Here is a 121,896-nt window from a genome sequence, read left to right as displayed (position 1 = left end):
CTTTTCTCTAGTTGCAGCGAGTGGGGGCGTGTCATCACGGTGGCTTCTCATTGCAGAACACGGGCTCTAGGGCACACAGGCTTCAGTAGTTGTGGCGCACAGGCTTAGCTGCTCCACAGCATGTGAGATCTTCCTGGACTGGGAATCAAACCCCTGGGTCCTGCATTGGCCAGGACATTCTTTCCCACTGAGCCACCAGAAAAGCCCTGGCAGGTGGATTCTTAACCACTGGACCACTAGGCAAGTCCTGAGCAAACTATTCAGAGGTCATTTCCTTATCTCCTAAATTGGCACCTTAGCCCTCAGCAACTTCCTCCCCACATGAGGCTGTGTTGATGTAAAATACCTAACACACGTCCTCACTTCAATGAGACCTATAAATCACAGATACTTGTCTACTGAAATTAAACTTGCTACATCAGTTTTTTCCAGGCACAGGTACGTAGGCTCATTTTGACATGTACAGGAGCCCACACCGTGCCTTGCTACAAGTTGCCATGAAGCACTGCTTCTGTGGCCAAGTGGCTTCCAGTTGAATGCAGTGACTAGAGGCCACGTCACTCTGTGAACTGCAGTCTACCTCGCCCCCTGCCAGCCAAGGGTCCCCTGGCTGGAGTCGGGAGGCATTCAATGCTCTGCACCCTGAGAGCAGGAGAGGATGGTACTCAGGACTGAAGCACCTGGTAAACCAGGGCTACTCAATGGCAACCCACTCCAGTATTCTTGCCTGGGAAATCCCACGGACGCAGGAGCCTGGTGGCCTACAGTCCACAGGGTCGCAAAGAGTTGGACACGACTGAGCGACTTCACTTTCACTCGTAGAAGAACCTGAGGCACTTGTTTTTTTTTTTCCTCTCCCAGCTGCCTGCTGGGGGCCAGACCTTTGGGACCTTGGCACCGAAACCAGCTGAGTTAAGCTGCTCAAAACACACACCTAGGAAACAGGGTGATGGTCCCCAAGGTGGACTGCCATGCTCAGCACGGCCCCTTTGCTCCATTCTCCCCACAAAGGATTCAGACCTTAGCTTCCAGAACTGGCAGGAGGCCTGCGTGCCAGGTGGCTCAGTGGTAAAGAACCCACCTCCCAATGCAGGAGACTTGGGTTTGATCCCTGGGTCGGAAAGATCCCCTGGAGTAGGAAATGGTAACCTGCTCCAGTATTCTTGCCTGGGAAATCCCACAGAGGAGCCTGGTAGGCTACAGTCCATGGAGCTGCAGAGTCGGACACGACTGAGTGAATAGCAGCAGCAGTCCTATGGGCAGCAAGACCAGGGCAGGCAACTCCAGGCTCTTCAGGGCAGGCTGGGGGTGCGGCACCACAGCAGGAAGGGACCTCGGTGATGCTCCTCAAGCAGCCCCTCTGCCAGGACAGGCAGCAAACCCTGAGGAGGGTGGCAGAGGCCACATCCACATGCTCTGAGGGGCTCTTCTGAAGGGGAGAGGACGTGGGAAAAGAGCACTGCCACCACGGCAGGGCCTTGTGCTGCGGGTTCTCCCCAAGTCTGGTGACTGAGGAAGGTCTGACGTCTCCAGAGGTTTTAACCACACACAAACCGCTCATGGAAGTTTGAAAGAGATTTATTTAAAAACAGAACGACAAAAAAAAAAGCTTTGGTATTCCAAAACCCAACAATCAACAGTCACTGGAAAGTTAAACACCTCCCCTAAGGCCCAGAGGTACAAAACCATGGTCTCCACAGGCTCATGGTAAGGACACGGTGTGCAAACTCGAGGGTGACGGAGACCCGCCCTTCCACACAGGCAGCCTACGGGGCTCCAGACCTCCCAGAAATCACCACCAAGATTCACTACCCAAGAGTGGATGCAAAAGCCATCTGACAAATCTCAACAATAAATTATTAATAAAAACTCATTCAAGAAAAGAGCACATTAAATTAGGAAAAGAACACATTTTTTCCTAGACAAGTCTTTTCAAAAGAGGGTCTATTTCCTGGGATAGAAGAAAGGGGGAAAGTGGAAGGAGTGAGTTCAATTTCAAGTATTTTCCGTACAATTTCATTTTATTGAATCAAAAGCTTACAAAAAGTCCATCGGCCCCTCCCCTCCCCTCCCCGATGCAAACTCCTGAACATCCACACGCACTTCTGAGTCACTGGTGTCCCCCAACAAGGCACAAAAGGCTGGGTGCTTTCACAGGATCCCTTGTTCACAGCAGCAGGACTTTCAGTGCTGGGCATCTTGTGCAAGTGGCGACTGAAAGCAGGACTGACGTCATTCAGACACTGGGATCTTCCTGTTCAACCAACAAGACAGGACGTTACTGCGCATGCCAACCCCAGGGGACAGCTACAGCAATCTCGAGGGAAGCAGGTGATGGGAACACCCTGCTGGCATCCCACCCTGGCTCACAGCCGGCTGGGATGATGGCGCCCAGCCCAGAGACAGGCTACAGCCACCCTGGACTCAGGGCCTGCGCGTCTCCTTAGGTGGGTGCAGCGAGTTCACAGGCTCTGCTCTGGCCAGGCCTGGCTTCAGGGGTGAGAAGTCACTGGGCAAGATCTGAGAAGACTGCCTGGCCTCTCCCCCTGATCAGGTAGGAACCATGGGTGGATGGGGCTAGGCCAGATTAACAGCAGAGAAGTCCACCACCCAGCAGGGAGAAGCAGCCCGCCCACCTGCTTCACTGAGGCTGCCAGACCCACGCAATGCAATGCAGCCCGTAACAGACACCCGGGAAGGCCATATGCACATTTGCCTTTGATCTGACTTCTATGTTCCTCACGCTTGACAAGTTCAGACCTGCCTCTGACTCTTCTCCCACCCCTTTAGGTCAAGTGCTACTTCCTTCTCTGAACCAGAAGCCACTGGGAGCACAGACCTGGAGTTAAATGTACCCTCCACCTACCCTCCACTCCACTCCAATCTAATGAGAGGAATGGCAGGCGGCCTCCCCCCGGGACACCCATCCTGAACTCCAAGATATGTTTCGATGAGAGTCCGACAGCCACCATGGCCCAAACCACGGCTTCCTGGGAGCAATGATGTTTCAGGAAACAGGAGGGAAATGATCTTGTCCTGGCTGATGAGACGACTGCCTGAGGCTGGCTCACCGCAAGGGACTGACCTCTGAACTCGGTAAACAGGCTCTCAGGGGTGGGAGTGAGGGTGAGGGTCTCATCAGCGGTTTAGGTAGAGGCTTCAGGTCCATCTAGGGGTTTGTGGCACGTATTTTTAACTGTTGAGATTTAGGATGGGGTGACAGGACTGCCCACATCCCTGGGAGGCCAGCAGACATATCTACGCATGCCTGGATTCCATAGCTGCCCTTCCAATGGGCTCCTCTAAGAAGGTACTTTTAAATGTCCTCTCAAAGCATACCTGCTCCCCTCTGTGATGAGGACAGAGGACACTAGCTTAAAAAGACACTTCACGGGAGGGAGGTTCAAGAGGGAGGGGACATATGTATACCTATGGCTGATTTATGTTGCTGTATGGCAGAAACCAACCCAATGTTGTAAAGCAATTACCCTCCAATTAAAAGTAAATTAAAAAAAAAAAAGGATACCCCCCCCCCACTCTCCCAGCCTCACCCTGTCCTAGACTTGGGAGAGAATACAAGGCTGGCGCCCTGGGTGCTGGAGACACAGGGGCTTTCTACCTTATTCCTGAAGAAGGGCTTGGCGCCAGGCCCACAGTACTCATTGTAGATGAGCTTGAAGAGGAAAAGGTGGAAGAGGGTGATGAGGGAGGCCACGCTGAACCAGAAGAGGAAGGGCAGCCCCGGGTCCTGCTGGGCCATGTGCTCGTCGTGGGCCAGGATGGCCTTGAGGTGCAGCGTGTGCCGCAGGTCTTGGAGGTGCATGAGGTCGGTGGAGATGTAGAGCAGCGGCGTGATGGGCTGCGTCACCATGACTGAGAAGGTGTGGCCCTGGGGCGCCGAGGTCAGCTCCACAGGCTCGTCCAGGCAGCCCGCTTCGCAGGCATAGATCTTGACGAGCTGGCCTCGGGACTCTACAGACACGTGCAGGTACGGCTTGCCCTCAGCGTCCGCAAGCACGGCCAAGTTGATGTGGTCGTTCTTGTAGCGGATGCCGTGGAGGGCGTAGCTGTTGTGCAGCACGTCAGGGTCGGCTTGGAACTGGAGGTGGTTCTCGGTGAACTGCAGGCCGCCGAAGCTGAGCACCATGCCCTGAAGGATGCCGGGGGCGCCCGCCCGCACCAGCCCCTTGCAGCCGCGCTTCTGCAGGGTCAGCCTCCACAGGTCCCAGAGCTGCAAGATCTGCTGGACGGAGGACAGGCGGCCTGGCCAGAGGTTCTCAGCGTGCATGGTGGCGTGGCCACTGAAGCAGTGATCTTCATAGTTGAGCGTCGACTCCATCTGGTCCCGCTCCCTATGGCTCAGGTCGGGGCTGAGCAGCGGGGCTGGGGAGCAGGACAGCATGTAGTACAGCGTCAGGTTCACGGTCAGGCCAGACGGAGTGTGGGCATCAGTGATCTTCTTCATTTCCACACCTGTCATGCCATAGAGGTTGCATGTTAAGGAGGACCAACACAGCTGGGAAGCTGAGGTTATGAAACAAAGATCAAGAGCAGCAGAGTCGGGGACTCCCCTGGTGGTCCAGTGGCTAAGACTCCGTGCTCCCAATGCAGGGAACAAGGGTTTGATCCCTGGTTGGGGAACTAGTTCCCATATGCTGCAACTCAGTGTGCTGCAAATAAAGAACCTGCATGCTACAACAAAGATCAAAGATTCTAAGTACGGCAACTAAGACCTGGTGTAGCCAAATAAATATTAACAGCAACAATAACAAAAAGAGCAGCAGAGACATGAAGTTTTTGTCCTTAGAGATAAAAACAGCAGTTCCAGTATCCCTAGGCTCGGGGGAACATTATCCTGCCTGGCTTCCTCACAGGACCACGTGGAGCCCTGAGGGCCTGAAACCTGCCAGTGGGGCTCCTGCCAGAGCCCAGAAGAACACCAACTTAGCCAAGCCTATGACGTCAAGTCAAAAGGCCAGTCCCCTGTCTCCAGAACGGTCACCTATGCCCTGGCCGGTTGTGGGCTGCTTCTCTCTCCTGGGCTCATAGCCTCAAACAACATCTTATCAGAAGAGTTCCCAGATTTGTATGAACACTAGCCTCAGACAGCTAACCGCACATGTGGTGTCTCTACCTGGATGTCTGACAGGCATTTTGAACCTGACAAGGTTTGAATTCAGTCCCCGACTAATCCTTCCTTAAATCATCTCCAGACACCTACTGGAACCCTCTCTATAAACTCAGGAGTCACCCTCACGTTCTCACTCTCCACTGCCAGTCCACTGAAAGCCCCAGTGGCTACAGCTCCGAAAGTATCAGAGTCATCCACCTCGGCCTCCAGTCACAGCTGTGGTCCCAGCCACCCTCCTCTCACCTGGTCTCCACACTCTACTGCAGCCCCGCCCCCGCTTACTGTCTATACCCTGAGACGGCAGCCAGTGGACCCTTAAAAATGTGCACCAGGGACTTCCCTGGTGGTCCAGCAGTTAAGAATCCACCTTCCAATGCAGGGTACAAGAGTCTGATCCCTGGTTGGGGAACTAAGATTCCACATGCCACGCAGCAACTAAGCCCATGGGCTCTGGAGCCCACAAGCCACAACTGGAGAAAACTGCATGCTGCAACAAGGACCTGGCTCAGCCAAAAAATAAGTAATTTTTTTTTTAAAAAAAGAAGCCCACGCCTGTCACCAGCTGAAACTATGGGGAACTGAGGAAAGAATCTGGGGACAGGCCAGGCTCTTCATTTATCCTTTACCAACTGATCCTCCCCCAACCCCCAAACCACTCTGCTCAAACCAGGCTTCATCTACAAGTACAAATAACAATAACACCTGCCCTTTACGCACTTCTCTCATAAGACTTTGCTAAATGTCTTCTGAGGTAGGCATTACTATTATTTTTGAATACAGGCCAAGACAGAGTCAGCGACTGGTTCAAGGTCACACAGATAGTAAGTGGTGGAGCAAAAGAGTCAGCCCCAGACCCAATGCCAAGCCCAAGTATGAGCCACCCCAGGACCCTCCTGCAATGTCAGCTCTGCTGACTTTGCAGGGGCATCCCCAGGGTGGGCTGTGCTCACCCTGCTACAAGGAGTGGAGGGCGGACAAAGCCGGACCTCACCTGGACTGAAGAGCTGAGCCCAGAGGCGCTGGTGATCCTGGAGCAGCTCAGCTGCTGGCATCTCCAAGAGCTCCAGCATTTCCTTCCGGGCCAAGTCCTGGAGCACCTTGAGCTCCTTGGCTGCTTTGCTTTTGAGCACCTGGGGGTTAAGAGGGCCGGAAACGTGCACCACCCACAGCACAGTCTCATCCAGCTGCGTCCTGGGAGCCACCTGGAGACGGTCCACTAACTTCTTGGCGGCCACCACCACCAGGTGCACCAGCCCCGTGGGAACAGGCGGGGACCGGCCAGAGTAGAGGAGGAACTGATGGTCTCCGACCTTCTCCAGGGTGCTGGTGAAGGCCCTGGGGGCCGGGCCGGCAGTGGGCCCCACAGTCTGCAACGCGGCCACGCGATCCGTGGGGTTGTTGAGCTGGATGCGCTGCAGATAGACGTGGGGTCGGCCACGGTGAGCGAGAAAGTCCTCCTGCAGCAGCACGCAGTCTCGGCCGGATCCCGTAAGCAGGCCAGAGGCCGAGGCGGGGCCCGGGCCGGCGGCCGCAGGGCCGGGACCCGAGGTCCCCAGCTGCAAGCAACGTACTCGCCGCAGCAGCCCTTCCCGCAGAAGCAACACTGACTCCCCAGCTTCAGGGAGCGCGCTCAGCGGCCGCAGCTGCACGAAGGGCACGAAGTCCGGCGCCACGGCGGGCTCCCGCTCCCCAAGGGTCACCCACAGACGGTTGGCGACCACGTCCAGGGCCAGAAAGCCGTTGGCCACCAGAGACGGCACTCCAGGGCCCAGGGGCACAGCCTCGCCCCGCTCCCGCAGGCTGCGCCAGGCGTGGGTGGCCGCCTCCAGACAGGCAGAGGGCTCGGCAGCGCCCGGCTCGCCGTGGGGCCAGGGCAGCAGCTGCAGGCCGCCCGCCGCCCGCCGCGCCCCAGAGCCCGCGAACCAGAAAAGCAGCACCAGGAGGCCGAGCAGGCAGAGAAGGCGGCGGGCCCAGCTGCTCGACAGCAGTCCCGGCAGCCCCTTAAGCCGCTGCTGGAGCCACATCGGGCCGCCAGGCGCGGGCGCGGCGCGGGGGCGGCCGCCGGGCCCGCCGCCCAGCCCACTGGCCCGGCCGCCCGCGCCTCACTCCAGGGCCCGGACCGCAGCGCCCACCACGGCTCCAGTCGCAGGCGCCGCGGCAGCCACCACAGCGGCTTCCTCCTCCTCGGTTCCCTCCGGCCGTCAAACAACACCGGCCGTCAAGCGCCGCCGAATCTTTTGCGACAAATGGAAAAGAGGCGGGTGGAGGAAGGGGAGAGACCGGGCCCTACAGGAGGCGGGGCCACAGCGAGGAAGGGGCGGGCGCCGCCGGGGGATGGGCCACGGGTTCTTCAGTTCTGCCAAGTCCGAGAAAGAGTCCAGAAAGAGCCCGATAGGGTTCTGTGGAAGACTGGAAGCTTCCAGCTCATGGAAAAAAAAAAAAAAAGGCCACTGCGCTAGCCAAACCTAACACGTGTTGGGCCCCATCTGCTACTGATGGATTCAACAGCCCTAAGATTTTTTTAAAATAATTTAAAAACTTTTTTCTGTAAAAATGATCCTCACTGCAAAAATACTTAACAACAGTGCAGAATAGTAACCCCCCCCCAGAAAGAAAAAGAAAAGAAAGTAACCATTGTCAATCAGATTTCCTAGGATACATTTCGTTGACACTTTTCGAGACCAGTCTGGCTGCATGTACAGTATATGGGACACAAACCAGTTCCACAAACCACTCCATTTCTCTACCATACCAAGTCATCTTCTTTTTCTTTTAGATAAGTAACTTCCAATTATTTATTTATTTGGCACGTGTCAGCATGCGGCCTCTCTAGAGGGCTTAACTGCCCAAGGCATGTGGAATTTTCCCAGACCAGGGATTGAACCCACGTCCCCTCCATTGGAAAAGAAAATGAAAGTGATAGTGGCTCAGTCCTGTATGATTCTTTGTGAGTCCATAACTGTAGCCCATTAGGCCTCTCTGGGGAATTCTTCAGGCAAGAATACTGGAGTGGGTTCCCATTCTCTTCTCTAGGGGATCTTCCCGATCCAAGGATGGAACCCTGGTCTCCTGCACTGCATTACTGTCTGAGCCGCCAGGGAATTCTTAACCACTGGACCACCAGGAAAGGCCCCTAAGTCATCTTCTTGATGTCAGCTGTGAGTTTTAACTTATTAAATAACATAAAACACTAAAGCTTCATGCTTTGAAAATGCTTTTCAATCGTGAATTATCAATGCAGAAGAGAAATTTTGTTTCTGGGGGAAAAAATTCAATCTGAGCACAGGAGCAGACAATGGGACGATTGTTTCCGTTTTAGTTTCAGGACATTCCAAAGTCAGACAGTGTGCTTCCCAGTTGTTGAAAATTATATGGTCATTTGAGGTGGCTCCTTGTGAGCTGTGTGCAGACACAGATGTGTTTGCTGAGTTCTAGGGCCAGCACCCTAAGAGAAGGCGACTCTCCAGGTGATCCTTAAGTATGCTCACCTTTTTATTTTTTTAAGATCATTATTAAAACATACACACAGAATTCTTAACTCCCACAAGGATTTCACAAGTCCCACAGGACAGCTTCATGAATGTGCAGTAATCTGGAACCTACAGTTAGAGAGAATCCATCCAACCAACTCAGCAAGGCAGAAATACTTGGGAGGGACAGTGAAGTGAGAGCAAAGGACTAAACCAAGCTTGATCCCACCTGTAAAATGGGGATGACCAGAGAAACTGCCTTTCAGATTTCTGAGGAATGAATAAGTTAATACAAGCAAAGCAAGCAAGGTGCAAGTACACAGTACATGTAAACCCATGTAATTGTTTTTGCTATTACAAACATCTGTGTGATAGACATATAGGTTGGTCTACTTTTGAGATTGTTTCTGGGGGAGCAATTCCTGGAAGTAGATTTCTACATCAAAAAGAAGGGTCATTGTTGGTGCTCTTAACTCCCTTGTTGTCATTATTGTTGTTTAGTCGCTAAGTCATATCCAACTCGACCCTTTGCGACCCCATGGACTGTAGCCTGCCAGGCTCCTCTATCCATGTGGTTTCCGAGGCAAGAATGCTGCAGTGGGTTGCCATTTCCTCCAGAGAATCTTCCCCACTCAGGGATGGAATCCCCATCTCCTGCATTGGCAGGTGAATTCTTTACCACTGAGCAACCTGGGAAGCCCCCCCTCTCTCTTAACTTCTTATCTCTTTCAAACACCCCAGGGAAAGGAATCACAGGGTCAGCAATATAGCCACAACAAAGAAGGTCAGGAGAAAGGACCTTGGACTTCCCTGATGGTCCAGTGGTTAAGAATTTACTGGCCAGTGCAGGAAAGATGGGTTCAACCCCTGGTCCAGAAGATCCTACATACTTCGGAGCAATGAAGCCAGTGGGTCACAACTACTGAAGTCCAAGGCTCTGGAGCCCATGCTCCACAACAAAAGAAGTCACTGCAATGAGAAGCCCATGGACCACAACAAAGAGTAGCCCCCTCTTGCCTCAACTAGAGAAAGCCAGCGTGCAGCAACAAAGACCCAGCGCGGTCAAAAGTAAATTAAAAAAAAAAAAGAGTGAGGACCCTGGCATGAGGCTACCTGGGTTTTGAATCTTGGCCTTGCCCCTTGCTAGCAAGTCAACTAATTTCCTCGGGCCTCGGTTTCTCCATCCATAAAATCGGGATCATAAGACAATGCTGGATTGGTCTGAGACTTAAGCTGGACAAACAAGTTAAACATTTAGAATATTGCCTGGCTTAAAATATGTTCCCCAGTGGCTCAGCAGTAAAGAATCTGCCTGTGATGCAGGAGACGCGGGTATGATCCCTGGATCGGGGAAGATCCTCTGAGAGTGGCATGGCAACTCACTCCAATATTCTTGCCTGGAGAATCCCATGGACAGAGGAGGCTGGAAGGGCTACAGTTCACAGGGTTGCAAAGAGTCAGACACAACTGATTGACTAATACACACACACACTCACTGGCTCAAAAAATAACACTCATTATTTATTTATTTTTTTGGCTAGGAAACAGAAAACACACGTACATGATACAAAATTCAAAATATACAAAAGGGTGAAGCGTGGACATTAAGTCTTCCTCTTTCCGGGAGCTCCAGCTAGTTAGTTCCTCTTCCTAGGTGGAACCACTGCTTCTTGTTTCTTGGATACTTTTCCAGAAACTCTGCTGCTGCTGCTAAGTCGCTTCAGTCATGTCCGACTCTGTGCGACCCCATAGACGGCAGCCCATCAGGCTCCCCCGTCCCTGAGATTCTCCAGGCAAGAACACTGGAGTGGGTTGCCATTTCCTTCCAGAAACTCTATTCACTAACAAATATATAGACAGAGATCTATATTTTTTCCTTCACAGAAATTATAGCATATGATATACACTTGCATATTACTTTTTTCATTTAAGAAAACAGCTTGGAAATTCTATTATTATTATTAAAGGGAGTGGAAGCCAGTGGGACTTAGCATATTACTTGCATGTTCCTTTTTTCATTTAAAGCAACAGCTTGGAAATTCTATTACTATTTATTATTATTATTATTAAAAGGAGTAGGTACCAGTGGGACCAGCTGATTGCTGTAAAGGGGGCAGAGGCTGAGAATCGGCTGGTAACGCAGAGAATGTAGCTGTTCACTGAGACTATCACACCTCCTCGGGTCAACAAAGGAAATGATAAAAATGGATAAAAGCAGAGAATGAAAGAGAGAAAAGCCTCTTGTGGCACCAGACCACCGCCCTCTAGCCCAGCTATCCTTTCTGTACCTTCCCAGAAAAGCAGAGTCCTGTTCCTTTAAACGTGCACAACACGTGCAGCACGTACGGGGAGTAACATCTGGGCTGCTGCCACTCCTGGCTGCTTAAAGAGACAGGCCTTCCTTTCCGATGAAGCTTGGGCCGAGTTCAAGTTTCAGCAATTTAGTGAAGGGGGTTGGGGGGAGAGAAGAATGGATATCGAAATTGGGGAGGTGGGGTAGGCTTCACCAGGGTGATCCTTTCTCCAAGGGAGGCCACCAGCCTCCAAGATTGATTTCCCCTACTGATTTGCAATAACTCTGGGAACCCCACTGCCCTAGGATTTTTTTCTGTCCAGAGTACATCACCATCATCGAGATTCTTCTTGGGCCCAAGCAAAAGGGAAGTTAGAGAGAAGTTGCCTCCCTTTCTGTGATCCCACGTCAGCTGTGTGACTTTGAGCAAGTTGTTCCACTTCTCTGAGCTCTGGTTTCCTCATTTCACAAACAGGGGCAATACTGCTGCCCAAGTGGCAGGGCTCTGGGGAACGGGGCATGAGCCAGAGCTTTGAAAACTGAGCCAGTCAACACATGCTCCTTCTCTTCCCCTCTGCTTATCCTTCCATTTCCTCCTCGAAGGAGCTGGAATTTCAGCCTGCATCCTTCTGAATTCAAAAAACATCCGGTGGATCCTGGCATCAAGTCCTGTCCCCAGCTGCAGAAACTCCCCGCCATGGGTCCCAGGTCCTGTTTGGCTGGCAGAGGACCTGGTTGGCATGCATGCCTCCCTTCACTTGCCTTTTGACCTTTGAGCTTGCTGCGGGGGCCTCTGGCCCTCACTTTTATCATCTTTACCACGAGTGAATCTCCGTACAATGAGATGATCTCCCAGTTTCCCAGGGACTGTACCTACTTTCTAAAAGAACATGTGGGATTCCCTGGTAGTCCAGCCGCTAAGACAGAGCTCCCAATGAAGGCGCCCAGGTTCGATTCCCTGGTTGGGGAACTAGATCCCACAGGCCACAAAGAGAGTGCGCGTGCTGAAACTAAAGTGCGTGATTCAGGGATGATCGTTGAAGATCCCATGTGCTGCAGCTAAGACCTGACGTGGTCAAATACATACATACATACATAAATAAATAATGTGTTGACTTTGGATTGTACAAATAGTATATATTCATTGTAAAATGATTCTAAAAACAATAACAAATATAAAAAAGAAAATAAAAACTGCCTGGGAATAACATACACATGTTCCCGCTGCTAACATACACATTTCCTAAAGCTGGAAATTACTACAGTAAACGTTTGGCTGCCATTTTCTTTTAGCATCATGTCTGTAAGGATATATTTTTGCTGAGTGGGGCCATAGTGTATATACTGCTTTCCCCTCATGACATTCTATCAGTGGTGTATTCCTCATGCTGAAGCAGTCCCACATGCTTGAAGCACTCACTTCTGTGAAAGGCCCTAAGCAATTTCATTCATTCATTCATTCAACAATGACCTCAGGGACAAGACCATTCTAGGCTCAGAGGTTCCCTTTACCTCCCAGAGACAAACAGGCAGAGTTAAGTGAGCCCTTATTGTGGGTTCGCAAGGGTGTGGGTGCCTCTGAACACATTCCTGCCGGCCTCGCCTACTCCAGGCTCAGACCCTCACACCCACTTTTGCTTTGAACAAGGACTAATGAAATCTGAAGGGCTGAGATGTACTGAGAGCTTATCACGGAGCTGTTCTAAGTGCCCCGCTGATAACAATGTCACTAACTAGTGCAAGATCCAATGCATAGAGGCCATCGTAAACCCCACTTTTCAAGCGTGGAAACCGAGGCTTATATTGATCGTTACCATCAAGGCTTGGCGCAGTGTCCTGGGTATAGAAACTGTTGCCTCGCCCCGTCTCGCCTCCTCTTCCCGGTCGGAATGAAGCCCCGGGAGAAGAGAAGGAGCAGGACGGCGGCGGAAGGACCCGGGAGGCGCGGGAACAGGCCGCAGGGAGCTGCCTGGACTCGGAGAGGCAGCGGGTATGGGTTAGTCTGCAGGAAACCCTGCCCCCAGGCCGCGCGGCGCGACACCGCCCCCGGGGCGGGCCCAGTGCGTGGCAGCGGGATCGCCTACCCCATCGCGAAGTTTCCAGCCTGCGAGCGCCACTGGACCGCCGGACGTTCCCAGACCCCAACCATGCGGCTCCTGCTGCTCCTGGCCCCGCTGGGCTGGCTGCTCCTAGCTGAAACGAAGGGTGACGCCAAGCCGGAGGGTGAGGGCTCCGGGCGGGTGCGGGAGGAAGGCATTAGGGGCTGGAGCGGGAGGATGGGGGCAGGAGGGCTGGTCTAGGGGCTGCCTCCGTTAGGAGCGGTCTGTATGGAAGTCGTGGGCTTCCGAGGGTTTTTGGGTTCAGGCTGCTGGTCCTCTGACTCGCTGGTGACTTGGACAAGTCACTTCTCCTCTTAGGGCTGCGGTTCCCACTTTCATGCCGCTGGAGGGGAAGAATGGCCGAAGTCCCGTTCAGTACCCGAGGGTCAAATAATAATAGCACTCATAATAATAAGAACAGTAGCTACCACGTATGGAGCACTGGCCACGGCTCAGACGTCAGTTAAGCCGATGCCAAGCTGAAGCCCATCCTTCTATTATTCCCATTTTCCAGCTGGGTAAACTGAGGCTCTAGAGTTGAGTCACTTGCCCAAGGTCATTCTGCTTGTGGACTTTGGAACCTGGATTCACACCTAGGACTCACAACCATGCAGTGAGGGGCCCCTGGGCAGGGTCGGGGGTGGAAGGGGTGGCTCAAATATCAGAACCGTTGGTACTTGCCTCTGTCCTCTGTGGTCTGGTCTGCCCCTGCCAGGTGGGTCTTAACTCTCTCTGGGTTGCACATGAGGAGAATGGGGCCCAGACAGGTGCAGTGACTGCCCAGGGAGGCCCAGCCTTGGAGTGGTAGGTCTCAGATCTGCTGGATTCTGGGTCTCGTGCTCCCTCTACATCCCCAAGGCAGATTGGATTTCAAGGTGTCCCACCATCCCAAGTGGGTGCTACGCTCCTCCTCAGCTCTACCTGGACCGCCTGCCCAGTGAGCATCTGAGAGCCCCTAGGAGGACGCTGAAGGCTGTGGAGGCAAGCCCAGCGAAGCAGAGCCAGACTGGCCACAGCCTCCATCATCCCTGTTCTTGGTCCACCCTCTTAGAGAACCTGCGAACACAGGATGGTAGTTTAGCAGACTTGGGCAAGGAGAAGGGGTGGGAACCACCATTTCTTGAATACTTCCTTTGTGTCAGGTTTTACCCAAGGCCGCATGTCTCCCATGGTGAAGCAGTTGCTTCATCTCCATGAAGCTTGGTGTTCTAGCCTGCAAAACGGGAGTGGACATACCTCAGTCCCAGAGCTTGAACAGGGATTCCATGGGTTGAGCCCTGTTGGTGAGAGTTCAGCTCAATGCCCAGGCCATCAAGGCATTTTCTTTCTTGGGCCCAGTGCTACTTTCTGGAGTACCCAGCAGGACAGAAAGACCCATCAAAAAATCTGGTGAGGGCGGTGCTAAGAACAGGGCTGGGCTGGTGGTATGTGCAAAGGGCCTGTGGCCAGGGTCTAATTGCTGGCCTTTTTTCCCCCTGAGTCTCTTCCTTCTGCTTCTACTGATGTAGGCTCCCTCCACTTCAGACCACCCCAGGAGGGAAACCCCAACCACCTATGATGAAGCCCGGGGCGGGGGTGAGTTGGAGAGACCAAATTGAGGACAAGGCTGCAAGTGCCCCTGATCCCCAGGAGGAGATGAGAGGGGGAAGAGTAGGTGCAAGGCAGCCTCCACAGAGTGTGCAGGATTCTAGGTGTTGCTGAGATAATCCAGGTAAAGCACCTGGTAGATAAGCAGGTCCCCAGACATGTGGCTAATATCAGGCCGCTCTCAAGTGGCTGCCCTGTGCTTCCCTTGCTCCATTCAGACCTTTTTGATAGCGTAAGTAATCATTGGGCCCATTTTGCAGTTGGGAAGACTGAATTCCCTAAAAGGTTAGACCCCTGGTCTCAGGTTGCCACAGCTGGTTGGAGGTGGCATCACTGACTGCAACTCAGACCTTCTGCTCGTTCCTGCTGACCTCTACCTTTGGCTAGAGGGGTGTCCTTGTCGGGATATGCTGCTTTGAAGACTCTCTCCAGCTCTCCCAGACCCAGCTGGTTGAGACCCCTCTGTCTGCTGGCTAAGATGACAGCGGAGGATGGAAGTTTTTTCTCTAGGCCTTGCTCAAGCTGCATACTGGCCTCCCGTCGAGGCCAGCTCCTTCCTTCCCCTGGCTGGGCGGGGACACCCAGCCCAGCACCAGGTGGCCAGGATGGTGCAGCTGCAGAGGAAAGTTCCATGGGGCAGGCGCAGGCACTGGGCCAGACGTCCCTCGGGGGTCCAGCGAGGCCTGAAGTGGGGCCAGGAACTTGCTGTTTTGGGCTTGGGTGGTAGGGTGGAGATTCTCTCAAGAGCTTGTCCACCCTTCGAACACCCAAGGATTCGACACAGGGAGGGAAAGATGGATGGCTCTCACTTTCAAGATGCTCCCAGTCTGAGGGGGGAAGACACAGAGCTCCGCACCACAGTGGACACCCAATCTGGCGGGGGAGACAGAGCCCTCTGCGCCCTTCTGTGCCTGAGGGAAGAGAAATTGGCCCCTCCTGGGGGAGCCCCCAGACTGATGGGGGGGACCAAAAAAGGCCTTCAATAAAGCAGGATCCAAACAAGCAAATTTGTACAGAGCTGAGGGACCGGGAGAGTCCCCAAAGGCAGCCCTGTCCTTTCTGCCTTTTTTCCCTCTCCCTTCTCCCCAGGTTCACGCCTTTCCCTGCAGGCCTTCATCTGGCCACGGAGAAGGGAGGACCAGCCCGATCCCCTAAGTAGCTGAGATCTGAGGCTCCAGAATTACCAGCTAGGCTTGGGTGGGAGCTTCAAGCCCTGCTGTGGAACAGTGGGAAATGGAGAAGGAGGCAGACCCAGCTGGTTGGTGTGTGTGTGTGTTGGGAGGGGGGAGTCTGAGGAGACCTAATGGTGTGAGTGGGAGGCCAGACCCCTGGGGAGAGGCAGGATTGGCTCTGGCCCTGGGAATCCCCATCTCCCGGCTCTGGCTCTGCTTCCATTCCAGCCTCAGGTGGGCGTTGGGGATGGGGGAGGAGTTTTCATTCATTTCCACCTCCCTAGGGAGCAGACCAGGCGTGTCCTGACCACGCCTTGAAATCTAAGACACACAGACCGTCTGCCCCCTTGCCTGGGCTGGCATTGCTTGGGGCAAGGAGTTGGCATACCACGGAGCACAGCTGAACTGGCCTGAATCTTCAGCCTTCTCTTAGGATCCCAGAGAGATGTCTGCACTCCTGCAAGCCCCTGGCTCAGTCTTTCTGGTCATTCTTGCTCTCAGAAAAGCAGCTCCCCTCCATCCTGGTCCCCCCAGCACAGCTCCCTCTGTTAGGGGAGGTTCCCTATGACAAAAACTCCTGGGACTCCCCAGCCAAGCTCATTCAATCCTCACAAGAGTCTCTGGAGGAAGGTGTTTTTTTTCTTTTTCTGGCTGCACTGTACCGCTTGCAAGATCTTAGTTCTGTGACCAGGGATTGAACTTGGACCGTCAGCAGTGAAAGCGAAGAGTTCTAACCATTGCTAGACTGCCAAGGAATTCCCTGATACTATTGTTACTACTCCCATTTTGCAGATAGGAAAACAGAGGCGCAGAGAGGCTAAGTTACTCTCCCAGCAATCTGTCTTTCGCAGTTTGCCACTCCGCTCTGCTGTCTGGTTTATCTCTGCTGACCCTGGATCATGGGTCATCATCTCTCCAGGGAAACCACTGCTGGACTTGGAGCAGCAGGTCAAGGGGTCCAAGAGCCTTGGATGCCGGCCTCACGGGGGTCTTGGCCTCAGCCTGTGGCAGCTGGCTGGACCAGACAGCAAGCAGCTGGGCGGGTCCCTGGTGTTCATGGAAGGCGAATCCTCCATGTTGTTACCCTGTGGGCTGCCCAGAGCTCTGGCTGCGTGATGAATTGGGAAGAGACCTTACCGCATGACTGGAGCCGGGTGCCCACACTGGGGAGGCCTGAGAGAAGGCTGCCGGAAAGGCTGGATTCAGCTGGCAGCTGGGATTCCCAGCATTCCAGGATCTTGGACAGGGAGGTGAAGGGCATGGACGTGTGGGATTCCAGCTCATTCCTGTCCTATACTTCAAGGTTCTGTGACCTTGGGCAGGTTATGAAGCTTCTCTGTGCCTCAGTTTCTTCACCTATAGAAGGAGAGTAGAAATATCACCTATCACATAGGATGGTTTTTTTAAGAAATTATTTAATTGGCTGTGCTGGGTCTTCATGGCTGTCTGTAGGCTTTTCTCTAGTTGCGGCGAGTGGGCTTCTCCTTGCGGTGGCTTCTCTCGTCGTGGAGCACAGGCCCTGGAGTGCAGGCTCAGTAGTTCTTGCGCACAGGCTTAGTTGCCTTGCAGCATGTGAGATCTTCCCAGACCAGGATCAAACCTGTGTCCCCAGCATTGGCAGGAGGATTCTTAACCACTGGACCACCAGAAAAGTCCCTGCTTAAGATGTTGATGGTTAAGTTTGATAACAGACGTCACACGCCTCAGGCAGTGCATGGCATCGAGTCAAGGCTCAGCTGGTGCTAGTGCCTACTAGTCACTCCCCACAGGGCTCCGAAGGCCCCACTCTGCACATCAGGCCCAAGTCACACTCAGTCCCAGCCTTGGGGAGTGGGTGGGGCACCAAGGAAATAGACACATTGGGCTCAGCATGACAAACGGAGGACGAGCAGGTTTGTACTGGTACTGCACTTGCTGGGCACACTGAGACTGCTCCAGCTGAGGACTGATGGATAAGGGGATGAGACTGAGGAGGGCTTCCTGGAGGTGGTCTGGGGAAGGAGCGAGTTTTGCAGGCAGGACAAAAGAATAGGGTGCCGGTTGGATTCATCAAGGCAGTTTCATGGGGATGTTGAGAGCTGGTGCCAGGGTCCCTTAGGGCAGGAGCCTGCCTTGAGTTCTCTTGCTGTGAACCACCTCCCAAGCCCCTGCACGGGAGCCTAGAGTCAGAGGACCAGGGGATGGGTGGTCCTATCCAGTCAATCCTAAAGGAAATCAACCCTAAATATTCATTGGAAGGACTGATGCTGAGGCTAAAACTCCTATACTTGGCTACCTGATGTGAAGAGCTGACTCATTAGAAAAGACCTTGATGCTGGGAAAGATTGAAGGCAAGAGGAGAAGGGGACGACAGAGGATGAGATGGTTGGATGGCATCACTGATTCAATGGACAAGAGTTTGAGCAAACTCTGGGAAATGGTAAAGGAGAGAGAATCCTGGCATGCTGCAGTCCATGTGGTCACAGAGAGTCGGACACGACTGAGCGACTGAACAACATTAGCCTCCCAGGCCCTACATTGGAGCCTAGAGTCAGAAGACCAGGGGATGGGTGGGACCAGAGGTTTCTAAACGTGGCTGACATCAGAAATCACCAGGGAAGTGGAGGAAGAATCCAATCCAGCCTCCTGGCTCCATCTCAGATTGCTGGTCCTGGGACCCAGGAGTGTGGATTTCACAACCTCCTTTGTGATGCTACTATGCAGGCAGGTTTGGGACCTCCTGTACTGGGCGATTGTGGCCAGGAGAGTGGACATTGTGTTGCCCAAGGAATATAGGATTTGTAAGGTCCCCTTGCAAGACCCTGACGAGGAAAACTGAGCAGAGACAGGCTGGGCAGGTGAAAGGGGGCATACGGGGAGGGCCTGGCTGGACCGTCTCTTTAGATGGAGACAGACGCCTGGCCACAATCCAGGCCTGAGCAGGGCATGCAGAGTTAAGAGAGGGGCCTTTAGAGCCAGATGTCTGCGTCCACATCATCGTGCTGCCTTGGGCAGGTTACTGTGTCTGAGTCTTCCCCCGGCCCCGCCTCCTGCCGCCTGACTTCAGGAGCCCTTGCCAGTAGAGAATCCAGCATCTCACATAGATGCACACACTGGCTTTTTCCATCTATGAAATGTGACACTCTTCCTGTCCCCAGCAGTCCCTGCTGTCGACCAGAAGGCCTCAGAGCTGAGGCTTTGGCTCTCCTTGCCTGGGGGCAGAATTAACCATCCAGACAGGAGTTGAGGGGAGTCCTTCACCTGAGTGTGAGCCATACCCCTCTTCCCTGGACCCCAGGATCAGGTGGTGAGGCCTCCCCTCTCCACACCTGCCTAGTGAATCCACCCGTTTCGGCCCCAGGTCTCTGGATCCACCCTCAGTGGATTCTTGCCAATCTTGGCCAGGCTGCCTGGCGCCAACCCCCTGCTCTGGGACCAGCAACCTGGTCCCAGAGCAGGGGGCTCAGCCGGCTTTGCCCCTTTGTTCTTTTAGCCCAGGCTCCTCCTGGCTTCTTGGGGAGGTCAGAGTGGGAGGGCCTGACCTACCTGTGCTGGCCTGGCCACTTGGAGTGGCCATAGAAGTGCTAAGTCCTGGACCCCAGAGAAACAAGACTCACCCAGTGAATCAATGATGAGTGCTGCAAATGATGGAGGCCTGCCTCTGAGGGCAGGAGAGAGGTCAAGAGAAATCCAAGAAGGCTTCACAGAGGTGGAGGTAGGAAGAAGTGTCAATGGCCCTGAGACCGGGAGGAAGGTTAGACAAAGGGCAGAGAGAGAAAGCCCTGGCAGGAGGGAGGTGCCCAGCAAGGTGAGGAGCAGGGCCTGCTTGGTGGAGGGAATGAGGATGTCAAAGGCCAGTGGGCAGGGGCCCTGAATGCTAGGGCAAGGCGTTTGCCTCTCAGTGATCAGCACCAAGAATAGCTCTTAGTGTGTGCCAGCATTTCAACAAGGATTTTCCAGGCCTGGAAGTGAAATGGGCTTCCCTGGTGGCTCAGACGGTAAAGAATCCACCTTCAATGCGGGAGACCTGGGTTTGATCCCTGGGGTGGAAAGATCCCCTGGAAGAGGGCATGGTAACCCACTCTAGTATTCTTGCCTGGAGAATCCCTATGGACAGAGGGGCCTAGGCTGCAGTCCATGGGGTCGCAAAGAGTCAGACACGACTGAGCGTGTGAAAGTGAAAAAAGTCCTCATGACTGAGCACAGAAAGTGAAAAAAGTGAAAGCGTTGGTCACGCAGTCATGTCTGACTCTGGGTCCCCATGGACTGTGGCCCGCCAGGCTCCTCCGTCCATGAAGAATTCTCCAGTCAAGAATACTGGAGTGGGTAGCCATTCCCTTCTCCAGGGGATCTTTGCAATCCAGGGATTGAACCCAGGTCTCCTGTATTGTAGGTGGATTCTTTACTGTCTGAACCACCAGAGCCTGATCTCATTTAATTAGTCTAGCAGCCCGGGGAAGCAGGTACTGTTCTTACCCCTGTTTTACAAGGGGGAAACTGCAGCTCAGAAGGTTAAGGACTTGCCCAGGGTCACACAGTTGGTAAGGAAAAGAGCCAGGAGCCTATCCAAGCCAGCTACAGAGTTGGTTTTTTTTTTTTCCCAACCAGAGATTCAACCTGGGCCTCAGCAGTGAAGGCCCAGACTCGTAACCACTAGTACACCAGGGAACTCCCAGAGCCTTTACTTCCCAGAGAATGCAGTCTCAAAGTATGATCTGGGAATGGTTTGTCCAGGGATCCCAGAGACGGCATGTTGGTGTTTCCAGCAGGTGCTGTTGTAGAGAGAAAGCCACCCTGCAGAGTCCAGAGTGGTTCCTTGTTAAAAAGGTAGCATAAGTAAGCTCATTTATATCACTTTTTAGATTCCCCATATAAGGAATGCCATAGAATATTTTTCCTTCTCCATCCGACTTACTTCAGAAAGAGACTCACAGACTTAGAGAAGAACTTACAGTTGCTGGGGGTAAGGATGGGAGGAAGGGATAGGGAGTTTGGGATGGACGTATACCCACTGCTCTATTTAAAACGGATAACAAACAAGGACCCACTGTACAGCACAGGGAACTCTGTCCAGTGTTCTGTGGCAGCCTGGGGGAGAATGGATATGTATGGCTGAGTCCCTTTGCTGTCCACCAGAAACTATCACAACATTGTTAATCAATTATGTGCTCAGTCACGCCTGACTTTTTGCGGCTCTATGGCCTGTAGCTTGCCAGGCTCCTCTGCCCATGGAATTTTCCAGGCAAGAATACTGGAATGGGGTGCCATTTCCTATTCCAGGATAATTGGTTATACTATAATACAAAATTTTTAGAATTTTTTTTTTTTTAAAGGTAGCATAGCCACTTGGCCAAAGGCCAGGATTTCAAGTGAATGTCTACTGCAGGCCAACTCTTCTTGGTTCTCACAGTGTTGGGAGAATCCAAGGCCAAGTGAGGCTCAACACAAAAATGTGTTGAGATCAATCAGCAGTGTCTGCCCTGAGTGCAGGCATGGAGAGTGGAGGTTCCTCCCAGGCTGATGTCTGACATTGGCCAGAGAGGTCCTCCTAGTGTTCAACATTCAGAGCGAATCCTTGCCTCTGCCCCTAAATCCAGAGACCCAGTCCCACAATGCGAGGTGCAGACGCCTCTGCTCTGGGCGCTTCATGCCATGTTGGTCAGTTCCAGATGGACGGAGACCCAGGTCACGTCTCAGCCCTGACATTAACTTGCCGAGTGGTGTTAGGCATGCCCCTTCCTCCCTGGGCCCTGGGCCCTTGTCTGTGATGGGTTGACGTGAAGATACATCCTGTGGGATTTGACACATCCCTTTAGGCAAAGTTACCCACTCCTGACGTCACCTCTCTTCATCCTGTTCCCTTCTCTGTCCCTAGACAACCTTTTGGTCCTCACCGTGGCCACGAAGGAGACTGAGGGGTTCCGACGCTTTAAGCGCTCAGCTCAGTTCTTCAACTACAAGATCCAGGTAAGGGGCTCCCTGGGTGGGGGCAGAGACAGCCAAGGGGAGGTGCTGGACAGGTAGAAGTCAAGATGCTCTGTCTATCAGATGCCCAGGTGGGGCTGGAAATTGAGCTGGCCAAGTTTCTCTTTAGCAAAAGCCCATGTTAAGGGGCCTGTCTCTGCAGGCGCTGGGGCTGGGGGAGGACTGGCCTGGGGAGGCGATGTCAGCAGGCGGAGGGCTGAAGGTCCGGCTGCTGAAGAAAGCCCTGGAGAAGCACGCCGACAAGGAGAACCTGGTCATTCTCTTCACAGACAGGTAGGCAGCTGAGAGGTAGAAGAATATTCTAGAATGAGGCCCTGCCGGGACATCAGGGATGAGGTGGGGATTACTGTAGCTAGGATTGCCTGCAGATCTAAGGGGTCTATGCGCCCCAGAAAAGACCCATTTCCACTCTTGGTGGAAAGACGGGTGGGGGGACCTGCCCAGGTATGGTGAGCTATGCTTCTTTTAATGCATATAATTTATATATTTGTTTTTGGTTGCACTGGGTCTTCATTGCTGTTTGCAGGCTTTTCTCTAGTTGTGGTGAGCCAGGGCTGCTCCCTAGTTGCATTTCACGGGGCTTCTCATTACGGTGGCTTCTCTTGTTGCTGAGCACAGGCTCTAGGGCTCTCGGGCTTCAGTAGTTGTGGTGTACGGGGCTCAGTTTTCTCTTTGGGCTCAGGAGTTTCGGCTCCTGGGCTCTAGAGCACAGGCTCAATAGTTGTGGCACGTGGACTTAGTTGCTCTGTGGCATGTGGGATCTTCCCGGACCAGGGATTGAACCTGTGTCTCCTGCATTGGCAGGTGGATTCCTTCCCACTGAGCCACCAGGGAAGCCCACTGAGCTGTGCTTTGAGTGTGAAATGGTCACAGATTATGGGGACCATGTCTCTGCCCAGGGAGGGGGTGGAAACTTAATGGGCAGGGTCAAAGGTAACAGAGCTGATCTATTTACTAGATGTGGCCCAGGGCAGGCGTGGGAGGAGGAAAGTGTTAGACACTCAGTCGTGTTCGACTCTTTGCAACCCCGTGGCCTGTAGCCCACCAGGCTCCTCTGTCCATGGGATTTTCCAGGCAAAGATACTGGAGTGGGTAGCCATTCCCTTCTCCAGGGGATCTTCCTGACCCAGGGATCGAACCTGGGACTCCTGCACTGCAGGCAGATTCTTTACCATCTGAGCCACCAGGGAAGCCTGGGCTCCTCCTGCCTGTGCCCTCCTGAGCCCCTGCTCCCCCACCAACCCCGTCTCCTCCCCACCCTGCTTCATCTTCTCCCGGCTCTGGCTGCAGCTACGATGTGGTGTTTGCCTCGGGGCCCCGAGAGCTCCTGAAGAAGTTCCGGCAGGCCAGGAGCCAGGTGGTTTTCTCGGCCGAGGAGCTCATCTACCCGGACCGCAGGCTGGAGGCCAAGTACCCGGTGGTGTCCGATGGCAAGAGGTTCCTGGGCTCTGGAGGTGAGGACCCCGGGTGCACAGTATGTGGCAGATGGGGCAGGCTCCAGAGAGGTCCATCCGCTGCCTTGGGGAGGACCCCTTGGCTCGACATCCCACATGGCTATCGCAAGCTGCTGAATGCAGTGTGTCCTTGGAAGAACTCCTGAGTTTTTAACCTTTAAATCAGCTCCACTGCAGTCTTGCTTATCTCATTCAATAGCCCCCCTGATCTGCACAGGACAAAACAGGGAGTCACCCCCAATTCCTCCCTCCCCTCACCCACCTTACCTTCAGTGGGTCACACCACTCCCACTCCGAGAGATCTCTGGAGTCTGCCCTCTCATGTCCACACCCCTGGCCACCGCCTCTCCGGGCTGCTGGCATGGGCAGTAGTCTCCTGACTGCTCTGCCAGCCTCTAGCCTCTCCCCTTCCAGTCCATTCTCAGCACAGATGCGAGTCCACACATATTGCTCAGTGACTTCCCCTTGCACGGAGAATAAAACCCATATTTTATTCTGGATTCCCCTGTCCAGCCACAAAGGGGGAATCCGCGCCAGCAACCTTGTTTCCCTATTGGCTGAGATAGTTAGCACAGCCCAGATGGCCTGGCCCTGGCCCAGGGATAGAGGTGTCCTCGGGAGTAGGACCCTTTCCTGGCTGCCCACCTTCTTTTTCTCTTCCCCTCCCACCAGTCTGCACAGTAGCTAAGGAGCTATGTGGGTTTTCCCCTCTATCCCCTCCTGCACTGTGTGACCTCGGCTCAGCCTCTGCCCTTCTCTGGGTCAAGTTTCCTGGATAACTGTCGAAAAGGGGCTCCAAACCTATGCCCCACCAGCCCTGTACTCCTGGGCTTCAGTCTAACTCATTCATTCCCCACCTGTGTGCTGCCCAGGACCTGAGCTGGTGCAGCTTAATGGACAACAGTGATTTTTCTCTCTGGGCTCAGTGGGAACTTGTCACCAAGTGGCATTAACAGATAGGCTGTTTGCAGCCTATAGACAGCACCTCTCCTCAATCCAAGAGGGCTTCTGAGAGGAGGCAGGGCTTATGAATAAAGAAGTGAAAGGTGGGTGAGAGGGAAGGCTGGGAGGAGGCCCCTGACTCAGAGGCCAGAAGCTGAGTGTCTGTCTATATGTCCCCCATCCCCAGGCTTCATCGGTTATGCCCCCAACCTCAGCAAACTGGTGGCAGAGTGGGAAGGCCAGGACAGCGACAGCGATCAGCTCTTTTACACCAAGATCTTCTTGGACCCAGAGAAGAGGGTAAGTGGCAGTGGGTAGTACTGCGAGATCTTGACACTGGATCCCCCAGACTGGGCTGCACTGGGAGCAGCCCCTGCCCCCCAGACCTGACCCCCTGGGTTGGGCATTGACATCCCACTTACCTATTCTTCGATTCACTCATTTATTCAGCAGGTATTTAAAAAAAATTTATAGTATTTACTTTTTTATTTTTGGCTGTCCTGAGTCTTTGTTGCTGGACCAGCTTTTCTCTAGTTGCAGAGAATGGGGGCCAATCTCCAGTTATGGTGCTCAGGCTTCTCCTTGCAGTGGCTTTTCTTCTTGCAGAGTCTGGGCTCAAGGGCACTCAGGCTTCAGTAGTTGCGGCAAGTGGGCTCAGTGGTTGCAGCTCCCGGGCTCTAGAGCACAGGCTCGATAGTTGTGGTGCATTGGCTTACTTGCCCCGCGGCATGTGGGATCTTCCTGGATCAGGGATCGAACCTGTGTCTCCTACATTGGTAGGCAGATTCTTAACCACTGAGCTACCAGGGAAGCCCCAGCAGATATTTACTGAGTTGTGTGTGAGACACTGTCAGGTGTAGGTAATGAACAAGACAGTTGGCGTTTCTGCCCTCCTGAACCTTCAAACCGGGGAGAGGAGGAATTTACAGCCTCGTGTCAGGTGGTGAGGATGGTTATGAAAGGAACTGACCGCCTGAGCTGCCCCTGGCCCACCCAACTTGGAGGAGTTCTAAGGGACTGATGAGATCTTGACTGGACCCGGGCCTCACAAGCCAGGCCTCTGAGCCTGTCTCAAGGCAGGGATCCTTGAGGGGAGTGGAGGTGGTAGGACTGAGCAGGTGTGGCCCCTAAGCCAGCCAGTGTCCTCTGGGCAGAAAGTTAGGGAACTCTTGGGGTGAGGGTCAGTATTCCTGAATTCTGCCCTGCACACCCCCTCAACCCCTATTTACGCTGTGTTGCGTGACAAAGGGTAGGTCACTTTCCCTCTCTGGGCCTCGATTTTTATCATCCATGAAATGAGGTGAAGCAGTTGGACTTGTGCAGTGGAAACTATGAACTTGACCTGTTGGCTCAGTCTTTCCTTCTCCTTCCCCTCTGCCTCCAGTGACATTGCTCGTAGAAGCCTGTGGTCTAAAACCATAGAGCTGCTCTCTGTGGGACGAAGGCTGAGCCTAGAGTGTCACTTGGCCTGACCTAGGGCTCCTTGAGACATAGTCGCATCTGCAAGAGGTAGCGTTATGTAGTGAACATGGACCTCAGGGCCAGGCTGCCCATTGACCTTGAGCAAGTTATCCAACCTCTCTCTGCCTTGTTTTTAAATCTGTGAAATGCAATGATGGTGATACTTTCTCACAAGGATGTGCTGTGGATTAAATGAGTGTGCATGTAATACTCAAATTAGTGATTGGCACACAGTTAAATGCTAAACCAGCATCTGTTATCACAACGGCTGTTGTTGAACCAGATGTCCCCTTAGATTCCTTCCAGTTCAGAGAGCCCCTAGTTCTCTGTGAATAAAGGTGCTAGAGCAGTAAATCCCAGGGGCTTGGCCACTGACCGGCCTTCCCAGGGCTCCCAGCTGCCCTGCTGTGACAGGGCAAAGTGGATGGAGGGAGAGGAAGTGGCAGAAGTGGGAGGGCTGGCTCCCCACACTGGGTGATGGAGCCCTGTCCACTGCCACGGCTTGTTCCTGGTGCAGTCCAATGCCCTCTTTCCTACAGGAGCAGATCAATATCACCCTGGACCACCGTTGCCGAATCTTCCAGAATTTGGATGGAGCCTTGGGTGAGCAGCCCCGACAGGGTGGGGGATCCTGAGAGGAGTGGTAAGGAGATGAGGATTCCAGCCAAGGAGGTTCCTCTCAGCTGTTGTGCTGGGGTTTTGCCTATCTCATCCCCAGGTCCCCAGAGACCACCTGGATGTTCTCTGGGGGCAGAGCTGTGTCTCTTTGGGGATGAAGAAAGGAGGGCCAGGAGGTCAGTCCAGAGAGCCTGCGGGACACCAGGGTTCAGACTGGGAGGAGCTGGGTGATGCACTCAGTGGGTACCCCATCCCTGCCCTGTGTCCCTGGTCTTTCGAGGTGAGCCTACATCACCTCCTTCCCCTGCTCTCCCACCTCCCAAGTGAAGACTTCCTGAGCTGGGGGCAGGGAGTTGATGGATGACATAGGAAGCAGAGAGGCCATTTAACCCTTGAAACCACAAATGCTTGTGGCCTGGTCCCAAGTCAGTGGCTGGTGATGATGTTGCTTAGCCACTATTTTGCTGGATGATCTCAGGCAAGACACATACACACACCCTTGGGCATCTGTTTTCCCATCCTTAGAAAAGAGAAATTGGACCAGATCGTTGATTGGTGATTTAATGGGGTAAATGGACCCCTTTGAAAGTCTGAGAAGACCTCTGGGTCCCATCCAAGCGATGTGCAGAGACATCACACCCTTTGGTCTGTGGGTTCTGGGAGTTCATGAGCCTGGGTTAAGAAACTGGGTCCAGACCTCTTCTTGGGCGGGTCAGGGGCTTGCACAGAGGGGCTCCCCTCACATGATCACTCACCACAAAAGGCCTCCCTGCCAAGCGTCTTCTCAGGCCTCTGGGAAAAAGCCCGTCTGCATTTTATAACTGTCAGACAGAGCAGTCCTACCTGCTGTCTTATGTGCAGACTGTCTGGGTCAGAGCCCAGAACTTGGCCTCTGGCCCTGTTGCTGGACAGGTCTCTGTTTTCTGACCCACAGATGAGGTCGTGCTCAAGTTTGAAATGGGCCAAGTGAGAGCAAGGAACCTGGCCTACGACACCCTCCCGGTCCTGATTCATGGCAACGGGCCCACCAAGGTAGGGAAGGACCCCAGCCCCAGGAGAGAGTCGTGGGGGGAGAGATCCAGAATCCGGGGTTGTGCTCTCACTGTGACCGCAAAGCTTCCCCTTGGGTTTGGGGCCACCTACCTGGGACATGCTCACTGCCTCTGTCCTAACATCTGAGTTCAGGATGGTGCTGCCTCTCCGTACCGGGATGGTCAGTGATGCCCTGTCTGTCTCTGCTGGACCACAGAGGAGGCACTGTCCCCATCCAGGCCTAGGCGGGGCTGCCTTGAGTCATCTGTACTCTGCCACCCCAGGGCAGGCTTGTTCCTACATTCAACAAACATTGCATGTTTGCACCAGGGCGTGAGGCCTCGCCAGCCCTGAACAGGACAGAATGTTCCCTGTTCTCCCAGAGCTGCAGGAGGGGCAGGGGTGCAGGCCAGCCTCCCCTGGCCCTTGAGGGACAGGTCCCTGGATCACAACTGGTTTCTAGGAGTGTGGTCCTCAACCACTCCTTCAGAATCAGGTGGACGGGAGGGGAAGGGGAGTGTGTTTAAATGCAGATTTCCTGATGCCACCCAAGTGCATGTGTGCGCAGTTGCTCAGTTGTGTCCCACTCATTGTGGCCCCATGGGCTGTATCCTGCCAGGCTTCTCTGTCCATGGGATTTTCCAGGAAAAAATACCAGAGTGGGTTGCAATGCCCTCCTCCAGGGGATCTTCCCAACCCCCAGGGATTGAACCCACGTCTCTTGTGTCTCCTGCATTGGCAGGTGGACTCTTTACCACTAGCTCCACCCACACAAGAACTGCAATTTTGAAATGTCTGCGGGGGGTGGGGGCCAGGAGTCTGCATTTTACACACTCCCAGGAGGTCCACAGGGCTTTCCAGGTGGCGCTAGTGGTAAAGAACCTGTCTGCCAATGCAGAAGACGTAAGAGACGCGGCAGGTTCAGTCCCTGGGTTGGGACGATCCCCTGGAGGCAGGGCATGGCAACCCACTCCAGTATTGTTGCCTGGAGAATCCCATGGACAGAGGAGCCTGGCAGGCTACAGTCCATGGGGTTGCAGAGTCGGACACGACTGAAGCGACTTAGCACACACAGGCGGTCACAGATGAAGCAGCACCAGAGTCTGTGTCCTCCCTCCGCCCCCCTCAGAGCAGGTTTGGTCATCTCCAAGGGCAGATATACTCTCCAAGACCCGCCCTCAACAAAGCCACATTCTTGCCCTCTTTGGGATGGCAGAGGGCTGGGGTGCAGGTCCCCCTCCTTGGTGGTGGCTGGGGCAGGAGTGGGGCTGGTCTGGTTTCACTCATATCCCTCATCTCCTGACAGCTGCAGCTGAACTACTTGGGCAACTACATCCCGCGCTTCTGGACCTTCGAGACGGGGTGCGCCGTGTGTGACGAGGGCCTGCGCAGCCTCAAGGGCATTGGGGTGAGGCTGCTGGGCCTCGGGGCTCTGTCCTTGGGTGGGCGATGGGGAGGGGTTCTGGAAGAGACTCTTGCATCTCTGGTGGGCCGTAAAGCGGTCACCTCCCTCCTCGCCCTCACCCAGGCACCTCCTCCTGGAAGCCTTCTCAGATTGCACATGGCTCTGGCTTTCTGGGAAGCCTAAGTTCTGGTTTCTTCTGCCTGGTCCTTCAGGCGCCTTTGTAGCCCTCTCCCCATCCCATGAACCTTACTCCTCATTCATGGCCCATCTCAGACCTCATGCCAGCCAGGCTCTCTGACAGTGTGCCGTCAACCCGTCCTGGCTGGAGTCTGGACTCACACTGCACCTGTCCCCTGCAGGGACAGCCTCCCGCTGCATCCCTGCTGGTCCCATCCCCTGCCCCCTGCACACCCTGCTTGGAGCTCCTGCCCAGGCCCCTTTCCTGCTAAGTCCTGCAGAGCCTCTGACTGCTAGTCCCTCTGGCCATCCTCAGGGCTCAGCAGCCGCTCCATGGCTGGACATGGCTGGACTCTTGTGCCGCCCTCTCTCCCTGCAGGATGAAGCTCTGCCCACCGTCCTGGTCGGCGTGTTCATCGAACAGCCCACCCCGTTCCTGTCCCTGTTCTTCCAGCGGCTCCTGCGCCTCCACTACCCCCGAAAACGGTTGAGGCTTTTCATTCACAACCACGTGAGTAGCAGGCTCTCGGTGGGCTCACCATGTGGTTTGGGTCAAGGGTCCACCCCTGCAAGACACCCTGAGACCTCTGAGGAAGTGATCAAGCCAGGGTTATCTGAGCCAGATGGAAGTGGGCAGTAGGCTGTATTCCCAATCACTGGGTTGATTCTGGAGTCAGACTGGCTGGATTTGAACCCCAATATCGCTGCTTATATTAGCTGTGTGACCTTGAGCATCTTATTCAACCTCTCTGGGCTTCAGTTTTCTCATCTATTAGGTCTATTCAATAGGGATACTATTAGTGCTGGCCACATGGGATTCTACAAGGGTTAAACAAGTTGACCTCTGAAGCATGAAGACAAGTGCCTGATGAATAGGAAGCACATAGTAGGTGCTCTTAGCTGACATTGTTATCATTATTTCCCTTCCTGCTCCAGTCAGTCTTTCATTCCTCCCCTCTTTTTTTTTTTGGCCAAGCTGCAGGACATGTGGGATCTTATTTCCCCGACCAGGGATCAAACTTGTGTCCCATGGAAGTGCTGTGTCAACCACTGGATCACCAGGGGAGTCCCAGTCTTTCCTGATTTGATCTGGTGATAGTTAAATTGGCTTTCATTCCTTGAGTATAATACATTCTGAGGAGTCAAGGGGCACCTGAAGGCCTGCTACTTTGTGAATCCAGGCCTGGAATAAGTATTCTGAGCTCCCTGCCTTGCCAGCCTCTCCATTCCAGCAGGATAACGTCCCACATCTCAGCTTTGGCTGAGAGAAGCCAAACATGCTCTTAAGTCCTGCCTGCTGTCAAGGCTCTTTGTCTTCCATAGCGTCTTAGCTGTCCTCTCTATGGTCACCCTCTTCCGAGACCTCTCGGCCCTGACTGTCTGCACCCCACCTCCAGGGACCTATGGGCCCCGACTTAGCTCAGTTTGTCTGTCTCACAAACATTCAGCTGTCCTTCCTAAAAACAGGGGAGGATGTAGACCCTGCCCTTGGGAGGCTCCCAGCTTCCCTGGAGTCATCAAACCTTACATGCATAAATTGTGACTTTGTGTAGAAAAAGAGAATTGTCCCAGATGGTCTTTAAGGACCTACTGTGTGCTCTTGTCTGACTTGTCAACTCCTTGCAGTGACCCCATGGGGAGACAGGATTGCCCTCTCATTTTACAAGGGAGGAAACTGAAGCTGAGACAGGTGAAGTGACTTGTCCAAGGTCATGCAGCTCACTGGAGCAGATCCAGGCTTCGCTCTGAACCCTGGGTTTGTTTTTAAACACCCTGCTCTTCCTTTTTCCCCATGCAAGGGGCTCCAGGTATAAACTTTTTCCAAGTGCTGTTTGAACATTACCTGGAGTGTTTTATAGCAAAGCAGAACCCTGGGCCATACCTTCGACCAGAAGAACTGGTCATCATTGACTGGATGTGGGGCCTGTGGGGTAAGGGGCGTGTCCTGGTGACAGAGGCTTTAAAGAGGCCTGTAGAAGTGACTTAGCAGTAGCAGCAGACCTAGTCTAGTCAGGGGAGGATGGTCAGAGGCTGGCTTCCCAGGTGGCACTAGTGGTAAAGAACCCGCCTGCCAATGCAGGAGACATAAGAAATGTGGGTTCGATCTCTGGTTCAAGAGTATCGAGGAAATGGCAGCCCACTCCAATATTCTTGCTTGGAGTATCCTGTGGGTAGAGCAGTTTGGTGGGTCACAAAGAGTCGGACACAACTGGAGTGCTTAGCATGCACGCACAGTCAGAGGTTGGCCAGGAAGGGCACTCCAGGCGAAGGTCTGATGATGGCAGAGTTCCAGGGAGCAAGTTCGAGCAGGTGGCTGGGGATGTGCCAGCAATGAGAGGGAGCAGCCTGGGGCAGCAGAAGACTCTGTGGTCCCAGGGGATGGAGCTTCATCCTCACCCTCCATCCCTTTGCCCCCAGGAGCAGCACCACAAGGCTCAGGTGGAGCAGTTCCTGGCAGAGCATGGCGACGCGTACCAGTCTGTGAAACTGGTGGGCCCCGAGGTGCGGGTGGCCAACGCAGATGCCAGGAACATGGGCGCGTGAGTTGAGGGTTGTGGCGGAGGGGCCGTGTTATCAGGAGCCCCAGGCGGGGAGACAGAGGTTCAGAAGGCTATGTGGTCTCCAGCAAGTCCTGCCCCTCCCTTGACCTCGATGTTCTCATCTCTCAAATGGGGAAATCATTGAGTCAACCTCAGTGCTCCTGGGGAGGGCTGAGCATTGTCATTTGGGTTCGGGAAGCAAAGGAGAGACAGAGGAAGGACTGGAGGGCCAAAGGAGATAAATGCTGACAATTGGAGAAACAGCCTGTGATTTATTTCCTTTATCATGGAAATAAACAAGTTTAATTTGTGTGGACTATAAAAGAATTAGAAAGTGCAGATCTGAGATTGGCAAACTCCTTATAAAGGCCCAGCTAGTAAATCTATGTAGATTGGCTTTGAGGGCTCTGCCGTGACCACTCAGCCCAGCTGTTAGAGCATGAATGAGCGTGGCTGTGCTCCAGTAACATTTCCTTTATCAGCACTGAAATTTGAAGTTCATGATTTTCACATGACTTCTTTTGATTTTTGTTTTCCCCACCCATTTAGAAATGTGAAACTGTTCTTACAAATTTGTGATTGCCACAGGGTGGGAGAGGGATGGACTGGGAGTTTGGGATTACCAGATGCAAACTGTTATATAGAGAATGGAAAAACAAGGTCCTACTGTGTAGCACAGGGAACTATATTCAATATCCTGTGATAAACCATGATGGAAAAGAATATGAAAAAAATGTATATATATATATGTGTGTACAACTGAATCACTTGGCTGTATAGCAGAAATTAGCATTGTGAATCAACTATACGTCAATAAAGTAAATTTGAAAAAAGTTCTTGGGGATTCTCTTAGTAGTCCACATGCTTCCACTGCAGAGGGGCATGAGTTCGATCCCTGGTCAGGGAACTAAGATCCCGCATGCCGCTTAGCACAGTCAAAAAAAGAGAAAAGGGTCAAAACCCCAGGCAGTGAGCTAGATTTGCACTGTGCTCCATAGTTTGCTGAGCCTGGCGCCAGTAAACAAAAAGAACATAGATTTTTAAGAAAATTTTAGCTATTATTGATTTACAATATTGTGCTAGTTTCAGGTGTACAACTTCGGATTCTTTTCTATTAAAGGTTATTACAAGGTACTGAATGTCATTATCTTTCTGGCATCTGGCACCCAGTGCCCTGAAAACCTTGGCACTGGGGAGAGCAGGCCCACAGGCAGGTTCCTACACGGCTCGGTGCTATGGTGCTATTATTTACTGTGCTGGACAGTAGATCCTTGTTGTTTATTTTTTGTATATTATTGTGTATCTGTTAATCCCATACTCCTAATTTATCTCTCCCCTTCCCCCTTTTCCACTTTAGTAACTGTATATTTATTTTCTATGTCTGTGAGTCTATTTCTGTCTTGTAAATATGTTGGTTTGTATTATTTTTTTAGATTCCACATACAAGTGATATATGATATTTGTCTTTCTGTCTGACTGATTTTACTTAGTGTGAGATTTTTAAAGCTTTTGGTGTAGGTTGCCAGACTGTCCTCTGGAAAGGCAGAGCCGGTTTACCCATAGCACTGAGTAGCGTAGGGGCCTGTCTGTGGCCTGCTTTCCCTAGTGCCCAGGTTTTCAGGGCACTGGGTGCCAGATGCCAGGCTCTGGGCCTTGTCTTGACAGCTTTGTAGTCCAGGGGTTGGGTCTCAGAGTCGGGAGGGACCTCGAGGCGGCTGGTGCCAGCCTGCAGCAGGGCTGACCTGAGCTCCCTAAAGACCCTTGGCTGGTACCTGGTGATGAAAGACATGGGCAGCGGCGGGGACTGCAGGTGCAGGGATCCTGGGTGGTGGGAAGGCTGGCACCAGCACCCTGACCCCGATGACCCTGTGTTCCCTCCCCACAGGGACTTGTGCCGGCAGGACCGTGGCTGCACTTACTACTTCAGTGTGGATGCCGACGTGGCCCTGACCGAGCCCAGAACCCTGCAGCTGCTGATCGAGCAGAACAAGTGAGGCTGTGGGTTGGCCGCAGCTGGCTGGCAGGCAGGCCCGCAGAGCCAGGGCTCACGATGGCCCTGGACCTGAGTCTGGGCTTGGGGTGGGGGCCCCTCCCCTGCCTGTCTCCTCCTCCACATTGGCCTCACCTGTGACCCTGGGCTTTTCCCAGCCTGGCTATCTTGTCTTTATACACACACACATATATTATTAATTTATTTTTAACTGTTCTGGGTCTTCGTTGGTGCACATGGGCTTTCTGTAGTTGCGGCGAGTGAGGGCCACTCTTTCTGCAGTGCACAGGCTTCTCATTGCAGTGGCTTCTCTTGTTGCAAAGCACAGGCTCTAGGCGCATGGGCTTCAGTAGTTGCACTCCACAGCCTCGGTAGTTGTGACTCGTGGGCTCCAGAGCACAGGCTCAGTAGTTGTGGTGCTCAGGCTTAGTCGCTCTGCAGCATATGGGACCTTCCTGGACCAGGGATCGAACCTGTGTCTCCTGCATTGGCAGGTGGGTTTCTCATCCACTGTACTGCCAGGGAAGTCCTGGCTACCTTGATTTAGTCTAGGATGTTCTCTACCTCCTGGTTCCAAGCTCCAAGATGTCCCACCCCCTACCCCCACCCCTCCTCCTCTGTGCCTTTCCTGGCTGCTCTGTGAAGGGCAGAGGTAGCTGGCACCAGATGGGCCAGACCCCACCCCAGGCCCTACTCCAGGGAGGTCCTTGCAGGTTGAAGGCGCTCTCCCTCCCCTTCCCCACACCTGAACCTGCCCCAGTCTCCTCTCGGGCAGAGGGACTCCCTCTGAGATGCTCCCTTCCCCAGGAACGTTATCACCCCATTGATGACCCGCCATGGGAGGCTGTGGTCGAACTTCTGGGGTGCACTGAGTGCAGATGGCTACTATGCCCGCTCCGAGGACTACGTGGACATCGTGCAGGGGCGGCGTGTGTGAGTACCTGCAGGATGGGGGGACACCCTCCTCTGTCTTCCGCCTGGCCTCTCCTCCCTCAGTATTCCTGTCCTTCTTGTGCTCAAATTCCTGCTGAACTGAAGCAAGGAAGACTGCAGTCAGACACCAGAAGGACTTCCTGACAGTTATCCTGGGGCCATGTGCCCAGAGTAGGGGAATCAAATCAGCACCATCCTGCCCTCCCAGCCTGTGACTTCCCCCTTGTCTGACCCCTGACCCCCAGCCTTTGACTCTCCATCTTCCCCTCTCTCCCTTAGGGGTGTCTGGAATGTACCCTACATCTCAAACATCTACCTGATCAAGGGAAGCGCCCTGCGGGCTGAGTTGCAGGAGACAGACCTGTTCCACCACAGCAAGCTGGACCCCGACATGGCCTTCTGTGCCAATATCCGGCAGCAGGTTAGCTGGGCTGGGCAGTCAGAAGAGGCCCCGTTGATGGGGAAGACGAGTTACCTTGTTCCCATGGGCCCTGTGGCTTCTGAGATCCCAGAAGGACTGCTTACAGGCTGCCAGGCCCTGGTCGGGGCACTTGGGGGCCCAGGTATGAGGGCTGCCCCTCGGGGTCTGTAGGATCATTTTAGTAGACCCAGTTATCACACTGTCTTTCTCTTTTTTTAAATTTTTGTTTACTTATTTGTGGCTGTGCTGGGTCTTCATTGCGATGCAGGCTTTCCTCTAGGTGCAGTGAACAGGGGTCACTCTCTAGCTGCAGTGCCTGGTCTTCTCATTGCAATGGCTTCTCTTCTTGTGGCTCCCGGGCTCTGGAGCACAGGCTCAATAGTTGTGGCGCACAGGCTTCGTTGCTCCATGGCCTGTGGGATTTTCCCGGACCAGCGATTGAACCCACATCTCCTGCATTGGCAGGTGGATGCTTTACCACTGAGCCACCAGGGAAGCCCTACACAATCTCTTTTATGTACGTTTCAACAGAACCTAAAGAAAACTGAACTTTCCACCTTTACTCCAAGTAATGTGCCCAAGAGACGCCCTTACTGTTTCCCTGTGCCCCACCCGATACTATTTTGTGTTTTTTTTTTTTTTTTAATGTGACAGCAGGATGATGTTTTCCTTGTGCCCACAACTCACTCCAGGATCAGAACTCCATCCTTTTCTTTTGCGCGTTCATTCTTTCACTCCTATTCAGTCCTCCAGGAAGTCTTCCTTGATTGGCTCAGGCCTTGGGCACTTGGGAAATGGAGTGACCCACACTGGGTTGTGAATTTAAATATGGTGGGTAGAGGAGGCCTCAGTCTTGCCCACTGCAGGGGTGGGGTGTGCAGGAGAAGGGAGGCCCTCTTCCATCCAGCCTCTTCTCCCCAGGATGTGTTCATGTTCCTGACCAACCGGCACTCCTTTGGCCACCTGCTCTCCCTGGACAGCTACCAGACCACTCACCTCCACAACGACCTCTGGGAGGTGTTCAGCAACCCCGAGGTGAGGCCCCGGGTGGGTGGGCAGGCATGGGAACAAAAGGGACCTCTGTGATCCTGTGACCTGAGGCACCTCCCTCCCAGAGCCTGACCTTGGCTGGTCTGGGACCCCATGGGCCCCCCTGGCTCCCTCCACCCCAGAGGGCTTGTCAGGCAGGATTCCGGTGTGGAGAGGAGAGTGTCTCTAGAGGCAGCGCGATCTGGTGGAGGAGGGACCGGGAGTTACAGGCTGAGGTTTGTGGTCCAGCTGTGACAGTTAAGCCTGTCCACCTTTGGGGCCTCGGTTATCTTTTTTTTTTCAGGCAAGGCTTTATTGGGACCCCCTCTGCAGCAGTGGGGAGTGAGAACTAACATCAGGTTCCCTTGCTCACCCCTGAGGAGGGGTGAGCTTGTTCCTTCTATAGGGTGAGAGTTGGGTTGTGTCCAGGGGTCCGGCCGGAGCAGTAGCTTAGGTATTTTGCCCTCTGGTGTTGAGTGCAGAGGGCATGCTCAGTACGCTGCTTTTGTTCCCAGCACCCTGATTTTGCTCTTGGTTCTTGAGAAGTGGCAGTGAAGGTTGTTTAGTCCTTCCGTTATCTTTTGGCCAGAATCTGTGGGGCCTCAGTTATCTCAGCTCTAAAATGGGTGTGCTGTCCCAGCCTGCCTCACCTCTGAGGGTGCTGTGCTGATCAGAGGAGGAGGAAGTCTTGACAGCATCACTAGATGTTGCAAGCCTGTGGCTGATGTGGGCACAGGCACATACCTGCAGGCAGACCTATACACACAGCACACACATGTACACTCACATGCAAACATGGACTCCCATGGACATACTTGTGTGCCCAAACAGCTCACATGACCCAGCGGGCATAGGCACATACAGGCTCCCCTACTCTCACCCCCACTGCTCCTGCACCCCACCGGGCCTGGGGGGCAGAACTCCCTCCTGGAACAGCCCGTGCAGGTGAGTCCCAGCTGGCCCAGGCTGGCCCGAGGACCCGAGCTCCCTCTCTCCCCACAGGACTGGAAGGAGAAATACATCCACGAGAACTACACCAAGGCCTTGGCGGGGAAGATGGTGGAGATGGTAAGGCCCCAGCACCCTCTGCGAACAAAGCTGCTGGATTTACACCCTGCAGCGGCTGCGGGGAACAGACGGCAGAGCAACAGGGCCAGCTGACCTGGGGGAGGAGCAGGAGCCCCCTTCCTATGCTCTGGTGCTGCTTGGGGCGAGGGAATGCACAGTGGGGTGCCCCTGCATCTTGCTGGCACTTTGTAGCTGGAGTCTTCGGGGCGGAGGGGCCTGAGGCATCTTCCCTGGCCAGAGCAGGAGAGAAGAAAATGTCCCCAGCTGTGGTCTCAGCTGTGGACTGTGGGCCTAGAGTGAGAAACAGATGCTTCCTTCTCTGCTTCTCCTGGAGCCTGTGGCCTCTGCTTCCTGGATTTGCATATTCCTTTCCAGGCTTCCGCAGCTCTGTGACCTTGGCTGAGAAGGGCCAGCTCTGAGCTCTGCTTCCTCCTCCCTTCAGCAGCCTGCTGACCTCCTGCTCCCTGGGGACACTTGTGGGGAGACGGAGGGCTCACAGACTGGGGTTTGGGACTGGACATAGGCCACGAGGGGCCTTGCCTGCAGCAGGGTCTGCAGAGGGCCATGGGGGCAGCAGGAGGACGAAGTGATGCTTCTCTGGACCCTGTGACCGAATCCCCGCCCTCCTCAGCCTTGCCCGGACGTCTACTGGTTCCCCATCTTCACGGAGACGGCCTGTGATGAGCTGGTGGAGGAGATGGAGCACTACGGCCAGTGGTCCCTGGGAGATAACAAGGTGGGGGTCCAGATGCCTGACTGCGATGGCAGGGTGCTGCCCCTCCCCCATGCCTGCCCTCGGGGCTCTTTTCTTGACAAGCTAGCCAACCTCTCTGGAACTCCTGGAGATGGAGGCATTGGCAGGGGTGCCTGCAGACACTTAGGAGTAGAGGGAGTGAGAAATGGGATGGAGTGTTGGTCTTCAAGTTGCCATTGCTGCTGGGTGACTTAGAGCTGCCTTCGTCCTGAATTGCTAGGTTTCCAGTTCCTGGTTTGTCATTAGAATGATTTTGCTTCCTTCCCCAGATTGGGCATGGAGATGGGGGAGGAATGAGATAATGTGGGATGCAGAAGGATTTGGAAGTGACAGCAGTGTTAAGATCACCAGACACCAGTGTTAAGAAGCAAAGGGCATGGTGCATGTGACAGGCTGTGCATTCCCTGAAGGAGGAATTCATACCTGCAAGCCTCTTAGAAAGTTCAGGCACCATTTTTAAAGGCACGTGAACCCCTGGGCCTATATGCCGCCGGGACAAGCTAACATCTGGGCTAGCAGCTGGACTAAGCATGGTTCATGGTTCTGCCCAATTGATATACTTGGTGCCAGAGCTCATCTCCAGAACCCAGTAACTCAAATAGCCCACATGGGGGGTCTGATGAACCCTTGTGCTCCAGCGACCCGGCCAGCACTGGGGCTCTAGTACCCCAACTAACCTGTGGCCTCTGTGTTGGTTTTCTGTGCCGTGTAACAAATCACCACATAGCTTATCAGCTTAAAACAATGCCCATTTATTATCTCCCAGTCTCTGTGGGTTGCGAGTCCGGCTCAGCGTCTCACAAGGCTGCAGTCCTGGTGTCAGCCGGGACTCGGATCCCATCTGAAGCTTGGGGTCCTTTTCCAAGCTCGTGTGACAGAACTCACATCCTTGCAGCGGCATCATTTCAGGCAGCTTGCTTTATCTGGGCCAGCAGGACACAAAATCTCTGTCTTCCAGACCCTCCTTGAAGGCCCACCTGAGATGATCTCCCTTTGGATGAACTCAAAGGCGGTAGACATTACATTAATTACATCTCCTGAATCCCTTCACTTTTGTCCTGTAACCTAACCTTATCCCATCAGGTTCACAGGTCAAAGGGAGGGGATTTAGACAGAGCATGTACACCAGTGGGGGCTTCCTGGGTGGCTCAGGGGTAAAGAATCCACCTGCCATGCTGAAGACACAGGAGACGTCAAGGGTTCTATCCCTGGGTCAGGAAGATCCCTCGGAGGAGGGCATGCAACCCACTTCAGGATTCTTGCCTGGAAAATCCCATGGACAGAGGAGCCTGGCAGGCTACAGTCCGTGGGGTTGCACAGAGTCAGACACAACTGAAACAACTGAACAGGCCCTACACCAGGGAGCTGGAATTCATGGTGTGTGTTGGGGGGTTGGATCTTAGAATTCTGCTTACCAAATTCTCCTTGGTCACATCTAGGACAACCGCATCCAGGGTGGCTACGAAAACGTGCCAACCATCGACATCCACATGAACCAGATCAACTTTGAGCGGGAGTGGCACAAGTTCCTGGTGGAGTACATCGCCCCCATGACGGAGAAACTCTACCCGGGCTACTACACCAGGGTGGGCACGCCTGGGGTGCAGCCGGGATGAGGGTGTGGGATGGAGTGGTTGGGGTTTGCGGGCGAGGAAGGCGTTCCCGGCTTGGGGGAGAATCTACTGAATATTTAGTCTCCAGGAGTGGCGTCTCCTCCCTTCAGGGGTGAGGCTAGGCCCCCGGAAGGTGGGGCCTCAGGAGGCGGGGTCCCGGGAGTCATCTAGTTGGTAAGGGGAGGCCATTCCGCCTCCAGCCGGGACTCACTTTGCATCCTTTTCTGTGTACTTAAATCCTGCTCCAGAGGCTCCTATGCTAGTCCACCGAACAAGCCCGTTAGCTGGCTTGCATGCCCATTCCTTTAGCTCCTTCCCTCGTGTGTCTGGCTGCCTTTTTTGACTTTTTCCCTCCTTCACTCAGTCACCTCCTCCTTGTTTACCCTGGTTTTCTCCAAACACCTGCTCTGAGTGTGCCAGGGCCTTGCTCCCAAGGAATCACCAGCCAGAAAGAGTTGTGAGGGTTACGTTCATTTCCTCTCTTCTCTTCCTCCCACCCCCGCCCTCCATCTCCTCCTCCTGCTCTTCCCTTCCTCCCTCCACATCCTCCCTTTCTTTACTTTTCCTTCTCTTCCTTCCCTTCCATCCCATGTTTTAATTGAGAACCTTGTCTGTGCCAGACACCGGAGAACACAGCATAAGCAGATCTGCCGTCTTGGTCGACTTTGCAGCGATTGGATGAGGGGTCCCTTCTGTGCACCCCTGCCTTTCCCAGCATTTGGGGGCCTCTCTCTAACTCCAGTTCTCTTGTCCTGCTTCCTTGGCGCAGGCCCAATTTGACCTGGCCTTTGTCGTCCGCTACAAGCCCGATGAGCAGCCCTCGCTGGTGCCACACCACGACGCCTCCACCTTCACCATCAACATCGCCCTGAACCGGGTTGGAGTGGATTATGAGGTGAGCAGGGGGCACCTTGGGCCAGGGGCGGGCCAGGGGCAGGGGCTGATTGGGGAGTAAGCAGCTCACGGGGTGGCCAGTCAGGGTATGCCAGTGCTAGAGAACCCTAGAGAGAGGGTGCCTGGTGCGTGGAGATAGCTTATTGGAAGAGGTGGACTCAGAGCACAATTTGGTTGGGGGGAGAAAGCTTTAGATACAACAGAGCAAGGATTTGGGATGTCTGGGGGCCAGACTGGCTGGGCTTGGGTCCTGCCTTCCTCTCACCAGCTCTGTGTAATGTGTAACCAGGTACGTTTCTTAGCATTTCCCTCATATATCTTAGATGGGAAAACCTAGAGGACCCCCCTGTAGAATTGTGAGAATTAAATGAGCTCATCCAGGTAGTTGCTTATGTGAATCCATAATAAGTAATCAAGGAAAATAATAGCTATTTTAGTAATAAAAAGTTTAGGGTTTTCATCACTCTTGAAATAAGAGGGCAGCTTTGGAAATGGCAGGACAAGATCAGAGCAGGTGTGGGGCACAGGCTTGTGATCAGAGGGGAGGATGGGGAAACCAGGAAGACAAGAGGGTGCGGAGGGAGTAGTTGGGGGCCTTAGGGCCCCAAGGAAGGGCCTCTAGGTGTGATCAGCTAGGGAGATGACCGTTTATTCACCATTTACTTCTTAAGCTGCTATTTTCTTTTAAAAGTCTTTGTGGAATTTGTTACAATATTGTTTTTACTTTATGTTTTTGTTTTTTTGGCCATGAGGTATGTGGGATCTTAGTTCCCTAACCAGGAATCTAACTCACATCCTCTGCGTTGGACAGCAAAGTCTTAACCGCTAGACTGCAGGGGAAGTCCCAAGTTACTATTTATAAAAGTTTCTGGGGACTCAGCCCTGGGCAGGCATTGTGAAGGACACCCATAAAACACCTATCATTTTTTTGAGAGTTTACAATATATCAGGGGTTTTCATAGGGGACAGTGTTCCCCTCTTAGCAGACATTGGCGATAACTGAAGACATTTTCAGTTGTCCCAACTATGAGGGTACTATTGGCATCTCTTGGGTAGAGGCCAGGGGTACCCAGGACAGCTCCCCCATAAGAAAGAATTACCTGGCTCATGTGATGATAACTGTACAGCAGTGTAAATGTACTTATTATCATTGTATACTTGAAAATGATTATGATGATAAAGTTTATGTTATGTGTATTTGCCACAGTTAAAAAATAATTATCTGACCCAACATGTCCATAGTGCTAAGGTTGAGAAACCCAGCCCTAAGCTAGCTCTTACTTGTATCTGCTCGTTTAATTCTCACAACCCTGTACAGTTTAACGCCTATTTTCCAGAAGGGCAAACTGAGGTTCAGGTTGGTCACAGAGTCACTGCCCAGTGCTGCCTGCCTCCAAGGCCAGTGCTTCTGATTCCTTGCTCTTTGCAGAGTGTCTCCCTTAGGCAGCTCATGGCTGTCGCTCACAGGGCATCCCCGGGCAGGCTGTACTGAGGGGCCCCTTGGCTGTGATGGCTCAGATGGGAGAATGGGGGTGGGGGTGAGCTGGGGGGAGGGCCCGTTGGCCCGTTGGGGAACTGGCACTTCCTGTTGGGTAATTGACACTTCCTGTCTCGCAGGGTGGGGGCTGTCGGTTCCTGCGCTACAACTGCTCCATCCGAGCCCCACGGAAGGGCTGGACCCTGATGCACCCCGGGCGACTCACACACTACCACGAGGGGCTCCCCACCACCAAAGGCACTCGCTACATCGCAGTCTCCTTCGTCGATCCCTAACTGGCCGGGAGTGGCCACCACGGACCTTTTCCTCTTGGTCAACAACCACTACCCAGCAGCCTCCGGCGCCTCGGGGCCCAGGGAACGAGGATCCAGCCTCCAGGCTCTTGACCTCTTACTGCTTTTGAGCCACCTTCGGAGAGATGGGGCCGCAGGCCAGAGGCAGAGCACAGCTCCTTGGCTGGGACCTTCCTGGTGCTCTGGATGTCTTCCGGGGAAAAACTGTTCACTTTCACTGCTTTGTAGCAACTGGTCTTTTCTCACCCATCTTCCTGAAAAACCCAGTCCCACTTCTTCTGCTTCTTCCAGGGGGCAGTGCTTGAGCACAACAGGGGCTGACCCAGCTGCCCAGAGAGACTCTAGGGGTGAGAAGTCACACCCCAGAGCTTCTCCCCAGCAGAGCTGCAGCCTTGGGGCCTTCTGCTCCAGGGTTGACACTGAGACCTGGGTCAGACTCAAGTCCCCACATGACCGTGGGACTGCAGCAGCCCCATCCTCCCTGGCTCCTATCATGGGAGCAGAACGCTGTCCTTGGAGATGGTGACTCGGAAAACCTCCTGGGAGACAGGAAGTGCATGGATGTCACAGCTCCATCCTCTGCTTGACCTTTGCTGGGGGTGGGGCAGAGCAGGGAGTGGTGTATCTGCACACTGCACTGCGTCATCCTGTCCTGGATGCCTCTGGAGAGAGGGACAGACAGAAACAGCGTTCCTATTAAAGGTCATTCAAACCACTGAGTGGGAGATGCTGGGGTAGGCGGGTGTGCACGTTTCAGGGCGGGTGTCTGCAGGAGAGGTTTTAATAGCGAGGAAGGCTGGCTGTGTCAGCAGATTGGGTGACTTGGGTCTCTGTCTCATTTGTACATTTCATAAACCCTCCATATGAGCCAGGCCCTGCTACCTGGGGTGCATGGTGTCATCTCCCAAGATCCAAACCAGGTGTCACTCTCCTCTGAAGCCTTTGCTGACCCTTCTTGTACACATGAACATCAGGGAACAGAGAACTTCTGGTGGTCCTGCCACACCCTGGGCAGATTTGTAGCATCCATAACATGTCAAGGCATTTGTTAATGTTATGAAGTGTTAGTTGCTTGGTTGTGTCTGACTTTTTGTGACCCCACGGACTGGAGCCTCTCTCCATGGGATTCTCCAGGCAAGAATGCTGGAGTGGGTAGCCATTCCCTTCTCCAGGGGATCTTCTTGACCCAGGGATTGAATCTGGGTCTCCCGCATTGCAGGCAGATTCTTTACTGCCTGAACCACCAGGGAAGCCCATTTATTAATCATAAGTGCCAGCCTCTGTCCACCTCTGCTGTGGGCTGACCATCATGCATGTCAGGCACTCAGCATGCAGTCTTCTGGGGTGGGGACTAGCATTGCCTTTTTATAGGTGAGGAAATGTAGGCTTGGAGAGGCCAAGTAATTGACCTGAAGTCACAGAAGTAAGTGCTAAGGATGGGGATTTGAATATGATTTCAGTAGAAATCTGGTCCCTGCCCCACCCCACCTCCTAGGTACCCTGTAGTCATGGATGGGGACAGAAAAAAAACCAAAATGCTTTTGTGCACTGTGAACCCAGGATGATAAATGTCACAATGGCTGTAAGAACTGTGGAGAGCTTAGTTTTTCTAGGTGGTTTTTGCCCCCCCAGGGCCATCTGGCAATGTCTAAAGGGATTTGAGGTGGTCACAACCTGGGAAGGGGGTTGGAATGCTGCTGGCAGTAGTGGGTCGGGGCCAAGAGTGATCCTAGACATCCTACAAGACATCCCGGCCTCCAACAAAGACTTGACCCCAATACCAGCGGTGCTGAGACTGAGAAGCCTGCTGGTTGTGCTTTAGTCGTTAAGTTGTGTCCGACTCTTGAGACCCCATGAACTGTAGTCTGCCAGGCTCCTCTGTCCATGGGATTCTCCAGGCAAGAATACAGGAGTGGGTTGCCATTTCCTTCTCAAAGCTATCTTCCCAACCCAAGGATCAAACCTGGGTTTCGTGCATTGCAGGCAGATTCCTTACCAACTGAGCCATGGGGAAGCCGAGAAGCCTGCTAGCAGATGCCATTTAAGCTGGGCCTTGGAGGGGGAGGAGGTTTCCAATAGGTAGAGACATTCTCCAGGTCAAGAGATGGAGCTGTCAAGGCATAGGCGGGACTGAGAAGCAGGTTGGCTGGTATGGGTGATGTGGAGGGGATCAGATTGCAAAACCGATTTTCTGTGGCTAAGGAGAGTTGGACTTTATTTAGTTGGAGTCATTCAAGGCTTTTTCATATGTGTCCTGAGGAGATAGTTTTTTTTTTTTTAATTAAAAACGTTGAAGTATAATTCATTTACATGTTTCAGGAACACAGCAAAGTGATTCCATTATATATACTTTTCCACTATAGGCTATTGGGCTTCCCTGGTGGCTCAGTGGTAAAGAATCTGCCTATCAAGCAGGAGATGTAGGTTTGATCCCTGGGTTGGGAAGATCCTCTGGAGAAGGAAATGACAACCCACTCCAGTATTCCTGCCTGGGAAATCCCATGGACAAAGGAGCATAGGGTCACAAAAGAGTCAGACATGACTTAGTGACTGAACAATAACAAGATTATTACAAGATATTGAATATAGTTCCCTGTGCTTTACAGTCAGTCCTTGTATACAACAATAGTTGTGTTATCTGTTAATCCCAAATCCCTAATCTATACCTTCTCTCTAAAAATAAGTTTTTATTTTAAAATAACCCATGGTGAAGGGGCTTCCCAGGTGGTGCTAGTGGTAAAGAACCTGCCTGTCAATGCAGGAGACCTAAGAGACGGGACTACAATCCCTGGGTCAGGAAGATCACCCTGGAGAAGGGAATGGCAGCCCACTCCAATATTCTTGCCTGGAGAATCCCATGGACAGAGGAGTCTGGCAGGCTACAGTTTATAGGGTTGCAAAGAGTCAGACATGACTGAAGCAACTGAGCATGCATGCAGTTCATGCACTGTGAATTCAAACAGTGCAAATCTTAATCTCCTTCCCACCTCTGACCCCCAGCTTTCTAGTTCTCCCCAGAAGTGACATGTCTGTTCAGTTTCTTGGGTGTCCTTTCTGAACTGGTCTGTGCTATACAAGTGTGTGTCTTAGGGTTGCTTTTAAGTGTTAACCTTTTTCTGATGCCAAATGCAATTCATGTCCACTGTGGAAATGTCCGTCAAAATAGAAATAGGTAATGTGGAAGAGATGTCCTGCAGTTGTACCCCACCCCTGCCCTGTGCCCTGACAATCACACCATCAGCCAAGTTGAGGGAGTCTGGTCATTGGAGGCCTCAGAGCTTGATGCAGTGCTTCAGAGAGAAAGTAGGGTGCTGGTTGGAGGCTCATGCTAGAAGGCTGGGGAAGGATACCAAGGCTTCTGCAGTGGCTCAAGCAAGTGACCAGCACCTTGGCCAGAGCTTGGTGGAAGGAATGGACAGGACAGATGCTTAGGAGGGAGAACCTTCAGGCCTCCTCAAAGAAGGGAAATGGAATTTATTTCATGCCCTTGGAGAATGGACAGTTCCCTTAGCCAGGGAGTTTGGAGGAGGAAGCAATCAGACAGCTGCTCTATGAAGGTAGGAGTACAGGTTTGGAGGCAGGGTCTGGGTGTGGCCTCACAGTCCAAAGTCTGACTCTCAGGAGGGGAGGCTACTAGTTCAGTTAGGACAGAAAGGGTAGAACAGCTCCTTCTGACCTCACTGGGAGCTGATAAGCTGGTCCAGTTGTTATTCAATTGCTGAGTCATGTCCAACCCTTTGCAACCCCATGGACTGCAGCACACCAGGCTTTCCTGTCCTTCACTATCTCCTGGAGTTTGCTTAAATTCATAGCCATTGAGTTGATGATGCCATCCAACCATCTCATCCTCTGTCACTCCCTTCTCCTCCTGCCCTCAATCTTTCCCAGCATCAGGGTCTTTTCTAATGAGTTGGCTGTTCGCATCAGGTGGCCAAAGTATTGAAGCTTCAGCTTCAGCATCAGTCCTTCCAATGAATATTCAGGGTGGATTGCCTTTAGGATTGACTGGTTCAATCTCCTTGCTGTTCAAGGGACTCTCAAGAGTCTTCTCCAGCACCACAGTTTGAAAGTATCAATTCTTTGTTGCTTGGCCTTCTTAATGGTCCAGTTCTCACATCCATACATGATTACTAGAAAAACCACAGCTTTGACTATAAGGACTTTTGTTGGCAAAGTGATGTCTCTGCTTTTTAATATGCTGTCTAGGTTTGTCATGGCTTTTCTTCCAAGGAGCAAGTGTCTTTTAATTTCAGTCCCATGAAAAGTATGAAAAACATTGGTCCAGAGGCAAACAATTTGTCTATTGAGGTATCTGTGGCAAGATTATACCCTAGAGCAGTGCAGTCCAGTAGAGACAATGTTGGCTTTCCATACCCAAATACCCATTTGCACATGGAGGGAGCTGTTCTATGCCATTTTATATAAGGGACTTGAGCATCTGAGGATTGTGGTACCTGAGGGAGATCCTGGAACCAATCCCCTGCTGATACCGAGGAACTACTGTATAATATGAACCATAAATCGGAGTGTTTTTCCTTAAACTCCACACAATATTCCACTTATGACACTTCTGGTCACCAAATGTGTGTGGGTTTTCCCCACACCAAGCATCCTCCAATTCTGAGTAGACACAGAAAGGGTGTCCTACAAATTTAACTCAATTTTGACACTATTTATAAAGAAGGCTGAGTGCTGAAGAACTGATGCTTTTGAGCAGTGGTCTTAGAGAAGACTCTTGAGAGTCCCTTGGGCTGTAAAGAGATCAAACCAGTCAATCCTAAAGGAAATCAACCCTGAATATTCACTGGAAGGACTGACGCTGAGGCTGAAGCTCCAATCTTTGGCCACCTGATGCAAAGAGCCGACTCATTAGAAAAGACCCTGATGCTGGGAAAGATTGAAGGCAGGAGTAGAGAACAACAGAGAACAAGATGGTTGGACAGCATCACCGACTCAATGGACATGAGTTTGCGCAAGCTCCGGGAGACGGTGAAGGACAGGGAAGCCTGGTGTGCTGCCATCCGTGTGGGGTCGAAAAGAGTCAGACACGACTGAATGGCTGAACAACAAAGCATCAGATCCCATAGACTAAGGGCTCAGTCCCACCAGACTGTCCCCACTTCAAATGCCAACAGCAAGTCCAAGTTGTCACCTGTGCTTCTGACTAACCATTTATAAACTAGAGATTCCCATGATCCCTCCCCTCTCAAGTTTGATTAAATTTACCACATTGGCTCACAGAATTCAGGAAGATAGTTTACCTACTAGATTACTGGTTTATTATAAAAAGATATCACTTAAGAACAGCTAGGACTTTCCATGGGCTTCCCAAGTAGCTCAGTGGGTAAAAAAAATCTGCCTACAATGCAGGAGACACAAGAGATACAGATTTGATCCCTGGATGGGGAAAATCCCCTGGGTAAGGACTTGGCAATCCACTCTAGTATTTTGCCTGGAGAATCCCATGGACAGAGGAGCCCAGCATCCATGGGGTACCAAAGAGTTGGACACGACTAAAGTGACTGAGCACAGCATAGCACAGGACTTTCCTGGTGTCACAGTGGATAAGAATCTGCCTGCCAGTGCATGGGACACAGGTTCGATCCCTAGTCCAGGAAGATTCCACGTGCTGCGGAGCAACTAAGCCTGTGTGCCACAACTACTGAGGCCGTTCACTAGAACCCAAGAGCAGCAGTACTGAAGTCCTCATGCCTAGAGCCTGTGCTCTGCCACAAGAGAAGCCACCACAATGAGAAGTCTGCACGCTGCAACTAGAGAGTAGCTCCCACTTGCTGCAACTAGAGAAAAAGCCTGTGTAGCAACGAAGACCCAGCACAGCCAAAATTAAATAAATAAATGAATAAAAAAATTTAATAAAAAGGACAGCTGGATGAAAGATACATAGGACAAGGTATGTGGGAAGGAGTGATGAGTTTCCATGCTATTTCTGGGTGCACCTGCCTCCCAGCACCTCCCTGTGTTCACTAACCTGGAAGCTCTTTAGACTGTAGTTCAGGGCTTTTTATGAAGACCTCATTATGCAGGTATTAAAGCATGCAAGTAGCTAGATATCAGCAGAGCAAGCGCGAGCCAGATGGCAGAAAACCACACATCTGTAATGGTCAGACAAAGAAAAGCAGAAACCTCCAGACTGAGAGGAAACCACGCATTTTGGGGTGATAAGTGTACTGGAGGCAGACAAAGAAAGGTGAGAAAAGGTGGGAATCTCTGGTGTCTAAACCTAACCTGTTGCTCATTATGTCCTCATTACAATAAAATCAGCCTTGCAGACAAGAAGTACCCATTACACACTGATGCCACAACACTTTCAATCAAGGTTAAATAAGGACAAAAATCCCTCCTCCCCTCCAGAAGGTGAAGCTGGAGTGAAAATCAGGGAATATGACCCCTAAGCCTGCAGTTCCAAATGAATATTCCACCCTTTCATTTGTATGTACCACATAACTGGCTTGCTAAGAAAACTCAGGGCAGCTACTTGCCTGTGTCTGCTCTCCCTTTGAGAGCGTGATTGATGAGCGATAGTCGCTCAGTTATGTCCGACTCTTTGGGACCCCATGGACTGTAGCCCACCAGGTTCCTCTGTCTATGGGATTCTCCAGGCAAGAATACTGGAGCGGGTTGCCATTTCCTTCTTGAGACTGTACTTTTGCTTAAATAAATTCTTGCTTTTCTTTCTTAACCTCCCTGTATCTGAATTCTTTCTGTGACAAGAATTTTTCTTTTACTGGGAATATAGACACAGTTGATTAAATCATTGACCATTAGCGATCAAGTCAATCTCCAACTCCTCTCTCAGGAGGTGGAGCAGGGTGGCAGGGCTGAAAGTTCCAACCCCTCTAATCAAGAGATTGGGTTTCCCTGGCAACCAGCCCCCATCCTTAGAAGCATTCCAAAAGTTGTCTCATTAACATAAATTCAGTTGTGGCTGTAAGGTATAATTCATAAAAGACAGTCATTTCATCTTTATCTGAATAGCTCTGAAGGTATTTCATAAACAGAGGACAAAACTAAATATAACAAATGATGCCCCTGTGGCTCTTATATAGGTAATTACCAGGTATTTAGGAGCTCTGTGGCAGGAACAGTGAATGAAGACCAAATGAATAATTATTATAAACCACAATATCACAGCGAGCCAGTTGTGTAATTTTAGATTTTTTAGTAGCCCCATTTTAAATAGTAGAAGGGAACAGGTGAACTTCATTTTAGTAGTATATATCATTTAACCCAATTTATCCAAAAATACTATATCATTACACACAACATAAAAATATGAGATCGTTGACATTCCTTTTCCTACTGAGTCTTACACATCTCAGTTTGCACTGGCAACATTTCAGGAGCTTGCTTGTGCCACATGGCTAGGGGCTACCATACTGGAGAGCACAGCCTTGGAGCCTTCTCTGCCGTCGCTGAGGCCACCAGGAACCTGTTTACTGCTGTGTCCCAATACCTGGCACATAATGAGGCCTAGTGAGCTGCCATATGTGAGCTGGGGTAATCTCCCCTCTGAGCCAGCTGGGGCTGCTGTGAAGGTTAGAACGATATACCCTGGGTACCCTGCTCAGTGACTGTTGCTATTCTTACTTCCTCAAAGTCAGGTGAAGGGCGGCAGGCTCAGGCGTGCTTCCTGAATTTCTCTTGAGAGCTCTTCTCTACAATTACCAAACGCAAGCGTGGATTGCAGAGCAGACAGGCTCTGGCTCTTGGGGTCGGGCTCTAGGGCAACAAACGAAAGAGAAGAGCGGGAACCTCTAACCTACGCCCTTGGTTTCTTTTTCCCTTGACAGCTCGTGGCCCCGCCCACCCCAGCCCTGACCGGCCCCTGGCGGAACTACAGCCCCCATGATGCAGCGAGAGTCCCGAAAGTACGTCATCGGTTTGGGAAGCCCTGGCGATGAATAAGAGCGCCGAGGCTCCTCTCTTGGAGCTGAGCCACCTGACCCCTGACCCATAAGGGTTAGTAGGGTGGAACTCACTGAGCTCGGAGTCCACCGACTCACGGGGACCAGAACGGCGAACCTGCGACGGCTAGTGACGCGCTCGTCCTCCCTCCTCCTTTCGCCTCTGCTGGGAGTGGCGCTCGTTGGTGACGTCGGGGGTATGATGGCCGCTGGGAGGCTAGGAAGGTGAAGGTGAGAGGGCGAGTGTGTCGGGTGGTGGGGCCCTATCTGGCCCTACAGGGCGAGTCCTGGATACCCCAGCGTGGGCCGGTGGGACGCCGGGTTCCCGAAGGCTCAGGATCCGGGCCAGCGGGCGTCCCCACGCCCTCGCTTCGCCGCCGGGCCCTCCGCGGCCCTTGGAGGAGGGGGCGGGACTCGGGGTTCGGGATTTGGGGGTGGGGTCTCCTGAGGCTTCTTGTCACTCCCCCGCCTTCCCGCTTTCTCACCCTTCCCCCCTAGATTCTATTCTTGCCCTTTCCCCATTTCTTGCCCAGTTCTCTATATTTGCCAGCATTTATTCAGCACATGATAGGTGCCCATATTCATCATCGTAGGCGCCTCAGTTTGGGCACTTACTGCCCTCGCAGTTGTCGCTTTACTTGTTTGGCTTGTGGATGGACGGTAAGCTCCGTTGAGGGCAGGGGCTGTTTTTTATCCATCGCTAACTGTAGCGCCTAGCACGCACACACACACATATGCACACACATGTGTGCACACACGTGCACACACACACACAAGGCAGACAGAAAATATACATAATTAGCTGCTTGGATGCTTGAAGCCAAAACTGCCCATTCCCATTTCCATCTGTTGTGAGCCTTTATTGCCCTATTTCTTTAATTTCTCTATCTGTTCTCTTTCTCTTCTCCCAGAAAGGGCTCTGACTATCACCCTTGCCATCCCCAAGAGTGAGGTGAGCCCCCTCCACATAACTGAAAACAAGTGAGGCTTGCAGTCAGTGGGAGGGAGGCCATATCTCAGTTCCAAGCTTGGCTTCTTAACTCGCAGTTCATAAATCTTTAAATATTCCAAGCCTGTCTTTGCACTGTGGAATTGAGAGTCAAGTAAGACATTTTACAGCATCTGACAGATCGAGGCCTTCAGCAAGTTCCACTTCTCTGTCTCAATTCCACCTTCCCGTCTCTGGTCCTCAGTGCCACAGCCCTCAAGCCTAGTCCTTGAACTGGTTCTGCCCTCTCCTGTGGTCCCTCTGGATGTGCTTCTACCAGAGTCCCAGCACATGGCTGAACACATGTTTGTGCACACCCAGGCTTGGCCCCGAACCCGTGGGTTGTTTTTCCCCCGGGCACTTCCTCACCTACCACCCCAGTACCTCAGTGAGTAAACTTCCCTCAGGGATGAGTTTGTTTGGCTTTTTAAACCTAACTAGACTTGTTTGGCACCCTTTTTTTCCCCTGCCTGCTGACTTGTCCCTTTGCTTTTCTAGTAACTCGGAATTGGCGGAGTCGTTCAGTAGCCATCTTCAACCTGAGACAGGAGGGAGGAGAACTCAAATTCTTTTCCTCTTTTTGACCCAGCCCGTGTTCATGATGCCTACCCTGTGAAAGTCTCTCACCATCGGAAAAGTAAGTGGTAGCCGAGACATCTGGCACCCTGGAATTGTGTGGAGTGGAAAGGGGTGTACTCTGCTGGCCATCTAGTGCCGAATCTCTTGGACAGGGGTCTCTTGAACAGAGCTGGATTTTTCCAACCTGTGTTGGAAAAACTGTCTCCTTTCACATGATTTTACTGGTTGCCGAGAAAGCCCGTTTAAAGATTGACAGTTAAGAAAATGGCTGGGATCTCTGGGCTGCCTGAAGAACGAGTCTCTATCTCCCTCATTTGTTCTCTGCTGTGCTGGCTCCTCTGTCCCCGCCTCTGCCCGCCGGAAGTTGGGTCACTGGCTCCTTATCACAGTTCTTCTAAGAGTCTCCTCTGCCTCTTTACTGTGTATACTCTTTTGTTTCAATTTCTCAGCTTTTCCTCTGTTCCAGTTGTACCAGCAGACGATCTGTGGATCCATTTTATTTTCCCTGCTAGGAGTCGCTGTGCATGAAACTGGGTAAGGAGGTGGTGTGGACTCAGGGACTGTGCTTGGGATCCAAACACACCTTGGAGTGAATTTTGTGGCTGCTGTCCCTGCACCCACGGCACCTAATCCGCCCCCACTAATAGCCCAGGTTGAGGCTGAGCTTTTCAGTACCTGCAAGTGCTAGTAGCATTTTAGAATTGGTTTTAGTTTAGTATCTGTTACTGTTGTGCCCCCAGCAGTTTTTTGTCATGGGAGAAGGCGACCACTAGGATGAATGAGGCTTTTCCCAAAGTATGATCCTTCTCCTGTTATGTAGAAGGTTTTCTTCAGATAAGTTTGTGAAATGCATCATTAAATACAGTTAAGTGAGAGTCGTTACAGCAAGCCTTCCTTCCCAAAGTCTTAGTTGTGCTCGTGTGCTACAGTGCAGGGGGAGACTGTAGAACGTGGTGTTTTATGAATTGATTCTGCTGTGGAGTCCTGTGTGTATGGAACATTGGCTGCATTAGAGTTCTGAGGACCGCACTTTGGAAAATGCTAGTGTTAACTCTCTGAAACCATGACCTCAGGAAGCGCTTTGAGGCAGTCGGAATAGCTTGATGGGTGCTACTTGGTGGATAGCTGATACTGGAGCTTGACTCTGGCCCAGCTATGCCTAGGGGACTGGCTCCGCATGTCTGCTGTGAGCCCTGTGGTAAAGTAGGGGCTATCAGGGCTTTCCAGAGGAGGATCAGGAACCAGCTGCTTCCCCCGACTCTGAAAGCCTAGGAAGCCAGCTGGTGGAATCCCAAGATAGTGGGACCCAGTCTTGGAGTGTGTGTGTATTTGCAACCATGGTCCATTTGTGCACATATGTATGCCCAGCTCACTCTTTGGAAGGATTACATCCTGGAATCTGACAGATTTGATCAATTCTCTTGACTCATTGAACTCTAAATACTAAGAAATAGATGCTTGGCCAAAGGCTGCATTTTAAGAGAAAAGTAAATACATGTATCCCAGGTTTTGAAGGTTAGGAAGGTAATTTCCTTTAGGGGCACTCACTAACTCAAACCATGTCTCTCACAGCTGTGGAGGAGGAAAGTAGAAATGGAAATAGGTCACTGCTCTGTATCAGCGGCTGGCTTTCTAGAAGCTCACAAATTAGATGGTGAGAAAGTGTGATTAAAAAAATCCTGAAAGTCTGGTAAGGTTGCGTGGGCTCCATGCAGATGTCAAGGAAGGCTTCATGGAGGAGGTGACACTAGAGTTGGGTCTAGAAGGACAGGAGGCGTAGGCCAAATGGGTGAATAAGGGCAGAGAATTCCAGGCTGAAAGCAGCATGTGGAACACAAACATAGACTCTCAACTCAGGCATGAATAAGGGCAGAGAAATTAGTTTGGAGGGGTTGGTGGTAGGGTGCACCTGGGAGGTTCAGGCATGCAGCTACAGGCTGGGGAACGTGAAAGCAGGGCAGCCCCTGGACAGGCTGCCATCTGAGCAGACCAGGTGACCTTGGAGCACTCGGCTTTAACTCACGTGCATGCTGTTGAATCTTGCACTTACTGAACACTAACGCCTCTGGCGTCATATCCTTTGGGTTTGCAAAGAATGAACAGAACTTGAAAGCGCCTGTTCCTAAAAGCCCCACTGATATCTGGGAACTTGCTGCCTGCAAGCAAGTCACTTCTGGGGCGGGGCACTACTGAGCCTCACCCCTGAGCAGACCTGTGCCTCGATCCCTATGGTAGCCATGGGTTGGCTGTGGGCGTGCTGGTGGTGGAATTGCGTCTGCTCACCCCCGAAGGCTGCCTGTTCCAGGGGGAGTCCTGTGATCTTGCTGGTAGAGTTTATTACTGTTGCTGTTTAATAGTATGTAAATCTACCTTTGAGCTTGTGCCGTGTCATCTTTCATCTTCTCATGGACTCTGCGTGATATCTCGTTTGTACACATGACAACTCCAAGGCTCTGAGGTTTAAACAGCCCAGAAACAGCACAATCACGCTTTGAACCCAGCTCTCTCTGATTCCAGAATCTCATCTGCAGCGCCAGCTACCTTGTGAGACCCTGTTCTCCTTCTGGTGACTTTCCTCTTCTGCTTACGTGTATCCCCTATGTCTCTAAGAGTCTTTCCTGCTGGGCCACAGGAAGCGTGATAGCAGTGTACTCTCTTTTTCTGCTTTGGAGGAGCCAGAGGTATTTTCTTCCCCTTCTCGGAGCGATGCTGTCTTTCTTGTATTTCTTAATTCTGTTTATTTATTTTTGGCTGTGCTTGGTCTGCTGTGTAACGGCTTTCCTCTGGTTGCAGGGAGCTACTCTCTAGTTGTGGCGCTTGGGCTTCTCATTACTGTGGCTTCTCTTGTTGCAGAGCACAGGCTCTAGGACTCAAGGGCTTCAGTTGTTGCAGCTCCTGGGCTCTGGCTCAGTAGTTGTGGAGCACGGGCTTAGTTGCTTCTCATCATATTGGATCTTCCAGAACCAGGGATAGAACCCTGTCTCTTGCATTGGCCAGTGGATTCTTTACTGCTGAGCCACCAGGGAAGCTCCATCTGCTGTATTTCTTCCTTTTTTTTTTGTTCAACAAGTGTTTGTTTATTTGGCTGTGTCAGGTCTTAGTTGCAGCAGTGGGATCTTGGGTGTGTCATGCAGGATCCTTCGTTGCAGCGCTGGGACTCTATAGTTGCGACCTGTGGGCTGAGTTGCTCTGTGGCACATGGGGTCAAAGTTCCCCAACCAGAATTGAATGTGCGTCCCCTGCATTGCAAGACAGATTCTTAACCACTGGACCACCAGGGAAGTCCCTGTCTTTCTTACTCATGCCCTTGATAGTAGGCGCCATGCTAAGAAAATCTCACAGCTGTGGTATATTCCTAAGGAGGAAGGCAGAAATGAACACACAGTCACTTCTCTCATTTCTCCAGAAATCTTGAACATTGAAAAGTAACTTGTAGGTTTAGATAAAACATGTGGGTTCCCATTTCCCTGTGGGTCTCTTTCTCCTCACTCTTTGGATTGGTTAGTTCCTAAGGGCTGGTTTTCAGTTATTAGGAATGTTTGTCTTTTTTTTCTGCTTCTCAGGAGCTGGTTCAGCACGCTTTGGCGGTTTCTCTGTAGGTTCACTCCTGGACAGTACCCTGTCATCTCCCAGATAGAGTGCGTGCCAGGTCAGGTGGAGAGCAGGTGGCGCTGTGATTAGGGTGTCAGGGGAGGGAGGGACCGACAGGGAAGTGCTGAGTGTTGAGGAGGGCATATCCAGGCGTACACAGCTGTGCACACCGCCCTTTATCCTTGAAAAGGCCTTTTTCCTGGGACTTGCCAGGGTTTTGAGGGCTCTGCTGAAGAAATGGTGCTGTGCGTGGTGGGGACTCTGAGGAACTTTGGTTCAGGGACTGCCAGCTGCAACTGGGGACCAGCTTCCCTAGTCTGTCTGCCTCTTTTGACTTTGAGTAAAGATCTCTAGGACTCTGGAGTTAAGCCTCATGGCCCCTAACTTGTTATTGCCATGTGAAAAAACCAAAACTAGGCCACAAAGATGTGCATGTGACTGAGGACTGAGTAAGGGCAAAAGAGCTACCACACAAAAACAGACTGGGGTGATAAGCAGCTGTTAACAGTGCCTGTTGTAGAACTGTGAGGTTGTGGACTTTTTCCCCTTTAGTTCCCACGTTTTCTACAGTAGACACATTTATAAGGAAAAGATAACAGTAAACATTTATAAGTATAAATTATAGAAGTAGACCACGTTCATTTGAGGATCAGCCCTCCTTGCCATCCTCCCCACTGGCAACCAAAGATAAGAATAAAAACAAAGAAACAAAACATGATAGGATTTAGGGCCATCAGCGCTGGGCAGCAGAGTGGCCAAGGAGGGGGGTGGAAGTGCCTGACCTTGAGCATCACTTGCTTTCACTGCTCTGAGTGTTCAGTGCCTTTTCTCAGTGGGTGATGTATAGAAAATAAGTGCGATTTCTGTCATTCTTTTCTGGCTAAGACTCAGAGGAGGACATCTCTGTATATTACCTTGTGGTTCCCCCATCTTTCTCTGAGGTGGGTGAGGCAGGCCTGTCCTTGTTCACCCAGCAGGGAACAACCAGAACTGGACCCGAGGTCCGGGCCCTGGGTGCCCACACTGATAGGAAGATGGGCCCAGGCGTTCCCTTCCTGGTTTTGAGATGCAGGCTCTGATCTCGCTGTCCGCAATCTGGTCCTCGAGGGCCCATGTTCTGGACGCTCGCACTCTTCTGCACCCCAGCAAAAGGTCCCTGGGTTCGCTCACATGTCTTCTCTCTCACAGCGCAATGTCCCTGCTCTTCTCTCGATGCAACTCCATTGTCACAGTCAAGAAGGATAAGAGACACATGGCTGAAGTGAATGCTTCCCCGCTCAAGCACTTTGTCACTGCCAAGAAGAAGATCAATGGCATTTTCGAGCAGCTGGGGGCCTACATCCAGGAGAGCGCCACCTTCCTGGAAGGTGAGACGGGCACCCTGCTCAGCCAAGCCCACTCCTGTCAGCCTTAGTATATAGGGGGCAGAATTGGGGTCAGGGAGGTATAGCCCTGCCCTTGACAAGCTCACACCCAGGTGGGTTGTCACCTCAGTGGTACTCTGCTCCTGGAGTCACGTGAAACTGGACTCCAGGGAGACTGGGCCAGGGAAACACAGGACCCATCCTTGAGAATTCTACAGATTCTGCTCCACTTAATCATACAGTATCCTCACCTGAGGGACAAGCAGACTGAGGTTCTGAGAGTCATCGATACCGTGGAAGTGACACAGTGGACTGTACCTAGGCGTCTCTTAACTCCAAAGTCCAGGTGTTTTCCTTGGCCCAGCCTGGCTGCCATCAGTCCCCCACCCTGTGTCTGGGTGTTGGTTGTTCCTGATCAGGGTGTTCTCTCTCTGATATTTTTAGATACCAGGACTTTGAATAAGAAACTTGCATCACCGGCACCTTTTACTCTAGTTACTAATTTGAGCCCAACCTTAATCCTCACTCTGTCAGCAGAGAAGGACTGGTTCCCAAGGCCCCACTCAGTCTGAGCACCAACTCCAGCTACTGTCTTCTCAGACTCCCTGCCTAGAAGGCACACCTTGGCTCCAGGCCCTGGGGTTATCAGTGAACAGCCAGGAGCTGAGTCTTCCTTGGCCTTGGTTTCCTCATCTGTGACAGAGGAGCTTAGGGGAGACCGGGGATTTCCTGATTCTAGTCTGCAGAGCTCTAGAAGTTTAGTGGGAATGCCTCGGGGACATGCCACTCTCTGCTTGATGCCTTGCCCTGGAGCAGCTTGGCTTTTGGTTGGCTGACATGTCAGGCTGCCCCTTTAGGCTCCCTCTAAAGAAAGGAAGTAGTCCCAGTACTGGGGTCTGAACATTCGTCCCTCTGTGTTCATATGTTGGAATCCTCAGGCCCAGTGTGATGGTGTCAGGAGGCGGGGCCTTGGGGAGGGGTTATGTCATGAGGGTGGAGCCCTTGTGAGTGAGATTAGTGCTCTTATCAAAGAGACCCCATAAAGCTCCCTCGCCTCTTCTGCCACATGAGGATATGACTAGAAGCCTCCCACCTGGAAGAGGGCCCTCACTTCACCAGGCTGGCACCCTGATCCAAGACTTCCAGCCACCAGCACTGCGAGCAACACACTTCTGTTGTGTCTAAGCTTCCCAGTCGTCGTGTTTTGTAAGAGCAACCTGAACAGACTAAGCAGGGACTCTTCATGCCCTGCCCTCAGCATGGTGCTTAATGCAGGAAAGGTATTCCCAGAGAATCTGTTCAGTTTAAAGATCTGAATTTCAAGGGTGAAGGATTGGTAGTTGAAATGATTCCCGTCTAGCATCTGTTTAGCAGTAGTTCTGGTGTGCAGAGATGGGACAGACCAGGCCGCTGTCCCCTCCAGAGCCAAGACTAACCCTCTGTGATGCTCTGACTCACTCCCATGGTTCTGTGGAGGAACACGTGGTTCATAATGAACATGTTTGTGCAATGGCATCAGGAGTGGGCGTTTTGATTTCTCTTTTTGTGAAAACAGGAGGCTTCTCCTACTGATGGGCCTCCAGGGAGAGAAAAGCACTGGGGTGATCCTGAGATGTATTTGGGATTGTCCCGGCCAAGGGAGGGGAAGGCTACTGCCTGGGACTGTTCTCTAAAGGGCAGTAGCAAGAGCTTGTCAGCTGATGGCTTTTTCTTTAAAATTTTCTTTCTCCAATCACAGGCTGGAGAGCCAGCTTCCTCTGGGGCACATTCCAAAAGCCACACCCATGTGCCCACTTAAGGGAAGAATGTCGATGGTCTAAGAGGGGTTACCAGTGGGTGTGGGGAGGCCGCGTTGGCACCAGCTACAGGGGACACTCACTGGGCGGCTCTGAAATGCACTTGTCATGCTCTGGGTGCCATGGGCATGTTCTCAGGGCTGGGACCTGTCAGCCCAGTGGTTCACAAGTACCTTAGTCTGTTTGGGCGGCTGTAACAGAAATACCATAGACTGGGTGGCTTGTAAACAACACACATTTATTTCTCACAATTTGGGGAGGCTGGAAAGCCCAAGACCAAGATTTGGTGTCTGGTGAGGGCTGGCTTCCAGCTCTCACATAGCAGCTCATGTAATCACATAGCAGAAGGGGCTGGCTGCTTCTCAGATTTTCCTTTCTAAGGACACTAACCCCAGGCATGAGGCTCCGTCCCTATGTACAGTTGACCCTCAAATAACATGAGTTTCAATTGCACAGATCCACTTAGGCATGGTTTTCTTCCCGTAGTAAGTACTGCAGTAGTACACAGTCCATGGTTGGATCCGTGGATGCAGACTGTGGATACAGAAGGGCGTGCATACAGAAGCTGACTAAATTAAATGCTGACTTTTGTTTGGAGGATTGGCACCCCCAACCCCCGTGTTGTTCAAGGGTCAGCTGTACCATCACACTGTCATCACACGGGGCACATAAACATTCAGTCCGCTGCAGCCAGGGTGTGCTGAGGGGCGGACACCCGTCTGCAGTCCAGCCAGCTCAGGACCTTCCTGGCGCAAGTGCTGGATGGGAAGGGGACAGGGTCTTTCTCAGTTGCTCCCATCTGTTATAACGTGTTATCCAGCCATGTGGCAAGGGCCTTGGGGAAAAGCAATGCAGTGATCTCAGGATCCAGTCACTGAGCAAACACTGTGCACCTGCTGAATGTGGGATGTGGGGGTCAGACAGCTAGGCCCTCACGTGGTAGGTGATGCACATAGGTGAGCGGCGCAGTTACCTAATGCTGAGACAAGGGCTAAGATGCAAGAAGTCCAGGGTGTTGTGGGGACGCAAGCCAGGAGGACCTGACTCAGGTTGATGGGATCAGGTCAGGCTAAGTGAGAATGAGCCAGAGCACCCTGAGGTGGTGTGTTAGTTCTTTGGAGGGGTGGGGTGAGGAAGCACCAAGCGAAGCCTGGAGCAGTGGTGAATGTGGGCATATGGTGAGGCAGCATGCAAGGTAGAGGTGCCCGAGACCCAGCTGGAGCAGTGGGTGGGGCCAGGTCAGGCAGGGCCTCGGGAAGGTGCACAGTGACCCAGACTCAGCCCTGGCCCCGCTGTCTACTAGCTCTGATGGGCACATGACTCAGATTAAACGAGGCTGTGTTTGACCAGAGCAGTGCGTGGCATATACTGAGAACTTGGTGAGTGTACGTTAAATACAAATATATAAGCAAATGATGGCAGTCAACATTTGCGTCTTCATCAGATACCTGCCCCATTCTTGGCACTTCGGTATTTTAATTCAGTTCTCCAGCCACATGAAGTAGGTGCTGGTGTTATCTCTGTTTTAAAGCTAAGGAAATTAAGACCCAGGAATGTTCATTTGCCTGAGGTCATAAACCCAGGAAGAGGTGAGAACCAACACTTGCACTGGAACCCAGCAGTCTGCATTGCACTGGGGCCCACAGGAGTCTGGACCTCCAGCTGGGGAACAGGGTCCTGCAGGGGTGGGTTCCGCCATCCAGACTGGGACTCTGGAACTCTGACGGTGGGCTGAACTGTTTTCAATCTGCACCTGCAGAAACCTACAGGAATGCAGAACTGGACCCAGTTACAACAGAAGAACAGGTTCTGGACGTCAAAGGTTACCTGTCCAAAGTGAGGGGCATCAGTGAGGTGCTGGCCCGGCGGCACATGAAGGTGGCTTTTTTCGGCCGGTGAGTCTCGAAGTCCTCATGCCTTCTTTCTTCCCAGCTGGGAGAGAGGGAGGCATGCTCTTTGTACTGGATCCGACCACCCCGAGGCAGGAAAGCAGGCAGCACACCACAGAATTTGGCGCTCTCCTTTTAATTTTTTTATATTTAGCAGTGGTAAAATAGACATAACAAAGTTTCCTGTTGTAACCTTTCTTAAGTGTACAGTTCCGTTTTGTTAAACACATTCATATTGTTACGCAGCTGTCACCACCACCAGTCTCCAGAACTTCCCCTGGAAAACGGAAACATACCCGTTAAGTAACATCTCCTGGTCCCTTCTCCCCCACCTGCTGTTAACCACCCCTCTGCTTTCTGTCTATGAATTTGCTGACTCTGGGAACCTCATATAAGTGAAATCACGTCTTTTTGTGACTGGTGTATTTCAGTCAGTGTAATAGCCTCCAGAATCATCCACGTCATTACATTTGTCAGAATTCCCTCCCTTTTTAAGGCTGAACAATATTGCATTGCATGTATATTTCATATCTTGTTTATCCATTCATCCCCAATGGACACTTGTTGCTTTCCCTTTCTGATGACTGTGAACAGTGCTGCTATGAACAAATATCTATTGAGACCCTGCTTTCACTTCTTTTGGATACATACCCAGAAGTGGAATTGCTGGACCATATGATGATTCCGTTTTTGAGTTTTTGAGAAGCTGCCCACCATATGGTTTTCCATAGTGACTGTACCATTTTAATTCCCACCAGCAGTGCACAAGGGTTCCAGTTTTTCTGCATCCTTCCAATACTTATTCACTGTGTTTTTTTGACAGTAGCCATCCTAATGGGTGTGAGTTAGCAGCTGTTACAGTTTTGATTTGCTCCCCTAATGCTTAGTGATACTGAGCATCTTCTCATGTGTTTGTTGGCAACTTGTGTATCTTCCTTGGAGAAATGTCTGTTCAGGTCCTTTGCCTACTTTTAAATTGGGTTGTTTGGGAGTTTTTGTAGTTGTTTTGTGATTTTTTTGGTTTGTTTTTCGAGTTGTAGGAATCCTGAATTTCCTTATCAGAGATATGATTTGTAAATGTTTTCTCCCATTTTGTCAGTTACTTTTCCACTCTGTTGACTGTGTCCTGTGATGCACAGTTTTTTATTTTGAAATAGTCCAATTTATTTATACTTTTCTTTGTTTATACTTTTGACATCATATCTAAGAAACTGCCAGTTTCAGCCTCATGAGGCTTTTCCCTCTATGTTTTCTCTTAAACGTATTATACTTTTAGCCCTCAGATATCTTTGTTATGCTTTGAGGTCAAGTAAGCACCTCTGGAATGTTTCCTACAGTGCCAGGGAATTGTTCTCCAGTTCTCAGTGGGCACTGACTGGTGTCCTGCATAGTGAACTTGGTTCTGACATTCTCCCAGGAGGTGACAGACCCTACAGGTTAAGAACTTGGTGCCCAGATAGCCCACTTCAGATGCCATTCGGACACCTGTGCTTCTGATCAACTGGCTATAAATCAGAGGTTCCCACAACCTCCTCCTCGAGTTTAATCTGCTTGAGCAGCATTCACTTGGGTTTACTGGTTTGTTATAAAGGATTTTGTGAGGGATACAGATGAAGAGGTGCACAGGGGGAGGTCTGGGAGGGTCCTGAGCAGGGGAGCTCTGTCCCTGTGAAGTAGGGCGCACTGCCTTCCACCCTGAAGCTCATCAGATCTCACTGTTCAAGAGATTGATGGGGCTTAATCTACAGCCCCCCTCCTTCCTTTTCCTGGAGGTTTAGTGGGTAGGGCTGAAAGTCCCAACCCTCTTATCACTTGGTCCATCCTGAGGCTGTGTGGGGGCCCCACCTTAGTCACCTCATGAGTGTAAACAGGTATGCTCAGTAGGAGCTCCTTAAGAGTAACTAGGGACGCTCCTATCACTCAGGAAATTCCAAGGAATTGCCAGGAACTGGGGACAAAGACCAAATATATTTCTTCTTAAACCACAGCACCTTAAAAAAATTAAAGCCCAATATAGGTTGCAAAAAGAGTCAGACACGATGGAGCAACTAAGCACAGCACAGGGGGATAAAAAGGCCTCCGATAGGTTGGATGCTCTGCACACAGTGGTAGCCTGAGGAATAGGCACTCTGCCCCTCTGCCTGTCGTCACCTTGGGGTGTCCTTCAACCTTCTGGGCTGTCGATTTTCATCTTCGCCTCAGAACTGTGGCCCTGGCTTTGGTGAGCTAGAGCTGATGAGTTTGTGGAGTGGAGCTGTTTTAAAGAAAAACAAGGTAGAAAAGGGGGTGGCAGGCAGAATGCTACCATAGTCTACCGTGGAGCAGACCCTTATCAGCTGGGAGTGATGGGTGGGGCTTCATGTTCAAGAGAAACCTGGTGCGAGAAAAGCAGCAAAATTGGCCTTCTGTAGAAAAACTTCAGGGTCATTCAGCTGAAGTCACTTAGACGGAGGAAGACATCCTGGGGTGAGTCAGTGGCTTCTGGTAGAAGAGGAGAAGTGGGTTAGTCTTCCGAGTCAGACAGGTGGTCTCCTGCATGATGCTGAGAGCCTCATGTTGAGGGGGCTCACTCAAGGGCAGGTAGTGTCTGCATGCTGACATCACACCACAGGAGCCCCTTGTAGTTGCTTTGCCATGATGAACTGGGGCACGTCACATGCACAGGCCACCAGGGCTGTCCATCCATTTGCATAGGCACAGAGCACCCACTCTGCCTGTGTGGGCGCTGATGTCACTATAGAGGACAAGGCTTTGGACTTCCAGGCTGTCCTTTCTTCGTGACAACCTGCGATGCAGATGGCGGAAGCTTCACTGGGTTCCCTTGTAGGACGAGCAATGGGAAGAGCACCGTGATCAATGCCATGCTCTGGGACAAAGTGCTGCCCTCCGGGATCGGCCACACCACCAACTGCTTCCTGCGGGTGGAGGGCACAGATGGCCACGAGGCCTTCCTCCTCACGGAGGGCTCAGAGGAGAAGAGGAGTGTCAAGGTGAGGGGGCCCTGCTGGCCTGGCTTTCGGCCCTAGTCACACTGTTGGGTCGAGTCTGGGCTGAGACCAACCAGTGGGTCTGTTGGGCCAGGACCCAAGGTGCCTCTAAGGAGGGGCCAGTGTCCCTGTAGTGGAGTTTGGGAAGCCCTGTCCTAGTGTGGCTGTTTAGGGAGTGTGAGAGCTTCAGGGAGGTTCTGGAGCCTGGAATTCATAGTCCTTGTGAATTGCTGGGCAGGCCTTTTCTCTTTGCGATGCAGAGTGTGTATGCCTTGTTCCTGGGGGTGTTGCCAGAGAGTGATCCCTACATTTGCTCTGTGATTCTGATGTTTAAGCTCAGGGCTCGCATGCTTTCATTTTTCTGAGAGCCAGCTGCACTTTGGGTTGGGACCAGATGCTCGTTTTGGTTCATAAAGAATTAATTAATGCAGAGCAACATCCAAGAAAGAACCTTAACGGAGGAGTTAAGGATGGTTGGTTCTTGCTAGCAGCTCCCAACTCTTGACTTTGTATGCATGAAATGAAAGAGGGGTAGCAGATTGGCCTGCAAGCCAGGCCACTGTCCCGGGGCTAGGCTGCACTGGTCTCCAGCCTGGAGGCTCTTCCTTGACCCTGATTATCTTCTGCCTCCACCCCCATCAGACGGTGAACCAGCTGGCGCATGCCCTTCACCAGGATGAACAGCTGCATGCCGGCAGCCTGGTGAGTGTGATGTGGCCCAACTCCAAGTGCCCGCTTCTCAAGGATGACCTGGTGCTGATGGACAGGTAAGAGGGCAGATGCCTCCCCAGGAGGTGCAGACGGGGAGGGCCCCAGGTTTCCATTTCTGGGTCCTCCAGGCCAGTGTCCCCGAGGTCATGTTGTTGCTCTGCTGAAGTATATTACTTTTTAAACCGGCTTAACCACATCTTCCAGCCTCGTGGATTTCCTTCAGGGTCTGGTTATTGTATCATCTTGGCAGGCATCAGGGCCCCGAAGATCTCCCAGTGATGGTCTGTGAAGAGGGATAGGAAGGATGCTTGAAACTGGGGAAGGTTCTCGGCTTCAACCCAATGTTAGTATGTTTATTGGACGGGGGGAGTGGAGCTTGTTCTTGATGAGGTCCCTATTGTGTTTTATTTTTCTCAAGGCAACACTTTGCTCCTGCTTTGTGGACAGGCTATAACTATACCAAGAAATTTGGTATAAGGGTGCTTGCTGGACTCAGATAAATGTAGCACTTCACCTTAATTGTATACCAGCAAAGTGAAATGCAGGGGCTTCCTATGGGTAAAGAACCTGCCTGCCAGTGTGGGAGATGCAGGTTTGACCCCTGGGTTGGGAAGATCGCCTGGAGGAGGGCCTGGCAACCTACTCCAGTATTCTTGCCTAGACAATCCCGTGGACAGAGGAGCCTGGCAGGCTACAGTTAGTCCATGGCGTCACAAAGAGTCGGACACAACTGAAGCGACTTAGCATGCACACGTGCATGCACAAAGTCAAATTTAGATCTTTAGGTTTTCATATGAGTGATAGATACATATGACAAAAAACACATTTTCAGAGAGTCTGGAAGGATATGAGATGAAAAATCAGAATCCCTCCAATAAGGGCGATTTCCCTCTCCTCTGTAGCTTTCTTTTCCTTTGCCTGCTGCCTCAGGTCTGTTCAGAGCAGGAAGAATAGGGCCCCGGGTCTGATGATGGTTTACCCCTGTCACCTCCAGCCCTGGCATCGACGTCACCACAGAACTGGACAGCTGGATTGACAAGTTTTGCCTGGACGCCGATGTGTTCGTGCTGGTGGCCAACTCGGAGTCCACCCTGATGCAGACGGTAACCCATCCTCTGCCTTTCCCCACACTCCCAAGATCCAGCCAAGCGGGTGGGCCTGCAGGGCCTTGGCTGGCACAGCCCCTCCTTCACTGAGGTCTTTCCCTTCATCCAGGAAAAGCAATTCTTCCACAAGGTGAGCGAGCGCCTGTCCCGCCCAAACATCTTCATCCTGAACAACCGCTGGGACGCATCTGCCTCGGAGCCTGAGTACATGGAGGAGGTGGGCACCTCTTTTACTCAGCAACTTGGGGAATGCCACCCTGTACGTCTACCTAGACTCTCTGTGTGCTCTCCCTGGCCGCGTCCCTGAATGAATTTCATCTCTAAAGTTGTCCCATGAGGTGTTTGGGGTCATTGTGGGACCGCTTCACTTCTCCCATTCACTTCCCCGGACCCCTCTCCTCTTTTTTTTTGTTTTGGAGTGTAACTGCTTTACAATGTTTTGTTAGTTTCTGTTGCACAGCAGAGTGGATCAGCTGTAGAATATGTGTATCCCCTTCCCCTCTAATCTTCAGAAGGCTTTTCTCCGTGCTGAGAGGCCTCCACGCCACATTGGCCTAGCCCTTCCATGGGACCAGGGCTCTCCTTAGTTCTTGAAGAATGAGTCAGAGGCGTAGCTTTGAAAGGCATCCAGGAAAGAAGCTTAAAAGAAGAGCAAAGAATAACTGGTTCTTACAGCTCAGAATGCTTTACTTTTTATGGGTAACATGAAAGAAAAAGGAGTCACAGGTGCTATGGGGTTATGATCAGGTGTGTAGTCAGCAGATGCTGGGCAGTGTGACTGATAAACTCCCTAACATACCCTAACTAACCCAGGTAAATCCTAACCTGTGGGCTGGGTGTAATAGATGGAGTTGTGCAGAAGATGAGATCTGTTCACCTTGAGTAAAGGCCTGGCATGTGGAAGGTGTCCACCAGAGGCTGTTATCACTTTGAAGTTCCAGCAGTGGAGCCCTAGGGCTTCAGAGGAGGGATTTTTGGGTGGCACCCTCTCATTCAATAAACAAGGCCAGGGAGGACTCAGCTTGTCAGTACAGAGTCCAGGTGTGGGTTTCTGTGTTTCGTTTTGTTTTTTTAATACATTTCAAATTGGGGGAAAATTGTTTTACAATGTTGTATTGGTTTCTGCTGTACAACAACAAAGTCAGCCATAATTATACATATATCAACTCCCTCTTGAGCCTTCTCCCTGCCCCCGCACAGGTGTGGGTTTCTTGACCCCCAGCTTCCTTTCCTTCTGGGGCACCAAAGGGAGACTTTTGTAGGCTCTTAACAAGGCAGTCTGGGACATGTGTAAACATTTCTGCTTGTTGATGCCTGAGGTGTCTTGGACAGGCTGCACCCCAAGGAACCCTGTGACTTGGGATTTGGGGGGCCCGGTGGCTGGAGGACAGATGGTGGGAAATGATCACTGCATGTGTGTTGATACCTTCTGAATCCTGAGCCGTGTGACTAGATTACCTGTACTCTTAGAAAAGAGGCCACCGGGGGCCATGGGCTCCCTCAGGAGGGCCCCCTCGCGCCCCACCTGGTCATATAATACCTGTGTGCTTGGGCTCCAGGTGCGGCGGCAGCACATGGAGCGCTGCACCAGCTTCCTGGTGGACGAGCTGGGTGTGGTGGATCGGGGCCAGGCTGGAGACCGCATCTTCTTCGTGTCCGCCAAGGAGGTGCTCAACGCCAGGATCCAGAAGGCCCAGGGCATGCCCGAAGGAGGTGATGATGGAACCAGCTTCTTGCTTTTCCCTGACGCTTGAGACATTGGGTCTTGTGCTAAGTCAGCCGGTAGAAATCGTTGTGAGAATGAGGTGGTGAGAGGAACCCTGGGTGAGAAGCTCTTGGCTGCCTAAGTTCTCTCTGGACTAATGTGGTGCACTTCTCCTAGGGGGCGCTCTTGCAGAAGGCTTTCAAGTGAGGATGTTTGAGTTTCAGAATTTTGAGAGGAGATTTGAGGTGAGCATGAGCCTTTGATCCTGTTGTCTGGAGATTCTGTGCCTCCTTGGCGCTCCCTGGCCACGTCCCTGGCAGTTGAATGCCAGAGCCTGGCTCTTGGCTGGTGGCTTCTGCCTCCCTTGGCACCTCTTGTCTGTTCCAGGAGTGCATCTCCCAGTCGGCCGTGAAGACCAAGTTTGAGCAGCACACGGTCCGGGCCAAGCAGATCGCAGAGGCCGTCCGCCTCATCATGGACTCTCTGCACATCGCAGCGCAGGAGCAGCGGTAAGAGCCCGGGAGCAGACAGGCAGAGGGAGCGTAGCCGTGACTGCCTCACCCTCATCTGAGACCGGGCCCAGGGCCAGAGCTCAGCCAGCAGAGCAGGGTCTCACGGTTTCCACCAGACCACGTTCAAGCCACGAGGAGCAGCCAGTGAGGAGGTTGTGGGGCGTCTGTCTGTCCCACCGGGTCTGTGCAGTGAGCTTCCCTGAAAGTCTGAGCTGCCAGCCTTGGTCCAGTGCTACACCGAGCACTGCAGCCATTCTCAGGGCCAGAAACAGAAAGCAGTTCTTCAAAATACCTTTTTTGGGGACTACCCTGGTGGTCCACTGGTTAGGACTCCGAGCTTCCACTGCAGGAGACGCAGGTTCGATCTCTGGGCAGGGAATTCAGATCCCACATGCTGTGCAGCATGGTCAAAAACACATTAAAAAGAGAATTAAAAGATACTCTTTTTTGAGAGATTAAAATATATGAGAAAGTACAGAGAATAATATACCTTGTTTCCATTGCACTCAGTTGACAATATTTTTTATTGTCAGAATATAACAAATAAAACACAGAAAAAAACTGTTGAATACTCTGATTCTTCAGTCCCTGCCCCAGTGTCCCTCTGCCTGCTCCTCAGAGGTAACTGCCATCATGAATTTGGTGTGTAGTCCTGTCATTCATTAAAAAGTACTTTTTATGTAAATCCTGAAGAATGCACAGTGTTGCTCTGCATGTGTTTCAGATGTACAGGTACGGGAGCATGCAACACCTGGCTTCACTTTTCACTCAGCATTGTTTTTATCCTCTGTCCTTGTTGATGCCTATAGTTGGAGGTTAGGAGTTTTCGTTGAGATAGAGCAGTTCTTAGTTTCCTGTAGATTGATCTTTAGATTTCATTATTTCACTGTTGGAGACCCTGCTACTGTGGACACGAATTTTTGTGTCCCCTGATGTGCATCTGCTAGAGACTAGCATTAATTTGTGGAGGTGGAGTGTTCCGTCTTGGGGTGTATGCATTTCAGCTTTATCCAGTTTTACCCGTGGCTTTCTGAAACATCCAGCCCTGTCTGTGGTCCCACCAGCAGTATATGTTGGAACTCCCATTCCCCGACCCTGATCCGTACTTCAGACTTGGTGATTTGGGCCAGGCTTCTGGGTATTGTTGTACCTCTTTTTCTCTTTTCTTTGTTTACTAGTGGACTTTTTTCTGTATGAATGGCAGAACTTGTGCTAACATTCCTGAAAAAGCACCCTCCCCTGTCTGTCACCACCACATCCTCCAAATTCGGAAAACTTAAGAGCGAGTTGTTGGCACTGTCTCTCCCTCCTGCCTGGGAATGGGAAGAGCAGGCCCCCAGGGGTGTGCGTGGAATGCCAGGATCACAGCCGGGGCCCACACAGATTTCCGGCGCCCCCTCTTTTCCTTGGCTTAGTTGGGTAACCAGGGCTCTTTTTCTCAGGGTCTACTGCCTGGAAACGCGTGAAGAGCGGCAGGAACGGCTGAGGTTTATTGACAAGCAGCTGGAGCTCTTGGCTCAAGACTACAAACTGAGAATTAAGCAGATTACAGAGGAAGTTGAGAGGCAGGTGAGAAGTGGAGGAGGAAGGACACTGGGGAGATTTGGACCCCGAGTAGAGGCCAAGCACTCAAAAAGTGAAAACACAGACATCCTACTCCTTGGGGGCTTCTCAGCCTTCCAGGAGAAAGCCATAGCCCTGATTCAACAACGTCATGCTTCCTGGGGTTTACTGTTCCATCGTGCGACCCTGGGCAAGTCCTCCTCCACAGCTTAGATGAGTTTCGGTCAGCCAATCTCTAATACCCCTGAATTCAAAAGCTTTAACTGTGTAGACCATCTGTGGACACTGCAGGTGTGCAGGGAGGCGGATCCAGTCTCCTAGAGCCTGTTAGACTCTCCTGGTGCTGTGGAGTTAAACCACATTCCCTCGGGTCACTCAACAGCACACTTTTTTTGCTGCAGGTGTCGACTGCAATGGCCGAGGAGATCCGGCGCCTCTCTGTGTTGGTGGACGAGTATCAGATGGACTTCCACCCTTCCCCCGTGGTCCTCAAGGTTTACAAGAATGTGAGTCATTAAGTGGCAGATGCTCTGGGCAGGGGCTCCCCATATTTCCTGTTGGCTATGGATGGAGTCACCGAGAGACAGGGATTCAGTCTGAGTCAGGGCCTCTCAGCCACTTGAGCCCCAGGCTTCACTCCACCTGCCTACCACTGTCACCTGCTGGGCCTTGGCTGACCAGCCTCTGCCTTGCTCTGGGCTCCCTGGAGGGAACACTGGCAGAAGATGCCGCTTTCTTTCCCCTCTCTTCTGGCTGCAGGAACTGCACCGCCACATAGAGGAAGGACTGGGCCGAAACATGTCAGACCGCTGCTCCACGGCCATCACCAGCTCCCTGCAAACCATGCAGCAGGAAATGATGGGTCAGTGCTGCAGGGGCTCAGGACTGGGGCTCTGGGCTGCCCAAGATCAGTTTCAGGCCAGCCTGCAGAACTAATGACCTTTCCTTATCTGTCCTCTTTTGTGATGAGTCAGCTCCATATCTTGAGATTCTGGGCATGTGTTGTGAGTTCATTCCATGCATAGACTAGGGGTGAGCAGGGGAGGGGGCGTCTTGTGTTACCACATGGGACTAGCGGAGGCTGAGAGCTTGGCCTACTCCTTAAATCCACATATTAGTGGGTATGGAGCCTCAATCTGCGTACCCCACCCACATGCCGGCTCATCTGGGCCTGGTTTCTGGGTTGCACAGCCAGCATCCTTGCCAGTGGCAGATGTGGTGAGGCTCAGCACTGGCGAGGCACAGGGCTGAGCCGCTCTGCTTGCTCCCCACCTCTGTACCCAACAGACGGCTTGAAACCCCTCCTACCTGCGTCTGTGCGGAGTCAAATGGACATGCTGGTCCCTCGGCAGTGTTTCTCCCTCAGCTACGACCTCAACTGTGACAAGCTGTGTGCCGACTTTCAGGAGGACATCGAATTTCACTTTTCCCTTGGGTGGACTATGCTGGTGAACCGGTTCCTGGGCCCCAAGAACAGCCGCCGGGCCTTGATGGGCTACAGCGACCAGGCAAGCAGGGTCCCTCCCCCTTGGGCATTGAGGGAGGCTAGTCTGCGCCCTGGGCACCCAAGCCGTTCTGAACGGGGCTCCTGGAGGTCATGGCTGTGGCATGTGGGCCACCACTACGGTCAGGTTCTGCCACAAATCAACCTAGTTTTATCATAGGCACTAATATTTGTGAAAAAGCAAGCTGTATTTTTTTATTAAGCTTAGAAGTAAGTAATTATTAAATCTAGATGACCTATCTGTCCAGATACCACCGTTTTCACGTTTAGATGTTCACCCTCATCTCTGTACCTCTGGAGGTATCACCTGGGCTGCTCTTGGTCCACGTCCCAGGCTTGGGGACCTAAGCTGAGGCCTTCCAGGGTGGCCGCAGCTCGTGATCTCTGATATCCATGGTGTTTACCTTTGGGCTGGCAGGTCTGTTAGGAAGCCGAAATCCCTGTCTGCCACGTGTGGAGCTCATTTTCTATTTTGGAAGTTGAAGTCATGGCCCGTGTCCCTGTTCTGGACTCTTGGCCCTGAGGGTTCCTGAGGGTTTCACGGAATGAGAGATTTGCTGCCGTCTTCTTCTTAGCACCCCCCTGTTTCTCTCCACAGGTGCAGCGGCCCATGCCCCTGACCCCGGCCAACCCCAGCATGCCCCCACTGCCCCAGGGCTCCCTCACGCAAGAGGAGCTCATGGTTTCCATGGTCACTGGCCTGGCCTCTCTGACGTCCAGGACCTCCATGGGCATTCTCGTTGTTGGAGGAGTGGTCAGTGACAAGCCCAGCACGGGAAGGGTGGGGGCAGGTGGGTGGGACCGAGGGGCAATCTGGTGGTGGTCCCTGCGTCAGCCCGGCACTTTACATCATGATGACTTTTTGCTGTGATATCAGGAGCCATGCAACCTTAGCCCTGAAACGTACATTTCTGGATGGAAGTCTCATTCAACATAAGGTGACAGTGAGGTTCCCATTTTACAGAAAAAAATCTGCAGTTGGCTTGCCAAGGATACGCAGCTTGGATTTGAGCTCTGGCCCCATATGACTCCAAGGCCATGTTCTTTCCCCTGTAGGGCTAGTCCTGCGGGTAGGGAAGTAACCTGAGAAATTGACAAACCTGGGTTCTAGAGAGGTGGGCATGACCAGGAGTTTCTCATTTGTAAGTGAGGAAACAGCAGAACTTGCAAGGGCTTGAGCCAGAAAGAGGCCAGGTTGGGCTGTGAACCCTCATCTTGCCAGCTGTGGTTTTATGGCCCTTCTCTTCTGCCCCGAGGCCTGAGGTCACAGGCTGCCTTCTTGATAACTGGGGTACTCCCCACGTCTTGACCCAAGACACGCTGCAGCCAGAGTGACTTGTGCCTTGAATTTTCTTGATGATGTGGGCACGTGCTCTCTGCGATGGTCATTTGAGTTGTAGAGTGGTGGCAGAATGTAGCTGACAAAGCTGCCAGGAGTTGGCTTCTCCGCTTGGAAGGCCAGGGTAGGCTGGAGCTAAGGCCCCGCCCTGCTGGCCTATAGGCAGTTCCTACTCTGGTTCTTTTTTTGGTAGATGGTAACCTGGCAGAGGGTCATTAGCTTAGAAGCTGACACTTGACAGTTATGTAACCCTCTTACAATCGGTGTCTCATTTTATCCAAACCACCCTGGGAACTGGGTGGAAGCCATCATTCCTATTTTGAGAGGAAACGGGTGTAAGTAGACTTGCCGTGGGTCACACAGCCAGGATGGCAGACAGCACTGGAGCCTCTGTTTCTGGCTCCAAGTCCCTGCTCTTTGACTCTAACTGTGCTGCCTTGCGCCAAAGTGTTACAGAGCAGCTCAAAAGAAGCTATCTGCTAAGGACCGGTACTCAGAACTCCACTTGTCATCAGTGTCTGGAGAAGGAAATGGCAACCCACTCCGGTATTCTTGCCTGGAGAATCCCAGGGACAGAGGAGCCTAGTAGGCTGCCATCTGTGGGGTCGCACAGAGTCGGACACGACTGAAGCGACTCAGCATCAGCATCAGCATCATCAGTGTCACCAGAATGGAATGTCCCTTTGGAGGACTCTAGCTTAAGATGTCTGTGTGCCTGGATCTGTGCCTCTTGTGCTCACAACCATAGCGGTGGCCCCGCCACCTTTGCACAAGTCATGTTGTGTGGGCCACACTCCGTTTTCCTCATTTTCCATAGAGACAATCCCTGTCCTTGTGGTCTTAGTGGGGCCCAAGAAGATGTTGAGAGGAGTGTTCTGAGTAGAGGCACATAGGCCTTTTGATGCTCCTGGGAAAGTCCTGGCAGCAACAGGCTAAAAATCTGGGTGGTGGGACGGCAGAGGGCTGCACCCGCTGACCACTGTGCCTCGGCAGGTGTGGAAGGCCGTGGGCTGGCGACTCATTGCCCTCTCCCTTGGCCTCTATGGCCTCCTGTACGTCTACGAGCGTCTGACCTGGACCACCAAGGCCAAAGAGAGGGCCTTCAAGCGCCAGTTTGTGGAGTACGCCAGCGAGAAGCTGCAGCTCATCATCAGCTATACCGGCTCCAACTGCAGCCACCAGGTCCAGCAGTGAGTGTCCCCGTCAGCCCGAGGGGCCGGTGCTGCCTCCCGCGGTGCCCTCCTACCCTGACCTGGAGACCACTGGGCCCCGAGCGCTGTCCGACTCTGGCCATCAGCTGTGCAGTGACAACATGGAGGTTGAGAGTGGGAGAGGAGCCTCTGGGGACACCGTATGTCCAGGGCTGGGACCAAGTAGGCCTCTGGTCCCCCAGGAAGGAAGTCGGCAATACGAAGGGCATTACTTGTGGCAACTTTAGCGGGTTACCTTGAAGGACTTATGTTGTGGGCATAGCTTTGATGTTCTAAGCCACAGCCCAGTCTTCATGGCATGTCTTTGGGCAGGTGGGAATGGTTGCTTCTAGGTGGTGGTGACGAAGGTGCTGGCTGCCTGCTTTTTATTGCTACGTGGCAGGCCCTCTGTTAGGCATTTTGCACCTAATACTTCATTTTCCCCCCAAACACTTTGAAGTCGTTGTTCTTATTGACACTTTCTTTTTCAAAATGAGGAAATTGAGATTTAAGAAGAGTCGTGTGTCTCCTATGGGCTTCCCAGATGGCACTAGTGATAAAGAACCCATCTGCCAATGCAGGAGATGCAAGAGATGTGGGTTCGATTCCTGGGTTGGGAAGATCCCCTGGAGGAGGGCATGGCAACCCACTCTAGTGTTCTTGCCTGGGTGACAGAGGAGCCTGGCAGGCTACAGTCTGTGGGGTTGCAGAGTCTGAGACGACTGAGCAGCTGGACACACACAAACCTGGCTTTTGCACTCGATTGATCAGCAGCAGAACTGGGATCTGAATCCTGGTCTCTTGTGTCCAGGTCAGGGTGTCCTGCCCTGTGCTCCTGGTTCTCACACTATGGTAATGCTGGTATTTGTGGTGGTTGTGATGTCCACGGTCTCAGCAGGAGGTGGGGCAGATGCTGCCAAAGCAGGATAGGTGGTGGCCAGCGCAGGTGACTGGCAGGCTAGTGGCTGCCCTGCCCTGAGTCTGGTTTACCCTCGACACAGCCTGGTTGATCCTGAATCTCTCCCCCTTCAGGGAACTGTCTGGGACTTTTGCTCATTTGTGTCAGCAAGTTGACGTCACCCGGGAGAACCTGGAGCAGGAAATCGCCGCCATGAACCAGAAAATCGAGGTTCTTGATTCACTTCAGAGCAAAGCCAAACTGCTCAGGTGAGGTGGCAGCAGAGGAGGCCCACCTGTGAGGTTACAGCTCACAGGCACGTCCTTAACTACGGTGTCTCAGCCACTTGATATGTGCTGTCCAGATCTTCAACATCCCTGCAGGGGCCTGTCATCACCTTCACTTTATAAAAAGGAAAACTGAGGCCTGGAGAGGTGTTGAGTAACCTATCTGGGATCCCACGGTAGGTGGTTAAGCCGGGAGTAGAAGGATCCAGCCTGCTGGGCACCAGCACCCTCTGAGCCTCCTCACGTTACTTGTCCTCTGTTGTCAGCAGGAACACTGGGCTAGACCCACCCCTCACTTCCACCATTTCTCTGTGAGCCCAGGGATGGTGGCCTATCGAAACGCATGCCCACAGGGGAGCCAGCCAGCTCCCCTCTGGGTTTTAGCCGGAGGCAGGCTCTCTGCCATGAGGGGCAGGAAGATAGCGCAGAGGCAGCTGGAGTGCGTGGCTGGCCGAGCCTGGCTCAGAACCCAGGTCTGCATAGAGTCTCCATTCAAAGTCAGAGCTTCGGGCAGCAGGTTGCTGGAGAGAGGATGGGTCCCCGGAGTCAGGAGTGCTGGCTTCTGGTCCCAGCCCTCACATTCAGGCAAATCTCTGAGCTTCCCCGAGTCTCATTGCTTTTATCTGTAAGATGGAGTGAGATTTCACAACACAGCCACAGAGCTGCGTGCACAAGTGCTCTGTAGAGTCCTTGGCCGCTCAGGCCCAGATAACATCAGCACATGGGGACTCAGGGCTTCCTGCCCTGCCCTGACGTCAGCACAGAGTGGGGCTGCATCCAAGGGTGTCCGTGGGCCTTTCCCTCCCTGCAGGGCAGATGTGCACTCCCGCCCACTGCCCAGGGACACCTATTTTCTGGAGATACACCGCTCATCCCCAGGGGAAATCTCACGAGGCGTGGGTCTTGGGGATGGGTGTCTCTGCTGTGCATCACCTGCAGGGACAGGGTAAACCCAACAAGGACTGCCCCTTGCTGACAGGCAGAACACGGTGTTCCCAACAGTTTGGGAACTTGCCGGTGGGCCCAGAGTGAAGCCAACACAGGGCTTAAGGGTCGGAAAAGCCCGAGTTTATTTCCACCACCAATGAGTCGTGTGACCGTGGGAAGTTATTTAACCTCTCTGGGCCTCATTTTCCTCATCTGTGAAGCAGAGGTTACTAGAGGAATAAAAGTCAGGTGTCCGGTAGCACAGCGCTTGGCAGGTGACGCCATGGCTGGTTATCAGCTCTTGCCGCTACAAAGTAACCTTTTCTCTGCAGGAATAAAGCCGGCTGGTTGGACAGCGAACTCAACATGTTCACCCACCAGTACCTGCAGCCCAGCAGATAGTGGGCACCCGGAGCCGGAGCCCCTGTGGGGAGGACAGTGCTGCAAGCACAGGGGGCCTCCCACCACCAGGCCTGCGTGCAGCTCCTGTCCACTCCGCCACCATGAGAACAAAAGCACCCACTGTCTCCTACCATCCTGAACCCCGAAGCGCTAGTTATTTTCCCCTCCTTTGCCTGCTATTGCAGGAAGACCTTCCAACTTGTGCCCCTAAAGAAGACTTTTTTTTTTTAATGAGTCTGGACAGCACGGTACTGGGGAGTTCGGTCTTGTCTTTGCTTTGTCATGCCCTCTTGATTGAGAAGCTGCTGATTGATTGCTTGATGAGCTCTTGGGATTGGCCAGTGTTGCAGAAGGCCTCGTTGGGCCTTTAAGGGTATCAGGCAGATACCGCCCCCTCCTCTGGCCAACGCTTGACACCGACCCCCGCACATTTGCCTCCCATGTACCCCAGCTCCCGCACACCTGCCCACCTCGTACCCCACCTCCCCTGCAGAGAAAGGCTGCCTTTGTGGGGAGGCTGCATTTTCTTCCCAGTTTGCACTGGGAATGATTCCAAGAGTCTCAGGAGGCTGTGGCTTTTGTGTCAGTGTGGTTCTTTGGCTTTCGTGCTTCGGTCTGTTTGCAGAGCCTTCCAGACCAGCCTTTCCGCATTGGCAGTGGGCTGAGTGTGGCTTGGGTTTTAGGCGGAGGCAGGCTTTCTGCCATGAGGGGCAGGAAGATAGCGCAGAGGCAGCTGGAGCGCGTGGCTGGGAGGGAGGTGGTGTGTGGAAGCTGTGTCCTGTCTGTGCTGTCTTAGGCAGCCAGTGCCATGTTGGGGAGAGACTTGCCTCCCTTCTCGTTGAGTCCCTTGTTCTCCTTTCGGTCCTTAGCCTCGTAGTCTGGCTTCTTATTGTTGAAAGGTGGTGTGGTCCAGATCGTTAAAGGACGTGGTAGAAGGAAAGATGGTGGACGATGGGGACCTTGGTGGCAGGCTGAGGGAGTGGACCCCACCCAGGATGGCTGAAGGAGCAGTAGTTGGCACAAAACAGGGCCTTCTGTTTGACCTCACTCTGGGAGGGGCTCATGGGGTCTGAGAGCCCACCCTACCAGCTTGAGGTTCCACAAGAAGCATGTTCCCACTCCTCACCCCTCCCTGGTTCAAACCGCCCTTGGCCACCAGACCCCTGGATGAAGTCTCTTGTGGCAGCCATGCTGCACATGGCCAGCAGGCAGCGCAGGGAACCCAGCACCCAGCCTCCCACCCTTCCTGACCCTGGAGCCTCCAGATGACACACGGGGCCTGACGTTGATCTTGAGAAATGTTTCCTGTATTGAGTGTGGGGATTGTTACTGGTCACAGTGGGGGCAGGTTCCTGTCTCCATGATGTTAACCGTCTGGGGCAGGCAGCCTTCAGGTGACAGCCTTTGCCGGGCAGGTCAGAGAGCTTCCTAGAAGCCAGCAGTACTGCTCTCCCAGAAAGAGGCAAGCTCAGGCAGAGCAGTGGGGCCTGTCCTGCCCTTCTGAGTCCGCCTCTGACTTCAGGGAAACGGCTCAGTGGCCTCTGCTCGCTGGTGGGTATCATGCAGTTGGCGTGCTCTCCAGGTGCCCACTGGTCCTTCAAACCCTCAGTCTACTCTGGTGTGTGGAACAAAGTGATAGACTTAGCCAAGGTTGTTGTGCAGCAGAGGATGGCCAAGCTTTTTGCCAGACCCGGGTGGTGGTCACCTCACAGTATGTCCGGAGAAATCAGCATTGCACAATTTCAATGAATTTTGTGCTTTGGGGTGGGGGGGAAGTTATTTAAAATAACTAAACATGAATTTTTTTTTAATGTATCCCCTGGGATTTTGAGCTTCTTATACGACAAATAAAATTGAGTTTATACCACTGAGGGCGAGACTCTGAAAGAATTTTGGCAAAAAGCACTTTAATTTAATGCTGCTAACTTTGTTCTGTTCTCTGTCTATGTTCATTTGCTGGAGTGCGAGATGTGCTTGACACAGTGAGTTTTTTCTCTGATGTATTTAAGGTGATAAATTTGCCTGAATTACTCCTGTATCAGTGCTGATAATATTGGACACTAAAATAAAACCTAGTTGGAAACCCTTTGTGTTTGTGTGTCTCCTCAGTTTATTCTTATGCAAACTCTCTCTGACATGAGAAAGTCTACAGGCTGTATTTTGAAATGATCTTAACTTTACTTAGGGGAAGTTCCCACTGTAACCTGCCTGTGGGTTCCTCCTGACTCTTGGAAGGAATCTGATGCTCTCAGAAGAACAAAAGGCGTAACTGATCTTTAAGAACCAGGAAATCTAGAGTGATTTCTCTACAGATTTCACCATAACTCTAAACCATTCATTTTTCACTTAAAAAGTAATGACTCAGACTGGTCCACCCTAGTTTGCCTTCTGAGAATTTGGTTGTGACCTTTTCTTTCTTTTTTTTTTTTTTCTTTTTTTTTGGAAGGGCTCTCAGCAGTGGCTTGGGCATGACTAGTCAGTTTTGCTGACCCTGCACACCTGTCCCCTGGGCTTTGTGCCACCCACTGCCTGCACAGCTCATCCATGTCAAAGGCCTCAACATGGCAGTGGATGGCATCCTCGTCCTTCCAGATTCCTGGGTCACCAACGTGGGGCATGACCTCAGATTCACTGGTCACACATGCTGCCTCCAACCTGTCAGTTTCTGTCTTAAAAATAAACCTTGTCCCTGACTTGTCTGCTCCATCACGGCTCTGAGCCACGTTACTGCCTCTCACTCCCCTTGCCTTCTCACACTTGCTTCAAAGCAGCAGGCCGGTTGACCTTGATGGAGGCTGGAAATAGAACTTAGCTCATGTTTCTTCTTTGCTCAGAATACAACTCTGGCTCCCTGTCCCACTCAGAATCGAGGCCAAAGTCCTTGTGGCCTTTCAGGACCCAAGCTCCAACTGCCCCCTGCCTCCTCCGCTCCCTCTGCTTCGGTCACACTGGTGCTTGCTCTTCCTCGAAACTGCCGTGTACATTCCTCCATAAGGCTTTCACCAGGGCTGACCTGCATCCAGACCCCCACGCGCCTGGGCTCTTCTCTGGCACTTCTGAGTACCCCTCCCCCAAGTCATTATCTGAGTAATACTGTTTGTGTCTGCACCTGCTAGAGCAGAAGCCCTAAAAACATAAGCACACTATGAGATTTTTATCTATTGCGTTTATTGATAAGTGCCCAGCATCTAGACCAGTACCTGGCACAGAATTGGAACTCAGTAAATACTTGCTGAATTAGCAAATCCTGTCCTGATAACACAGTCTCACACATTTATCAACCCTCAGCACTGGCGGACAGAACTAACATGCTACTGAAAACTTCCTACAGGTAGGCACGACTGCTAGGGGCTTCCATGTGTGTTGTGTATTTAGCGATGAGCATTTTCAACTCCAGTGTGGAAACTGAGTCTCAGAGAGGGAGGGACTAGCTCAGGCCTCAGCAGCTAGAGGGTGATAGAGACTGGGTTAGAGCCCAAGCCCTGATTCCTCAAAGCCTAATGGCTTTTGAACATATTTTTACCCTGACACACTATTAGAAATTTTTTGCAACTGAGTACGCACATGTGCAAGTGAAACCAAAAAACTTAAAGTCAGTCGTTAACCCCCCCCTTTTTTTTTTTCATAATACACAGGTATTTTCTCACAGAGAAGTGCTAACCCACTAAATTGCTTACCAGCCACTCTTGGGTCAAGACCGGTAGTTTGAAAAAAAGGTGTTCACCCACTGCACCTCAGTCAGCACCTCCCAGTTCTTTATTCCCAAAGGCCAGACTCATTCCTGTGGTTTCTCAGACTACCTCATCTGCCCACTGAGAGTTCTGGGGAATCAAAAGCCTGAGATTTTTGGCCCTTCAGTAACAATGTCCCCATTTAATCACAGTATATGTAGCCAGGAATGTACCTCTCTGTTCCAAGCACTAAGCCCTGCTCATGGATGTCAGCCAAGTTCACTCTGAGCTCCAGGACAGGGTTTCCTGTCTCTGAGTCAGACTCAAGCTTGAGATAGGAACAGCCGACTTTTTGGAGGGCCTGGCATGTCAGACATATTTATGCATAGCATCCAATCTTCTCAAAAACCTAGTGATCGATTTTCCCCTTTGTACAAATGAAGTTTCTTCAGCAAAATATTCGAGTGCCTGCTGTGTGCTGAGCGTGGTTCCAGGCACCGGAGATACAGCAGTGAATTTTGTTGTTGTTTAGTCGCTAAATCAGTCCAACTCTTTTGCGGCCCCATGGACTGGAGATCGCCAGGCTCCTCTGTCCATCGATTTCCCAGGCAAGAATACTGGAGTGGATTGCCATTTCCTTCTCCAAGTGAATAAGGTGGATAAAAAAGCTCTGCCTTGGTGGAGTTCATATGCCAGTAGGGGAAGGCAAACAGCAGGCAAAACTGATGTGTAAAAGACAGTGTATCAGAAGATAAGAGTTACAGGGGAAATGAGGCAGGAAAGGTCGGGGAGGGTGTAACAAGAGTGTGGCTGGGGTAGGCCTCTCTGAGAAGATGATATTTGAAGAGAGACCTGATGAATTCGGTGGGGAATGAAGCCCTGCAGATACCTGGGACAGGGCATTCCAGATAGATGGAGCCACATGTGTAAAGGCCCTGGGGTGCAAGTATGCCCAGTATCTTCAAGGAACAGAAAGAGACTAGTGTGACTGCAGCAGAGTGAGGAAGGTGGAGAGTAGTCGGAGTTAAGCTGGGATAAAGACCCAGGGGAGCTTGGGGTCTTGCCAGCCATTGTGAGGACCTTGGCTTACCTGTGAGCAAGGAAGATGCCATGGAGTGATCTGAGCCAAGGTTCTGGGCAGCTGTGGGGAGAGCAGACGGCAGAGAGTGAGGATGGAAGCAGGGGGACTGGTCAGGAGGAAACTGCAGTGTTCCAGGGAAGAGAGGACACTGTCTTGGACCCGACCATTGTGATGGAGGCTGTGAAAAGTGGTCGTTTCTGGAGACCTTTTTTAAAATCTTTTTTTTAAACGTCTTTTTTTTCTTTCTTTCTTTTTGGCTGTACTGGGTTTTCACGGCTGCAAGGGCTTTCTCTCCTTGTGACGAGCAGGAGCTATTCTCCGTTGCAATGTGAGGGTTTCTCATTGCGGGGGCTTCTCTTGCTGCAGAGCAGAAGCTCCAGGTGCGAGGGCTTCAGCTGAGGCTCCTGGACCCTAGAACGCAGGCTCAGTAATTGTGGCGCGTGCGCTTAGTTGCTCCACTGCATGTGGAACCTTCCCTGACCAGGGATCAGATCTGTGCTCCCTGTGCTGGCAGGCGGATTCTTAACCACGGCAGCCCAAGGGAAGTTCTGGAGACCTTTTGAAGACAGAAACAATGAGATGTGCTGCATGAGTCATGGCTGACTCGAGTTTTGTCCTAGGTATGTGGTAGGATGGGGAAGCTTCAGTGGAGCAGGCTTGGAGGGGAAGATCAGGAGTTTCATTTTGTTGAACTTTGGGTCCCTCTTCCATAGTTGCATATGTGAACTTAGAGTTCAAGGTAAGTCTGGCCCAGAGATGCACACTGGGGAGTCAGCGTGTGATGGTACCTTGGCTGGGGTCCCCAGGATGCAGAAGCCTAATGCAGAGGACATATGTACCCTCATCCTAATGTACAGAATGACCCCAGAGAGATGTGGGTTGTGGGGGAGTTGGAAGGAGGGAGAGCCAGCAGAAGTGTGCGTGGTGGGGTGGTTGTGTGTGTGTGTGTGTGTGTGTGTGTGTGTGTGTGTGTGTTAAGCACTCAGTTGTGTCCAACTCTTTGCGATCCCATCGACTGTAGCCCACCAGGCTCCTGTTCATGGAATTCTTCAGGCAAGAACACTGGAGTGGATAACCATTCCCTTCTCCAGGATATCTTCCCAGGGATCGAAACCTGGACTCCTGCACTGCAGGCAGATTCTTTACAATCTGAGCCACCAGGGAAGCCCTTGGCCACCACCAAATGTGACCCTGAGGAACCATGTAATGAGAGTCTCAGCACCATTTCTTGGTGGGGAGGAAGGGGCAGAATTTATCTGCCATCTCCCTCTTCCAGTTGGTTGAAGATTTGCCCCATGGGAGACTGACTCTGTGCATTTCTGGGTTGCATATGAAATCACCTGGGCACCAAGCTGGGCCCACGGGAGTGGTGAAGGTGAGAGAGGCAGGGCTCAGGCAGGGAGTATGGTCTGGCAAGTTGTTTGCTTCAGATCACTCAGCCCAGGCAGAGTCAGAATAAAAGACAAGCAAGGCCAAAGAGGTCTGAATGGGTCACCCCTCCAATCACTCAGATCTGCTCTTGCCATCCTACCCTTCCTTGAGACGGGTGGTTTAAGTCCCACCAGACAGAGCCGCTTCAAGGTGATACAGCCAGTCTGTCATCTGCCCCCATTCCGTCATCCTTTACCTTGGCCAAAGCTGCAGCTGGTCTGGTTATTTCCTGGTGGGGTCATCCAGACTTTCATCCCCAAGGGGTCTGAACCTTTGACTGTCTTGCCCTGAGAGGGATGTGAATGCCACAATTGCAACTTACTATCATCAGTAAGTGTGGAGACACCAAGAGACACCCAAGGAGATTCTGAACCCTCTGCCTCATTTGGTTCATGCAGTCCTGACTCCTCATCCCATGCCATGCTGTGTGGCTTCAGTCATGTCTCTTTGTGACCCCATGGACTGTAGCCCGCTAAGCTCCTCTGTCCACAGGATTCTCCAGGCAAGAATACTGGAGTGGGTTGCCATGCCCTCCTCCAGGGAATCCCGACCCAGGGATCGAACCTATGTCTTTTATGTCTCCTGCATAGGCAGACGGGTTCTTTACCACTAGTGCCACCTGGGAAACCTCTGACTCCTCATGGTTATCAAAATCTATCACCTCTGGCAGTATAGAAACTCTCTTTGCCTGCTGGTCCACCAGCAGGGAGGCCTGAAGACCAGGTGATGGTCATGTCTTCAAGTTCATTGGAATCCCAGGTACTCAACTGTATCACCTGGTGGAAGTTTCCCAGCCCTGAGCACTGGGACCCTCAACCTGTCAGAGTCAATGTTTGCAGGGATAGGAAACACAAATTTTACCAGGGAGTCACTATGAGTAGTAGTGAGTTTGCTTCCTGTCCCCATGTGATCTAGCTTCAGGGGACACAGCAGCATATGTCTACTTCCTGGAGAACAGAGCTGCAGGGTATGGTCCTTGAATGATATCTCATGCCACTTGGGTGTAGGGATACCTGGTAAGACCGGTGGATCCTTCTGTCAGATGCCCATTGTCCCACCTGTTTTGCCAAGAAATGGGTCCCTTGGTGAGACAATGTGGTGTGGGGGACCATGTCACTGTATCAGGCAGCCTGAAGCCCTCAGATGGTGGTGCTGGTGATGGCCCCAAAGGCAGGCCAAGCAAGCCCATATCTGGAACTGCATCGATTTCAGTTAAGTACAGATCACTTCCTTCAAAGGATTCTGATGTACTTGATCTGCCACCAGGGCAGCAGCTGGCTGGTCTCTTGGAGATGCAGTGTTGAAGGCTCAGCTTTGGTCCTGCAGACCAGGTGTCCAGCAGCAGCAGGACCCAGCCTTTAGGAAAAGGAGCCCAGGTGACTTCACACCTTCATGTTGCCTGCTCTGTCCCTGGACTTTCATATCCTCATTGGGGAGGCTGAGCAGAGATGCTGGCTGACACTTACCAGCCACCTAGTCCCTTCCAGCTGGTTGTGGACCATCTCGCCAGCAGTGGACATTCTCTGATGGGCCTGAAATGTGAGACACAAAGATTTAATCCTTTGTGCCCCCACATACTGGCCACCATTGACACATCTTCCATTAAAAATTGTTTTTAATTTGCTTTTTCAGCTGTGCCAGATCATAGTTGCAGTGTGCGAGACTGTCGATCTTTGTTGCAGCATAGCCAGTGTGCATGCTCAGTTGTGTCTGACTCTTAGCAACCCCACTGACTGTAGCCTGCCAGGCTCCTCCATCCATGGGATTCTCCAGGAAAGATTACTTGAGTGGGTTGCCATGCCCTCCTCCAGGGGATCATCCTGACCCAGGCATTGAATCACTGTCTCCTGTGTCTCCTGCATTGGCAGGTGGGTTCTTTACCGCTGAGCCACTGGAGAAGCACTTCTATTGTACAGATACCACATTTAGTTTGTCCATTTGTGAGCTGCTGGACATTTGGATTATTTCCCCTTTTCTTGTGACTATGATGAATAATGCTGCCAGGAACATTCTTACACAAGGCTTTGCATAGACTTATGTTTTCATTTCTCTTGGATAGATACTTCGCACTGGAATTTTTGGGTCTTACTGTCAATTTATATTTAACTTTTTAAGATACTGCCAAACTGTTTTCTAAAGTGGCTGTACCATTTTACATTCCCACTAGCAGAGCCTGTAGGGTCTATTCTCCATCTTTGCCAACACTGGCATAAAGAGTCTTTGATTTCACATGCCATTATTTTAGACACAGAAAGAGTTATGCAGCGATGTCTCATTGTGGTTTTATTTTATTGGGTTGGTCAAAAAGTTTGTTTGAGTTTTTCCACAAGATATAACAGAAAAACTTGAATGAATTTTTGGGCCAACCCAATACATCTGTCTAGAGAAGACTCTAGAAAGCCAGACTGGGATGAAAGCTGGTGCTACATGTATTCATGGTGGGTAAGGGTGCTGTGGGGAGTCTCTGACTAGCCTCGATAGCAGAGTTCTGTGATGTGGAGCAGATTTTATATGCTTAGTTACCATCTGTATGCATTTCTTTTTTAGTGAAATGTCTGTTCAGTTCTTTTACTCGTTTTAAAAATTGGGTTGTTTTTTGGCCCTGAAATGGAAGCAAACTAAGAATCAATCAACAGATGAATGGACCAAGAAGTCCATTTCATATATATATAAAAAAGTGAGTCGCTCAGTTGTGTGAGTCTTTGCAACCACCAGGCTCCTATATGTATAGCAATACTGCTGCTGCTGCTGCTAAGTCACTTCAGTCGTGTCCGACTCTGTGTGACCCCATAGACGGCAGCCCACCAGGGTCCCCCGTCCCTGGGATTCTCCAGGCAAGAACACTGGGGTGGGTTGCCATTTCCTTCTCCAATAGAGCAATACTACTCAGACATAAAAAGAATGAGATATTGCCATTTGCAGCAATATGGATGGACCTAAAGAATATCACTCTGAGTGAAGTGATATCATTTATATGTGCAATCTAAAAAACAATACAAATGGACTTCCCTGGTGGTCCAGTGGCTAAGACTCCATGCTACCAATGCAAGGGGCCTGGGTTGGATCCCTGGTCAGAGAACTAGATCCCACATGCCACACTAAGACCCAATGCAGCCAAATAAATAAACAAGTTAATAAATATTTTAAAATGAAAACTAATACAAATGAATTTACTTAAAAGACGGAAACAGACTAATAGACAGAAAAAACTTATGGTTACCAAAGGGAAACGTTGGGATGGGGGAGGGGTAAATTAGGAGTATGGGATTGATAGATACACATGGCTATATATAAAGCAGGTAAACAACAAGGATTTACTGTGTAGCACAGGGAACTGTATTCAATATCTTATATTAATACATAATGGAAAAGAATCTGGAAAAAATATATACATATATAACTGAATCACTGTACAAAAGTAACACAGTATGGTAAATAAAATATACTTCAAATTACTGGGTTGTTTTCTTATGAGTTGTAAGAGTTTTAAAAAATATTTATTTATTTGGCGGTATCAAATATGGATGGAGTGAAATGAAGTGAAGTGAAGTCACTCAGTTGTGTCTGACTCTTTGCAACCCCATGGACTGTAGCCTACTGGGCTCCTCCATCCATGGGATTTTCCAGGCAAGAATACTAGAGTAGGTTGCCATTTCCTTCTCCAGGGGAACTTCCTGACCCAGGGATCGAACCCGGGTCTCCCGCATTGTAGGCAGACACTTTACTGTCTGAGCCACAAGGGAAGCCCCATAATGGAAAAGAATATGAAAAATATATATACATATATAACTGAATCACTGTAGAAAAGTAACACAGTATGGTAAATAAAATATACTCCAAATTACTGGGTTGTTTTCTTATGAGTTGTAAGAGTTTTAAAAAATATTTATTTATTTGGCGGTATCAGGTCTTAGTTGCAACATGCTGGATCTTTTGTGGTGGCACACAGACACTCTTGTTGTGGTGTACAGGTTCAGCAACTGGGCTGTGCTGGTGCTTACTTGCACCATGGCATGTGGGGTCTTATTTGCCCAACCAGGGATCTAACTCTCCTCCCCAGCAACTCCCCTGCATTCCAAGGTGGATTCTTAACCACTGGACCACCAGGGAAATCCTGAGAATTCTTTATATAATCTGGATACAAATCTTTATTAGACATGTGATCTGCAAATATTTCTCCAGTCTTATGGCTTGCATTTCCATCTTCTTAACAATGTCTTTCAAAGTACAGAAGTTATTAATTTTGACAAAGTCCAATTTATCCATTCTTTCTTTTAGGGGTTATACTTTTGGTGTCATATCTAAGAAACTTCTGGTTAATCCAGTATCACAAAGATTTTCTCTGAGGGTTTCTTCTAGAAGTTTTACAGGTTTTACAAATAGATCTATGATTAATTTGAGTTGTTAATTTTTACATATGGTACAAATATGGTACAAAGAGGGTATTCAGAAATTTGTTTTGCTTTGTGGTGTGTGTGTGTCTTTGGTGTCTGAGTATCCAGTTGTTCTTGTACCATTTGCTGTAACACCTGTCATTTCTCCAATGAACTGCCTTCGTATCATTATCAAAAATTAATTCATCATTTATGTGTGGGACAATTTCTTGACTTTCTATTCTGTTCTGTTGATCTATTTGTCTGTGTTGACGGCCAATACTGCTCTTTCTTGTTTTCTGTAGCTTTAATCATAAGTCTTGAAGCAGGTAGTGCAAGTCATCTGACTTTCTTCTCTGGATATGTTGCTCCTTCGCATTTCTGCATCAACTTTAGAAATGATCAATTTCAACAAAGAAATTTATCGGGGTTTTGATTGGGATTGCATGAATCTTTCAAGCCACGAACACAGTTTCTCTAATTGTTTAGTCTTTAGTTTTTCTCAACACTGTTTTATAACTTTTAAACTATATGTGTACTTTTGGGGTCATATTTATTCTTAAATATTTTATTTTTATAGATGCTATTTTAAATTATATTAAAACTTTTTTAATTTCTGATTTCTTATAGAACTGATTTGTGTATATTCATCTTGTATTTTGACACTTTGCAAAGCTAAGAATTCTAGTAGGTCATTTTGTAGACACCATGAGATTTTCTATTATCATGCTGTCTGTGAATAAAGACAGTTTTTCTTCTTCCTTCCCATTCTAAATGTCTTATTTTTCTTATTGGACTGGCTAGAACTCTAGTGTAATATTGAATTGAAGTGGTGATAACTCTAAACTCCAATGTTTTGGTATTGTTTGGCCTGATTGTATGTCAGGCACATGATTTGCATTTAGTAACATATATAACACACTTTCTGTATCCATTCATCCACTACTGGACACTTAGTTTCCATATCTTGGCTACTGTAAAAAATGCTTCAGTGAATATGGAGGTGCATAAATCAGTGTTCTTGTTTTCCTCAGATGAATACCCAGAAGTGGAATTGCTTAAAAATTGGTAATTTTATTTTTTTTAATAAAAAAAAATTTTTTTTGGCCACATGCCATGCAGCATGTGGGATCCTAGTTCCCTGACCAGGGATCGAACCTGTGGCCCCTCCATTTGAAGGGTGGAGTTCTAACCACTGGAATGCCAGGGAAGTTCCTATTTTTAATTTTTTCAGGAGCCTCCATACTATTTTCCACAGTGATTGCATCGATTTTCCACCAACAGTGCATAAGGGTTCCCTTTTCTACACATCCTTGCAAACACTTATTATTTCTTGTCTTGTTGATAATAGCCAATCTAACACACTGAGGCAATAACTCACTGTGCTTTTGATTTGCATTTTCCTGATGATTATTGATATTGAACATCCTCCCATGTACCTGTTGGCCACCTGTATGTCTTTGGAAAAATGTCTATTCAGATCCTCTGCCTTTTTAAAAATTGGATTATTTGGAAGTTTTTTTTTTTTTTTAAATAAGACATGAATGTTAGATTTTGTCAAATGCTGGAACACTGCTTCAAGTTAAAATATTGTGGCACTCCACTTCCAACTACTAAGAAAAACGGACAGCACTTGGTGGATTTTTCTGAATCTGAGATGACTCTTCTTTCTTTCCTTTCCTTTCCTCTGTTAATTGGGGAATTACACTGATTGATTTTTTTTAACTTTTCATTTTGTATTAGGATTTAGTCGATTAACAATGTTTTGATAGTTTTAAGTGAACAGCAAAGGGACTCAGCCATACATATACGTGTATCCATTCTCTCCTAAACTCTCCTCTTATCCAGGCTGCCACATAACATTGAGCAGAGTTCCTGTGCTATATGAAGTGAGGTGAAAGTGGTAGTCCCTCAGTTGTGTCTGACTCTTTGTGATCCCATGGACCATAGCCCGCCAGGGTCCTCTGCTATATAGTATTGGTTATCCATTACTGGTTATCCATTATTGGTTATCCATTTCGAATATAGCACACTGATTGCTTTTAAAAGTTCTGGGCAAGTCACTTCATCTTTCATGACCTCGTTTTCATTTTTTTTTCTTTCTTCCTGTAAAATAGGACAATAATACTCATCTTAAAGCACATTTATGAGGCTGGTTGGCACACATTGGTATATGGAAAATACCTGTCATAAAGTAGGCACACCATATAAACCTGCCCATATTTTACAGACTAAATCATAGCTATCTGTGTTCATATCTTACCCACAGGCTATCTCTCCCTTCTCCAGGCAGAGACATCTCATAATTCTTTCCTACTTCCAGATGAGCTATTTCAAATCTTAAAAGATGATGCTGTGAAAGTGCCACACTCAATATGCCAAAAAGTTTGGATAACTCAGTGACGACAGGACTGGAGAAGGTCAGTTTTCATTCCAACTCCAAAGAAAAGCAATGCCAAAGAATGTTCAAACTACTGCACAACTGCACTCATTTCACATGCTAGCAAACTAATGCTCAAAATTCTCCAAGTGAGGCTTCAGTAGTATGTGACCTGAGAACTTCCAGATGTTTAAGCTGGATTTAGAAGAGGCAGAGGAACCAGAGATCAAATTGCCAACATCCGTTGTATCATAGAAAAAGCAACAGAATTCCAGAAGAACATCTACTTCTGCCTCATTGATTACTCTAATGCCTTTGACTGTGTGGATCACAACAAACTGTGGAAAATTCTTCAAGAGATGGGAATACCAGACCACATTACCTGCCTCCTGAGAAATCTGTAAGCAGGTCAAGAAGCAACAGTTAGAACTGGACATGGAACAACAGACTGGTCCCAAATTGGGAAAGGAGTACGAAAAGGGTGTATATTGTCACTCTGTTTATTTAACTTATATGCAGAGTACATCAAGCAAAATGCTGAACTGAATGAAACACAAGCTGGAATCAAGGAAATATCAAAAACCTCAGATATGCAGATGATACCACCCTTATGGCAGAAAGCAAAGAGGAACTAAAGAGCCTCTTGATGAAAGTGAAAGAGGAGAGTGAAAAAGCTGGTTTAAAACTCAACATTCAGAAAGCTAAGACCATGGCATCCAGTCCCATCACTTCATGGCACATAGATGGGGAAACAATGGAAATAGTGAGAGACTTTATTTTCTTGGGCTCCAAAATCACTTCAGATGGTGACTGCAGCCATGAAATTAAAAGATGCTTGCTCTTTGGAAGAAAAGCTATGACCAACCTAGACAGCATATTAAAAAGCAGAGACATTACTATACCGACAAAGGTCCGTCTAGTCAAAGCTATGGTTTTTCCAGTAGTCACATATGGATGTGAGAGTTGGACCATAAAGAAAGCTGAGCACTGAAGAATTAATGCTTTTAAACTGTAATGTTGGAGAAGGCTCTCGAGAGTCCGTTGGACTGCATGGAGATCAAACCAGTCAATCCTAAAGGAAAGCAACCCTGAAATTCATTGGAAGGACTGATGCTGAAGCTGAAACTCCAATACTTTGGCCACCTGATGCGAAGAACTGACTCACTGGAAAGATCCTGATGCTGGGAAAGATTGAAGGCAGGAGGAGAAGGGGATGACAGAGGATGAGGTGGTTGGATGGCATCACCAACTCGACGGACACGAGTTTGAGCAAGCTCCGGTAGCTGGTGATCGACAGGGAATCCTGGCGTGCTGCAGTCCATGGGGTCGCAAAGAGTCGGACACGACTGAGGGACTGAACTGAAGTGCTTATTAGTATAGTGCCTACTGGCACAAAACAGGCAAGATAAGTACATGAAAGTATGAAAGCTTGAGTCGCTGGCCGCCGCCTACCCTCCTGGGTCGAAAAGCTAAAACTTCCGCAACCAAACAAGAAAGAGACTGAGGCCTTGTCCGGACCAATAGGAGCCCGTCTTCTGGGCTCCAGAAGACGCCCGCCGCATTCTGACGATCGAACCAGGGTCTCGGAATTGACCAATTAGCGTTGAGCCCCGCCCCAATGTTGAGCCTGCTGCTTCTGATGCGAAGTAACGGCTCCCAGGAGCGTCTCGGCTCCGCCCCACGTCTGGCCAATCAGGGCGCCCGGATCAGGCCCCGCCCCCCCAGTTGGTGACGCGTTAGGTGGGCCTGGCGGAACTCTCGGCAGCGCTGGCTGCGGCAGGCAGCTTGATTCCCCGACTTCCCGGCGGTGAGTGCGGAAGTGGCAGGCCCCGGGGTTGGAAGGAGTGGTTGGACGGATTGCTCCACGTGCACTTCCACGGAGCGTCCTGGTCCGGTGATGGGAAAGAAGAGGGAGGCTGAGTCTCTCATTCCCGGGAGGGGACCTCCCGCCCTTGTGTTCCGCTGCACTGCCGCTGCCTCAGTGTGTGTCTCTTTTGAACGTTGCCTTCCCGTCGCCTTGGCGCAGCTATAGCTTTCCAGAGAGCCCCAGAGCCGGAGGTTTTCTCTCTTTAACGCTGTGCGAAAATGGAGGCCAGAGTCGTTCAGTCAGATGAGGGCGGGGACCGGGATCAGGCTGTCTTCCCCACTTGTCTGCACCACCCACCACTGTACTCGCATCTCCACTGTTCTCCCTTCCCTGCGTGGGTGTATGTGGGGGGCGGGTCTCTCTGCTTTAGCCCTTGCAGCCGGGCCTTGAGGAGGGGGCCCCGATATGGGTGGTCCACAGGTGAGGAGTGTGGGTGGAAGGGCTGGGGTCAGGGCAGGGTTTCTGAGAGCAGGTTGTCTGACTGGACCCAGTGTTAGAAAGGGATCGTGTGTACTGGGGGAGGCTGAATTTCTAGTTGGAGGAATCTGGGCTTGGAGCTCAAGAGAGAAGATGAAGCCTCTTCATCTAATCGGCTGAAATCTCTTCCAGAGGCATCAGTGTGTCCTTGAGCCCAGATCCCTGGGAGGCCAAAGGCTGGAGAATGAGCAGGTGGCTTCCTAGACCCCTCTCCACACTGTTTGGGGAAAGGTTGTCATAACCATGGACCCTGGAGCCAGATTTGGGTTCAAATCCTGGCTATGCCACTACAAGCAGTGTGACTTGGGGCTAGTATTTTAATTTCTCTGAACTTCTTCATTTGTTAAAAAGAAAAAAAAAGAAAACAAGAAGAAGAAGGGAGGGCAGGAGAGAAGGACGAGTCCCTTCAGAAATCTGATTTGTGTTGAATTCGAAAGTTATAATGTTTTACATTTGTAGACTTGCCCTAATTGTCCACTGTAAATTAAGGTGTTGTTGTTCAGTCGCTCATTCATGTCCGACTCTTTGTGACCCCATGGACTGCAGCACGCCAGGTTTTCCTGTCCTTCACCATCTCCCAGAGTTTGCTCAAACTCACGTCCATTGAGTCGGTAATGCCATCCAACCATCTCATCCTTCTCCTGCCTTCAGTCTTTCCAAGGATCAGGGTCTTTTCTAGTGAGTCGGCTCTTCGGATCAGGTGGCCAAAATATTGGAGCTTCAGCATCAGTCCTTCCAATGAATATTCAGGGTTGATTTCTACAAATTAAACTAGTCATAATTTCATAGTTAAGGTTGTTAAAGGGGAGAGATTAATCTCTTTTGACATGTCAGGAAACATGCTCTGGCTAGTTTAACAATAATAAGAATTTATTGAGCGCTCATTGTGTGTGCCAGGTATTGGACTAAGATTTTCTTTTAATTAAAAAATATTTTGGCGGGTCTGAGTGTGGCATCTTAGTTTCCTGACCAGGGATCGAACCCGTCCATGCCCCTTGCATTGGGAGTGTGGAGTCTTTAACCACTGGACCACCGATATAATATACATTACCCCCTTTGGTCCTTACAACAGTCTTATGAGGTTGATGGTATTATCGTCTGTTTGGCAGGTGAGGAAACTAAGGCATAGAGAGGTTAATTAACTTGCCTGAGGTTTCCCAGTTAGGGAATATCAGAGTGGGGATTTGACTCTGGCTCTGAAGGGCAGCCTCCTCAGTGCTGTCATGCTCTCTGTCTTGGCTTCAGGTAGGAGAACCCAGCCCTGAGGGCAGTCTGTGGTCTGGGAGTCGGTGACCTCTGTCGTGGAAAGCCCAGGATGGTGGAAACCAGGGACTTAGTGCAGCTGCGGCAGCTCAACCTGGAGCTCCTGAGGCAACTGTGGGTCGGGCAGGATGCCGTGCGGCGGTCCGTGGCCAAGGCAGCCTCAGAGGTAAGCACCTTGGCCAAGTCCCAGGGGTGAGAGAGGGGCTGCCTAACCCTCAGGTCAGAATCCAGGCCTTCCAGGTCCTCTTACGCAGTGTGCCCATTTTACTGATGATGAGAAAACTGAGTGAGTTCCAGCATGGGAAGGTATGGCCTGGGACACCGCAGAGGCTGAGCAAGGATGAGGAGCGGGTGGGTGGCTGGTGACCAAGCCTCTCTGTTCCAGTCGAGCCTGGACTCAAGCAGCAGCTACGACTCGGAGGTGCCATCGTCCCAAGAGATGTCCTCAGTTGCCTCGAGAGCCTCCTGCCTACAAGATGCCCACCCTGGTGACCCCTGTGATAGGTACTGGCCTGGCAGGGCCAGCTCTGGGATGAACTCTCTCCTACCTGCCAAATGCCTACACCAGGAGACCCTGGGCCTACCGAGGCCCCACTCACCTCCCTTACTGGCCATCTCAGACTCAAATGACCCAGAGCTTTCAGCAGAGCTGGACAGTCCAGGAACCCAGGAGGCCCAGGCTCTGAGGTCCATCTTGGCTCGACAGGGCACGTTGTCCAAGGTAATGTGGGAGAGTGGGGCAGCCATTGATGGGGCTTCCTTGAACCTCAGTTTCTTCTCTGACAGATGCACTCACAGGCAGCTTCCCTTCCAGGGTAAGAGACTCCTGGGAGGTGCTGTGAGTCATGTCCTGCTCAGCCTGAGTGCTTGATAAGTTGTGGCCATTAGTTTTTCAGAGAGCACTTTGGGAAGAAGGTGACCAGCCCCATTGTGCAGATGGGAAGACCGAGGTTCAGAGGACAGACTTGTTCACAGTCACAGATGGTGGGGAGAGTAAGGGGTAAAACTCTTATCCTCCAGCCCCCAAGCCCTCAGCTGAACCCTGGGGCCTATGTCAGGGTGTAAGTTAAGACATAGCCCCTTTCCTTCCCTCAAGGTGGGGCCTCCTTTGGGCCGGGCCTGCTGGCACAACCTTGTCTCTCTTTGCCTCCCTCCTCAGCCAAGAGTGACCAAAAAGGAGTCTCCAGTGCCTGAGAAGAGCTGGCGCCTGAGACCCTACCTGGGCTATGACTGGATTGCAGGTGTGGCCCTCCCCAGGGCCTGGAGATTGGGGGTGGGGGCCCTAGCTTGCTTATGCACCTGCCTGAGCCCCCACCAGGTGGGAGCATCTTCAGTACCACGTCTCCTGCCTCGGCCCTTGGCACAGTGAAAAGCACAGAGACGGTGTTCGCCGAGTGTTTGTTGCATGAATGAGAGCTGCCTTATTTTTTTGGCATTTATTGTGTGCCAGGCCCTGGGAAACTGTATGTGTATCGTCTCTTTACGTTTCCCTCCCTCCCCCAGCAACCTCAGTTGCTTCCTGGCTGAATGCCCTCTGGCCTCTTTCCAACCCCATTATCATCCATTTTTGACTCAACAGCCAGAACGAATTTTGAAACCTGGGAATCAGATCATGTCATTCAGAATACCTAGCGCTTAGTGTGTGCGCTAAGTCACTGCATTTGTGCCTCACTCTTTGCGACCCCGTGTAGCCTGCCAGGCTCCTCTGTGCATGGGATTCGCCAGACAAGAATACTGGAATGGGTTGCCATGCCCTCCTCCAGGGGATCTTCCCAACCCAGTGATCAAATCCAGGTCTCTTACGTCTCCTGCATTGGGCAGGTGGATTCTTTACCACTAGCACCACCTAGGAAGCTAGCACTTAGAGTAAATCCAAAATTGTTATCTAGACTTCTGAGGTAAGATCTGGCCTCTGCTGGCCTGGTGACATAACCTCTAACCATCTATCTTCTGATTCTTTGCTCCAGCCTCGTTGGCCTCCTTGCTGGTCCTTGAACCAGCTGTGTGCTCATGGCCACCTGCCTTTGCACTTGCTATTTGCTTTGCTTTGGTGGTGTTGTGCAGCATGTGGGATCTTAGTTCCCCGTCCAGGGATTGAACCCATGCCCCCTGCCTTGGAAGCACGGAGCCTTAACCACTGGACTGCTATGCAAGTCCCTCTTCCCTTTGCTTTGAATGCACTTCCCCAGATTCACACCTGCGGGTTCCTTTTCATCACCAAGCACTCAGCTCAAATATTAGGTGCCTTGCATGAGCACAAGGTCGGAGGAACACCGCCCCTGCATCCTTGCCTGTAAGCGTCAGCTACTTTTGTGTTCTTCGTTCATTCATTCTCAGAAATCATCTTGTTTGCTTGTTTCTTGTCTGCCTCATGAGCTCTGTTGGAGCAGGGGCCTGGCTGTCTTTTTGTTGCTGTGTTCCTTGAGCCTAGAACAGGGCCAGCACACCAACACTGGTTGAAGGAGTGAGTGGACAGCCTTCAGAGCTTGGGCTATTGGATCATTTTCATGAAGGAGGAAACTGATGCTTGGAGAGGTTGAGTTCCTGCCACAAGGCGGGGGCTCTGTGAGGCTCCTGGGCCCCTGCGGAGGGGACATGGTCCCTGTCTGCCAGCTCACCGCCTTGCTTCCTGTCCCTGGGAAAGCAGAGGCGCCTGCCTCGTTCCTGCCCTGTGTCCGTGTGCACCTCTCTCCTCCTTTCTGAGCTCCTGTCTCCAGCCTGTCTGTGCATTTGTGTGCTTGGCCCCATTCCTTCTTGATTCCCAAAGCTCTTGCTTCCTGTAATTCTCTCCTGTCCTCCCTCCACCATCATTCTGCTCCGTCAGCCTATGAACACTGGGAAGTATTAATGAGAACTGATTTCACGGAGCACTTGTCCTGTGCTGGGCCCTGTCCCAAGAGCTTTCCTACCATTAACTTCTTGACTCTTCACAGTCATCTGATCAGGTGGATACTATTACTGTCCCTATTGACAGATGAGAAGGCTGAGGGCCAAGAGACTGAAAAGCTTAGCAAATCTCACATCCGGTTGGGGTAAAGCTGGGAGTATTAATGAGAACTGATTAAGTCTGTGACTTCCCCTCCTGTTTCTAGTTAATACCCATGTTCTCTGCTTTTCTTTATCATGAAACGCTAAAGGCCATCTTGATTCACCATCTCCAGTTTCTCTCCCTGACTTTTTCTTAAAATCAGGCTTTAGTCCCTGACACCACCCCAGGTTAGCTGTGACCACTGCGTTACCAGCTCCCAGCTGAGTTCTCAGTCCACACACTTTTTGGGCCCTGAGTAGCATGGACACAGCGACCACTCCCTCTTCCCTCCCCGAAGCTCTTTCTTCCCTTGGCTTCCAAACCTGGGCATCCCCTGGCTGTTCCCCACTTCCCTGGTAGCTCCATCCGGTTTCCTCTGCCGGATCTGCTTCCTTGTTCCAACCTCCAAACTCCCTAGGCCCCGTCAGTGTTAAGCCTCTCCTCGCCCTCTTCTCACCCAGTTAACCCATGCTGCTCCTCTGAATTCCAGACTTGTGTATCTGACTTTCTTCTCTGCCTGGCTCATTAGGTGTCCTAGACTAATCTCAGGTCCAAAATCAAGGCCCTGACTTCCACGGCTCTTGGTCCACCCTCCCATAGTCTTTCCTATCTCTTGGCGGCAGCTCTGGCCATCATCTGGAGATCAGCCTTGATTTTTCCTCTCCTTTTCATACACCCTGGTAGCCCTGCCTTCAACATATTTCTAGAATTCACCGTCTTGTCTCCACCAGGATGCCTGCAGTAGTCCCCTAACTGGTATGCCTGCTTCTTCTCACCTTGCTGCAGCCAGAAGAGGAGTACTCTAAAAGCACATGGCTGATGTGATCATATCACTCCTTGTCCCCAAACCCATCAGTGGTTTCCCAGTCACATCTCCTCAACTCTCACTGCTCTGCGCATTTCACCTCCTGAGTGTGATTCCAGTGTACCAGCACACACCTGCCCCAGGGCCTTTGCATTTGCTCTCTGTCTGCCTGGGATGTCCCCATGGCTCCCTCCCTCCCTCATCAGGTCTCCACTCAGGTGTCACGTCCTCAGGAAAGCTCCCTCTGGCCCCTCTGCCGGCCAAGCTCAGTTTCCTGACTCTCTTTCTCTCCTGCTTCCTGATAGGTGTCGCCTTTCCACTTGGTATCTCAGGTTTGTTTAGCGACTGGTTTGTGGCTGCATTAGAATGTAAGCCTCAAAAGGGTGGAGGCTTAGTCTGGTTGCTGTTCTTTCCCCAGCACGTGAAACACTGTCTGGTTTGTAGCTGGCGCTCTATAAATACTTTTTGCACAGACAATTGGGTATGCATGTGTCACGTGAGTTGCAGGACTCCTCCAGGTCTGTACGCGACTCAGTGGCCTGGATCGCCAGTGCTAAGCACCCCCTGCGTCTTGGCCACACAGCAGCTCCTTTGTGCGCTGTCCCCCCAGGGTCCCTGGACAATACCTTTGCTGTCACCAGCAAGCCTGAGGCCTTCTTCTCGAAGCTGCAGAAGTTCCGGGAAGCCAACAAGGAGGAGTGTATTTGCAGTGGCCCTGGGTGAGCAGGGGCAGGCACAGGGTGGGCAGGGAGGCTCAGGCCTGCTCGCCTTCTTGCCCTGGCCTGCTCACCCTCTCGCCCTCACAGACCCCACTTCCTAGGCCTGCAGGAGAGTGATGCCATGGAGGAGGACCATGAATGTGAGTGTAAACACTTGGTTACCCCAGAGCCCAGCCAAGGCCTGGGGGCCTGGGGAAGCAGCTGAGTGTTGAGGACTCAGGGAGGGAGCCTGGTGTCCCGACAGGGCATGGTGAGCCCTGGGTAAGGGGTGGGGGTGAGCTGAGGCCTGGCCTCATGGGGAGTAGGGCCAGCCCTGTGCACTCGCTGCCAGCTTCCCCAACCGCCTTGTTTCCCACATGCCCCGCACCCCCTTCCTCTCCTCTCTGCATATGGGTCATCTGAGGTGGGTGGGTTCTGGCTCAGTCACGTGAGCATCTGAGTCTATGTTGTGGGTTTGTACATGCAGCGTATAGTGTTTGTATCCATGTATGTATATGCGTGTGTGAGGTGTGTTCACGTGGACATATATGTGTGTGCACTGTGTGTGATTACAAGTATAAACACACCGTATATGTCCACGAATGTGACTATATGAAGCAGTGCTCTGAGTGTGCACAGATGACACTTGAATGTATGAAGATGCCAGCACGTGTGCACACATGTGTCATGCTTGAGTAGAAAGCGGTGCTCAGTGTCGTTGTGTGTGAGCACGTGTATGTGTGCACACTCCGTGTACACGTGGGCGGGCCTGTGAATGTGGCCACTGGGGCTGTGCAGGGGCTGGTGGGCCTGTGTGGTTGGGGTCCAGGGGGTCTAGGTTCCCTGGCTGAGGAGGGACTTCTGCTCCTCTCTGGTCTCACAGGCGTGTACTGTTACCGTGTCAACCGGCGCCTGTTTCTGGTGCCTGCGGATCCTGGCACCCCCTGCCGCCTGTGCAGGAAGCCACGGGCCCAGCGGGGTGCGGGGACCCTGGCGGAGCCAGCGCAGGTCAGGTGAGTGGCCTGAGTGGGCAGGACACCCAGGGGAGTCGCAGGGGCGGTGGCAGAGGGGAGCAGAGCCTGGGGCCCATGGTCTTGGGGGCAGGTCGGGCATCGCAGCCTGGAGAGACCTGCAGGAGCGCCCCCACTGTCGCCACCCCCAGGGTGAGCATCCCACTGTCCGTCCTGGATCCCCCGCACCGGCACCACATCCATCGGCGGAAGAGCTTCGACGCCTCCGACACACTGGCGCTGCCCCGGGTGAGGATGGGGGTAGGGCTGCCCCCTGTCTGGCCCAGTCCTCGGTTGTGTCCTGAGGCCCAGAGAGGGCCAGGACTGTCCCAGAGCCACACAGTGACGCTGGGCTCAAGGACCCCAGTCTCTGGAGTTCAGACTGGGCCACTCACGTCACCTGCGCTGTTCCTGTTCCCTGATGGAGGTCAGGCTCCCCACCCACCCCCCGTCTGCCCATGAGCTAGCATAATGCAGAAAGGTCTGATTTCTCATGCTTTTGTGTGCCGTGTGCACAGTCCTCAGGGGGTTTATCTTGTGGGGTCAAGCAACAGAGAGTGCAGTGGCGGTGGTTTAGTTGCTAAGTCGTGTCCGACACTTGCGACCCCATGGACTGTAGCCTGCCAGGCTCCTCTGTCCATGGGTTCTCCAGGCAAGAGTACTGGAGTGGGTTGCCATTTCCTTCTCCAGAGAATAGAGGTCCTGCTGTTATTCCAATTTACAGACGAGGAGACTGAGGCAGAGGGGAGGTGCCTTTTCCATGGTCAGCCAGCTAGAACTTGGGGTCTTATACTTCCATGATGCCTCCCCCATAGAGCCATCCTTTGTGTCTTCTGGGTAGGACAGGGGTCAGTGGGGACCCCACTCACTCCCAGTTGAGGCCGAGGATGCTGGAGTGGAAGCAAGGAGAAGGAGTACTGAGGAAAGTCCGTTCGCTCATCTGTAAAATGGGTCCAGTGTACTGTCCTCAGGCTTATGGGGTGAGCGGGGGGCAGGTCAGTGAGTCAGTACTTGTTAGGGGCCTGGAGCAGAGCCTGGCACACAGGATGTGCTCCATCAGCATCCACAGCCTTCCCTCCACCCATCTGTGGTTTGGGTCCGCAGGATTAGAAAAGGGAGGCCCGGCGGGACAGTGGTGGACACAGACCTCTGCCCTGGGGGCGCCTCAGTCATGGGAGACACTGATTATTTGCGGGGGGTCCCTCCACCCTCATGGGGGACACAGCCCTGTCCTAGAGGAGGCTGCCAGTCCGGAAGGAGAGGTGCAGCCCCTCCCTGGGCTTGCCTGGTCAGTGGGGAGCCCCGCCCCCAGCCAGGCACCTTAATCCCTTGCTCTCCACAGCACTGCCTGCTGGGCTGGGACATTATCCCTCCGAAGTCTGAGAAGAGCTCAGCTCCCAAGACCCTGGACCTCTGGTCCAGTGTCTCCTCTGAGGCCCACCATCAGAAGCTGTCAGCCACCGGCTCTCCTCACCTGGTATGTCCAGGGTGCCCTGGGAGGGGCAGACACCTTGGAGCAGCCTGGGGACTGCAGAGTCTCTGGGGGAGGGGCGCAGAACCTGGAAGCCTCTCTCTGTGGGCTCCCATATCCCTGGCCCTGACCCCCAGCACCTCTCCAGTCTCCACTGCTCCCCACTGGCTACCCCACCATGCCCTGGAAGCTGACCCCAAGTCTGAGATCCAGAAGGGGATGAGGCTGCATATGGGGGGAACCCATCCCAAAGAGGCCCCCTCTGAGACCTTTCTCTTCATTCCTTAGGCTGTGCCAATGCAGGTCCCACCCCCGACCCCAATCTGGTCAGAACCCTCCATGTCCCGGCCCCGCTCCCCCCAGCCGAAGCCCTGAGGACTGGCCACTTGGAGGTGAACAGTGCTCCTGCCGTCGTTTCAGCTTCACCCCTCTGGCAGGGGTGCCCACGAGAGGGGAGCCTTGCTCAGTCTTGGCTGGAGGTGGACTCAGGCCCCACCTTCCTTCCTAGGCTGGGCCAGTGGGTGGGCCCCGGCCTGTCTCCTTCCTGGGGACACAGAAGGGGACCCTGGGGTTGGGGTGAGGGGATTCTGTGACACATTTGTAAGTAAAGCTCAGTGCTCCCTGCAGCCCCAGATTCCCACATGTGCCGGGTCTGTCCTGCCGATGCCCTTAGAATCTCAGAGGTGCCCTGGCCTCAGCCTGGCCCTCCTCATCTGGGGAAGGACGCCTCTGACAAGCGTGTGCTGGGTGGAGTGGATCCAGCACTGAGTGTGGCACTTTTGGGGGTGAGGGTCCCCAAAGCAGGCTGGGGTCAAGGTCAGCATTAAAAGGCCCCCTCAGCAAGGGGCTTGGGGTCTCAGGCCAGCCCCTGTAGATGAGGCTGAAGCTGTGACAGTGGGGAGTGAATGAGCCCCTCCTTCTTGACCCCTGACACCGGGGTCCAGTGATAAAGGAATGCTCTTAAAGTTCCTAGGTCCCGTGGCTCCTTTATTTCCATTTCAAGCCCAACCCTAGAAACCATGGGTGATTCAGAGCCCCAGCAGGGACACCTGGGGAAATAAAAGGCCAGGAGGGTTCAAGTCAGAGGCAAGCGCTCACCTCTGCCCTCTTGAATTAGTAAGCAGCACCTGTCTTTCCCCCTACATGTTGAATAATATGAACTTTCTAATTTGTAAGATAAAAATGGAATAGCTGGGGAACCTAAGCCCAGGGAAGGCATGTGCTTTTTCTGAGGTTTCTAGCTTAGAGGGGTGGAACTAGGGCTGTGGTCTATGGCTCCCACCTGGAGCTTGTGAAGCTGAGAAAACCTTTCCCACCAGTCACAGCACATGTATTAGGATAAGCGAGGCTGTGCTGCAGCAACAAATTAACTCCCAGATTACGGTGGTCTGACATAAAGACCTATTTCTTGCTGACTTGCTCACACTACCTGTTCGTCATGGGTCACAGTGGGGCTTCTATTTTGACATTGTTTTTCGGGGACCCAGATCAGTGGTGGCTCCACCAGTGGCTTCAGCCCAGAAAAGACACAGGTCACTTCTGCTTGTGGTACATTGGACAGAACTAGTCACGTGGAGTCAGGACCTGAAGGGGCACATGGTATACTGGGTGAGTGTTACTGTCCTCCACATCATGACTTCACCAGCTCTTTCCCTGCAAGACGGACACACAGACTTCCCAGGCCATTGGCAACAATAACAGGCAATACAAACTCTCGCCTGAGTCTTCCCTCACTCCGTCTGGAGTTCCAACCTCCAATGCTTCCATAGACAGGCAGGTAAAGTGACTAGGAGTGGTGGGCACAGGGCTACCTGGCCAGCACATATCCTTTCCAGAGACTCTCGAGTCCAAATGTCTCTGTGATCATGCATACGTGTCTGTGGGCACTTTGAGCAGTGGGTCATGGCTTGTCACTTGATTCCAGTACCTGAAGAAATGAAGTCTCTTCCACACGTAATTTTTTTAAATTAATTTTTTTAAAATTTATTTTCAGTTGTATAAAACGTAACATAAGTCACTTCAGTTGTGTCTGACTTTGTGACCCCACGGACTGTAGCCTGGCAGGCTCCTCTGTCCATGGGATTCTCCAGGCAAGAATACTGGAGTGGGTTGCCATGCCCTCCTCCAGGGGATCTTCCCGACCTGGGGGTCAAACCCACATCTCTTACGTCTCTTGCTTTGGCAGACAGGTTCTTTACCACTAGTGCCTGGGAAGCCCCTCTGGTGGTCTAGTGGATAAGAATCTGCCTGCCAGTACAGGGGTCATCGTTCGATCCCTGCTCCTGGAAGATTCCACGTCCCTTGGAGCAAGTAAATCCATGCACCACAACTACTGAGCCTGTACTCTAAAGCCTGGGAGCTGCAACGACTGAAGCTGCCGCAGCATGGAGCCCATGCCCTGCCACAGGAGAAGCCACTGCAAGGAGGAGCCTGAGCACCACAGCAGAGTAGCCCCCGCTTGCCACATCTAAGGAAAGCCTGCTGCAGCAACAAGTCTACTGCAGCCAAAAACACAAAGACACAAGTTTACCACTTCCATATTTGCAATTGAGTGGCCCTCAAGTCCATTTATACTTTTTGCAACTTTCACCACCAACCATCCCCAGAATTTTCTTCTTCTTAAGAAACTGGAAAGGGAAAGTAAAAGTGTTAGTCGCTCCGTTGTGTCTGACTCTTTGCGACCCCATGGACTGTAGCCTGCCAGGCTCCTCTATACATGGAATTCTCCAGGCAAGAATACTGGAGTGGGGTGCCCTTCCCTTCTCCAGGGGATTTTCCTGACCCAGGGATCAAACCCAGGTCTCCTGCACTGCAGGCAGATTCTCTACCATCTGAGCAGAGCTCCAATTAACACTCATTCTCCATCCCCACCTCCCAGCTTCTGGCAACCATCATTTTTTTGCATCTCTATGAATTTGACTAGGTTACCTCATCCGAGTGGAATCATGCAGTATTTGTCTTTTTGTCCCTTTTTCGGCTCCTTTCATTTAGCATAATGTCCTGGAGGTTTATGTTGTAAAGTGTCGGAATTTCCTGCCTTTTTTAAGACTGCAAAGTATTTTGTTGTATGGATGGACCACATCTTGTTTATCCATCCATCTGCTGATGTGCCTTTGAGTCACTTCCACCTTTTGTTATTGTATATAATGCTGTTGTGAACATGAGTGTACAAATGTCTCTTTGAATCCCTACTTTCAATTCTTTAGGGTGTAAGCCTAGAAGAGGAATTGTTGGATCATAGGGTCATTCTGTGTTTACTCTTTTGAGGACCTGTGATACTGTTTTCAGAGGAGCCGCTACACCATTTTCCATTCCCACTGGCGGTGCATAAGGGTTCCAATTTCTCCACATCCTCACTAACAGTTATTTTCTGCCTTTTTTTTTTTTTTTAAATAATAGCCATCCCAATGGGTGTGACGTATCTTGTTTATTGTAGTTTTGATTGCGTTTCCCTGATGATGGTTAGTGATGATGGGCTTAGAGGCCATTTGTCTATCTTATTTGGAGGAATGTCTATTGAAGTCCTTTGCCCAGTTTTGAGTTGGATTTTGTTGTTGTTCTTGTTCTTGTTTTCCCACATGTGATTTTAATTCAAGAAAGCCTGTGGGACTTCCATGGTGGTGGAGAATCTGCTTTGGTCAGGGAACTAAGATTCCACATGCCAAGGGCTAACCAAGCCTGACAGCTGCAACTACTGAGCCCGAAGGATGCAATGAAAAGATTCTGCAGGATGCAATAAAGATCCTGTGTGCCACAACTAAGACCCAACGCAGCCAAATAAATAAACAAATCATAATTTAAAAAAAATTAAGCACAAGCTTGGACATTATGCCACCTTGAAACCCAGAGTTAGACATTAGAGTGAGGCAAGTAAGGTACTCATCTGGTGCAAAAGTTAAGAAATTCCGTAATCAAATCATTTAAGAAGAACAGAGAGCCTGTGGGAGTCAGCGCCTGTGGGAGTCAGCGGTTTTGTTAGAAATTCTTTGGCTGGAGGCAGAAGAGAATCTGGAAACCTTCTGTCAAACAAAATGACAACATAGACAGCTGAGCTCACCTTCTAAGTTTAGCCAACCCAGAAGAGCAACAGCTTGAATGATGATAGAAATATTTCCCATAAAAGTCCAGACTGCAGTGCTAGGCTGTTAAGTCATGAGGGCCAGTGGTTTCTCTGGAAGGACCGTTCCTTTGAACATTTAGAAGGTTTCTGGCTTCTGTCTTTCCCACGCAGCCGCTCCAGATCCACTCTGAATGAGCAGGCTGGGGAACAGGCTTTTTCAAACCTGAGGGACCTCAAGGATGAAGATCACAGGGAGAGAGGCCCTACACAGAGCATCACGTCTCCAGCTCTGCCTCACTCACCTGCACCCCACCACGGTTACCTGCCCTCCCACGAACAGGCAAGCCATTCCTGATTCTTCCAGGCTGTCCTTCCCTCCCTAGGGGGTGTCCAGATCTCTTCTTGTCCCCCTTCCTCTACCCCTTCCAGGTGTGCATCTCAGCTGGAGAGTCTCTCTCACGAGGGCCTTCCCTGAACCCCTGGACCCCTCTGATGCATCCGCCCCATCACACACTGCACTTCACTGTACTCCATCCCAGCCCGTGTGTGTTTTCCTTAAAAAATTTTTTTTGGCCATGCGGTGCTGTGCAGCATGCAGGATTTTAGTTCCCCGACTAGGGATCGAACTCATGCCGCCTGCCGTGGAAGTATGAACCCCTGGACTGCCAAGGAAGTCCCCTTTATATGTTATTAAATTACTACCCATGAGGTTCATTGCTTTAGTGTCTCCCTCTCCCCTGCTAGAATTTAAGCAGAGGTGGTATTTTTCTCTTAGTTGGAACTTTTTTTTTTTCTTCCTGTTTTCTCAAAAGTAGTGGCTAAACTGTATTTCAGGATTTGGCTTTTCCCCCTAGCCTGATCTCCCACTTGTGTCGTGAAGGTGATGGGAGAGGAGAGGTGTCATGTACTCAGTTGTGTCTGATTCTTTGTGACCCCCTGGACTGTAGCCGCCAGGATCTTCTGTCCATGGGATTTCCCAGGCAGGAATACTGGAGTGGGTTGGCATTTCCTTCTCCAAGGAATCTTCCCAACCCAGGGATCAAACCCAGGTGTCCTGGATTGGCAGGCGGATTCTTTACCACTGAACCACAGGGAAAGTCCCTAAAGGCAATGGGAAGGATGCTTTCATTTCTCCAACCCAAAGGACTCTTGTGGTTGGACACCTTACATGCTTAATAATAGTGTCATTGTTGGCATAAATCCCAAAAGAAAAAAGCAAGATCATCTTTTTTGTTGTTTAGTTGCTCAATCGTGTCCAACTCTTTGTGACCCCACGGACTGCAGCACGCGAGGCTTCCCTGTCCTTCACTGTCTCTTGGACTTTGCTCAGACCATTGAGTCGATAATGCTGTTGTGAAGGTTCTAGGCCCCACATCGGATTTCAAAGTCACGCTCCCTGGCGAGTCCCAGTCCCTTCGCTGGATCTCCAGGTTGGGAAGTCTGAAGATCACTGGCATCTTCCAGAATTGATGTCAATCATTTAGAAATAGGAACGGGGGAGTCTGGCTGTGTCACAGCAGAGACACAGACTGTCACTGGCCATTGGTTCATTCGTTCTCTCATTCATTCATTCACCACACATACATTGAGCTCCTGTGCTAGGCGCTATGCCAGGCTCTGAGGACACTGGTGAACCAGACAACAGGTCACTTCCCACGGAGCCCCCTCCCTGTGCTGGGACTTTAGAGAGCCCACACATGGAAGAAGTGCCGGGAAGAATGCTGGAGTAAGGCCTGACCTCTGCTTCCCTCTTCTCTGGCTCACATCCCTCCCAGGTGAGGCCCCAGCCCTGCTGAAGCTTTTTTTTCTGGCTCTTAAACTTGTTGGCTTCTCCTGGGCCTTCATCTACCCTGTTCTGTTCCCTCTGCTCAAAGCTCTCTCTATCCCCCAAACTCCTACTCAGGCCTCAACTTCCAGGTCGGCTCCTCAGAGCCCTCCCCTGAGCCCACGGGATTGGCAGAGGCACCTGAGTCAGGTCCCACCTCTGTGTCCCCATCCTATCCCATTACACTCAACTGTAAAGTTCCTCGAGGGCAGGAGCAGGGCCTGCCTTGTTTTCAGCTCTCGCCTAGCTTGGTATGTGGCATATGGTGGGCATGCAGTAAGCAGGTATTTGATGAATGAGTGAATGAGTCCCCAGGTGTTAGGAAGATGGAGGCCATGCAGCACAGGGATGTGGAGGGTGTCCCAGGAACATGGCACCAGAGGTGCTCGGTGTCTTCTGTGACTGCTCCTGGTTTTCTGTACACCACATTGTCCTGTGTCCCAGGCAGACTGTCATAGGTCTTGCTTAGCAACTGCTCCTTCACCCCCGTAGGGTATCTGGCCTCCTGAATGGGAGGTAGGGAATGACTGGGAACAGCTGTGACATATTCCTCAACCACCACCAGCCGTGGGTCCCAGGCCCTTGGTGAGAAGATTAGGGAGTGTGTGGAGACAAACAAGCCCCAGCTGGCTCCCCAAGGGACCCTTCCAACTTCCCAAAGAACAGAAACATCTCCTGGGTGCCTTGTAGGAGGTGGTTCTCCATGATGGGGTGAGAGACCACTTCTGCTCCTCCAGCCTCGTGGAGGTAGACCATTCATGGCCCAAGAAACACAAAGCACAGCATTTTCCCGGATCATTTTTCCAGGTATGCTTTTGAGCATAGCATCCTGATGTTCAGAGGATGTACATTTTATTGCAACCAAAGTTCCTACTTGGCTTGCCCCAGTCTTCTGGGTCAGACCTGGTCCAACTGGGGAGCTGCATTGAAAGACAGACCTGGAGAGGGGCACAGAGCATGGCTTCAAAGAGACTGGGGTTCAGACAGCCCCTCCAACTCCCATTTGGGGCATCTGAGTTGGAAAGGAAAAAGTAAAACCGTCTATTTGCAGATTTATAGAATATATATAGAAAACCCGTAAGCCTCCACAAAAAGGCTGTTTGAACTATGAACAAATTGAGTAAAGCTGCAGGGTAGAAGATCCTGCTTCCCAACTGTGTGAAAAGTCTAGACAGCATATTACAAAGCAGAGACATCACTTTGCCAACAAAGGTTCATCTAGTCAATGCTATGGTTTTTCCAGTAGTCATGTGCAGATGTGAGTTGGACCATAAAGAAAACTGAGTGCCAAAGAATTGATGCTTTTGAACTGTGGTGTTGGAGAAGGCTTTTGCATCCCTTGGACTGCAAGGAGATCCAACCAGTTCATCCTAAAGGAGATCAGTCCTGGGTGTTCATTGGAAGGACTGATGTTGAAGCTGAAACTCTTAATACTTTGGCCACCTGAAGCGAAGAGTTGACTCATTGGAAAAGACCCTGATGCTGGGAAAGATTGAAGGCAGGAGGAGAAGGGGACAACAGAGGATGAGATGATTGGATGGCATCACCAACTCAATGGACATGAATTTGAGCAAGCTCTGGGAGTTGGTGATGGACAGGGAAGCCTGGCGTGCTGCAGTCCATGGTGTCACCAAGAGTCAGACATGACTGAGTGACTGAACAACAAGCGTGTGACTTTGGGCACTTCACCTCATCTCTGGCTCATTTCAGCATGTGTACAGGGTGATAGTCCCAGGGAGAGGGAGGGACAGGAGATTAGACAGGTGGAGGGCTGCCCATGGGCTGGCCTGAGAAGAGGGTGATAAGACTCATGATTGTCATCAGCTCTTCCTGTCCCCCACCCCACCCTGTCATGAGACCAATGTCATTCTAACGGGCACAGGGGCCTGCCCTCTCTGCATTCACTCTATCGGGCTCACCCCTTCCCCTGGGAGGTTAGAAGGAACCAGGAATAAAGTATCAAGTTGGTTGATTGAAAGACTGGCTCTTCCCTCTGCTTCTTCCTTCTAGCCTCAGAGCACGTGCAGCGAATGTGCTGGTGGTCAGCTCTCCAGGTTAAGGGTTTTGCCCACAGGGATGCAGAGGGTTTAAGTCAGCCACGGGGCTGTGGCGGCCAGCGCCCTGCCCGTGGCTGACACTCCAGGGTGTGACGGTGGTGGGCTGTGACTGTGCAGGAAGTCAGGAGGGGAAGACTGGGCCCCAAGGGACCATGTTGTGGCTGGTGGGGGTGGCATGAGGTTGGTCCCAGTGATGAATATAGCTGCTTGCCAGTGGTTTAGGTGGTCTTTGGGGACATCCCCCTGTCGTGGCACCAGGCTAAGCCCTTACCACAAGATGTTCTCTCTCAGGTCCTCATTGTCTGATGCCAGAGGCCACGAGGCTTCTCCCTCCCTCCCTAGAAGTGCCCCCTCAGCCCCTGAAACTCAAGAGATCCCCAGGCCCCACTGTGAGGTAAGACTCTGGAAGGACCCAGCTCTCGAGGTGACAAGACTGTTCTGGGAGCCATGACATCTCAGCGGGAGGGAAGGGGAAGCAGGGAGCTTTGAGAATTTTCCAGGTCCCAGATCCGGTGCAGAGCAGGGGGGATCTTTCCTGCCCCAGAAGGATCAGAAGACCCTAGCCCAGAGGGAGACCCAGCTGCCCATCCTTCCCACTCCCAACGAACTCAGATAAACTTCCTTGGCTCCTCTCACCAAAGTCTACCAGCAGCGCGGAGGAGCACCCTCCACTGGACCCATGCCCTAGAGCCCACAAGCAGCAACTACTGAGCCCACATGCCTCAACGACTGAGGCCTGGGCGCCCTAGAGCCCGTGTTCTACAACAAGAGGTGCAACTGCAATGGGAAGCCCATGCACCGCAGCAAAGAGCAGCCCCTACGTTCTGCAACTGGGGAGATGCCCTCGCAGCAATGAAGACCCGGCAGAGCCAAAAATATATAAATAAAATCAATATATATATGGTTGTAATGCTACCTACATTACAGGGGTGTGTAGAGGAGTAAATGAGACAGTGGTGTAATGAAATACTCAACACAGTAACTGGCACTTAGTAAGTGCTTCATAAATATGAGATAGTATTATATGAAAACAAGGGCTCATTGTATATTGCAAAATAGGAGTCCTGTTTTGGGGGCAGTCTGTTTCACCTGGCCTGAAACACAGAATTGAGAGAGGGTGAGAGGGGAAATTCTAGGGACTTCCTCCAGTGAATGACTGATGAAGATCTCTGCCTGAGTGTCCCTGCTGGCGTGGGCTCCTGTAGGCCTGCAGGCCTGGGAGAGTTGGGTGGGTGGTGGGTGAGAATGCCTCTGCAGAAGATTCAGAGGCCTAGAAACCATTAAGGCTTCCAGGAATCCTTGGGTTCAAAGTCTGGGGGCGTGGGATGGTATGGGACTCAGCCTGGAAGACAGTGGCTGTGGGCGTGGGGTTTACACAAGCCTCCATCTGCGTCCTCCTTCAGGGATTATTGCCCAAACTTGACTTGTCCTTGGCCTCCCTGCCTGGCCATGCGCTCTCCCTGACCCTCCTCACCCCTGGAAACCAGCTTTCAGGGAGCCAGCTTCAGCCTGCACCTTCCTGTGCCTCTCAATGAGGCCCTGCTGGGCTGATTGGATCTTCTCGCCTTGCTGGGCTGGGGGCCTGGTGAAGGGCAGGGATCTTCCATCTGCAAGCCCAGGAGAAAGGCATGATAAGCACCCAACCTGGCTGACACACCTCAGACTTCCAGCCCCCTGGCCTGTAAGACAATCTGTTTCTGTTGTGTAGGCTGCGCAATTTGTAAGGCTTTGTTATGACAGTCCAAGGAGACCAAGACACCCTTTGTGCCAGGAAACTCCTTGCTGGGCTTGGGGAGGTGGAAAGGAGCTGGGGAGCCTGTCTAGCCCTCGCCCGTGAGCTCTGCATCCCAGAGCTGTTCTTGCTTGGGCTTCACTTTTTTAAAATAAATTTGATTTATTTATTTTTGGCTACGCTGGGTCTTCATGGCGGCATGGATTTTCTCTCGCTGCGGAGAGTGGGGGCCACTCTTCGTTGTGGCGTGCTGGCTTATTGCAGTGGCTGCTCTTGTTGATGAGCACAGGCTCTAGGGTGAGAGGGCTTCAGTAGTTGTGTCTCCTGGGCTCTAGAACTTAGGCTCAGTAGTCATGGCACATGGGCTTAGTTGGCCCAAGACATATGGAATCTTCTTGAACCAGGGATCAACCCGTGTCCTCTACACTGGCAGATGGATTCTTATCCACTGTGCCCCCAGGGAAGTCTATTGTTCAGTCGCTGAGTCGTGTCCCACTCTTTGCAACCATGACCTCATTTTTCTGCCTGGAAATTCAGGTCACCTTCCCAGACAAAAGGGCCTCTCTTGGGCAATGTGTGGAGGAGAGGAGGAAAGATGGGGACTTGGGGAGTGAGTGAGCAGAGAGCCCTGGAGACAAGGCTCCCCACCTACCTCTGCCTCAGTCACCACCACTCTGAGACCCAGCCTGGCCCACTCTTAGTTTCCAGTCATTCCAGCCCCTGATACATCTGTGGATTTTATAATTCTGAGAGTCACCTGTCTGTGGAGCTTATTAAATGCAGGAGCTCGTTGCTATGATACAAGCTGGAATCAAGATTGTTAGGAGAAATATCAGTAACCTCAGATATGCAGATGACACCACCCTTATGGCAGAAAGTGAAGAACTAAAGAGCCTCTTGATGAAAGTGAAAGAGGAGAGTGAAAAAGTTGGCTTAAAACTAAACATTCAAAAAATGAAGATCATGGCATCTGGTCCCATCATTTCATGGCAAATAGATGGGGAAATAATGGAAACAGTGGCAGACTTTATTTTCTTAGGCTCCAAAATCACTGTAGATGGTGACTGCAGCCGTGAAATTAAAGGACACTTGCTTCTTGGAAGAAAAGCTATGACCAACCTAGACAGCATATTAAAAAGCAGAGACATCACTTTGCCAACAAAGGTCTGTCTGGTCAAAGCTATGGTTTTTCCAATAGTCATGTATGGGTGTGAGAGTTGGACCATAAAGAAAGCTGAGCACTGAAGAATTGATGCTTTTCAACTGTGGTGTTGGAGAAGACTCTTGAGAGTCCTTTGGACTATAAGGAGATCAAACCAGTCAATCTTAAAGGAAATCAGTCCTGAATATTTATTGGAAGGACTGATGCTGAAGCTGAAGCTCCAATACTTTGGCCACCTGATGCGAAGAGCTGACTCACTGGAAAAGACCCTGATGCTGAGAAAGATCGAGGGCAAAAGGAGAAGAGGGAGACAGAGGACAAGATAGTTGGATGACATCATTAACTTGATGGACATAAGTTTGAGTAAGCTTCGGGGGTTGGTGATGGACAAGGAGACCTGGCGTGCTGCAGTCCATGGGGTAGCAAAGAGTCAAACATGACTGAGCAACTGAACTGAATTGATTGCTATGATATTAAAAGGAAGATTTCTGTAGCATTTGTTATGTGCCAGATGCTATTCTAAGAGTTCTGCATCTCTTAACCCTTTGAGTTCTTACCACCTTATGAGGTAAGGTTATTGTTCCCATTTATGGGTGGAGACACTGAGGTACAGAGAGGATAAGTGACATTCCTAAGGCCACACAGCTAGCACATGAACTCCAGAGTCCATGCATCTAACCTGTACCATGCCTCCCACAGGGACAAACATTCTGTGTATCTTGCCTCCAGGGGGCTGGCTTTGGGATGGACTCTAGTTTTCCTTGAGAGGCAGCTCAGTAGGGAGAAGTGTCTAAGCTTGGGTTCTGAGTGTGGTCCCCAGGCTGGGGAACATGGGCAAGTGACCTCCTTGCCCTGAGCTTCACTTTCCTCCCTGGGTGGTGGGGGCGTCTCTGCCGGGGCTGCTGTGCAGCTGGAGAGGGTCCTTAATGCTCTGCTGACTGCACGCCCCTCACACACCTTTACTCACCCAGCCATGAGCACACACTCTCATGCCCCCTCCACACACTCTGTGTCCACACACCTCACACATCCATGAACATACACATAATCTTTTTTTTTTGATCGTATGATATTACTTTTTTTTTTTTTTGAGGAGCCTTCATACTGGTTTCTGTAGTGGCTGCACCAATTCACACTCCCACCAATAATGCACACGGATTTCCTTCACTCCACTCCACATCCTCCCCACACTTGTTACCTCTTGTCTTTTTTTTAATTAAAAATTTCATTCTTATACAATTTCACTTTCCATTCATAGTTACTTTACACTATTGGCTCTATTCCTTGTGCTGAACAATAACATATCCCTGTGATGCTGAAGCTGAAGCTCCAATATTCTGGCCACCTGATGGGAAGAGCCGACTCATCGAAAAAGACCCTCATGCTGGGAAAGATTGAAGGCAGGAGGAGAAGAGGGAGACAGAGGATGAGATGGTTGGTGGCATCAGCGACTCGATGGGCATGAGTTTGAGCAATTTCCGGGAGTTGGTGATGGACAGGGAAGCCTGGCGAGACAGAGGATGAGATGGTTGGTGGCATCAGCGACTCGATGGGCATGAGTTTGAGCAATTTCCGGGAGTTGGTGATGGACAGGGAAGCCTGGCGTGCTGCAGTCCATGGGGTCACAGAGAGTCGGACACGACTGAGCGCCTGAACAACGAAAGCCAATCTTAAACTCCCCCATATAGCGTCCCTCCTCCCACTGGTAATCACTAATTTGTTCTCTGTGCCTATGCACACGTGTAATCTTGAGGACGCACAGCCTCACGCACACACCCTCACACACACACACACACACACACACGTGCTGCAGGAGGCCCCATCCATGTCACTGTGGCCCCAGCACTTAGTCATTTAACAACCCACTGCGCCGAGTTCCTTTCATGGAAGCCGACGTTTGGCTTTCCGTTTGCAGAGATCTTCTCACTCAGTTTCTCTCAGTCTCACTTTTCACTCTGACTGGGAAGGAGTTTTTTTTCAGTCTCTCTTGTGGTTTTGACAGCCCATTGCCTGTGGCTCACGCCCCATAACTCCTCAGAGGCATTTGGCCTCTCCAATGTGTCCACTCTGGGGTCAGGCCCTGGACTGCCCTGTCACGATCCCACCACTGCCCAGCCATTGAGGGAGTGGCGGGTGGTAGTGGGGGGGCCGGCTGGGGAAGAGAAAGGTGATGTCACGGGATTCCTGGGGTACAGACAGACCCCAAGAGCTCAGGCCCGTCATCCCACCTCCTCAGCTGTGAGTTTCTGTGAGAAGTTCTCGGGGAGAGAGAGTTCCGAGGCTGTCGCTGATGTGGCTGGGGTCACCAGCTGATCGTAGAGCTCTCCTGGGGGTGCTGACACCTGCCTGCTGCACGTGTGCCGCCCCTCTCCCAGCTGTCGCACTTGGGGGTCCCTGAGCTGGCCTCCCACACTTCCTGCATTCCAGTCTCCTTTGCCAATGCTGGCAGCGGACCTCTGAGCCAGGCTCTCATGCCCCCACTGCCTCAGACCTGGCAAGTACAGGAAGTCTAGAACAGTCCCTGGGAGAAGTCGGCCACTTCCTGCTTTGAGATTTTCAGACCCCAAATTCCCTGACTCTTTCTTCAGAGTTATTTGAATCTGGGGGCAGGGAGGAGCACGGAGAAGTGTTATTCACTCCACCAACAGGAAATTGTGTTTTCCTGACATGTTGTTGGACACTCACTTCTCAACTCAATTTGTTCCTTTTTTTAAACATAAATTTCTGTTCTATTTTTTTAAATTATGTATTTTTGACCGGGATGGGTCTTCACTGCTGTGCTTGGGTTTTCTCTCGTTGTGGTGAGCGGGGGTAGTCTTCGTTGTGCTGTGTGCTCTTCTCATTGTGGTGGCTTCTTTTGTTGCAGAGCACAGACTCTAGGCTTGTGGGCTTCAGTAGTCATGGCACCCGGGCTATAGTTGCTCTGTGGCATCCATATGGCATCCGTTCCTAGTCCAGGAATCTTCTTGGACTAGGGCTCAAACCTGTGTCCCCTGCACTGGCAGGTAGAATTCCTATCCACTGTACCATGAGCAAAGTCCTCAACTCAATTTCCTATCTATAAATTTGCTATTATAATGCCTGTCTTGTGGATACAAGAGAGAATAAATGAGCTCATGCAGGTAAACATGACTGAACTGTGTTCCCCTCAAATCCATATATTGAAGTGCTAACCCCTAGTGTTACTCTCTTTGGATACAGGCCTTTGAAGGAGGTAAATTAAGGTTAAATGAGGTCATAGGGTGAGGCCCATATTCAGTCGGACTGGTGTCCTGAAAAGAAGAGGAAACAGGCAGTTTCCGGGTGGCCTACTGGTTAGGATTTAGGCTTTTACTGCCGAGACTCAGATTCAGTCCCTGGTGAGGGAACTAAGATCCTGCAAGCCTTTGTTGTTGTTCAGTTGCTCAGTTGTGTCTGATTCTTTGTGACACCATGAACTGCAGCATGACAGGTTTCCCTGTCCTTCATCATCTCCCAGAGTTTGCTCAAACTCATGTCCATTGAGTCAGTGATGCCACTCAGCCTTATTGCATGGTAAAAAAAAGAGAAATGGACTCCAGGGATATGCACACACACAGAAAGGTCATATGAGGACATGGTGAGAAGGTGGCCGACTACAAGCCGAGGAGAGAGGCCTCAGGAGCAGCCAAAGTTGCTGACACTTTGATCTGGGTCTTCCAGAACTGTGAGGAATAAATTCCTGTTGTTTAAGTCTCCCAGTCTGGGCTATTTTGTTACAGCAGCAATAGAGAGCGAATCCAAGGCCAGTCCAGTGAGCTCTGACATATGTACACATAGTGATTGCTCAGTAGATGGTAGTCAGTATTATTGTTGGGAGATATTAATAGTTCTCCCTGGCGTTTCTGGACGTTTCATGTCAGCTTCTGACCTGGACAATCTTCTTAAGGACATTTGCACAGAGATGGTGTCTTCCAGCTGAGGTCCTGAGATGCCAGGGCCAGTGCTCCAGTGTTGAGGCCCAGGGGACTGGGGAGCCTTTGGGGAGAACAATGGCTCCATCAGTTCATGTGGTTGGGGCCTGACTAGGTGGCCACATATTTAGAAGAGATCCCTGTCTTTGTAGTAGCTGGGCGATGAGTATTCAAGAGCTTCCTGTGTGCCCAGCTCTGTGCTAAGATTTATCATCTCCTTTAATCTTTGCACAACCCTATGAAGTGGGTGAAACAGAGGCCTCAGGAGGTTAACCAACTTGTTCCAGGCCGCTCAGCTGTGGCTGTAACAGAGGTGGGATGGGAACTCGGCCTTGTCTGACTTTTCAAAATACTTCAAAACAAAACAAAACAAACAAACATCGGAGTACTTCAATTGCATTTTATTTGTACAAGGATTTTCTTTCTATCCTTTTTCTTTTTTCTTTTTTAATGTGAAGCGCTGGTGGTCTGAGAAGGGTTTTCTGTGTGCTCTCCATTTTGATCTGAGTCCCAAGGATGGTGATAGGGACCCAGTTCTTGCAAGAAGAGCTGCCTCACCACCTGGGGTTTTGCAGGGGTGAGCTCCTGGCAAAGGGGGCCCTAGGGGCTCAGCTCTGCCTGACCTGGTCATTCTGAAATCAGGGGCCCCTCCCGGGAAGGATGCAGGCTGGGGAGAGCTGCAAAGTGGGTTCAGAATTGGGGCTTGAGATGACTCATCTGTGGCTATTTATTACCCATTTCCATTTCTCGGTCTGATTGGGCTGCTCGAAGGCCAAGCCTCCTTTCTTCTGGGTGCTGAGTAAGCAGCCTGGCCAGTCCTGCCCACCTCTGGCCTCGTCTGGAGCTCGCTCTCCTCACCCTTGGCAACACTCGGGCCCCCTGGGGCTGCTGAAAGTTCCCCCTAACTGCCCTCATCGAGGCCTTCCCAGCAGCACCACTCTCTGCCAGTCCACCCCAGCCTATTCGTTCTTCCTTCAGGTCATAGCTTAAATGTCACTTCCCCCAGGAAGCCCTCTCTGACCACCATGCCCACCACGTCACAGTCTGGTTACGTGGCCCTTGCCATGTGCTCCTGCAGCACTCGCCTTCCCTCCTAAGTCTCCAGTGGGTGACTAATTAATTTTCCCATTCTCCCATCTCGGCGAAAGGCAGTTCCATCCTTCCGGTTTCCCAGGTTCCCTTGCGTTGTCTTCAGCCCCTCCGTCAGCAAATCCTGTCCATTCTCCCTTCCGAGACTGGCCCCCTTTCAGCTCCCGCACTGCTCCCTCCTGGTCTAAGCCTCTGCCACCTCTCCCCTGGAGGCTGTGGTGGGCCTCTTCCCTGGTCTTCCTGCTTCCGTTCCTCCACCCATCCCCTGGCCCTACTTCCAGCAATGGCAGTCAGAGGGAGACCCCAGAAGAACCCAAGTCAAAGTCACACTTCTCCCCTGCTCAAAGTTCCTGAGTAGGCCCCGTCTGAGTAGGGGTGCAAACCAAAGTCCTTACAGTGACCACCGGCCCTGAAAACCCTGTGTTGTGCCTCTGACCACACCCCACCAGCCACTGGGGCTATCTCACCCTTGCCTCAGGGCCTTTGCCCTGGCTGCTCTGTGCCAACCACCCCCTACCCCCACCCCATCTGCCTGGCTCCCTCCCTCTCAATCTTTCTTCATGCCTTTGCTCAAAAGTCAGTTTCTCCGTGAGGCCTTTCTTGATCACTTGATTTAAATGTGTACTTCTCCACCCCAGCATACCCGCTTTTCGTCCTTTCCCCTTACTTTTCTTTATAGCATGTCTCCCCTTCAAAAATCCCATGTGCTTTACTGATTTATTTTATGTGTTGTCTGCCTTCCCCTCACTAGAATGGAAACTCTTCAAAGGCAGGACGTTTTGACTGTGTTCGCTGCTGTATCCCCAGCACCTAGCCTAGAGGCGTACTACCCACGCGCCTGTAGCGTTTGTTGAATGAATGAATGACAGTTCCCATCACTTACCCCCTCAAACAAGCAGAAATGTGTTGCTTTCATCCAAATATTCCTGTTCCTGCAGGCCTGTTAGGTCCGCGGTGCTGGTCGGTCCCATGGGAAGTGGGCCTGGGGCAGTTCCAGGTTTTGGTGGGCACCCAGCTCTCCTTGACATGCCCCACAGGCCTGGATGGCCAAGCTCTGGCCCCTAGAGCACAGCGTGGAAGGGGCCTCAGGGGACTGGGAACACAGTGATGGCCACTGGTACCTGTAGGTGCTGGCAGTTTCTTCACATGGCGCAGTTCAGTGGCTCCTACAGAGCTGGAAGGCCGTGGCTCAGGAAAGCCCTCGGACCATCGAGCAGGGTCCCTCCCGGCGAGGGTAGTAGCTGCTCTCACTGCTCCTAAGCACAAGGGTGGGTGCTGGCAAGTGGCTGGACTTTAGGCCTCAAGGAACACAGGACAGGCTGCCTCCTTTGGGCTACTTCAGCCAAGCAGTGGGCATTTGAAATGCAGTGTCAGCTCACCAACACACAGGCCCCTGGGCGGTGGGCATAGGGCAGGCGACATTCCCCCTTCTTATCCTCAGCACGGGGCTTATTTCCCCAGCACCTCTTTGGACAGACACCAGGACCACTTCCGGACGGCAGATGGCTCAGCCTCTAAGGTGTCTGGGATGGTGGGTGTGCCAGCACGGGTGTGTTGGGTGTGCATTCGTGGCTGCAGCATTCTAACAGGCTGACAGTCCCTAACCCCTGACACTCCAGCAGTTTCTGCAGGCATCAGACTCCCTGCCTGCCTCCTTTGCCAGGGCTGAAACTCTGGGTCAAGACACTGTTCCCAGATGGCAGGCCTGGAGAAGGCAGATGACACAAAGCAGCAAAGAAACACAACAAAGCAGGTGATGGTGAAGGCGGGAGATTAGAAGGCTGGCTCTAGGGGCTGTCCGTGCACTGACTGGCTGCATGATTTCGGCCTCAAGGTCAGTGTAAATCAGTTATGGGAGGGACTGCAGATCTCCTGTTTCTCACACCTTGGACCAGCTTCTTATGCAAACTAGAAACTAGTTAATGATGAGTAGCTGGGGGTGTGGATGACAATTGTTGGTTTTCCGTAACACAGAACACGTCCCAGTCTCCAGCAGGAACCCCATGAGTTCCAGACCTAGCAGGCCTGAGTCAGGGCCAAGCCTTAGTTTCCCCAGATCTCTGGGATTTCGTAGCTGGTGAGCCCCAGGCCCCACCAGGCCTTAAGGCCTCAGGGCTCCTATTTGGAGAGAGAAAAGGGCCTGGGGGGCCAACCCTCCCCCAGTGGCGTGGAGGGACTGATAAGGAAAACCCCAGAGGGGTTTTCTGAATGAACTCTGCATACCCATGGGCCGCTCCTGCTGGGAAAAGGGTCCCTCCTTTCAGGGAGTGTGGCCCACCGCCCGCCTGCAGTGACCGCATGGATGATGATGTGGTCTCAAGGACAGAGGCTCTGTTCCGGGTTTCACTTTCAGAGCACAGTCCGTCCTTTTCAGATTCCATGCCGTGGGAGCCCGGGGAGGCAGAGCGGATGCCCACCATGTTCCCAGGGCCCCTGGCCTTGGCCATTGAGTCCTCCGGAAAATACTCATTAAACCAAGTCTTTCTTTCACATCAGATAGTCTCTGAGCCTATGAGCACTCATCCTAGGCGGAAAGTCAGGCCACTGGCAAATACGCCATTTCAGATGGTGGTGTGATCGTCCCTGGAAGGGAATAAACAGTGAGGGGACACAGAGCGGCAGTATCAGCTTGTGTGGTCAGGGGAGTCTTCTTTGTAGAGTCTTCGTCTCAGCCAAGACCTGAAGGGTGAGAAGGGGCAGAAAAAAAAAAAAAATTATTGACAGCTTTATTAAAGTGTAACTGACTCATGATAAACTTTACCTGTTTAAGGTGGTGGTGGTGTTTAGTTGCCCAGTCATGTCCAGTGCTTTGTGACCCCATGAACTGTAGTCCTGCCAGGCTCCTCTGTCCATGGGATTTCCCAGGCAAGAATACTGGAGTGGATTCCCATTTCTTTCCGCAGAGGATCTTCCTGATCCAGGGACTGAACCCACATCTCCTGAATTGCAGGTGGATTCTTTACCACTGAGCCACTGGGGAAACCTTGATAAATTTTGGCATCTGTATTCATCCATCACTACAACCAAGGTGTGAACATATACATCACCCTGAAAGTTTCCTGGACAGGCCAAAGAGCTAGGGGAAGAGGGATTCAGGCGGAGAAACTGGCAAGTATAAAGGTCCTATGGCAGGGATAAGCCTGGTGGCCCCAGGAACAGAAAGGAGGTCAGTAGGGAACGTGACAGAGGATAAGGCCGGTGGGGGCAGGAGCCCTTTTAGGGTCCCTTTTTGGCCGTGCTAAGCTGGAGTCTGAATCAGAGCTTCCTCAGACTGTTGAGTGAGCAGCACATTACACTTGGCCATCAGACCCTCTGGCCCTGTTCTCCTCCCAGGCTCTTCTGAGAAACCAGCCCACGTGGGGCGGTGACACCATTAATGACTTACCGAGTGGCTTCCCCAAGAATGATTTACATTTTTACTGGGGACTTCGATACCTTGGCCCAAAGGAGTGAGTAATGGTAGAATTTCAGGCTGAGGGGCAAGCAGTGGATAGAACCTTGGTCAGTCCCTCCTTGGGTCTCTAAGTTCTCAGCCTTCAGGAAAGTGAAGCTGGCTTCTGGAACCTTCTGTGTTGTAAGTCTTAATTTGAGGATGGGGTGCCTTTGGCCCCCTCAAGTCCAGGCCCTGGAGAGTCTTCCTCAGCCTGACTGTCAGAGACCTGGCCCCTGTGGGGAAAGAGGGGGGTGACAGGAACCTGAAGGCCAATTGCTATAGAGCAAATTCCTTTACGATAAACACCGCTGGGAGCCAAGAGCAGGTTCCAGGGTGACGAGGGGGAGCAGGCTGACCGTTGGCCCCCAGGACAACAAGATGTAAGGGTACAAGTTACAACAAGGGAAACCACCACCCTAGAGAGGACTGGGGTTTGAATCATGGCTCTAGAACTTACTAACTGGCCGACTTGGGTAAACAACTTCTCTGAGCATCTTTTTTCCCATGGAATTTTTTTTTTTAAATTGTCATTTTGCAGGGCTGCTGTGCTGAGTATCTGGTAATCACCTTTGATTCATTCACTCTGCCTTGTGTGCTGATGACAGACGCTGAATTTGATGACAAAAATCCCTACCCCAGGAGATTCTTTTCCTCCCAAGAAGCCAACAGACCCTGGCCTCAATGTTTCCTTCTGTAGGGTGGGGACGGTGCTTCTGAAGGGAGTATGGCTTATTGGGATAAGAATGGCCCTGTGAGGAGTGGTCCTCTCCTCTTTGGGCCTTCTGGTGGGGGCACACGGGTCTGGGGACCTCCATGTGTGTATGCGCTCATGAGTATACGCTCTTCACCTGCACCTCCATCTGAGTCGCCGCTACCACCTGTTGCTTCTGTTTCTTTCTTGTACCCAATGTCTCTGATTCCGTGATTAATATTGGACTGGGTTTGGTTTCCTGAGAGTCTAAATGACTCACCCCCATTCACAACGACCTCCCTGAGCAGGAAGGTCTGGGGAAGACGGGGACTCTGTGATGGACAGTCTCCGCCCATGAGGTCATCCCCGAGATGCCGTGGCTCTTGGCCAAATCTCTTTCCCTCTCTGGTCTTAGCTTCCTTCTCCATCTCTTTGGAAGTTAGAAGGAAATGATGGTACAAAACAGGAAGTCCTCCCCATCTACCAGTCCTAGGAGTTCATGAGAAGTAATGGCCACGAGGCTGTGAATGAATGAGAGGTGCCTGAGCCTAGACTGTCGCTGAGGACAGATGGCCCTCCTGGGCTGGGAGAGCAGAGACTCTCCTTGGTGCCATTCGCCTTAACCTGTTTAATCCTCACTTCAGCACTGCTGGGCTTCCCTGGTGGCTCAGTGGTTAGAGAATCCAGCTACCAATGCAAGAGATATGGGTTCAATCCCTACATCACGAAGATCCCTTGGAGGAGGAAATGGCAACCCACTCCAGTATTCTCGCCTGGAAAATTCCACGGACAGAGGAGACTGGTGGGCTACAGTGCATGGGGTCACAGAAGAGTCAGACACAACTTAGTGACTAAATAGCTGAAACAGCACTTTACAGTAGACACTGTCATTCTCATACTACTGAGGAAGAATTTGAGGTTCAGAGAGGATGAAAAACTTGGCCAAATACATACAGTTAGTAAGTGGCAGAGGTGGAATTTGGCCGGGCTGTCTGGTTCCAAGGCTTGAGGCCAGCCTAGAAGAACAGAGCTGGAAACATCCTCCAGGAGCCCTCAGGCCCAGAGGGGGAACCAGACCTATTTCTCTCACTCTCCCTGAGAACAAGGCCTTAGAACAAGGGCCTTTAAAGCCGGTCGTCACATCCCAGCCCCTCACTTCACAGATCACAGTGCAGAAGCCCCGGGAGGAGAAGTCTTGAGGCTGGAGTCAGGCCTGGGCTCTTGACTCTCCATGTAGCCTTCCCGCAGCAGAGCTGATGCCTATCAAACTGGAGCCATAACTGAGGCCATCCCCGGGTGCCAAGGGCCTAGGGAAGTATCCCCACAGTGCCTGTGTGACTAGCTGGCTGGCCTGTTCTGAGGCAGCCACCTGGCATCACCTGAGAGGTAGGAAAGACCTCTGACCCCTAAGGTCCTTGCTGTGGGCCTCTGCATGAGTCATCTCTTGGCTGGAATGGTGAATGCCACAGTTAACTCACCCCTAGGGAAGGGGAACACCAGGCCATGGGCCTTTCAGCTGTGATCCAGAATGGAGAGGTCTGGGGCCTCAGCAGGGCCCTAGGTACCTGGTGGGTATAGCAAAAGGACAGTGAAGCCTTACATTTCTCCCCTCTAATTCAAAGCGCTTTCAATGTCCATTTTCTTCCAGGGCTCCTTGCAACCCTCAGAAGGTTGCCTGGTAGCACGCAAATCCACATCTGGCAGAGAAGGGAACTTGCCCAGATGATCCCCACCTGCCTACAGGTCCTCCCACCCCTGTGCAGACCCTGTACACCTTGAGGAGAGCCAGGCTTGCAGTCAGCAAAACACCATGGGGATGATGAAGTGTGATTTCTGAGGCTCCATCATAAAAGACAATGTGGCTTCCATCTTGCTCCCTTGGAACCACTTACTCTGGAGGAGGCCAGCCACCATGTTGGGAGGACACCCAAGCAGCCCTGTGCGGCTGAGGCTCCTGCCCACAGCCCTGTGAGTGGCTCATCTTGGAAGCCTCAGTCAAGCTTTTCAGATGACTACAGTCCCAGCTGACATTTGATGTTAGAAAATCACCCTGTCCGGTCTTTCCCAAATTGCTGACCCCCAGAAAGAGTGGGATACAATGTTTTTTATTTTCGGATCCTAGGGTCTGTGGCACACAGAGGTAGATAACTATAGAGAAAAGAAACAACGTGCCCACAGTCACATGGGCAGATTAGGACTCCCGTTCCCAGTGCTCTTTCTCCTGGAGAAACAGGGGCCTAGAGAGAGAGAAGAGGGCAGCGAAGCCTTGAAAGTTAGAGGACTGGAGCCAACTTTCAGCCCTGCCACTCTCAAGCTCAGGCAAGTTACTGAACGACTCTGTGTTTGTTCATCTGTGAAGTGGAGATAGCAAGATTGACTTGAATAAAACCTTGCTGCCAGGCTTAAATGTCTGGCCAAGGGCCTGGGTATCCTGCCTGTGGGTATGTGTTGCTGGGGTTCCCCTAGCCAGCTGGGAGCCCCTACTATTTTTTCCCAATGCCGAGGCCTGAACTCCACCACTCTTACCACCCTCTAAGGGGCTGGAGCTGAGCCACCAGGGTCTAGCTAGTTCTGGGCCTTTAGGAGGGCAGAGCTCTGGGGACTTGAGTTCAAGCAAAGCAGCTTGACATGAAGGTCTGGCCAGAGAAGCCCCCAAGTGAAGCCCCACCTTCACCACTGCTCTCAAGAAAGGGACTCAGAGAAGTACCTGTACCAGTCAGAGAAGAAAGGCTCAGACTTTCTACCCCTCCCTCCGCCCCAACTTTCAGCCTTCTACCTGCCTTCTGCCGCCTGCGACAGAAAGAATCCCTTCATCTGCTGAGGGTATTTTGGGGCCATTTGGGGCTGGGGTTCCCAGCTGTTGGGGAAGTCCCTGCGTTTCCTGAACCGAGTCGGAACCTTGTGTCTTGCTCAGCATCCCTTTGGTGACACAGGTTCCCGGTCCCTTGCAGAGAGCTTCCTGCTGCACCTGCCTCCCGCCCCCTTCCTCTGAGATGAGATGGTCCCGGCAGCGCCGTGCACCTTCCCGCCTCCTGCAGGCTTAGGGACCTGGCTTCCACAGCTCGATCTGGTGGGGCCGCCCCCCAGCCCTCCCTACGATCCCACAACAGGACCCATTGCTATGCCTCGCCTGGGCCCTCGGGACTTCCCCTCTTGCTCTTCAAAGCACTTTCACACGCATTCATGGGTTCGCGAACCGTCTGAAACCTACAGAGGACAGGGACTCAGGTCTGGCCGATGCCTACTCACCAGAGTCCCC

General features: G+C 51.5%; 4 protein-coding genes across 4 annotated transcripts; 3 read left to right on the top strand and 1 right to left on the bottom strand.

The window, feature by feature from the left end:
• Positions 1-2,085: 2,085 nt before the first annotated feature.
• Positions 2,086-7,155, bottom strand: KIAA2013 (KIAA2013 ortholog). The gene is made up of 3 exons (XM_068986277.1): positions 6,123-7,155; positions 3,620-4,473; positions 2,086-2,254 (listed from the first exon to the last, which is right to left on the bottom strand). Exons 1-3 carry the CDS (start codon positions 7,153-7,155, stop codon positions 2,237-2,239), a joined length of 1,905 nt encoding a protein of 634 aa, XP_068842378.1. The 3' UTR covers positions 2,086-2,236.
• Positions 7,156-12,993: 5,838 nt separating this feature from the next.
• PLOD1 (procollagen-lysine,2-oxoglutarate 5-dioxygenase 1) lies at positions 12,994-42,536 on the top strand. Its single transcript, XM_068985618.1, has 19 exons — positions 12,994-13,117; positions 21,607-21,698; positions 21,859-21,989; positions 23,007-23,170; positions 24,300-24,412; positions 26,113-26,176; positions 27,126-27,223; positions 28,530-28,631; positions 29,185-29,316; positions 31,224-31,345; positions 33,231-33,335; positions 34,143-34,268; positions 34,548-34,689; positions 35,611-35,724; positions 36,721-36,786; positions 37,418-37,522; positions 38,980-39,126; positions 39,923-40,048; positions 41,665-42,536. Exons 1-19 carry the CDS (start codon positions 13,042-13,044, stop codon positions 41,818-41,820), a joined length of 2,181 nt encoding a protein of 726 aa, XP_068841719.1. The 5' UTR covers positions 12,994-13,041; the 3' UTR covers positions 41,821-42,536.
• A 7,337-nt stretch (positions 42,537-49,873) lies between these two features.
• MFN2 (mitofusin 2) lies at positions 49,874-77,173 on the top strand. The gene is made up of 19 exons (XM_068986505.1): positions 49,874-49,994; positions 51,250-51,388; positions 56,110-56,288; positions 59,841-59,976; positions 62,798-62,960; positions 63,600-63,724; positions 64,663-64,771; positions 64,884-64,991; positions 66,334-66,487; positions 66,657-66,724; positions 66,867-66,988; positions 68,434-68,560; positions 68,956-69,060; positions 69,314-69,416; positions 69,842-70,062; positions 70,657-70,812; positions 72,391-72,587; positions 73,620-73,754; positions 75,032-77,173. Exons 3-19 carry the CDS (start codon positions 56,114-56,116, stop codon positions 75,099-75,101), a joined length of 2,274 nt encoding a protein of 757 aa, XP_068842606.1. The 5' UTR covers positions 49,874-49,994; positions 51,250-51,388; positions 56,110-56,113; the 3' UTR covers positions 75,102-77,173.
• Positions 77,174-89,895: 12,722 nt separating this feature from the next.
• On the top strand, positions 89,896-99,200 carry MIIP (migration and invasion inhibitory protein). The gene is made up of 10 exons (XM_068986515.1): positions 89,896-90,018; positions 91,627-91,810; positions 92,030-92,365; positions 92,804-92,885; positions 96,088-96,196; positions 96,284-96,336; positions 97,059-97,188; positions 97,338-97,434; positions 98,528-98,662; positions 98,945-99,200. Exons 2-10 carry the CDS (start codon positions 91,697-91,699, stop codon positions 99,029-99,031), a joined length of 1,143 nt encoding a protein of 380 aa, XP_068842616.1. The 5' UTR covers positions 89,896-90,018; positions 91,627-91,696; the 3' UTR covers positions 99,032-99,200.
• Positions 99,201-121,896: the final 22,696 nt, after the last annotated feature.

Source organism: Capricornis sumatraensis, chromosome 14, assembly GCF_032405125.1.
Source record: "Capricornis sumatraensis isolate serow.1 chromosome 14, serow.2, whole genome shotgun sequence".
Taxonomy (NCBI): Eukaryota; Metazoa; Chordata; class Mammalia; order Artiodactyla; family Bovidae; genus Capricornis; species Capricornis sumatraensis.
The sequence above is the reverse complement of the archived record's forward strand: the minus strand, read 5'-3'. Positions and strand labels throughout refer to the sequence as shown.

What these genes read in the sequence shown, in the direction of transcription:
- KIAA2013 (XM_068986277.1), bottom strand. Translation starts at nt 7,155, where the DNA reads ATGTGGCTCCAGCAGCGGCTTAAGGGGCTGCCGGGACTGCTGTCGAGC. An exon ending in GGCTCAGCTCTTCAGTCCAG is followed by an intron (nt 4,474 to 6,122) that starts GTGAGGTCCGGC and finishes ATGGCATGACAG; the next exon opens with GTGTGGAAATGAAGAAGATC.
- PLOD1 (XM_068985618.1), top strand. Translation starts at nt 13,042, where the DNA reads ATGCGGCTCCTGCTGCTCCTGGCCCCGCTGGGCTGGCTGCTCCTAGCT. An exon ending in GAATTTGGATGGAGCCTTGG is followed by an intron (nt 26,177 to 27,125) that starts GTGAGCAGCCCC and finishes TCTGACCCACAG; the next exon opens with ATGAGGTCGTGCTCAAGTTT. An exon ending in ACCCGGGCTACTACACCAGG is followed by an intron (nt 39,127 to 39,922) that starts GTGGGCACGCCT and finishes TCCTTGGCGCAG; the next exon opens with GCCCAATTTGACCTGGCCTT.
- MFN2 (XM_068986505.1), top strand. Translation starts at nt 56,114, where the DNA reads ATGTCCCTGCTCTTCTCTCGATGCAACTCCATTGTCACAGTCAAGAAG. An exon ending in CCAGGGCATGCCCGAAGGAG is followed by an intron (nt 66,488 to 66,656) that starts GTGATGATGGAA and finishes CACTTCTCCTAG; the next exon opens with GGGGCGCTCTTGCAGAAGGC. An exon ending in TGCAGCCACCAGGTCCAGCA is followed by an intron (nt 72,588 to 73,619) that starts GTGAGTGTCCCC and finishes CTCCCCCTTCAG; the next exon opens with GGAACTGTCTGGGACTTTTG.
- MIIP (XM_068986515.1), top strand. Translation starts at nt 91,697, where the DNA reads ATGGTGGAAACCAGGGACTTAGTGCAGCTGCGGCAGCTCAACCTGGAG. An exon ending in GCGGAGCCAGCGCAGGTCAG is followed by an intron (nt 97,189 to 97,337) that starts GTGAGTGGCCTG and finishes CGCCACCCCCAG; the next exon opens with GGTGAGCATCCCACTGTCCG. An exon ending in ACACACTGGCGCTGCCCCGG is followed by an intron (nt 97,435 to 98,527) that starts GTGAGGATGGGG and finishes TGCTCTCCACAG; the next exon opens with CACTGCCTGCTGGGCTGGGA.